General features: G+C 43.0%; 2 protein-coding genes across 5 annotated transcripts; one reads left to right on the forward strand and one right to left on the reverse strand.

Moving 5' to 3' along the window:
- Positions 1 to 7,677: 7,677 nt before the first annotated feature.
- On the forward strand, positions 7,678 to 48,058 carry RDX (radixin). Of its 2 annotated transcripts, none has more exons than XM_072326611.1 (15): positions 7,678 to 7,815; positions 14,412 to 14,476; positions 21,670 to 21,753; positions 27,164 to 27,259; positions 28,087 to 28,361; positions 30,609 to 30,692; positions 31,170 to 31,316; positions 32,708 to 32,804; positions 33,424 to 33,587; positions 34,244 to 34,374; positions 36,471 to 36,631; positions 37,324 to 37,416; positions 37,990 to 38,232; positions 39,183 to 39,343; positions 47,360 to 48,058. In XM_072326611.1, exons 2-15 carry the CDS (start codon positions 14,465 to 14,467, stop codon positions 47,394 to 47,396), a joined length of 1,785 nt encoding a protein of 594 aa, XP_072182712.1. In that variant the 5' UTR covers positions 7,678 to 7,815; positions 14,412 to 14,464; the 3' UTR covers positions 47,397 to 48,058. The 2 variants fall into 2 exon arrangements, with proteins under 2 accessions (XP_072182712.1, XP_072182713.1); XM_072326612.1 differs by lacking the exon at positions 7,678 to 7,815 and adding an exon at positions 8,553 to 8,916.
- A 7,487-nt stretch (positions 48,059 to 55,545) lies between these two features.
- ZC3H12C (zinc finger CCCH-type containing 12C) lies at positions 55,546 to 91,614 on the reverse strand. Of its 3 annotated transcripts, none has more exons than XM_072343464.1 (6): positions 91,371 to 91,614; positions 72,494 to 73,260; positions 62,703 to 62,842; positions 60,057 to 60,291; positions 59,327 to 59,433; positions 55,546 to 58,143 (listed from the first exon to the last, which is right to left on the reverse strand). In XM_072343464.1, the coding sequence occupies exons 1-6, from the start codon at positions 91,479 to 91,481 to the stop codon at positions 56,747 to 56,749; spliced, it is 2,757 nt and encodes a 918-aa protein (XP_072199565.1). In that variant the 5' UTR covers positions 91,482 to 91,614; the 3' UTR covers positions 55,546 to 56,746. The 3 variants fall into 3 exon arrangements, with proteins under 3 accessions (XP_072199565.1, XP_072199581.1, XP_072199574.1); XM_072343480.1 differs by lacking the exon at positions 91,371 to 91,614 and adding an exon at positions 90,459 to 90,563; XM_072343473.1 differs by lacking the exon at positions 91,371 to 91,614 and adding an exon at positions 78,143 to 78,355.
- Positions 91,615 to 144,179: the final 52,565 nt, after the last annotated feature.

Raw genomic sequence — 144,179 nt, forward strand, 5'->3', positions numbered from 1 at the left:
AACCATGTTCTCTGTTCTACTTTTACATCTGTGAGCCCTATGCTATATCTTGGCCCAGAATTTATAGGGAATATTTACTAAAAAAGGGACCTAAGTAATACTATATATGCTATTTAGAAACAAGAAATCATGTAGTACGTGGTACAACAAGACAGAACCTTGAAAGGAGGAAAGTAGAGGAAGGCCAGTGGGACAGCAACTACTCTTTTCCCAGAGTATTAATTTAGAGCTGTCCTCTGGCTTGTTAGGGCAGGCAACAGATCCTTACCCCTCCTTACTTTCTTTGCTAGTACTTTCTGTCAGGTCCGCTGAATGACCAGCAGCAGTTTAGCCTGCTGTATGCTGAAATGTCACCACTCAATTTTAGTTGCTTCCAGTCACCGGCTGTCCTTTCCTCCTCACTGTCCTACCAGTTATTGCTATTTGTTAATCTCTCATTAGTGATGTGCTTTTCATAGGGAATCACATACAAAGCCACAAGTAATGCTTGTTGCCCAAGGAAGACTTTTTACAGAAAGGGCTGGTTTCATTTCTTTATTTTCTTGTTTGTTCCTCCTTCAAAGCATCAGGTTTCAAGTTTGAATCTCTTCTTACTTATTCCATTTCTTAGGTTAAAAGTTCTAATTCATTAAATTCTTTTTTTTTTTAATTATTATTATTATTTTTTTCTTTGTCCGTGCCCATCATGTCTCCCAGTGTAATCCTGCAGTCCTGTAGGCTCCTGTCCTGTTAAGGGTGGGGACTGAGAGTGGCTTGGTGGGCAGCTGGCAGCTGTCCTCAGTCAGCCCACCTCTGGTGATCAGCTTTGTGCACATTTTGGCTCAGCTTGTGTGATTTCTACGTGTATCAGTCGAACACCTCGCTGATCAGAGCCACACACTTTACTGCCTAAATGAATAGCCATGCTTTTTTTTTTTTCACAGAACAGCTGAAGTTGGGAGGGACCTTGTGAGGCCATCTTGTACTATGCCCCACTCAGGCAGGGTGACCTAGAACCATTTTTCTGGAAGCAGTATTGTTACCACATCACATGCAAGATATAAGTCATCTGTACTTTCTTGACCTTGTGTAAATTTCATTGGCCATTGTGCCACCTCTTCAGAGCTGCTGAAATTCCTGCAGTTGTATGCAGGCTGGCAAGAGAAATGAGGCCTGCATGAGGGCTCAGCTGGAACAATGAGGAACAAAATAGTCAGCTATAGTTCGGTGACAGGATATCATATAAAAAAAAGGACACACGTTTAAATTAGCAAATGTGCAAGTTGGCAAACATCCATCCTTGTGCAAATCTTTAGTGTTACAATGATGACCAATCAGCAGGGCAATCAGGGTAACCCTCCTCCTGGTCTATAGGTGGGAACAAGCAGAAACATGCTTTGTTTAAAAGATTTTTATGATTTTAACTTCAGCAGCACCTGAAGTACCAAATCTCATACAATCATAGAATCATAGAATTGTTTGAGTTGGACTATTAAAGATCACGTAGTCCAATTCCCCTGTAACAAACAGGGACATGTACAGCTCAGTCAGGCTGATGGAGCCCCATTCAGCTTGACCTTGGGTGTTTCCAGGAACAGGGCATCTACCACCTCTCTGGGCAAAATGTTCCAGTCCTTTTTCCTTATAACCAGTCTAAATCTCCCCTCTTTGAGTCTGAACCCCTTGTCCTATCACAGCAGAACCTGCTAAAGAGTCTGTCCCCTTCTTTCTTATTACTCCCCTTTAGATGCTGAAAGTCCACTCTCAGATCTCCCCAGAGCTTTCTCTTATCCAGGCTGAACAGCCCCATCTCTCTTAGCCTGTCCTTGTAGGAGAGGTGTTCCATCCCTTGCATCATTTTTGTGGCCCTCCTCTGGATGCTTTCTGACAGGTGCACATCTGTCTTGTACTGGGGACTCCACATTCTGGACGGAGCACTCCAGATAAGGCCTCAGCAGCACAGAGCAGAGGGGCAGGATCACACCCACACCCTGCTGGCCACGCTGTTTGGGATGCAGCCCAGGATACAGTTGGCTTCTGTATTCTCTCTTTCACTCTGTTCACCCCTGAGCTTCATGAATGACTTATCATAGAAAGTCATTAACAGAATTCAGACCCTTAAGGGATCTACATTAAACTAATTACTCATTTCAATTGTATCATATTTCATTGCATTAGTACTCACAGTATCTCAATTCATTTGGTTCTTCAACTGCCAGCATTCTTTAAGGATATCCAAAGATTACTATCTTTTAATAATTTTTCTAGAAGTAAATACTGCTAAATCATTCAGCCCTTCTTCACACATAGTGAAATGAAAAGGAGCAGCTTTTAAAGATACTGTTGGAGTAGCAGCACACTGAATTTCTTGGAGTCATAGAATTGTCTTGCCTTTCTCCCTTTCCTAAGTAAAGTATTTATTTCACCTTGCTGAACTTTACTCAAGGCTGATTTGATCTGATAACATTAAATTGCAACATAATACCTGTACAAGAACATTTGCCCTCATAAGTCCAAATTACCTTCCAGACTCAAAATTGCATCTTTGTAGGTGTGCTAATGATAAAGCATTGAGATATTCTAGCTTCTGCAAATGAAGTCTTGATACATTCATCACTTGCAGTGATAGGGAGGTGAAGAAAATAATTCCATAGGGGTACTCACTGAAGCAATAGAGCTGTAGCTGCTTGTAATGACACATGATTTTTTCTTGCATCAGCTCAGCCTTTTTGTTCTTCAATTCCTTTAGAAGCCCAGAACATCTGCTGACTCGCTACTTTCTACTCTGTGCTAGCAGATCAATTCTGAAATAAACCAGATTCCAAAAGAGGCATAGCACTTCAAATAAGAAAGGAATTATAGAATCATCACAGAATTGTAGAGGTTGGAAAGGACCTCCAGAGATCATCGAGTCCAACAACCCTGCCAAAGCAGGCTCCCTACACCACGTCACACAGGTCGACGTCCAGGCAGGTCTTGAATATCTCCAGAGGAGACTCCACAACCCCCCTGGGCAGCCTGTTCCAGTGCTCCGTCACCCTCACCGTAAAGAAGATCTTGTGAACATTTATGCAGAACTTCCTATGCTCCAGTTTCTGTCCGTTTCCCCTTGTCCTGTCTCCACACACTGCTGAAAAGAGTCTGGCCTCGCCACTTTGCCCCTCACACCTTATATATTTATAGACCTGGATCAGGTCCCCTCTCAGCCTTCTTTTCTCAAGGCTAAACAGACCCAGCTCACTGAGTCTCTCCTCATAGGGGAGATGGTCCAGGCCCTTCACCATCTTTGTGGCCCTCTGCTGGACTCTTTCCAAGAGATCCCTGTCTTTTTTGTACTGGGGAGCCCAGAACTGGACACAGTATTCCAGACGAGGCCTTACCAGGGCAGAGCAGAGGGGGAGGATCACCTCCCTCGACCTGCTGGCCATGCTCTTTTTAATGCACCCCAGGATGCCATTGGCCTTTTCGGCCATGAGGACACACTGCTGCTTTTTTGTTTTTTTCTTTCAGCAGAACTTCATCATGGAGGGCAATACACAATTCAGCTGAAAATAACATCAGTAAAAACAGCCTTCTATTTTCTTCTAACTAGAACACTTTCCTAGTGAGTTGGGGAGACTTGTGTAGTTTCCCCTTTGAACAGGTGATAGGGTTTTTTGTTTGCATTCACGGGCATTTCTTCTATCTTTTGTGATGCTGGCATACACCTCAGTTTTCCCTTTCCTAAATATATGTAAACATTCATGGAAATGCTCATGTTAGAAAATGAGCCTTGGCCAATCTGTTTGGAAAGGGTTGAGGGGAAAGGTGGACTTCCTTTTCAGAGTTTTGGCACACCCATTTTGGTAGAACAGGTTGATGACAGTCTTGAGGCAGTGCCTGGAACTCTTAACTCTCACAGCCTTCAACACTTCTGTTTCTTAACAAGGAAGCCAAGAAAGTAAAATTGGAAGGGCACTGGTCTTAAAAACACTTCACTCCTATCAAAACTCTCTGTTTTTTAATGTCATATTGTTTATTCAGAAAAATCGCATGGCTGCATCTTAGGAAAGTGTTAACATGTAATTTGGGGAGGCAGTGTGTTGAATTAGAATCAAAAGCATTTGCTTTGGCTTTAACAGTTGCATGTATTTCACAAGCTTTCAAATGCTTGCATCCAATTCCGTGGTAATCATATTCTTTCTTTTTTTGCCCATAGAAGTAGTTCCATCAAAAACATTGCTGTTTGAGCTGCTGCTTTTAACTCTGCCTATTACCTTACCTCCTCCTATTTTATTTCATTACAAATTCTTAACATTATTTAGCTGAAATTAATATCTCCAGGATTACCAACGACTTTCATTTCCAGTACTATGGACCCGACCCAGACTTGGCTGTATTACAGATTGAATAAACACTGTCCCTAAAAAAACAACGCTGTCACTGCGAAACAACTTGCACTTGTCATAGTAATTACAACTATGAATGAGATAAAACCATGAAGTGGCCAGCAGCAAGAACTGCAGCTAAGTGTCAGCTGTTAGATGACAACCTTATGTATCAGTGAAGGCATGTTTGGGTGACATGACACAAGAGGAGTGACACAAACAGATCTGTCCCAGCTGGAGTACAACAAATTAGACAGCTTGCCCCGACCTTAATTGCAAAGCAGTTTAATTTGTTAATGTGCCCTTTGTGCAGTTATCAGCAGTCACAAAACCATACAGTGATAACGGTGGTTAGAATAATGGATGAAATATAATGAATGGGTGATCCAGATTTTGTATGCAAAATTTAAGTTGTTAGCAAATTACTACCTCAGAGATACAAGTACTGATTCACTTAACATGAACTGTTAAGACCATAACCGACACAGTTAAATGAGCACAGTCCTCTACAGTGAATTTATTACTTTCAGTCTTGAGCAGAAATATATATATATATATATATATATATATAATTTGGCCCTGAGATAGGCTGCCATCACTGCAGTATCTTCGCTGTATCAGAGACTAAAAACCTATGAGAAAAACAAAGATGTGTCATTAGGTTATCATATGTGAGGTAGTAGTAAAGCTTTCAGGCTATTGACTCACCCGGGTCCTAAACAGTACAGACTGCTTGCAGAAGCAATAACCATTAAGAGAAGCAGTTCTTTCCTGAAGTCTTTCACTGGCAGGAACTTACTGGACTGCAGGAGAGACCTTTTGCCAACGACACTGCAGATTTTCAACAGTAAAGGTGGCTGCTGGCCAGCAGAGTCTCACTGTGAATGTTAAAGGTTAAGCCTGTTCAGCTAGGCTATTAAAACAAAAGGCAGAACCGCTTGACACCAAACTAGCTGCCAACACAGCAGTTCATTAGCAGATAATCCCGAGTACTGTTTTACAGGCATTCTGACCAGGCTTTGGAGTCCTGGTTTGTCCTTTCTGTTTTCTGTGCTCCTGAAGAGGAGGCAAAATCTCTCTTCCAGCTTCCCCACTTTTTGCAGACTGGGGCTGTCCTCCCTCATCACAACACTTGTGAAGGGGAATATCCAGCTGCAGAGCTCCGGACATGGTTGCCTCCTGGGGCTGAGGCAATCAGCAATAAATGTTTGCAGAGGTGCTGCAAACTGCAGGGCTCCTAGCACTAGGAAAAGGACAAATTCTTCCCATAACCATACCACGGTTGGCCTTTTGAACTTGATCAAAGCTAAGACTACATCAATATACTCAATATTGGTAATTTAGAATATCCAGCGCCGTTACTGGAATCCTTGTATTTTTACTGAAATTCAGTACTTTCTGCAATTGAATACATTAAATGACAGACAAACTTAACATCAGACATAAAAAAAACACCTATTACTTCAGACATTTACTGTAATTTAACCAAGTAGTTTAAATCTCTATGAATTGGATTCATCTAACGACCACAAAATTCCTTCAGTTCCATTTCTTTCCAGCAGAAACTCTAAGGGGCAATAGTTGTTGAAAAAAGAAATGTTATCAATGTACGTTAAGATAAAAACACCCCGTTATATTCAAATATTAACAAAACATTAAACAATTTGGTTTTAGGCCATACAATTAGTAACAGTTGAATTACCCTGCAATATATTTTTATGATGTGAGGTTTGCTTCTGCAAACATATTAATAGATAAGTATGTGTGTACTGAGTCATAGGCACACATGTTCCCAGAAAGAGTGGCTGGGTTCCAGACTTGTAGAGAAATCCATGTATAACTTCTCATGTTGGTGGCGAGATCTGGGCAGAACCACACTACTGTGCAGCTGATGGCACAAATCTTGATTGAATGACATGTAAAAGTGCTCTGCTCCTTTCCAAAATGTGTTGTCCAGTAAACATCCCCTGGACTGCACATTGAGCATTAACAAAAGTGACATCTAACTACTCACAGTTGGGTATTCACTGACCGACGCTTTCTGTCTTTGCAGGTACACTAAAAATAAGATGCATTGACTTGGAAACCTTTCCTGTCAGCATTGATTGTAGCATTGATTCCTCAGATAAGGCACTGAAAGCTCAGAATATGATTTTTAACGAAGAGCTGTATGTTGGCATTACTGCCGGAAGATAAGCTTTTATATCTCGCAGTTACAGCGCTCTTATCAGTAACTTTATAACCCACCGCTTCAAGAACTGTAATTTAAGTTATATGGATATCTGAAAGCTCTCTTTATTGACCGTAGCTCCTTCTGTAGTTTCAATTTCATGACTAAACAGTTCAAACACTAACTGCACTTTTGTTTTTACTGCCCTGCTTTATCAGGCAAACTGCAACTTTACACCTTGTTAAGGAAGCAAAGTGAGAAGAAAACCACACTATACTGTTAACGAGGCAGATAAGACTATTATTTACGTGACTTTTTTTTTGAGGAATATCATTCTTCGTGCAACTGGAGCAGAGATAAGGCATATCCTAAAATGATAATGTGCAAATTGGAAAGAGCTTTTTCACACTCGCTATCAGCATGAAGCCCTGACCTCAGAGCAATAATCCCGTACCTGAGCCAGTTCACAAGGCGCTGCTCTGGAAGAAAAGCCAGCCCCTACCTCAGTTAAACACATTTTATCTGCTCTGTGCTGAATCACAGCTTCTGGTTCAAAGCAAAGCTCCTGCCTTCAGGTCACCGATTGGAATTGGGTCTGGTTTTCCATCGAAAAAACTTATTCATTTCCACCGGCACTTGCAGGCCATCTGAGAGGGCAGTGTGCGCTTGTAACCACGCACCTGTGGAGGACATGAGGTACTTCCTAAGTTCAGCATGCAGCAATACGTTCTGTTTTCAACCTGGCTGTCCGTGAGAACAAGCACAAACAGCAGAGAGAAGGGGTTACCGGTTCATTGGGAACAAAACCGATTGGTTTCCCGGTCTCCTTCCAACCCCCCTCTCAACACGCATCCCTCCCCTCCCCTCCCCGCGCCGAGCCCCGATGCGGCGGGACACCCCGCCCTCGGAGCCGCACAACCACGCGCGGCTCCCTCCGCGCCGCCGAAACTCCGCGCCCCTCCGCCGGGGCTCCGGGCAGAGGCTTCGCGCCGCCCAGCGCGCACGCGCGTTCCTCTCTACGCATGCGCGCCGCGTCCCGAGCCGCAAAATCTGATAGGGGGGAAAATCTGAACGGCGGCGGCCGCCGCCATATTGCGGAGCTGTCAGCGGCCGCCGCGCTCGGCGCCTCGACCCCGGCGGCGCCGCGAGCAGCGCGGGGCGGCCCCGCAGCGCCTCCTGCCCCGCTGCCAGGGGGGAGCTGCGCGGCGGGGCGGGGAAACGCCCGTCCTCGATCCCGTCGGTCGCCTTTCCCGCGCCTCGTCCGCGCTCCGACGCCGCGGGGGGGAGCGGCAGCCCCAGGTGAGCTCGGCGGGGGCGGCGGGCCGGGTCGGGCGCTGGGCCTCGCGACGGGCCGGGCACCGCGAGCCGCGAGGGCTCCGTCCCGCCGCCCCTCGGAGGGAGCCGTGGGCGTCTGCGGGAGCTCCCGCTGCATTATTCATGGGCTCCGCGGCCATGTGGCGGCTGCGAGCGGGAGCGATAAGGGATCGCTTCATAAAGGAGCGCTGCGAGCATCTGTTGCTGTCTATTGTTTCCAACAAATGGACACTTGAAGAGTCCTTGAGTGCCGACCGACGTCACGGGCTCGGCGGCCCTCAATGAGCCTTTGTGCCTCGTTTTTGCCCGGCTTCACGCTCTGCGCGGGCCGCGGGCGCTTCCAGTTCACCTTTCGCTTACAGCCCGCCGCGGGGAGGGCAGCGTGCTGCCTGCAGCGCTGTGCCGCCCGGCCGTTTCGCTTCTCTCAATCCCCTCGTGGAAAATTACTTCTGTGGCTTCCGAAGAAGCGAACCGGCCGTGGGCTGCAGCGGGGCTGTCATTTCCCATCAGCTTTCAGGGCGCAGCCTTCCCGCGAGCGTTTTCTTTCTGAGTTGTGGGAGTTAGGAGTCTGAACTCGGCTTCGTTCTGCGCGTGTGACGCTGAGTCAGGCGCCAGAGGTGTCCCCGCGCCGAGCTCGGCCCCTCGCCATGTGTCACGGCGCGGCGCTGCCCACACGCGGGTGCCGCAGCTCTCGGTGCGTGGGCACCGCTCTGCAGCGCTGCGTCGGGCGGGGGCGTGGAGCTGCGCTCGGGGACGCGGCCCCGCTTCTGCGGTGGGTAACGGAGGAGCGATAGCTGTTGGGTTGTAACTCTCGTCTGTATTGAGCTATCGATTTAGCAGAAGAGGGGTTGCGTGAGAAAAATAAACGGCGGTGTTCCCAGATAAGCGGCCTCCCGGCGGGCGGCAGTCACAAGGCAGTGGCACGTTTCCAGCTTTGTGCCGAAGTGACACAGCTCTTCTCTCAGGTTGGGAGGCAGGAGGGCCGAAGTACCGAACTCGGCGTTAAAAACCACGTGGAAAGGGACGCGATGTGACACGTCAGGAGCTGTCCAGAGAGTTCTCCTTGGGTACTGACTGAAAGAAACGGTATGAAAGTGGCTGGAGGGAGAACAGAAAGAGCTCTGGTCGTTTGCTGCTGCCATCACAGTAGGGAGTGTTGCCGGCCTTGCTGATGTTCAGAACTGCCGGTGTGCAAATGTGGTGAAGCTGTAGAGTGAGAAGCTGGCTCACTGCGTGTGTGGTGAGAATGTGGATTCGTCCACGCAGTGTATGATTGGGGGTGACGGGTAAGGAATGAGAGAGGTGAAGTTTCTGGGGGAGGCAGTTCCTTGTGGATAGAGCAAACGAAGTGATTTCAGCCATTGTCGGGATAGGTATGCGGCTTTATTCTTCTGAGATCTTCAATTGCTGCTCAGCTTTTAAGAAGGAGCACTTGTGTTGGCAGGGGTTAAAAGGGAAGTTGTTCAAGGCATTTGCAGCTTTGTATTGGATGTGTTAAAAACATCAAAGCTGTCCTATCGCTTTGTATTGCCTTAAAAGCGTGTGGGTGTAGAGGAAAGGGAGGATTTTCAAGTTTGTAAATGTAACCAAAACTTTATACTAAGTTGTGAAGAAAGACCTGATTGTCCAAAGATACTGTGCATTAAAGCAGCACCCGGTGTGTCTCACCAGCTTTTCCCAGAGCTGGAGGGACCTCAGGAAGCTTTTTCTGCATTGAAGGGCTGCATCTTTGGGTAACTCTAGCAGCAGGCTTATTCTTGGCTCTGCTTTGAATTAAATAACTTTCTCTTTCGGTTTTAGGCATTTATTAATTACACAGTGAAATGAAACCTTCAAGTCACGTAGTTCAGGGAGAAACAGTTATTGCACTGACTCAAGCAGGGAGCACTTTGATTTAAGAACTCAAGCTAGAGTGTATGGAGGCCGATGTGAGGGCTTTTCTGTGTTTTATGGGACTAGTCCTAAGAGATTTGCACCACGTTATTCGGAGAACGCAACCTCTGGTTTTTGAATGGGACGTACCCAGGGTTTCAGTTATGCCACAGTTCCTTTCTAGTCCTATTTTTAGACAAGTTTCTCCCCTTAAAACAATAGAGTACTTGTGTCAGTCACACTTCATTTCCATTTTTTTACTTCTGTATCAGCTGTACATGGGAAGACTGTGTGGTGTTGTTGTAGAACTCATCGAGATCTTGACTGGGTGCCTTAAGCAAAAAACTGAATTTAAGATGGCAGTTTATAATTATTAAGCTTAATATGCAAGTTGTTTAACACATCTGTCACTAACTGGTAAAACTTCAAGCGTTGCATAAACATCATTTGGCTGTGCTGTGTTCCTTTCTGTTTAACTACTGTGCTGGCTGCTGCCCAGTTCTCATTAGTACTTCTGAAGTTCTTGGGATCTCCAGTTGAGAAGAAAGCAGCTGCATCTTCAAAATGGGTCTGGCTGTAAATATGTTTAAAGCATAACAATTGTCCTGGTTATATAGTAACTATATTCAGAGAATCAGCAAGTCAGGTATGGTGGGAGTGGGGAAACTGGAGGATAATAGTGTTCTTTTGAGGAGGTAAAGGTATAATACTCCAAGTATTGCTATGTAAAACTCTGTAGTATCTGGCACTTCTCATATCTCTTCTTTTTAAAAAATTATTATGATGTTTTATGTACAGAATTTAGCTTTTTTCATTTTATTCCTGTTCCTGGAACATTGCTTGTCCTGGTTCCACTGTGGTCTGCCTGCGTCTCAGACAGTTGTGTAGGTATCTTTTTACTTGACTGACAGGTGCACATAGAGGTACAGCCTGTGGCGAATACACAGCTTTATTGGACCTCACCAAGTGTGTCAGGAGCTGTTGAGCTTAGTGGAAGGGATGGTTGCCCTGCAGGTGTTCAGGGGCTATGCTAGAACAGAGGCTTTGTCAGAAAGCTGAGGCCAAGCGGGTGAGTACAGTGGCCTGTAGGTTTCCTATTGCTGCCTGTAAAGCTGTTGGAGATCACAACCATTGCAGTGCTTCAAGACTGCAAAGAAAAAGTGTAATTATGATAAACAAGTTTCTGTAAATGTGTGAGCTGGTGTTACGTGGCTGTGGCTGAAACTCTGTGGTCCTGCCATCTGTGTGTACGGGCAGGTGTTGAGAGCTTGAAGCCTGGGGAGCACCCTGTGAAGTGACTTCTGGAGGAAGGCCCTGCGCTGTCAGACAGGGCCCTGCTAATGCTGAGGCTCCGTTTTCCATCATCTCGGGCCCCCTGTCCCCTCCTCACCTGCCCCCTGCCCCGCGGCTGTGTGCATGAATGTTTCTTTTGAAAACAGCTGCTGCATAAATTATCTGTCAGAATTTTGGCATCGTGCGCTTTCTGCACCATCGCTTTCTGGATAAAGCTTGCTTTGTCGTCTTTCAACAATTGCTTTATTTGTTGGCTTCTGTGGCATAACTGGGAACATGGATGATAATGACTTCAAAAAAATGGAACTGCTATGTTGTTAAATGAATGGAAATCTCAGTTGTTCATTTGAAGAGAATTTCTGTTTGGGTTGTGATGCGCGGCAGCTGACCTCGTGGTGACTCAGTGCGGAGATGGAGCACAGCAGCACGTGCCGTGAAGGCCTCGAGGCCTGGGGAGCTGCAGCAGGAGCTCCGCACCCACAGCACCACGGGGCTGGTGTGGAATGGGGGTTAAGATAAAAACTGAACATACGTCATCAACTGAGTCAGAGCAAAAAGCTTAATGAGAGCCAAAGTAATTTTGTCCACTAAATGTAAATTGGGTACACGTAAATGGCAGAAGTGAGCTCTTACTGCCGTGATGATAGTGGAGATGACAGTGTTTTGCCTGGCGGTGATATTTGGTTTTTTCAATCAAATATTTTCATTATATTTGTTTTTATACTAATCAATGCCGATAATTGGGGAAGATGGGGTGGTTTTTCTATCTGCTGCTTGATTTCGATTTTATTTATTTATTTATTTTGTTCCATTTTGAGATCTGGGAAGAACTTGATTTTTCTGTAATGATAATAATTAGCTGCAATGCTTTTGCGTAACACTGAGCATGAAAACATGTAGACACAGACTGCACTATGTGCAGATTTATTTCCATGTTACAGATTTCCAGCTAAAATCAGTGTTGGATTCATGGGACTTTTCCTTACAATCCAACACAGTTCGGACCATCTGCAGTAAGAACAGGCTTCAGCACAGTTGAGGAAACTTATATTTTTCTTTTAAATAAATGAAATTATGGATTTAATCTAAGATACAACAGCAGATGCTTCAATGAGAACTGAGATATTGTTTACTCTGTATGCATTTATTCTTTTTGGTTCTCTTTGCTCCACAGTCACCTGTGGGGCTGGCAGTGGCACCATTTGTGTTCAGTTATGGACAAGAAGATTCTTCAACTGGTGGCTTTGTTTTATTGCATGCAAATAGTATGTGTTAACTGTGTAAACTGAGTTAAATTATATGTCTACCAGCTGTGGTTTGATGACTTAAAATTATCCTACAGAACGAAACGTTGTAATGACATTTCTTATTTAAACGGTTGCCCCAAGGTTTTAGAGTCTGTTTCAAATAGTAACGTAGGGCTGGTTCATAGCAGTTGAATAAAACATTGAGGTAAAACCAAAAGCAAAAAGTGACTACCTGGAAGCATTTGCGATGGTATGATGGCATGGCACAATCCTTTTGGGATCTGGTAGGCACATTTCTTCTAGAAAGGCTTCAGAAAGTGATCAGTTGGTAGCACAGCCCAGCCTTGTGTGCTCATTTGTTTTCTGGAGCCTGAACTTGAATAATAGCCGTAGTCCTACCACACCTCTTCTTTTCAATGCAAATACAGGCACATGAAAGCAGTCGTGCCACTTAACATTTGTTTCAGTGCTGTTGAGTTGGTGCGCTTCTAAAATGGTGGATGAGATCCTAAGTTAGCTTTGGAACGGTCAGTTTTCTGAGCTTAACTCTAGGGCTGAGCCTTTGCTGGCAAGAAGGTGAGCGTGGGGGTTGCTGCGGCTTGGAATCCTTCCTGCTGATAGCAGAAGTTATGGCTAAAGCTTTTTCTACTTCTTATTTTCTGGGGGCTGTTTAAGAAAGCAGGGAGGAGAGAGAGAGCAGTCTCTTCTGTGAACTGAGTGTGTGCTATTGCGTTTTATCAAAGGACAGCGCTGTATGGACCCAGGAAACCTCATAGAAACGTCGTTTCTTATCTTACATCATTCCCACGCTCCTCCTCCCCCCAAAGCTCTTTCAGTAAAAAATAAAACCAGGGAAGATGTAATTCTGGAGAAGTTTGCTCAACTTTTTCAAAATTGTATCGAACTGTGCATTCAAATAGTGTAAAATAACGTTAGTGATACAGTCCGGTACTTCAGAATATCCTTTACAAACTATAGAGAAAGAAAACCAGGAAATACCAGAGCCCCTTAACTTGCTCTGCAAAGCTTTATTCTTATTTTCTGTATCTTTATAAGAAGCAAAGGAAACATGACATATCTGAATACATCTAACAATACATTTGCTTTTTTTCTTTCTTTATGATTAAGAAATCCATTATACAGAAGTTTGCTTCTGATTAACAAATCACTTGAAATACTTTGGTTTTGTCTCTAAACTTCTTTAAGCACTTTAGAGAATATTACCTTTGTGGTGTAGTGATAGGAATATGACACTGGAATCTCAGATTATGCTGAACATCATCTTCTTTTGCCTTAGCATGAACGATACTGCAGTTCTGTTGTTTTTGAAGGCAGTGCTACCTTTGGTTCTCATTGCAGAGCAGCAGCAGGGCTGGTTCAAAGAAGTCAATACTTTAAAAATGAGCAGGAAGGTGACTGTTACTTAATCCTTCTAGGTTGGGATGAACAGAATCAAGGCAGAGTGTGACCTCCCAGCCACGTTACAAGCATTGTGGGTTTTTTTTGCAAGACATAAAGACCATTTTGAACTTGTTGAACACAACAGTAAATAATTTCATAGCCATTCAGGCATTACTTACAGCCTCCTTACAAAAATGAAGAAAACCTGCTTTGCTTAATTTTTATTTTTATTTTATACCATAATGGTCTACTTGTGTGTATCTTCATTTGGGAAAAATGAGTGTATCGTGTCTTTCCAGGGAGAAGTGGATGCTTTTACACACAAGAAGCAGTGGTGATGCTTAAAGGACACGTTAGCTTTTCTTTGTTTGCACGCAGTTTCAAATTTGGCTGGCACTGTCAGTTTAAATTGCAGCTTTGGAGTTTCTTGAGCAAATTTTTCTTCTCGTAATGTTGAAGGCTTTCAGTAGTGAAAGATGCCTAATATCACCTCTTCTTTAAAGAACTTGCAGCACTTGGGGAGCTATCTTAATTCTAACTTCAGTGGAGTATTTTATAAACGCTGGAAAGGGAGGTTACTTTCTAGAAACCTGTAGATTCCAGGGGTGGGTAACTCAGCTGTTTGTTATTGTTACCTGCTGAAAAGGGCATTTTGTATGTGTAGAACACCTGTTTATCCCTGTTGGCATTGGTACTGTTTGCTGGGATATATGCAAACTCTGTTATTATTGGTTTTGAAACATCCCTTTTTACATTTGTTTTTGACAGAAAGGAGCAAAGAATTGATAGAAGACTGAAGTGGACGAGAGAAAACAAGCAAAATGCCGAAGCCAGTAAGTTGCTTTTCTCTTACTTACCTAAAATTTAACAGAATTTTCAGTTTTTTGGAGTGGTAATTCTCTGTGGAGAAGGATCTGGGTATCCTGAGGTGGACAGCAGGCTGGCCATGAGACAGCAATGTGTCCTTGTGGCCAAGAAGGCAAGTGGTTGCCTGGGGCACATTAAAAAGAGCATGACCAACAGGTTGAGGGAGGTGATCCGCCTCCTCTGCTCTGCCCTGGTGAGGCCACATCTCAAATACTGTGTTTGGTTTTGGACTCCTCAGTTCATGACAGACAGGGAGCTTCTGGAGAGAGTTCAGTGGAGGGGCACGAATATGATAAAGAAGGGCATCTCCCTTATGAGGAAAGGCCAAGAGACCTTGTTTTGTTCGGTCTGGGAAAGAGAAGGCAGAGGGGATTTTATCAGTGCTTAAAATGTCTGACAGATGGGGGTTGGGTGGTTGGGGCTAGGCTCTTTCCAACAGTGACTGGTGGCAGATCAAGGAGTAATGGGCACAAACTGGAATAGAGGAAGCTCCATATGAACAAGAGGAAGAACTTGTTTGCTTTGAGGATGGTGCTGGAACAGACTGCCCGGAGAGGTTGTGGAGTTTCCTTCTCAGAACCCACTTGGACTCTTTCCTGTGCAACTACTGTAGGTAACCTCCTTTAACAGGGGTATGGCCTGAAGGATCTGCTGAGATCCCTTCTGACATCTGTGATTTAGTGATTTTAGAACAGCTCTTGTTGTTTTGTCCATGTCCATAGTATGTTTCATAAGATCCCATAATATACCAGTGGAGTTCAGCTGGGTAGTTTAATAGCAATGTGTGAGATGGTACCTGGAAGCTTGGTGCTTTGAGAAGTTGTCAGTTTCACACTTGAAGAGGAGAGTAGTGCTCACAGTCTCCAGTTGGCCTGGTTGGCTGGCAGGGGGGGTGGTCTTTTATGTACTGTTAACTGTGAGGTGAGGAGGCATACGCTGAGTGGAGGAGGCATGCTTTGTTCTTGACTCAAGGTCTGTTAGAATAAGTGGAAAGTTTTGCTGTAGAGTTTACAAGGGAAAGACAAAACACATGAAGTGTCAGTAAGGTGGTATTTTTACTGTGGTAGGTGGTGTAATCTAGAAGGTAAATGAAGAAGGGAGAACATCTATTTTCAGTTAAAATATGGCTTCATCCACTTTGTGTCCAGGGAAAAAAAAAAAAACCAAACAGTTTAATTTTTGTCTTGATACTGACTTTAGAATCCTTTAAGGATATACCCAGTATTCAGCAACTTGATTCTTTTGTTGTTGGTGTAATATTGTATGTTTAGTTCTTTGTCTACCATGTGTTAAATGACTTCTGCTTCATTTTGTTCCCTTACATTTAGTGAGCAAAACATTCAGAAAGGGAACTGAATTGTCAGAAGATTTTCTCCTCTTTTTAATTGACTTATGTAATAGTCTTCAGGCTCCCTTTCTTTACTGATGTTTCATTGGCCGAAGGTGAGAGAATACATACATATATTCTTTTATGGAGGACTTTATGTAAGACTTTTCAGATGTTGGCCTTCTCCTGCTGATGTTGTAGGCACATCTGAGATCTCACCATGTGGAAAGATTCATTAAGAAATGAAATTGATAACTTTTCTGGAAAAATGGCATATGGATTTTTTCTTGTAAACGTCATCTTGCAGCAGTCGTACCTTGTGATCAGTTAGTGTAGTAGTAGCACACTTGCCACAGATGAAATAATTTGACCTGTAGAAGTCAAACCTCAGATTTTGCTCTGGTAGTTTCCTAAATGATGGGTTACTGTGAAGCTGTCTCTGTAAGTTGACCTGTTGAGGTTTTGTTCCCTCAGACACTGCAGTATTGATCCCAATGATGGTTGTTGGGAAATCCAATGTGCTTGTAAGTAAGTGAATCTGTGCATATAACTCTAAGCAGATTCTCTCTGTGTTTTGGAATGAATTTTATTTTGATGTTACATGTAATGAATAATGAAGTTGAAGATCAGTGTAAATCACTGAGCACTTGATTACAGGGAGATAATGGAAATAATTGCAGGATTTTTTTCTCGCTTTTATGTGGAAAGTTTATGTAATATTCCAAACAAAATTAAACAAAGACCGGTGAAGTATTTTACCATGGAAAAATTTTGCTTTAAAACTCAGCTGTTTTTCCTGGAAGTTTAGCCTCTGTCTGCAGTGAGGTTTGTGGCACTGGGAATGATCTTCTTATATGTGGTAATAAAGGTCACTGTTCTTATGTGAGTGGGATTTTCTCTCAGAGGCTACTGGGTTAAGTGGCTGGAGTGCAAAGTAGTGTTTTGAAAAGGGTATAAGTGACTTTAATGCATTGTTGTGAGATATTAAGGCAACATGTGCGTGAAAAATAGCCACTGTTAAAACATTTTCTTGTTCAGTTGCTTCTGTAGAAAAGTCTGTTTATGTACTTGGTGTGTATTTGGAACAAAGCAGCTCTGTTTTCAAGGAGCTTGCTCAGCATCTCTACTTTTAAAATAAGTACTTTGGAGACATTAATATTCTCAGTTCTGCCTGTCAGTGCACAATTAAGTTGCATTTAGTTTTAGTGATCCTTCTGGAAAAAAAGAAATTACTGACTTGTGTTTAATTAGGTCTTTGTTACTGTAATCAAAATTGGGGCTGCTCTGCTTGGTAGGGCTGTTTGCAATGTGCTCATTTCTCTGCCCAGGGAAGAACAGAGCATCTGTTGAATCTTACTTGCAATGTTTCATTCCTAAAGGAACAGATACGAAATGTTTCTCAGCTCTCTGCCTCTCTCTCAGCTCTTCACCAAAAATAGGAACGTGGAGTCTAAAATTAGACACCATTAGTTACGTAAGTGTTAATCATTTCATAGGCTAAGAAGATTAGGTTTAATTGACTGAAATTTTAGTTGCATTTATAAGGTGTAAGAGGAGTTAAAATTATCGGCTGTTGGTTTTGTTTTTTTCCTGATAGTTTGCAGCATTTCTGTGAAAGACTGCAAGGCATGAAAGGGAAAGATTATACCAGGCTGTCACAGGGCTACGTGTTGGAAGATTAAAAGCAGTTCTTTGGGGCTGTGGCATTTTATGGTATTGTGTATCTAGGAGCAGCAGCTATCACACTGTGGAGTAATACGGGTATTTAAACCTGGAATCGGTATTTGCAGAATGAAGTTAATTTCTGCGAAGTGGTTGAATTGAATGGTTTATACTGTAACAACGCTCTGATAAAAGGTGGATTTATTTTGCAGGGCAATCTTTGGATATTCAGAGCATTAGTTATGGTTTGGACACGTGATTTATTTTTGCAGCAGAAATAGTCAATCTATGTCATTTTTGAGGACCTTTTTGGTTGGTTTTTTTTTTTTTTTTTTTTTTTGAGTTTTATTAATGTCTGTGATACATGATTCTGTAGCCATTTGTTCACAGTGCCATTTAATCCCTACTATTTTACCTCATCTCATTCTTTAGTTTTTCTCATTCATCTTTTCATCCCTCTGTCTTGAGGCTGATGTAGATAATGCTGTGTGTTTATGTATTGCATAAAGCAGTGGGACTGATGTATTGCTCCTCCATAACAACAATACTGTTTGAAGCAAACAAGATACAGTAACTGACTGAACTCGTTTGAAGAAACAACTTCTGCTATGTGCATTTTGATTATAGATGAGGACTGGGCTATTTCTATGGCTTTTACATAAAACTAACTTGCATTGCGTTCATTAAAACAACAGAACTGTTTTTCACATGATTTTAAACAGTTTTCCTACTGTATATTAGTGCCAGCTCGGCTTCAGGCTTCCTGATGATACCTGAAGCACCACAACTCATTGTAGCAAGCAGTGGCTAAAGGACAGCAACAGCTCTCTTTTTTTCCCTGTCCATTTGTTTCCTTTGCTAACTGTGGGCAAATGAGCCAAGCTAGTGGCTTTAGAAGCTGTGAGATAAGTCTTGGTAGTCTAAACATCAGTTTAATGCTCTTAGGTGGACCTTTGCAATAGAAAAACTCAGTGCACTTTATGGTATGATAATCTTAACTGTTTTGTTTTTTATATGTTCCTGCTGCATCTTTGTTCATAGAAGCAGCCAGCTGAAGAAAACACTGCACCATAAGTATTTCCTCTTAGGAATTTTTAAAAGTACTTCCAAGTTACTCATTAACCTCCCCTTTTATCTTCTCTGTCACTTTAAATACAGACAGTGCTTGTCTAGATGCTTGGTTAATGTAAATTAACCTGTAAGTATGTAGAGGTAGTATATTCAGGGCGATATTCTGCCAGAAAGAGGCAAACTCTAACCATGTTCTTATCTTGCCTGCATGTTGGGGGACGGATTTAGTTGTTTATCTTCAAATGTCACTCTTTACAGCTCAGGAGCACACTTCTTGCCCTAACCTCCCTGGGTGAAGATTAGTGTGCTCATATATCCGAACCGGGAGCAGAAGAGATGTCTTAAACCCTTTGCATTAAAACTCTGCCTAGCTGCATGGATTGAACATTGGCAGCATCAGGGTTCTCTGTACCCTGTGTACTGCAGTCGGTGTTTTCCTGTGTCCACGTGCTGCATGCCAGGTCTCAGTGCTGCCGGTCATTGCCCGGCTGAGTCTCCGTTGTGCCGCGGCCTGGTTTATAAACAGGGAGCAGTCTCTCACCATACAGACTTTGTAAATCCTCCTTGGTCAGGGCTACCCAGTGGTGAAGCCTCCAGTTGCATTTTTAAGTATTTCCTACCTATGACCACATGGACTTTCCTAGGTCAGTAGTAAATGAAATAAACTGTTGAATTGCGACACCAAATATATGTTAAGACAATACAACTTTTTAAACATTAAAAAAAGCTTCCTTGGGCAAACTTCTTTGGACTGCAAAAAGCACCTGGGGAGTTTCTAGGTTAGGTTACAGAGTGGCATCCTTACAAAGCATCTGTTCCCAGTGCCTTGTGGCAGCTTCAGTAGTTCAGAGGGAACGAGCGTAATCCTGGTGAGGGCTGGACTGAGAAGCTGGCATAAACTAATTCTGTGCCTTGGGCAGTGGTAGTGTTAGAACATCTGCAAGAGGCCCATCCTGTCTCCACGCTTGTATGGTGAAGTTGGTTCAGCTGTTATGTTCATAGTGGTGTTTGTCTTCATAAATTGTGGTTCAGGTGATGTCCCTATGCACCCCCAGTGACAGTTTCCCTCAATGGCAGTCCAGTGCCCAAGTCACTGGGCTATCTCTCTCCCCACTGTCTGTCTTAATGCACTTTGTCTGCAAAATAAAGCTAATAGTGCAGCTGAAAGCAAGTGGTATGGCTGGGATTTTGGTCGGAGATCAACCTTCTGGGTTTGGTCTCACCTTTTGTCATCAGTAACTTTGTTTTCCAGAATGAAAATAACATTGTTTCAAAGCTTTAGCTATAAAACTGCAGAAGGTCCGTAGTTGTATGCTGAAATCTAAGTTGGCCCAAAGGAGTGTTAATATGACATCTATTACTTTACTATTTATTTCAGCTTCTGTAAGGGATGCAGACTCTCAGGCTGCAGCTTTTCCATTTCTAGAAGGACTTTTTAAAAATAAGGGTATTTATGTAAGAAGTCCCTGTTGCAACTTCACAAAGTCTGCTGCAGTTAGTTTAACATTCTGAGCTTTCTAAATCTTCTGTGGCGCTTCTTACTTTGGCAGTGCTGTTGTTACATAAGAGTGCTTTGGCATTTAATAAAGTTACATTTTAGCCCTGTAACTTACTGCTAGATGTGCTAAAGCAGCCTTGCTTCCTGAAGCTGAATAAAACCGCTTTTTTTTTTTTTTAAAAGCAGTTTCCTTTTGTAAGGAGGATCAGAACATACAAAAACACCTCTTGTTCTTTGCCCACAAACACCTCCCTCTAATATTTTCCAATAAGAATTTACCATCTTTTCTTCAAAGCCTTCAACTCTTGTTCTTTATCAGTATTTGCGCACAAAAAGTTTGTAACTCCCTGCTATCTTCCTTGTTTGTAGGTCTATAACCTAGAGGTCCTCTGACTCCTGCTGCTCTTGTCTTGTGCTTCTAACTCATGCCCAGAGTTGTTTACCTTGACACTAGGGACAGGGGTGAACAACCTTGAACTGTTATGTAGGGACCGAGTTATTGTCCACTTTCCTGTTTCCCATCATACGTCTGTTTTCTGTGTTCTCTCTGACCAAGACTCTTCCAGACTTGCTTCTTAAAGTATTCCACCTGGTGGCAAAATTAGGGAGACAGGGAATAGAAGTGGTTTACACAGACATAGATCAAGTAGTGTCAGAACCTGTAATACAAGTCCTAATTTATTCCAGTTCCATATTTTATAGAAGACAAAGAAATAAGAACATATCTGTGTACCTTAAGTAAGTCTTAACATTTTTTCCTGCATTTATAGCAATGTAAATTTGACCTTTAATGCTTTATACTCTTCTCTGAGCATAAATAAAATCTAATAGCCTAGCAGTAGGGTGGGGGACTCTTCTAGCAGTGAGAAGACAGCACTGTGTATTTGGTACTTATTTCTGTTTCATGAAAATTCTCACTCCTGTGTGTACCACCTGAAGAGGACTTGGTAAGGTGTGTAGGTTTCTGGATACCACCTGGAACGTTTGACTGCTTGCTTTGGAGCAGACAGAAACAGCACCTGTTGGGAGTCATGAGGAAAAAAACTCGTGGAGTGCCAGTGGGTTTTCTGTCCTGTAGTGAATTAAATGGGATCAGTATACATAGAGCTGACTTGTGCAATTCTTCTTTCCAATGATAAAAAGACTATTGGTTCACTTTGGGCTCTAGCCCTTTACCTGTGTAAAAACACTGAGTCTCTGAGTCTGAGAAATGGCAGGACAGGATGCTGCTTGGCTTTTTGTCCTGTCAAGTATAAATACTGTGAAGTGATGATCGGTGACTTGAACTTTTTCTGTAGCATGTATCTGAGGAGTCTACCAGAAGATAGTGCTTAATGCCCGAGAGTTTAGTACTCATGTCAGCTTTCTCATTAAGGTGGCACATGAACTTTGTTCCATGGTTTGATCTTCAAACCTAGCATGGAGTATTATGCAGGGTATGCGTTCATGTAAAATAAAAGATTTTTGTCTATTGTGTTCTGTACAAGACTATTTAAACTATTGAATTGACTTACTGTAGGCTGTTTCTTGCAAGGTAATCACTGTATATGGAAGTATTGCATCACTACAGTGTGATTTAAAACTTTCATTGTTTCCTGTAGATCAATGTCAGAGTAACCACGATGGATGCGGAGCTGGAATTTGCCATCCAACCCAATACAACAGGCAAGCAGCTCTTTGATCAGGTAACTTATTTGTGTTTCTATGTGCATAAATATGCCTGTATATGTAAACAAGCATGTGACATTGTGGACATTAAAGCAGAGTTTGATACAGTGGTGCTGTTCTCTTGTATAAAGTTGTGTGTTTTAATGTAACTGACCTAAGCTATGCTGTTGATTAGATTAAACTTCAGCATTAATAGGAAATTATAAGAAAAGGTTGAGGGAACTTGGCTTGTTTAGCTTAGAGAAGAAAAGGTTCTGGGGAGACCTCATTGTGGTCTTCCAGTACTTGAAGGGAGCATTTAAATAGGAGGGGGAATGCCTGTTTACAAGGATGGATAGTGAGAGGACAAGGGGGAATGGTTTTAAAGTGAGATGGGGGGGGTTAGGTTAGATATTAGGAGGAAATTTTTCACACAGAAGGTGGTGGCACACTGGAACAGGTTGCCCATGGAGGTTGTGAATGCCCCATCCCTGGAGACATTCAAAACCAGGCTGGATGTGGCTCTGGGCAGCCTGGTCTGATGGTTGGTGGCCCTGCCTATGGCGGGGGGGTTGAAACTACATGATCGTTTTGGTCCTTTTCAACCCAGGCCGTTCTATGATTAATCCAAATGGAATTCAAAAACAATTCTGCATAAATAGGTGAACAATGAGGAGTCAGTTGAATATTATGTATAGAACTGCTTCACAGAGTTGTAGAATGAATCACAGAATAGCCTGGGTTGGAAGGGACCTCAAGGATCATGAAACTCCATCTCCTCTGCTGCAGGCAGGGCCGCCAGCCTCCCCCTTTAATACCTGACAAGGCTGCCCAGGGCCCCATCCAACCTGGCCTTGAACACCTCCAGGGTGGCATCCACATCCTTTCTGGACAGCCTGCTCCAACACCACACTGCTCTCACAGTAAAGAACTTCCCCAATCCAACCTAAATCTTCCCTCCTTACAGAATCACAGAAAGTGGTTATTCAGAAGTGCTTCAAAGTAACGTTATTATGTGGTGATTAGACAAAAATACCAATTGCTGTAGGATAGTTAGAATTCTAATATGTGAGGAATTCTAATATTGTGAGGAATAATTCTAATAATGTGAGGAATTCTAACAGCCTTCACTGTTGTTTAAAAACTTAGGAGAGAGAGCATTTTTTTCTTCAAGAATCTGTAGATGCTTTATTGACTATTGAATGTTTGAAAGTAGTGCTGTCCTATAATCCAGCTGTGGTTTTGTTGTTTTTTTGGGGGGAGGGGTGTTTGTTTTTGTTTTTAACTTGAATTTCAGAGTGAAAAATTACAAATTGCAGCTTTTAATGTGCTTCTGGTTTGCAGGCCCATCAGAACTACACCTTTTCACTTGTCTGTATCTTGGAACCAGTTAAATGAGCTACATTAATGGTTTCCTTAAGAACGTTGTTCTTACATTCATTCTTTGTGATACTAGTCATCAGAACCTTGAAATACGTATTTTTTTTCTACAGCTGTGGAGTGTTCTAGAAAATCTTAAAAGGTTGTCAGTGTCATTTCTTTCTTTCCTTGAGGAAATAGAAAGTACAGTATATAATCCAGGCTCAAGGTACATGCATTCAGTTAAAGAAAATGAAGAAGCATTCCAAAGTATTCTTCAAAAACAGTTCAACTGTATTAAAATATTGTTTTAGTAGGACTGTTGCTTCTGTCCACTTCACTGTAGATACTTTGATCATGTAGAGCTGAGCATTTTTAGTCTGGAGAAGAGGAGGCTCAGGGGAGATCTCATTGCACTCTACAATTGCCTGAAGGGGTTTGGCCTCTTCTTCCGGTCAACAAACAGGACCCAAGGAAATGGTCACAAGTTGTATCAGAGGAGGCTTAGATTAGACATAAGAAAGAGCTTTTTTCTCTCTTGATGAGAGTGGTCAGGCACTGGAATGGCTGCCCAGGGAGGTGGTGAAGTCACTGTCACTGGCAGTGTTCAAGAGGCATCTGGATGAGGAGCTATGAGATATGGTTTAGTGGCTTGTGGTAGCAATGGTGATGGGAGGATGGTTGGGCTGGATGATCTTGTAGGTCCTTTCCAACCTTGTCATTTTATGATTTTAGAGAAAGTGACATTTTTAGAGTTTTTCACTGTGCCAATTAAATGTCTCAGTTCGTAAGTTGAAGGGATGAGAATTTCTTTGTTTTTAACACAGCCTTTTACTATGTAATCAAATAAATTTGCCAGTTCTGTTAGAAGCAGATGTGACAATCTTCAACCCCCCCCCCCCCATTAACTACTTTCAATAGCAGTGCATCTTCAGGCTCAACAGAGGAGTACACTTCTTGTCTCTCTGAAAGCCTTGAAGGGAGGGGAACGGATGCATGGCCAGCTGTTTTGCTTTTTGTCTAGCCAGTACTACCATCAAATAGTAAGTATGATATCCTGTGACACAAAAGGCCAAGGCTATTGCTTTTCTTTTGCCAGCCTTTGCTATATCTTCTGCCATGCAGTATTGGGTGCGGTGACATTCTGCCGTGTAATATCTTATACCCAGGTAATCAGTTTCTTCCAAATTGGGCTTTTGCAAGCAGGAAACAAAGATACAGCTGTGAATTCTTCTTCCTTTCTGACACATTTCATGTTCCCTACAACTTTGTTCCTTACCTCTCTGTGTGACTTATACCTATTATGGTTGACTTGTGCAAATTTAAGTTGAAAAGCTTTAAATCAGACAAAACCAGCTAGAATAGATTTGTGTTGAGAGAAATATTTTCAGTCTGATCTTAAATTTAGAGTGGATTACACAGAGTGGTGTCATGAGCTGCCCCGTGTTGTCAAACCAGCAGTCAGTGGCTCTTTCAAATTTGTAGATACTGTTTCCTGGAGTTGTTGTTTCCCATTCTGTTTTGTTTGTCTTCATCTGCTAGCAGACAAGAATTTAGTGTTCTGATGGCTTTTTCTTTTCTGTTTTGAAACGTACTGAAGTTCTTGTGTATTGCACAAGCCTGTTTTATAGTAACTGCTACTCTTTCAGACTCCTACTATATCCATAGTTCTTTCATTAGTCCTTTAGTCCATGTTGTCAGTGGTCAGTATGAGCAAGAGAAGGTCCATCCTCTTTCTCTCAACCAGTTGTTTATCTGTGACTCCTTCTTAGAAGAGAGGAAGTGCTGAAGTAGATGCGTTTCCACAGTGTGAGGGTTTGGTTTTTGTTCTTTTTCAATAAGGCATTGGCACTAAGCATCAGAACTGCTTTGCTCTAGTTTCAGTTCAGGAAAAGTTGGGGGTATTGTCTCCTTCATCTCAAGTTAAACTCCAGATCTCCTTTTCTGGTATCTCAGAAGCTTCCCTTACAATCTTTCAGAAGTTGGCTAACTGCATTTCCTGCTAGTTTGTCCTCTTGTGCATGTTTTGGTTTGCCAAAGAACAGATCTGTCTCCAGGAGGTTTTTATTACCTGTTAATTGCCAAAACTTAGGCTTTAATGGTGGATAAATCTGTTTCATGGATGTGATGAAAATTTGCCTGAGGCTGTCGGGTACATCTTTTGAGGCAGAACTATCAATCCAATTTTGAAGTTTCCTATTGTGTGCTTATTTTTTATATATCACTCTACTACAGTGTGTAAGTGCCTGCGTTATCCTGATGCAAACTTTCAGAAGTGTTTTTTTGAGCTGAGATGGCAGTGATAGACTGTATTTTTTTTTCCTTATTTTTGTCTGAAATAGAACAAACTAAGATGTAATCTGAGTTCAGTAGTGATTTATGAGCATGTGTAACCATGTGTTGTAGTAGAGAAACTGTATAGATTTGAGTGAGTTGCAGGGCCCTTTTCTACTAAAGGGCAGCATGCAGCAGGTGAGAGTGGCATGTTTTGATGGGAGCGTACGCACTTGGCTCTTTATGCCTTATGGGCAGTGTTGAGCATCTGAGGTTCTTGGTGACTTCTGTTGTAACTCACAGTGCTGGTCAGCTACCAAGGCTTCACTCCTATGGCTACAAAGCAAAGAGCATTTTCAGAGTTGTCTGCTGAAGTCGTTTGATAAGTATTGTACAGGCAATCTGTGCCAAAGGGAGCAGCAGGGCTTTAATTTTCTGTGTTGGGACACCAGATATAACACAAGACAGTAGCATTAATATAAACTTGTTCTCGTCTGATGTTCCAAAGTAGGAAGATAAAGCATAGAAATGACTTCATAGACTTCAGAGGAAACACACGTTTCATTTAAAGAGTCATATTGGATCCATGTTGTCAATTTTGTGCTTTGGTGGAGCCTAAAGTAGAAGGGTTGACAAAGAGAATAAAAAGCTACACTTATATTGATGCAAACAACCATACACATGTGCAAGAAGTGCTGCTTTCTGTTGGCTTTGAACCTCCTATCTAGTGATTTCATCTGATTCCCTTAATTGATGTGTTAGGAAATGGTTAATCAATATTTCTCCTATTCCCCTCCTACTTGCCATGAACATTGTAAGAACCTGTATAATATTTTCCCCTCTCTTATTTCTACATGTCAGTGGCTTATGTTCTGGTCTTGTTTATGCTGTAGTATTCCATATCCCTGATCCTTCATTTGAATGTTTCTGAAGCATTTCCAGCGCTGCTTTTGTAGGGCAATGTGATCAGTTTGTATATAGTATTAGACATCTGTGAATACCATAGATTTGCATGATAATACAAAGCATTGTAGCTTTTTACCTCTACAGCAACTGCTTTAACATAATTAAAATGTCCCCATTTATGCAGGTTATTTTGTTTTTATTAAATTTCATTTTTTATTGAAGTTTATATATTTACTGTCTATTCAGAGATCATCTTGGAAGGTTTTCTACAGATTTTGCCACATCAGTTTCATTCTTTTTATTGCTTTTGGATCACATCCAGTCCGCTGGGACTTTCCTGATGGTTGCACTGCAAGTAATTGCTATCTGTTGTGGGGAATGCTTATCTTTACTTTTTCTTTATCTAGTTCATCTATAAACATGCTTTTCCTTTATTCAAGGACAGTTTTCTTTCTTTAACAGCCGTTGTCTAAATCAGAAGCTGCATAGGCAATCCCTGTTTGGTTTATCAGCCAGATCATTCTTATTCTTTTATCATCATCTTCTGAAAGATCTTGGAAATACTTAATGGAGGTGATTCATACTCTGTACATCATACTTGTCCAGAGGTATTATTCAGTGGTATAGTTTCATTGCTTGTCTTTGGTTGAAGTAGACTTGCTTGGTGGTTGATCTGCAGGTAACGCCATTTCGAAGATCAGGATCCTGTTTGCAGCTTTGTATTTCTCAGGGGCTGAGTTTGATACATGCATTAAGTTGCACACTGGGGCTGTTCCTTTGGCTACAAGGCATTTATTTTGAACGTATTTTGCTTCTGTTGCCCATGTGAAAAAAGTGGCTTATACGAGGGAACAACCATAAAATTCCTGTTGCACTAATCATTGTTAACTGTGGATTGTTTTTCATTAGGTGGTAAAAACTGTTGGTCTTCGTGAAGTTTGGTTTTTTGGGCTGCAGTACGTGGACAGCAAAGGCTACTCAACGTGGCTGAAGCTAAATAAAAAGGTAATAATTTCCCAGCACTTAAGCAAATATAAATATAAATAAACCTTTATAAGACTTGCTGCTTTGATGTTGTGGTGAGATTTATCAAATTTAGGCAAGTAGTAGCTTCTTGTTTGCTTTAAACGACAAAATACAGTGTTTAGAAGACTCTCATCCCTGCTGTCCATGCTGCTTTGGATGATGCTCAGGGTACAGGGTACAGTTGACTTCCATGCTTGTCCCTGTACTCCCTTTCACACTGTTTACCCTGAGCTTCCTGAATGACTTGCAATAGAAAGTCATTAACATCCTTGTGGCCCTCCTCTGGACCAGCTCCACCAACTCCATGTCCTTGTGTTGGAGGCCCAAAACAGTACTCCAGGTGAGGTCTCACAAGAGCAGAGGGGCATAATCATCTCCCTTAACCTGCTGATCACACTTCTCTTGATGAGAAAGCTGAGCTCCAATAAAATGGAAAATTAACAGATCTGTTTGTTTATAGATTATTGACTAGACAGCTGTTTAATACTTATAAGCTGATCACATCTGATCTCTTCAGGGAAATTGTGATAAGGTTTGTCCATAAGCTCCTCTAAAATGTGATGAATGGAACCATGATTTTTTTAGAGGAACAAAGCACATATACTTAGCTCAGTAGTTCAAAGGCTTCTTTTAAAAGAATAATTCAGCTTTACCCCTAAGTTAATATGCTGTAATTCTTGCTACCGAATCTTTATTAAACTTATTTTGTTTCTTCCTACAAGTCATTAGTGTCAAGTTCATGGTATTTATTATGTCATTTAGTGCTTTTCCTACGTTTTCTTTATTTACTTATTTTTCTTCCTTAGGTAACACAGCAAGATGTAAGGAAAGAAAATCCTTTGCAGTTTAAATTCAGGGCCAAGTTCTTTCCAGAGGATGTATCTGAAGAGTTAATTCAGGAAATAACACAAAGACTTTTCTTCCTGCAAGTCAAAGAAGCTATCTTAAATGATGAGATATATTGTCCACCAGAGACGGCTGTTCTTCTTGCTTCTTATGCTGTACAGTCCAAGTATGGAGATTACAATAAGGAGATACATAAACTGGGCTACCTAGCGAATGACAGGCTTCTCCCTCAGCGGTGAGACAGTCCATAAATGTGTTTTTGCATTGTTTGCTCTTTTTGAACTTGATTTCTTGATGACTTATAGTGGCAGTAGTAAGTGAAGAATGTAATGGTAGCTTTTTTTAAAAGGGTGCGTGTTTTGCTAGTAGAATTTACAAGAGCTCATCCCAGTTTAGACTAAATATGAAAGCATCACAACTGTGGGTTTCTGGAGACCTATTTCTTGTCCCATCCTCAACCCGCTGCACAGATTTAGCCAGTGAAATTTTCAGAGTACTGCAGAAGACATACTTACCTATTTATATACTATATACTTATATATATACTATATATATATAGAGAGAGACATACCTATTTATATACTATATACTTATATATATATATACTCTCTCTCTCTCTCTCTCTCTTTCTCTCTATGTATATATATATATATACACACTATGTACTTACCTGGAGGCTTGCCTCTGCTGAGTTAAAATCTTGTTCTTTAAATTATTCAGGTTTTTTCTTCACAGTGTTTTTGTGCAAGAAGTTTTAGTAAATGGTAGTAAATTCATGAAAAATAGCTGGAAAATACATTTTCTGCCATGTGTTTAACTTACAAATGCTGACCTGGACAGAAAATTTGGAAAATGAATTCTTATCTTTATTGTTATGTGAATGTTTTTGTGTCAGTTGTTCATGTAAGTACCTAGGGAAGGTAAGCACCAGCATTATAGTGCCGAGTTGTTTTTCTTTCCTCCTCGCAGCTGAAACTGTTCCTGACATGCATTGGCATAAGGGAAGAGTTACAACAGAAATTTGCGGAGCTAGATAGTTTTGTTAGTGTAAATAAATCCGTGACTGTGTATTGTCAACAAATGTATGCTTACTAAGTATGTAACTTTAGTGCAGCTTCAAAGAGATGAGAACTGTGGAATAATTTCAGTTTTCCTTGAAATTCATAGACTGTCTTTTCTAATTCAAGAATGAGAAGTAGAAATTAGTTTATTAGCTAAGACTGAGAATCTTCTAGCTAGTAAAAAAGAACATTTTAAACTGTGATAAATGTTTAAAAAAATATTTCAGTGTTTCAGGTTTTAAAAAACCTTGGGTAAATGTTGGCTGCTTACTTCCTTCTTATTGCTGTGCATTCCTAAGGAATTACTCTTCTGGAGCAATGTAGAAGGCAAGGAGACTAAGAATCAGTACAACTCATTACTGAATGTAATAGTTTGCAAATCTTTGTCTTTGCTCAGTTGTTGACAGCCTGTGGAACACTGGAGTGCTCATGTACAACACAGATTCAAATACTTCAGATGCTCCTTTTCAGTAGATGTACGGTCAGATGCTTTCCCAGCACATTTTCAATGAGTTGTGTCAGTTTGTGCTGAGTGGGCACATAGCTTTTGTTCTCATTTTAGCAGTTAGTTACTCCTGTTTTGCCTCCTGCCACCAGAGGTTTCCTAGAAAACTATCAAGTACTTAATAAAAATACTTCAAAAGAACTTATGTCAAAAATAGTTGCTGCAGGAAGCAGGTTGGCTTTTCAAAACTCGTGGAAAAAGGTGAGAGGATTTGCAGTTCTCCTTAACTATAGAGCTGCATTCACTGGTCAGAATATTGTGGATTTCTTGGCTCAAAGTTATGACTTGGGCAGCAACAAGATAGTAAATTTGTGTGTACCTGCTGGCTGTTTTATAAGTAGCATGTGAAGGGAGAACTAAATGAGGAGATGGCTGTGTAACTGGATGTGGAGTAGCAAATTGAGCAAGTGTGAGACAGACATCCTCTATAAAGATAAACACTGCGTTAGTATCTTCTGCATCATGCTGTCTATTTCTTATTGTAGTTCCCTAGAAACACAGGGAAAAGTAGTTTTATTGCCCTGATTAAATAGACATGAGGAAAAAGAACTTTTCTGACTACTTTTAGTAAGATTATCTTGCAATCCCTTTTTAGTTAATTGCTCTTTAAAGTAATTTCTCTAGGAATGCTTAGAAAGTTAGGTGCACAGATTAAAAGAATAATATACATCCATAATTGCTCCTTGCTGTAGGTAAAGCTCAAATCGGCTTTCTTTCCAGAACAGCAGAATGAAAGCTTGAATGCATCTGTAAATACTTAAGTGCCAGTTTGTGGTGTGTTTGGGTGAAAAGATGAGCAGTATATAGGAAGTAATGTTTAAATTTCTTCAGGCATGTGTTGTGCCACAAGGTTTAAAATTAAGTTTAAGAGATGATGTGATAACCAGTGTAATTTAATAACAATTTCTATCCACAGTGTGTTAGAACAGCACAAACTGACAAAAGAACAATGGGAAGAGAGAATACAGAACTGGCATGAAGAGCACAGGGGAATGTTAAGGTAATTACATAGAAAATGTTCCGAGACCTATAATGGGTATTTCTTCTTATTATCAAGATGTGTTTTGGGTGGTGGCATTTTTGCTTGGAAACTTTTCTTCTGCTCTGGCCGGCATAAGCAGTTATCAAAAACTTCCATGGAAGTTTGGATGGGAGTTGAATTTCACGTTGGATTGTTGGCTGCCTCTGTGATTTCTGGTAAGGCTGTCCGACTGCCTTTGGTTGCAGTTGCATACCTCTAAAAATGTCTCTACTCCTCAGGCTGAAAAGACAAAGTGCAGAGATTTAACTGGGTTTGAGTGTTAGGGTGTAAAGTGCTACAAGTATTTAAATCAGTGTACATGTGAATTTCCAAGAGATGTTTGATTCCTAACTAAATTTCCCACTAATAAGTTCTCTGTAGATCCCCTGTCCTTATGTTTTATTTCTGTCTTGTCTGTACTATGAATTTACACTTTTTTTCTGTTCTTTTTATCAGGGAAGATTCTATGATGGAATACCTTAAGATAGCACAAGATTTGGAAATGTATGGAGTCAACTATTTTGAAATAAAGAATAAAAAAGGAACTGAGTTGTGGTTAGGAGTTGATGCGTTGGGTCTGAATATTTATGAACATGACGATAAGTAAGTGGTTAATTTTTACAGTTTTGTCTTAGGAGATCCTACCTGAGATTATACAAAAACGGTTTTTTTAATAATATTTAGCAAAACGGGTTATCAAAGATCTTCTGATCTGTGTAAATGTAAATTGACTTTGCTAAGTATGGATATTTGTAGCAAGAACATTTTTATATAGTTTTTCCTGTACTTTTCCTCCCTCAAGATTCTTTTAAGTCAGGGTGAAAAAGACATGGAGAAGATGAACATCGTGTTTGAGAAGTTTGCAAGAATTGCAATTATATGAATAGAGCTCTTAGAACAGGCAGAGCTTTGGTATCTAAAAATGAAACCTTCTAGACATCAAGGAAAATAGATGGATCTGTTCTGATAGAGATCAGATTCTGCCTTCTTGGATGGGGTAGAGCTGAAGTATGTGGAACTTAATACTGAAGAACAGACTCATTCCTTTGTTTCTTTTCAGACACTTCTGTTAGTGGTATCTGGTCTTAACAGTACTTTCACAGTGATTTGAAACAAAATGTGTCAAACACCAGATAAGAGCTGTCATCCGAACTGAAATTTCATGCTTGGATGTATATGCTCTTTAACAAAATTCTGTGAGCCTTAATTGCCATTAGATGGCAACATAACTCCTGGAAGATGACGAAAATATTCAGGAAATGTTCAAATGAAGTTGAACAATCAACCATTTTTTTTAGTATTTTAACTCAGATAGCAATCAGATACTTAAACCTTTTTAACCTTTGAATTAACGTAATATAAACTCAGAGCTTTCTGTGCTGATGGAGTCAAATATTTATATTTAACAATTTAAGAACTGTGTTTCTTTTCAGGGTTAAAAGTTTGCAGTTGGTGCAGAGCATTGTAACTGCTCCTCAGCTTAATTCTACTTATAATGCAGGTGGATGAAATTCAGTGTGAACTTGGGAGATATAATAAGATGTATCTTACAGCTGAGTTAAACCAAAGTACAGTGTTCCTGAAGGCTGATCTAATTTCAGTTTTTGGAATGTTCGACTTTTCTAAAATTATATCCCCATTGAAATAGTTGTCCATTTCTCTGAAGAGCAGATTATACCACTGGTTGATAAAGAATGATGGTATTTGGCATATATTCAGCATGTATTTAATGGTAGTAGAATTTGTCAATACTGAAATTTCTGAATTCTCCTGTTGCAGTGCTATAGGAATATGAAACTTACTATTACAAACTCATCAAATGAGTATGTGAAATTGTCAACTAAAATATGCTTAAGCTGTTGTCTTGGTAGGTTCTGTAGAAGTAATTTAATTGTGGCAGTGAAAACAGGATGAGAAGAAGGCTTGTATGTCAGTGGACATTAATGAAATGCCTTTCTTTTTCTTCTTTTAATGAGAACTTTTTCTCTTTGAAGGCTGACACCCAAGATTGGTTTTCCTTGGAGTGAAATAAGAAACATCTCTTTCAATGACAAGAAGTTTGTCATAAAGCCAATTGACAAAAAGGCCCCTGTAAGTTGTCTGTAGAATAGTATGCCTTTTTATGTGGAGGGTTTCAAGCCTGAAGGAACCTGCTGTGGTACTATAACATAAGCAAGTACTGTTATGCCTTTTTTGTATTGGTAGAATATTCAGTAATCAAAAAGAAATTCAAGTTTTGTGTGGTACGTTTTTATTTTCACTCTCTTTCTTCTTGTTGGCACGTAAGATTTCTGTGTTTTTGGTTCTTTTTCCCGTAAGCCAGCTAATGTTTTGTGATGAATTGAAAAGCTGCTCTGTAGCTTGCTGAATTCCCTGTGCTCCTACATCCTCTTTCTATTTTTTGCTTGGATTACAGTAGCAACTTCCATCAGACTCTATGGGGCAACACATAAGGTTAACTTGCATTGAAGCATAGAAAATAATGCTACTTTTAGAAGTTTAAATAGTTTTGAGTAAAATAGCAAACCTCTACACAGAGGAGTACAGATGGGGTTTTGAATTTATCTTCCAGGCTCCTTATGGTAACTGGATTTTGGAGGAAGAGTATAAAGACACTTGTAAATTTAAATGTAACAATTGTGCAAATGCAGTAATACTTTGACTCATCACAGCTGAGTTTTTTGATTAATGGATGTGCATATTTTTCTAGGATTTTGTTTTTTATGCACCTCGTCTGAGAATTAACAAGCGTATTTTGGCACTGTGTATGGGAAATCATGAATTGTACATGAGGAGGCGGAAACCTGATACAATTGAAGTGCAACAGATGAAGGCCCAAGCTAGAGAGGAGAAACATCAGAAACAATTGGAAAGGTAATTAACAAACTTTCATGAAACAGAAGGAAAATTCTTCTATCCTTTTCGGGATACTAAGTCATAGAATATCAAACATCCTAGCATTCTGGAGAAGGCTTTTGCTTTCCTTTCTGTAATAGGTAAGCTGGTTTGTTCACTGGCATGGTTCACCTGTTTTAATAGGAAGCCGTTTCCCTTTGGAGCTTTCAGCATAGTAATAGTAGCTCTACTGTTGTTTCTCATTAAGTTTTTTGTGAAACATTTAAAGTTTCTGTTGCATGATTCTTAGGGATTTTTATACTACACGTGAACCATGAAAGCAAGTCTGGCAAATAATATAACAATTTACCTTTCGCGTATTCAAAAAGTGCAGTGACTATTTCTATCCTGGAACAGCAGTCGTGTGAAATGCAACTATAATCTTAGCTTTACCTGGTTGGACCTTAACCAAGGTTGCTAATTGGCTCTGTTCATAATTTCTTATCATGTACTGTATTTTGAAATGGAGAAAGTTAGTTATTATGTTTGAGTATGAGTTCAAAACATTGAAAATTAAGTATTTCTTTATTACTCGAGTAAACTGAAAACAAGTGCTACCGGAATCCTCAGAGTAGAATTTAATCTGCTTAATGTTTAAAAGGAAAAAAAAAAAAAAGGCCTTTTATTATTTTCAGGGCACAGCTTGAAAATGAGAAGAAGAAAAGGGAGATTGCAGAAAAGGAAAAGGAAAGAATAGAACGTGAAAAGGAAGAATTAATGGAACGCTTAAGGCAAATTGAGGAACAAACAATGAAAGCTCAGAAAGGTGAGCCTCTCGCTGCTCCTGGATTTGCTCTGTCTGATAACGTTGCTTAGTTCATTTGGGTAGGGCAGTTCCACGGTTTGTGTTTGGTTTTCCTTGTGGTGTTTTATTTGTTTGCTTTTGTTGAATTTTAATAGCAAGACAAGATAGTGGCGTTTATGCTTTAATTTCAGGAGAGCTGTTCTTTTCAAAGTTGAAAGTTGAGGTATGTGGGTAAGGGTTTTCATAATATAAAAACGATTTCTAATATAGCAAGAGTCTTAATTTCCATTTACAGAAAGGAAATAATACAGCATACAGTTTAACTCAGATTTATTGCATGGTTGAAGTGCTGAAAATCTGAGGCTGGAGGAGGTAGGGGTGCTACAATTACTCTGAATAATTCCTCCAGGATTTTGTTGAATTTAGCTTTTCATTTGGAAGTTCCTTATCCTTTTGTTTTCCTATTCCTTTGCTGGTGCTGAGAACTTTAAAAATTTGAGTCTTAATGGATTTTAGTGAGTAAACCATGTGTGGTCAATAAACAGCTTTTATGTTGAACTACCCTGTGCAGTCACTCCACTGCTTCCCCTCTCCTCTCATAGAATCATAGAATGACCTGGGTTGAAAAGGACCACAATGATCATCAAACCCCCCTGCTGTGTGCGGGGTTGCCAACCACCAGGCCAGGCTGCCCAGAGCCACATCCATCCTGGCTCCAGGGATGGGGCATCCACGACCTGTTCCAGTGCATCACCACTCTCTGTGTGGAAAAACTTCCTCCTAATATCTAACCTAAACCTCTCGTCTCAATTTAAAACCACTCCCCCTTGTCCTGTCGCTAACTTTTTTTTTTTTTACTTCAGATTTGCTTTGTATTCATAGAAGTTCCATTCTTCTCTCCTGTTCGTAACCATTGGCTTCAAGCACGATAAAAACGATCACTGTCTGTAGCTATGCAAATCTGCCTATGTTTTCTCTAGCTCTGCCTCCATAGTGCCCAATAAAATAAGACTCTTGCCATGTTAAAGTTGTTGAACATTTTATTTGGAATTACCTTCAGTCATAAGTCACTAGGACAGAAATGGTTCTTTTAATTTAACATCGCACTCTGAAGAAGATTGTTATAAAGAGAAGTATATAAATATAAAACTATCAAAAATAAGTAAAAGGGGAAGGGGGAAATCATTTATCAATTCTGAACAAAGTCTCTTGTATTCTGGTAGCTTTCATAGGGAATATAGTCTGTCTGATGTACATAATACATGTTACTGGCCTTTTTAGCATTCTTTTACATATGGATTCATGTTTACATAAATGGTGCCTCTGTTCTGTAGGTTATGTGGCAGCTTAGTGTTCTTCATCTTCACTGGGAGGTTTTGTCTTTTCAAATCATGTTTTTAAACATTGGTACATTTGATTTAGTTTTGTGAGTGCTGTGGTTGTACAACTTGCCCTACTTGTAATGCAGTGCCCCTGATTTTGGCCTTCAAATTTTGATCATTAAAAACAATTTCCTGTTCAATTCTGCCCTCGAAATTACAATACCGGTAGATTATTGCTTCCTCTTAGCTCCCTTATGTCAGGGTTCTGCCCTTTTGCTTGCAATATTTTCCTAACCAGGCAGCTAGGCGACTGTTATCCCTTCCTTGATTTCAGTTTTTCCTGTTTGCACTTTCTGGAAGTCTCTTTTCTGACCTCTCCAATGGATCTCAGGTCATTTTGCTGGAAGTGCATGTCTAAAATGTCAACTGCATTTAAGATACTCTTGTAAAGCATTTCAATGGAGTAAGAATTCTTTGGCTTTTTTGTGGTAAAAGGATGATTTCACATACGTAAAAACATGTCTGTAGTGACTGGTGTGTGTTTATCTATTTATTTTTATCAGGAAGCTGGTAACTTTCTGCAACTCTTGAGCTGTGAAGTGAAATATATCCGAAGTGTGTATTAAAAAAAATACTAGACATGGAGTGCACCGTCAGGGGATGTGATGGCAGTTCTTGGTTTAAGTCAGGCTCACTTTAGGTAGTCTTGTAAAGCTTTGTGGTAGTTGTTATCTGTGTTACATATGAGTCAGAATTAAATAAAGATATATTGGCTGCAAACTGTCCCTTTGGCAGAGCTGGAGGAACAGACCAGAAGAGCTCTAGAACTGGATCAGGAGAGAAAACGAGCGAAAGAAGAAGCAGAGCGCCTGGAAAAGGAGCGCCGAGCAGCTGAAGAAGCTAAAGCTGCTCTAGCCAAACAGGCAGCCGATCAAATGAAGAACCAGGAGCAGCTAGTAAGAGCTTTTAATCTTGCACTGAAACAAATGGAAAGATATTATTGAAATTTACACTGGAATTTTGGTCACATCTATTTTGTAGAATGAACAAGTATGTGAAATACCCCATGCTTTGTTACAGATTGTTGTGGGGCTTCAAAAAAAAAACAACCCAAAACAAAAAGAGCCCAAACCTCTTAGATTTTTCTCTGTTTAGAGCATTATCTTCTTGCAGTCTGTGCTAGATGACTTCTTTTTGAAGAACTGCACGTGGTAAATGAGAAGGGAATGAAAATTTTATAGGAAAATATTTCTCAACTGTAAAACAGCTCTTGGTACTCTTTAAACAGCAATGCTTGGGGCAAGATTTATCTTAACAGTACTGAGATTATCATCTAAAGTCATCAGCTTTTTGTTGAGACTGTTAGAGCTGTATTAAGCTGAAGCAGTGCCAAGTGGTAATTTGTAACTGCAGGTCTTTATTTCCCAGCAAGTTTGGAAGTGCAGAAGATAGATTATTCCCCATCCCAGACAGTCTCCTATCAGACAAAAATACCGATTCTCTCCATCTGTCATACATGTTTAAAATTTCTATTTTTAATAAGCAGAGCAGTGATGAATGATAAATGACTCTCTTCAAAGGCTCTGCTCTCTTCCACTGCAGAGCTGAAGTGGTGTTGAACTAAAACTTCTGTTTGTTTTTGTTTTAGGCAGCAGAACTTGCTGAATTCACTGCCAAGATTGCACTTCTGGAGGAGGCCAAGAAAAAAAAAGAGGAGGAAGCCTCAGAATGGCAGCACAAAGTAATGAGCTCATGGTTGTGGGAAGTCAGACCTTAAGTGAAACTAAGGGAGATAAGTGCAGAAGTACCTGTGGAATTCCATGGCATTGGGTCTCTTACTCCCTTCAGGCTTCAGAGAGGGTTTTCTCCTTTTTTTTAATATATTTTTTTTTATTTTTATGAAGCCACTTTGCACTTATATTTAACTCATAGACTGGAGAGGGGGAATTCTTGTCACAAATATATGATCAGAGATTTAAAATGGCTTTCTTATGTGGGGTGGTAGACTGAAGCCTTGTGCTTGAAAAGAAACACATTGAAAGGGAGGTGTAAATAAAGTAATAAAAAGTCATGAGTGGCGGTGAAAAGATGGATCAGAATCAGAACAAAGGCACATAAAATGTCACTAGTCTATAATTTATAGCGAAATTCTCAGCTCTTCTGGGGCCACACTTGGGGTACTGTACTTAGTTCTGGGCTGATGAAGGAACTGGGGCATCTCTCCTGGGAGGAAAGATTTTACAATTGGTTCTTGTGAATTTTTAACTAGTTTAAATCAATTTGAATAATGTTAAGTTTTGTCTACTATATTTAGGCTTTTGCAGCCCAGGAGGACTTAGAAAAGACCAAAGAAGAACTGAAATCTGTGATGTCTGCTCCTCCTCCGCCTCCTCCCCCACCAGTTATTCCTCCAACAGAGAACGAACACGATGAACATGATGAAAACAATGCTGAAGCCAGTGCAGAACTGTCTTCTGATGGTGTCATGAATCACAGGAGTGAGGAAGAACGGGTAACAGAAACACAGAAAAATGAACGTGTTAAGAAACAGCTCCAGGTAATGAAGGCATATAGTTGTATTGACGTAATTCAGGCCTTGGGTTTTCATTCTTTATTTTTAAAAGGTCTCACTGAAGTGTTGGTGTGCCAAGGAAGTACCCTTCTTATCAATTACTGGGTTTATTAAACAGCCAGTATCATTCATAGTGTTACAGAGCAGAATAAATGGAAAGACCAGATGCGAGATTATGCTTTGGAGCTTAGAAGTATAACAGTGTTGTCACGTTGGACAGTGAAGATTTCAAGTGATTGTATAATGGCTGGGATGTGGAATGTTGGAACGTAATGCTTTTGTTTTGAGTCCTGAAGTCTATTAATTAGTATGAACAGATGCTTGCTTAATAGTATTTGGGTTTATTTGCTGCTGCTCAGAGGCATCATAAAAGTAGAGGCGGAAATATTCCCCTTGAGGATGAATCTTATTTCCCTGAAAGAGCATTTCCTCTTAGATCTGTCTTATCTCTCGAAGTATAATAACAGTTTGCCATGTTATGAAATATCTGTTTGGGAAGGAAATGGAAAGTTGTTGCTTTTCTGGCAGCAGTATTTTAATAGCGTGATTCCGTAATGCATCTTTTCTACTTGCCCAGTCATTGACAGGGAGATGAGTGTGCTATCTTTGGTCAAGCAGAAATAGAAATCACATAATTTTCCTGTCTTATCTTGCTGGTCCCTCTGTTCTTGAATGTTAGGTTGTAAGGTTGGGGTTTTTTTTGTTTGTTTGATGCTCACTTATCTATAAGGAAGGCATCTTGTGCTGTCATTGTCTTCGTTCTACAGTCTTTTTGATAGACCCTACAGCTTTAGGTACTAAACAGTACAGACAGCATTTCGTTGGTTGACAGGAGTAGGAGTCCCTATCCAAGCTGCAGGTTAGGTATGATCATAAATTCCAGAATCATGAAAAGATTAGTTAAAACACTTAAATCCAAATATTTTATTCAACAGGCTTTAAGTTCTGAGTTGGCCCAAGCCAGAGATGAAACCAAGAAAACACAAAATGATGTCCTTCATGCTGAGAATGTTAAAGCAGGCCGTGATAAGTACAAGACTCTTCGACAAATCCGACAAGGCAATACAAAGCAGCGTATTGATGAGTTTGAAGCAATGTGAGAGCTGTTATTTTGCATATATGTTCCTCATAAAGCTGAACCACCAACAGAGAAAAAAAGCAGGCCTTTGCAGATTTGATGGATTGCACCCCACTTTGCCAAAGCACTTAATACCAGTTTGACTACTGTGGTTCAAGACAAATTTGGGGGAAGCTATTCAATAGTAAAGCAGTCTGTCATCCCTAGCTTTGCAGGGGGAGGGTGTGGAGAATAATAGCAATTTTTTTTTTCCCCATCGTGTCTTCAGTTTTGTTGCTTTGTAGTTTTTTTCTTTGAAAACTGATGTGAAGTGTACGATGATTGACAAGTGTACAGATTGCTGAAACATTAACAAAGAATAAAGGAGCTGAACCGAAACTGGACAGGTACTATTTCAGGATGATGAGGTTTAACGTTCAATTTTTCACCATAGCTGCACCATGAGGAGTTTGATATCACTGACTTTCTTTTGTTTTTTTGCCCTCCCGAAAGAAATTCTTCGGTGTTTCATGTCCTGTCATCATTGATGGTTTTCTTTGCCTACCTGTTCACAAAGGTCTGGATGGCAGGTGGTGGTTCCAGATGTTTTTCTAAATGGAACGCTACCTGTAGGCAGCACACGGCTGCTGATAGGCTGGAATATGTATTGCTTTTCCCTAGGCGATTTTTTTTATTTTTATTTTTTAGATGCACAAAAAGTGTTTAAATGCAACCAATTGCAAAAACAACAACAAAAAGCTTTGTATGCTATTTGCTTGTAATTATTTCATTTGCAGTAGGGAGACCCTGGACCTTTCTGGCAAGGGAGCATATGAAAACATCAGTCCCAGGGAGGGGACAGTATCCTACCTCACTACTACGTACATGATGACTGGTCCTTCAAACACCATGAAAAAGCTCTGTCACTGTGTAGTAATATCATCAGTGCTAGGAGCCCTCGCTCCTAGGGTTTTCTTTGACATGGAAATGGATTTATAGTGCTAAATGCTGTTTAACTGCCTTTTGTTGAGTTTAAATTGTAACAGCATCTTGTGTTTTTTTTAAAGCTGTAACCTGTCACTGGTATATTATCTTCTGGGAGGGGTGTAGGAAGTGCATATGAGTTAATTCGGTGTTGGATTTCCAAATACAAAATGAAAGTTCCCAGAATTGGAGTTAGAAGTATTTATAGCTTCAGTTTTGAGTGAAGCTAGCATCGTAACTGTCGTATCTGATGTCAGATCATGAAGTCCTTTCCTTCTTGAAAAGGAGGTTTGCTCCTTTTTTCCTCTTTTTTTATTTGAGAAATCCTAGGAAATGAACTTGAGAAATATCTTTGCAGTTAATGTGCAGTTGTTCCTTCTGTTAGAGTACCTTAGTAAATACCTACAATGGAAGAACCCTGCTTTCTCTGAGGATGGTTCAGCTCTTTTCTGTTTGATATTATGCACTCATAAATTTACACTTATCTATTAAAATTTGCCATTTTATTAAACATTGTTTTTCATGCACAATAGGTTTAATTTTCTTATGAACAGTCCGGCTAAGTTTGTTTTATTTTGCAGAGTCAAAGGTTGGCTATGTGGGGTGACACCACGAGATTACAATAAAAAACATGCATATATCTTTGGTTTGTGGGGCTAAACCTATCCTGTTAACCTGGAAGTCTGGCGTGCAGGTGGTGCACGCGACCTTCAGAATGCTGCTTGGTGGAGGCTGGCGTTTCTACTCGCAGCGCTTTGTAAGGGTAGTCACTGTTTGACGTGAGCAAATTCCTGAAGTGTTGGGGTGATTTGTCATAGCAGGTGAAATACGGAGCTTCCACTGAGCCCTCGTTTTGCCCTGGGAAGTGTGCACTAACATTGATACGTCGGTTTCAGCATCGGGGGGGGAAAAATAACAGGAAAGTTTGCTGTTCATAAACCTACAGTGTATAGAGTAGGGCTAAATGGATTAGATCCATTTATAAAGCTGTGTGATTTATTTTTTTTTTCCTAAAAACAACCAGGAACAACCATTTGTAATCCGGATTCTCACAGTGAACAAAGTGGTAATAGCTGCTGTCACCAGCAGCTGGGAGCGCTTACTGGGGCAGGAGTACTAAGAGTACATTGAATGACTATTTGGTGAAGTAATTTTCCACATGCTTTTTCCTTTAGCATCCTGTTTTGTGTTGTACAATTAAGCTACAATTACATCTACTATTTTGGATAACATTCGTTGGTTAACAATAAAGAGATACAGTAAATTTCTCTGAGGTCCACTGTTGTTATTTAATGCACTTTTTTCTTCCTCCCAACCAGCTTTGCTAACTGTATTAAGCTTTTTCCAGAGCAGCACAGCAGTGTTGACCATCAGCCTTTTGTCTCACAGGTCGGTCACATTGAAATATAGAATCAGATTGTTGGATTGTATCCCTATCGAATGGTTTCTGCCTGTGAAATGAGCGCATACAGCTGGGAGGGAGCGCTGCTGGTTGTTGAGTCAAAACAAGATCTGAATTATTGGAGCGAATGGGTTCTGTTGAAGAGTAATTTGGCCATATAAGAGCTATATGAGTAATGTAAGAACTTTCAATCACTGCCTACGCGTTGCTTAGCCCCAAGGTAAATTAAGTGTAATTATAAGTCAGTGTCTTGTCTTAAACACAAAGGAACTTCTTTTTATATGACTTTACGCATTATAGTAAGTAGTGCTGTCAAATATACATGGGGCCTGCATTCTCTGCAATGGCAGGTTTGTGTTTTCTCATCCCTTTGGTGGTACACTAACAGAAGGGCAGAAACAGTTCAGTATAAAGAGTGTGGATAACTCTAAGCAGATCTCACCTGAATTAGACCTCCTTTCAGGTGACATTTTATTCCATCTTGTATTTGCCCTTGTGCTCAAATGCAAGCACATAACCCTTTTTATCACTCTACGTAGTAGAACTGTTATGATAAATTAAAGCTCTTGATACATTTAATTGTGCTTGGTATTTTTATGCTTCCTTCTTGGAGCCCCTTGTGCAGAATCCTTAGGTTTGAGTTTATCATCTGTTAGCTTCTGCATGGGGATGTAACTTAAGGATAATGTGCTTGGAAGGGGAGGTGTGTGCTCTGAGAGCGTTACTTCAAGTGTGCTCTTGAGGGGGAGAGAAAACAATGTAGAGCAGCGCTACTATTTACGGGCCACGTTAATAACATCTTTTCCTTTTGAAAGCGAGCTTCTATACAAAGCGTGATTTTCTGCCTTTATGTGTGGAATATATGACAATACCCTCAGTTCTCCTTAGCCACTGAGTTTGTTTCAAGAACTGGAGGCCTTAACAGAGATGAGAGCTGTGGGATGAGGTGGTTGATGGCTAGCATTTGTAAGTGCTTTCTATGCAGAAATACCAACACAAAATAGAATGTCTTCCTTTCAAAAGAGTCTGACACAAAGTTCACTTTAACTGTAGAAATCGCCCAGTAGCATAATGTATTTGGATAAGATTTTTCAGGAAGACGTGGTCAATAGTAATGGAATAATGGACATACCTTTGTGACTCCGCTATCTGTGTTAGAGGTGCAGAGGATCTGCCTCGCAGCTGCTCTGTGTGCTGGTCGTTCAGCTGGGAGGAGGGTGAGGAGGTGGTTCTGGCTGCCTGCCCTGCTGGCTGCCAGCTGCCCAGTTTCTGTGCTCTGCCCCAAGGGGGGCCCGCAGCAGCTCTCCTGCCCACTGCTTGGTTGGGTCTGGGGAGCCGGTCAGTAGCAAGGAGCAGGTCAGGGCTGAAGGAAGCAGTGCCGTAGTTAGCAAAGGAATGGAACGTCTGGAAATGCTGGGATTCCATTAGGGGCTTCTCTTTGCGTTTGTACGTAACCTGTCAGTTTCTGTTCACAGCAGTAGCTTCTGCCTAAGCAGCAGAAGAAACAAGGGGAGGTGGAAGTGCACATCAAAGGAGGTGGCCTGATTGATGCAAAGGTTTCTAAGCACGTGTGCATAACAGTTAAAGTTCCATGTGCTCTGTGGATAAGTGGATCGGGTGAAAAGGCATCAGGTTCAGAGGTGGAACAGCTACACGGCTCTTGTTTGTTTGTTTAAAACTATCCTGTTTACACCAGAGGGCTTGCTGTTCTCTGAATAATTTCTGAAGGCCCATAGGAAGCCTGCCCAGCACTGGGAGATCTGAGTTCTTTAAAACCTTGCGTACCCAGCCAGGCCACTGTATAGCTGGTTAAACTTCAGCAGAAGACACGCTCTGCAGTCTGCTGATTTTTGCCTTCAAGCACTTTTATTTCACAGCACGTGCTGTGTGCACACACTGTTCTCACTGCCCCGCTGCTCATCCCAGCAATGTGAATCCCACACGTCACCGTGCAGAACAGTGATCTCACGGCAGGCTCTGAGACCACATATGAGATCCCACAGAGTTCTGCTTCTCAGCTCTGCAGCTCCCTGTGGCCTCAGCTTTCATGCTTCCTAATCACCCCCATTTCTTCACCAAATTTGGTACAAGATTTATCATCTTACTACATAACATCAGTAGTTTCCTGCTAAACTGAGCTTCCACTAGAAGGCTGATTTCTGTCGAAGTTTCCTTAAAGCACGTTATCTTGATGAGTAGAAATAGTTTAGGTTTACTTTATCTAAGCAACACTTCTAATTAATTAATCTCTATGAATATGGTAATTGCAGTCCCATTGCCAGAACAAGGCTCATCTGCATCAGGGCTGAAGCTGAAAACTTTTCTGCTGAGTGCACTTGGCTCTTTGGTGCAGGAAGTGCTATGGTTGGGTCGTGGTTGGACCTGATGATCTTTAAGGTCTTTTCCAACCTGAGCAATTCTATGATTCTAATTCTAGGATTCTGAGTCTAGAATGTGTAGGTAAAATACATCCAGAGAGCACAAACTGGTCTGTCCTGCCTTCCTCTTTGTTACTGGGAATGAATTAATTTGTATTTGATTGGATTCGGTGTTCTGTGGATTAGGGATGGGAAAGCAGGGTTGTTCACACATCAGAGAAGCTCTGAAACAGAAACATTTATGTTGTTAATCTGCACCTCTGCTTTGCTTCCTGTAATTGGTAGTTCTTCAGTTTAATTCACATTTTAAGTTCCCGGATCTCTTGTGAGCAGTGCTTCCAAGTGCCAGTTACACTTCTCTGCATCATTATAAACACAGCTCTTGCTTCTTTTGCCTTTAGGATCTTACATGGTTGGTTTTTGCAGAGCACGGTAGCTCGGAGTTCTTAAATTCAGAACTACTTCTGCTTTTTGGAATAATCTCTGGGCTAATTTTGGCTACATGTTCTTCTACCAGACATGCATGGTGGATTGGTATGTGCCACCTTATATTAGAAATAAACATGTTGACTAATTAATAATTCCTAGTGGCATTCTGGAGATGTCAAAAAAACAGGCATATTAACGCTTTCAGAAAATCAGGGAAGATACGAGTCACTATTTCTACCCATGAGGCTCAACTGTGAGCCTAAACAGGTTGCCCAAGCAGGTTGTGGATGCCCTATCCATGGAGGCATTAAAGGCCAGGCTGGATGTGACTCTGGGCAGCCTGGTCTGATGGTTGGTGACCCTGCACACATAACTGAGGGGTTGAATCCAGGTGAGCGTTGTGGTCCTTTTCAACTCAGGCCATTCTATGATCTGTGCTCAGCTCTGGTGAGGCCGCACCTTAAGTACTGTGTTCAGTTTTGGTCTCCTCACTTCAAGAAAGACATTGAGGCCCTGGAATGTGTTCAGAGAAGGGCAATGAGACTGGTGAGGGGTCTGAAGCACAAGTCTTATGAGGAGTAGCTCAGGGAGCTGGGATTGTTTAGCCTGGAGAAGAGGAGGCTCAGGGGAGACCTCATTGCACTCTACAACTGTCTGAAGGGAGACTGTGATGAGGAGGAGCTTGGCCTCTTCTGCCAGGCAACAAACAGGACCCGAGGAAATGGCCACAAGTTGTACCAGAGGAGGTTTAGATTGGACATAAGGAAAAACTTTTTCTCTCAGAGAGTGGCCAGGCACTGGAATGGCTGCCCAGGGAGGTGGTGGAATCACCATCCCTGGTAGCGTTCAAGAGGTGTCTAAATGAGCAGCTATGAGATATGGCTTAGTGGTTTGCTGTAGCTACAGTAATGGGAGGATGGTTGGACTGGGTGATCTTGTAGGTCCTTTCCAACCTTGTGATTCTATGATTCTATAATTTTAACCAGCACCTGGGAGAGGAAATCTAGTTCTGTTGCATAGCTCATCTGTGTGGCTGGGCTATGCAAGGGCTGTAATAGAATCATGGAATATCCTGAGTTGGAAGGGACCCTTCGGAATCATTAAGTCTAACCCCTCGCTCCTTACAGCACCACTCAAAAATCAAACTATGTCTGAAAGTGCTGTCCAAACATTCCCCGAGCTCCAGCAGCTCAGCGCCGTGCCCTGGTGGGCTGCCTGTCCTATGTCCTAATGATTCCTATGCCCACCGCCCTCTGGGGCAGACCCTTTCCCTGATATCCAGCCTGGGTAGGATGGGTGTGAGTGCTCACACAGCAGGGCAGCCAGGCACAGTTGCATGTTGCTGTAGTTTTGCTCTTCAACACAGCAGCTGAACTCGCAAATATTTTCCTGCTGATTCTCATGTGAGAGTCACAGCCATGTTTTTGCCTGCCTTCAGAACCTCTGCTGCGAGTCACCCTGATGGAAACTGGCGCGTAAGCATTGATACCTTTGAGGAGTCACCCAATGGCTCTTCAGCCCTTGCTTTCAGAATGTAATGGCAGATGTGCAGGGGTTTAAAAATCTCTTACCTGACCATCTGCTTTAATAGTGGACTATGAGAAGGAAAACCTTTCTAAGGGTGATTTGTATACGATGCAGGTGACTTTGTATACATTTCTTCCAGTTTCTGAACTGATTCCTGCTTCCTACCTTGTCTTACTCTCAGAGAAGAGAACACCACGTGTTTCTTCCTACAGTCGTGTCTGCTGTCAGTAGTTCTGCTGCCTCTCATTGCATCGGCTGAAGGGTGAAATCACCGCATCCCTCCCCAGCGGTGGCACAAAGCTGTGCTGTGCCTGAGATGCTGCCCCTCGCTTTGCTATCAACTAATGGAAGGAACTATTTGTGGAAGGAGTAGTGCTGTAGGGAATAGTACTTGCACCTAACTGAGCTTGGTAATTTGTGTACTTGTGTGTGTTTATATGTACATATATAATGATGAAACTGAAGGTTTCTAATAGGGTACGTGGCATCGGGCCTTCTCATGGCTGTATTATAGTGAAGTATGCAAGTTCCTTAGTTTTTGTTTGAATTTTGATCTTGAGCAGGTGTAAAAAATGAAGCTTTTCAAAGCTAACAGCACTTAAAAACACAGCTTGAAGTATTACAGTGTGCAGAGGGAGTATGGCTCAGTTTTGCCCTTGGTATAAAAGTGAGGTTTATCTCCCTGTTTGTTCTCATCCTCCTGCAAAGCCATTTGCCGCAGAGCTCACACAGCAAGCAGCACCTGCGCGGCACTGCAGAGGGCTGCCCGGAGTAGTTGTGGCTGTGACTGAACCTTCTGCAGACGTGTGCTTTGCGTTGGGTGTTTACGCACAGCACGCCCCATTTCAGCCGCCCGTGGAAGCAGTCCTAGCTATCTATCCTATAGTTGTCACAGCTGTGATGAGCTGTCTGTGTTAGCGAACTAATGTTGTGGAGCTGCCTGGGTGGGTGTTAGGGTGTGTAACGGTAATGGGAATGTTTGCTATTGAGACTCTACTGGTGCTTACAAAGAAATGACTCTGACAGGTGATTGCTGAATAAAGTTGGACTTGCTTTTCATGCTGAAATTCATTATAGTCAGGTTCTCCATATTCCTGCCGAGGACTTGGCTACAGGAACAACATCTTTCCTCAGCCTTTCTTTGCCGACACTCCCTCGTTCTGCTCACATCTCTGAAACAAAATCCGTTCAGCCGCGAAATGTGGGGACGTGCTAACTCAGGGCAGCTACAGGGAGTGAAGTGTGGCTCTGTTGATATTGCTGCGTAATTCTGTTTCTTGCTTTTGCTTCTCTCTTTGCTAAATCTGCTTGATTTCTCTGTGTCTTTCTGTGCAGGTTACAAAAGTACGATCTCTTGCAGCCCTTAGGATAGGAACGAGGTAGAGATCAGCAGAAGACCTGGGGTCTGCCAAGGCCTGCTGTTGCGCCTCTAACTCTGGACAGTTTTCAGCACTTTACCTTAGGTGCTGCCTGGTCCACAAAGGCTTTTCGGGATGGACCAGGAAGCGCTATTCCAACATCTCGTTCATGTTTGGTTCTCTCACGCTCTCTCAAAATCTTTCCTTTGTTGTCTTTTTCCTGGGAGAAAATGAGCTCTTAGAAGTACTGAAGTTGTTTTCCCCCATAAAACAGGAGCTTATTCTGATGTATTATTAATCTTTAACATGTGATGGAACGTGTTAGAGTGAGCAGTGATGTGACCCTGCCAAGTGTTGGGGAACTTGAAGGCTTTGACCACTGTGTGGGAAGCCTGACTATATCCAGCCTGGGTAGAGCGGAACGAAGGTAGATACTTTCCAAGTTTTATTGGTTTTCTACACCATTTCTAATAGCCTTGATGATGCAGGAATACTGTCAGGTATTTTTTAATGTAAAACTACCGATTTGCTATGTCTGTACATACGTTTCCAGTGTAAGAACCTGTTGCTATCTGCCTTTTGTACGCTATTAGAACGTGCATACTGTGTATACGTAACTGCAATGAATTGTGCACCCTGCACAAAAGCCTGAATAAATGGGTTTTAACGTTAATCTGAAGAATCACTATTCATTTGATGGTCGGTCTTGCTAACGGTCAGATGGTAAAGATTTCATTTCTTGGAGGACTTTCGTTGGTGCTGCCCACCTGTGACTGAGTTACTGTCCATGAACACTGCGATCAGATAAGCCACGGAGCTGAGGTTTGAAAAGAATAAATCCTTCCTGAAGGAGAAGATGGGAACTGGTAAATAAGGGACTTGATAACTGAGTGGGTGGACTGCCGAATTATTGGGAAAACTTCTGTGTTGGTCACACTGTTGTCACACATGCTGGCTGCCCAGGCTGAGATTTGTGTGGGTAGATATCAGAGCACTTACATGTGAGCCCATAGATGCCATACGCATGTATCTGAAATCCTCGGCCAAAACTGCTGGAAGAGGGAGATGCCACAGTGGTCCCTGACGCTGCTGTTGCTAAGCCTGGGTGCTGCCTTGTTGCCTGGGCTGTGCCTGCTGTAGCACTGCAGGGAGCTCTGCTGTCCGTGCACTTTGCCACTCACCAGACTTGGGAGTGCCTCTGCAGGAACTGCACCTGGAAGCAGCCTGCTCGGAGAGCTTGTTTACTTCATTTCTAACCGTGATAGGTAAGGAGGCACTTCAATGCAAATATACCTGCAAAATGCTCTTGAGGGTTTTATTTACTGTTGCGTTGCCTTTGCTGATCCCTGCTGCCCACAGTGCTTTATTGGTTCTGTTGTCTGTGTTCATGTTCACTAGTGGATGAGCTACTGTGCTACAGAGAAGGAATTGCACAAGGCAGTGTGTTTTAGCAGCTTGAATTTGGAGGGTGCGGGGTGGAAGCGATTTTTCGTAATATATCTTCGTGCTGCATGCTTACAAGATTAAAACAGTGCCTCTGGTGACGACCATGGGAGGTTGACCATAGGGGTGAGTGAGAAGGATTTCACCTTGGAGAGGGCTTTGTTATTGCTGGGATGGCAGGCGGGAGGTTACCAGCGATACGGGTCTGCTGACGTGTGGTGCTGTGTGCTGCCTGCTGGGGGTCGTACAATGAGGGAGGGGAGGCAGGAGGTGCAGACTGCAGGCCTGCAGGCAGCCATCATGGAGGAGCTCGGCCTGCTCCCCAGGGCGGGAAGCAGCGTGGCCTTCAGCTCAGAGCTGCGCTTCTCTTCCTTGTGTTCTCTCAGCAGAGCCCAGGTTTCTGAGCTTGCTCAGCTCCTCACTGCTTGGATCGGGCAGGGTAATAACATAACTTTACGTACACACACGCATTGCTTGGCTTCTCCATGTGTATGACTACCTGTCTGGTGCTGCTTTGCTTTCCCTCATTCACGTACACTGGCAGGCACTGGGTACTGTTACCCACTGACTGGTTCTCAGTGGCAGAAGGCTGGGATGGACATGTTACCTTCCAATAAAATCCCATTGGAGGCTCATGGTAGGGTAATGACCCCGCTGCCCTGCATGCTGTGCTATGCTTATGCTTTCCATTTTAATCATGCTGATGTTTTCCTTTCCCTGAAGCAGTTCCCAAAATGCTCCACGCACAGCGCTGGCACTGAGTCCTGTGTCCCAGCTTTGGGTGCTGACTGACTTCAGGTTGGGTGTGAGGGGAAAGTTCTTCTCACAAAGAGCGGTGGTGCAGTGGTACAGGCTGCACAGGGAGGTGGTGCAGTCACTGTCCACGGAGGGGTTCAGGAAATGTGTGGATGTGGCACTGAGGGACGTGGTCGGTGGGCACGGTGGGGGTGGGTTGGGGTTGGACTGGATGTTCTTAGTGGTCTTTTCCAACCTGAATGATCCTGACGTTCTGTTCTAACAAACTGAGCCACCTCACAGTGGGGAGGGCTGAGGGGGTGGGCCTGCTCTGCACACCCAGGCCTGCTGAGCAGAGGCCTGGCCGCAGTGGGCAGTAGTCACTCTGCAGACTGGGACAATCCCAGGGCAATGGGGAATAATGATTGCATCTGAAATTAGCAGAAAGTAGAACTTAATTCAAGGTTTGTATTAAAGAAATATGAATTGAATCCCATGGCCTTTGTGTGGCACAGGAAGGCTGGGTGGCCCCGCACAGCCCTGGCCCCAACCCAGGGCAGCTCTCCCTCCTGGGCATATCAGGTCACCAGAAGGCAGCAGCAGCCCTGGGTCAGCCCCGCAATCGGGGGATCTCTGTAACATGAGCCTGGTCGACGTAAAAACCTGCTGCTAACGCTGATCACCATCTCCTTGTCTCCTGCTCCTGTTGCCCGCGCTTCACTGGTTCATGTAAATTAATAGCGGCGTTTAATTTCCTTTGTACCCACCTGCTGCTCTTGGCACGCTCGTCTGTGAGGGGAGGGAAGAAGGGCCAATGGCGGCATCACCTGGCTCTGGCAGCCCTCAGCCCCTGGGACAACGGCTCCCACCTGGGGGTGGCTGTGGGCCCGGGGCTGCCATAGGGATGGGGGGTGATCCATCAGTGGGTGCAGATGCAGACATTGCTGCCCTGTGCTTGGGCACAGCCTTACAGGAGCATCTGTGTGGTACTAGAAGAGCTACTGGGATGCAGGCTGTCTGCTTTTGGCTTTTCAGCTCCAGCATGGCAGCCCTTCAACTCCAGCTTAACATCTCTGTGGCCATTGAGAGCTGCTGGGATCCCTGACAGGCTCTTTTTTAAAGACATCATGAGATATGTTTTTAGCCTGATAATGTGTTCCCTATGGTAGGCTTCCCAAGCTTGCTTTGCAGGATGCAAACAGGCAAATCCCTGTGGGAGTGAGCACCTGCCAGCCTGCCTGACCCATCTGCTGGGCCTCGATATTCCAGCTTCACTCCATCTCCCATTGCCCTGAAAGGAGGCAAACCCACACAGTGTGCTCAGCCAGGGTGCAGCCAATGCGTGTGGCTGTGCAGAGTGCTTGCATCAAGTGAATCATCAGTGGGCACAGCTGCTTAAGGGCAGTGCTGTGTTGGTTTTCAGGCTAACTGCTCGCCCCATTTCACCCCTCTCAGCCTCACTCCTGGCTGCAGGGCTGACAGGGCACCCAAACACAGCAGGCCAACCCCAGCCCAGCAGTGCAATTCTGCACAACTGCCCACAGCTCCACGTGTGCTCAGCAGTCTGCTCCCTCAGCAGAGAGGCTTCTGTTGTACCTTCGCATTGTGAAATTCTGATGTATATCACTGGAGTGATGCACTTCAAGATAAATAGATGTGTAGCAATACTTGAAGGCAGAGCAGCTCTGCTGGTGCACAGTCTTCATCCAGATTCTGCTACCACGGACTGCCATGGCTGTGTGCCCGAAGCCCCAGCCCTCTCACCAAGGACAAGGACTGGAAGGAGCCCGCTAAATATGACTTACTGCCTTATCAATGAACTGACGCTGTAACCACTGCACATGTTTCAACCTCTCAGCTGTGGCACTGTTGGGTAAGTTGACTCAATGGGAGCCGCTGTGCTGTGCAGGTCAGGACACAGAGCTGCTGTATGCTCTGCTGCCATCGATGCTGCTCTCAGAATTCTTATGTACGAGACAAACAGCCCAGCAGTGAGGAAAACAAATCTTTATTTCTTTTCTCTAAAAGCAGAATCCAGGTACATGTTTTTGGAATGGTTTCGATGGTGGCTTTAAGATGCGAGCGGTCACATCACAGAAATGACACAGAACAACCAGTGAAGGAACGAAGGAGCATTTGACAATTGCTTTATCAATTAGTCCCGACACGGCTCTTAACTACTGGCTTTGCCAGAAGTGCCTTGAGGACAGTAGAAAACCCCACCTATTCAATACAAGCACAGAGATAATGAGGGAAAAGGAACTACTGAATGCAATTATTGCTTCTGTAGCTGCATTTCTGTTTCCTTGCACAATGTTCCATAATGCGCTGGCACAACATTTCGTAACACCAGCATGATTAAGAGTGTCGTTCATATAAATAGAAAGCAACCAACCAGCCAACCTAACCTTTTAAATCAGACTTCACTGGAGAGCAACAAAGTTTGTCCTGCATAAACAGAGGTTTGCCTTTAGAAGGCATAGATAGTTACACCTGTGAAACAGTGAGGATGAATGTGCTGAGATGCCAATGAACAGATCTGGTTTCTGTGTGCTTCCAGCCCCTCATGTAGCTATTAGATCTGAGGGGGGAAGAGAACTATTGCTGTCATTTCCCCTTTAGAGGTGCAAGGACAGACAGAACAACAATCAGTTCAAGCGTAATTTAGGCCAAACCTTTAAGACTTGGAAATGGAAGGTGGAAAATGATTTACAGCATGCTCCTAACTATCAACAACTCAATGTATTCAACAGTGCCTTTATAGACAGCTCCCATGGATCTCACTGCCTTGTAACGATGCAAATCCCAACACACACACACAGCAGTACGATCCATGTGCACAGCGACACCGCACATGGCATCGGGCAATGAGATGACCAGCTCCTGATGAAGCCTTAAGATACCCATGACTATGGGCAATGTACTATGGAACATCCACATGTGGAATCTGAATGCACCTCCTGTTCCTCACCACAAGGTTAGCTGGAACCACCACCTCACACAGATGGTGTTAGCACTGGTTACACGGTTAGTCTAAACAGTGTGTGCATACATACATACTAAAATTCAAAGGAAACTCTTAAATTGTACCTCCTGATAAGTTACAGAGTGTATAAAATGCACAACTTGATGCTTATAAAACCTCAGCCCTTTTATAAAAGCAAACAAACAAACAAACAAAAACCCCAACAAAACAAGGCCGTTTTAAGCTTTAACCCGTTGTTCTCTTCATTTCAGCAGCTTAAGCTCCTCCACTCAATACAAGATACCCTCCTCCGTGGCCTTATAATGCAAGGAATAAATTAGCAAGAGTCACGCTGTAAATCAAAATAAATAATTTCGACATCACTTTTTATTAAAAAACCGTCTCTTTAATTGCACAGTATTGTAAATTTTCAGTAGCAATGCAAAGTCAGTTGGGTGTTTTCTAAATGCTCCAGACAGCAGGAAAGCATTGTACCACGCTGCACCCAGCAGCACCAGCCTAGCCCCGTCCCACACCCATCGCCCTGCTGTGCTGTGCGGGCCACGTGAGGTACTCAGTGTACACAGACAGGTTTGGGGCTTTGGGAGAAGCGCTCCTCATTCGCCACCACTTTCCCAGCAGAAGATGGGACAATTCAACAAGAGTCCAAAGGCTGTCACCAGGCTGGCTCTCCTTCCCGGGGTGTCGCACGCACACTGCACGCTTCTGTCTCTCCTCACAGCAGTTTTGCAGCAGAGGACCGAGTTACAGTTCAGACAAAGCAGAGAAAATGGGGCTCCCATGGCGATGTGGTCTTACCTCAGCGCGTTAGCAGTAGTTGGCACGCGGGGGTAAGGTATTGAAAACAAAGACATTCAAAGGTGTTTGTAAAAAGACATCGTAGCAATTAATACTGTCACATCCCAGGCACCCCAAGCTCTTAGTCAGGTGCCCACGGGATGCATTTAAGTACTCTAAATACTGTCAACACCCCTTGTACAGAGAACAGCAGTGATAGATGCCTGACATCGATGTGCACCCAACATGGAGCAAGGGAGCTCTCATGCTCAGGTCCTGCTTGCTCACACAGAGCTTCTGCAAAGCACCCCAGTGGCTCTCAATGCAAAGAGAAGGAAAGCAGTGGGATGGGGCTAACCTGAAGGTGCTTTGTTCTCCTCTGTAACCGCAGCACTTGCAGTGTAGACAACATTGACAAGATACCCCTTACCATTTAAGTTCAGCTACTTGCGTCAGTGCAATTCCACTGACAGAAGCACCGCCTGCCTGGTACCACCCCTCCTCACATACAGCTGCTGCTGCTCCCTGTACAGATTGGTCTCCACCTCCTCTTCCTCCAACACTCACAACTACAGCAAAGGAAGAACCAAGCCCTATGGTTTGTCCAGCACTCATTTTGTTTACCCAACACAACGGCGTCTAAAGGGAACTAGCACATCATTGCACAACATCAACTATCACCACATAACTCCTGTTCGTACACTTTCAAAGTGTTTTTAGTGCTTCGGCACCAAGCACGGAACGTACAATGGGAATTTTCTACCAACCAACACACTCGCAGGGGTTCAGTGCTGCATTAACATCAGTGGAGGCATCGACACTGGTCACCCCGTGTCTCCTGTTGGCTTCAGCAGTATGATGTGAAGCCTGGAGACCAGAGGGACCCGGGCACACGGCACAGGGTGTTCTGATGCTCATGGGATAGGGGAGATGAAATGCCTCTACTACAAACACACGTTCCTGTTCGTGTTCAAGGAATTCAGCTTTTGGCAGAAGCCAATTCCTATGTAAAAAATAAATGCAGAAACTCATTAAAAACACAGGTATAATAGCTGCATTATTAAAACAGCTGCATCTACACTATGGTGTAGTACTGAAGCGTAATTCCATTCAAAAAAAAATCTTAGGTGTACAACCCAGATGAGACCCACTGACCACTCCAAACCTCAGCACCTGCACTACCTCAGCCCCTACGCTGCAGCAACGCCCTGCAGGCAGCCACCAACCAAGGCGAGGGGAAGGCTACAGCCGGACGGGCAGCTCCTGCGCCGTCCCTCGGACAGGCGAATGCAGATCCCACACCAAATCAGCAGTAAAAGCCGTCTGGAGCACTACTTCCTGAAATAGTTTGCTGAACACGGTTCAGATTATTGGATATGTCTATAAGCACAATGCTCTTTAGAAGCATTTACGGTTATACCCAAATCCTACTCGCTGCAACACACGGTGTCGCACAAGTAGTGAAAATGTCTTCGTATTCAAAGGTGCTTGGACATCATTTTCAGGCAGCATTTTACCTTTATTTTAGTGAGTTCACACTACGAAGATTTTAGGAGGAAGAAGATGCCAATAGTTTCTTTAGTTTATTTTTTTTGTTTGTTTTAAATATGTGGAATTGAGACAGACACCTGAACAAATGACTATTTTTACTCACCTAAATCTATGCTACGTCTGAAATCTCTAATTTCTCAATAAGAGATAAAATGTTGCCCAAAAGCCTATAGTCAGTCATACGTTTGTGTTTCTACTAAATCTACAAATCAAAATAGTTCTCAGTTAAAAAGATACAATTTGTATCAACAGTAAAAGGTACTTTCTGGTTCTTCAGGGCCTTTACATTCCGGCAAGTGTACCAAAATGATCAGCAGTAATGGTGCAAACCAGTGGTTTGTTAACACTGAAAAAATGTTACAATGGATGGAAACCTAGAGCTGTAGGCAACTGACTATGTCATGTAAGAACCACCGACATCAACTGCAAAATCTATGTCTATTTTATATATATATGCACATATATATATATAAAAGCTCATAGGTGCTAGTAAAACCCGTGAGTTCAAACCAGAAATATCCCTTACTAGTACTAGAGCAGACTCGCTTGGTCTGTTGCTAAGACTACGCTACCTGTGGCAAGAATCGGCCCTGCGACGCAGCGGGCCAGGAACACACACAGCCCCTGCTGCCCCCCACCCCCCCTCCCCATCCACAACACAAAGACAAAAAGTTTAAGTTATTCTTTTGAGCTACAATATCGTCACCATAGTGCAGTTAATCAATGTTGCATATCCTCAACACACAAACCCTTTCCAGGCCAGCCTTGATAAATAACAAGTAAAATCAAACAGTGTATTAAATACAAAACTTGCATTGAGATAATTAAATTCATTTAAAAACAGGTAAATATTTTATGAAAAGAGTATTTTATCCAGTACACTTATGCAGCAGTACAAAGAAAAACACGTGAAACATCTGAACAGAACCCTAGAAAGTCAGGCCCCTCTCTACTGACCAGGAACAGCACGTGGGGATGGAAGCAAGGCGGCCTGTTTCTTGGAGGTACCAAGTGTTGGCAGCTTCTGCTGGGCTCAAAGGGGGCTGCGGATTCTCAGCGCCTTTGAAAACCAAGCGATAAGGCTTTCACCTTAGCCATAAATTAGTAGAAAAAAAAGAAAAATAAGGAGTATTTTTCCTCTGATTGCATTTGATCTTACCAATCAACTGCATCGCCAGAACGTGTAACTATTTAAACAAAACAAAGGAAGCAATGAAAAGTGCCATGCTATAAATTACTGGTATACGGTTACCCATCTCACCGTTCCTGGTAACTCAATTACCTGTTTAAAAAATAAAGTCAGTGCTGTAGTAAATCTTTGTTTCCTATAAATAGATCATAGCACACACACACAAAAAAAGCCCACAAACAAACAAACAAACAAACGCAGTGTTGTAAAAAGTTCAAAAACTTGGCTTGAAAATCGTCTGCTGGAAGTGGCAAAATCCTCCCTCTGCAGGTTGTTTTAACACCGTGCAGGACCAACAGCCAGCAAGTTAAAAAACAAATCCCAAAATCGCAACAACACGTAACAAGGATAGAAAGTGCTGCATATAAACCCCTGATGCACCAAAGATTATAACCAGAGACCACAGATCTTTGTATATATATACCTCTATATATTAATTTAAACTGGAGCTTTCTCCAGCCATGAAAATAGCCTTTAAAAAATTTTCAAACTAGAACACAAAACGTATCAGGTACTCCGATGCATGGGGCTATACATACAGACTCCGTATTACAGTATTTCACATAAATGGATTACTATATAACCTCCTTGCTGAGAAGGAGATCCCAAATGCTATTGTAGCAAACCTCCCTCAGCGTTAGAGCTGAGCTGAAAACTACTGGACACCACAAAGATGCATCATCTCAATAACCTAGCTGAGATTTCTCCACTAAGATGGCTGCGGCCAGCTGCTGAGCGTCTGTCACGTGAGGGTTCTTTTTCATGACAATCCTCACAAGATCTGGGGGGAAGATGTTGCACAGGTTGATGTACACCTTCTCCCTGGTGTCTTGGTGCCTCGCGGGGTCTTGAGGGATTCCACAGTACGGTACGCGCCACGTCTGGTCCTGCTGCTCCGGTAAGCTTTGGAAGGCAAACTGCTCGTAACACGGCTGTGTGGGGTTACTGGGCAGAGAGTAGGTCTGACGGTAGCCGTAGGCATCCATCCCATAGCCCTGCCTGTCCCAGCTTCCAAGTCCATCTTGGCCAGCAAAAGGCTTTCTGTGTCTCAACGGAGAATTATCGTACAGACGCGAGTCTGAAATGCTCTCTATCCTCGTGGACACAAGGGCTCTCCCCATGTGCATAGTCTTTGAGTGTGACGAGCTCTGAGGCGCAGAGTAGTCGTTTGGACAACTAGAACGAGCACCGATGGTTGGATGCTGGAGATGCACAGCCATATACGGAATTGGAGGTTTGTGGTGATGCTTTGGTTCTTCGTGACTATAACTTTGCACTCGTGTTAGAGGCTCGTGGTAGCTCTGTAGGAATGGCTGAGAGTTAAGGCGGCCATGCGGGTGCATATGTTGGCACTTCAAGTTCTCCTCCAGCTGTGGGTCAGGAGAGCTCATGTAAGAGCGATCGCTGTAACCCACATAGGAATCACTGCTGCCACAACTAACACTCCCTTCACTGCTGCAGTCAGAAGCTACTGAGCTAATCCTGTAATCTGTGTCCAAGGAGAAGCGCCTTTCAGGGCTGCGTGGGCCAGATATAGTCAGACTTGAATACGCATTCAGCATGGAGTAATACCCTACATCCACCGGAGACTCGCATTTTGGATACTGGTCATAAGGCATTGGTGTTCCGTGATTTTTGGTTGCCATCATCACTGTAGGATACTGTCCCTGTGGTCTTTGATCCTGAGGTGGAAAATGCACTCCAGACGGAAGGCCGTTGGTTAAAGGTGCAGTACTTTGGGGTTTTGCAGCAGAGGAACTTGGTATACTAACTAACGAAGGTACAGACCTGGTTTCTAATTTGTTTTTGGTGGGAAGCTTTTCCTCCAAGTCTTGATAGACTTGAGTCCTTATACTAGGATCCGATTGCCTCTTCGGAGTGGCACGCTTAAGCTCAGAAGTGCCATCATTCTTAGTGCTACAGGGAACACTATTGCTTTTTACCAGCCCTCCTTCACTTGTAGTTTTGGCAGCTGTACTTCTAGACATGGCACGAAGTTCATCAGCTACAGATCGCTGAGGCTGATTTCCCCTTTCTGGATGATAGTATTTGCATTTGTGTCCGTAGGTACATTTCTTCCCTGTCAGAACAAATACAATGAGATTTATACAAAAACATCAACAAGAAAAAAAAACAAAAAACAAGAAACAAAAGGTCTTAATGATTAAACAATGGAAATGCTTCTCATTTAAAGTTTTACTCATAACTTGAAAGACTGATCAGAGTGCACCTCTCCTATGAAGAAGACGTGTTGAGAGTTGGAGCTGTTCAGCCTGGAGAAGACTCCAGGGAACCTTATAGCAGCCATCTAGTACCTAAAGGGGCCTACAAGAAGTCTGGGGAGGGACTTTTTACAAAGACGTGCAGTGACAGGACAAGGGATAACAGCTTTAAATTGAAAGAGGGTAGATTTTGGTTAGATGTTAGGAATACACTCTTCACTGTGCGAGCAGTGAGGCGCTGGAGCAGGGTGCCCAGCGAAGCTATGTATGCTCTATCCCCGGTGTTCAAGGCCGGACAGGGCTTTGGGTAATGCATAGTGGGAGGTGTCCCCGCCTATAGCAGGAGGTTGGAACCAGATGATCTTCATGGTCCCTTCCAACCCAAACCATTCCCTGGTTCTATGATACTGTAAAGATCTTGTGAATCTGTGTGATGCAGGGTGAGATTTAAGATCTCCTTTCTTGTATTGTGGCTAAAAGAGGCAGTGGTAGTACTCTGCAGCAACTGCTCTAGTACACAGACCAACGCTACCAGACACAGTTTGAGTTGAACATGTCACCAGTGTGTATGCAGACACTTGCTATACTGTGCTAAGAAGATATACAAGCAGGAAACTTAATGTGAAAGTTATGGAGCCATAAGAGCAGTAGACATTCAGCTCAGTTAAGATGGTCGAGTGCTGGCAGAGGATGGCCAGCAGCTAAACTTGAGGAAGCTCAATCCATTTTCTGGACAAAAGTCCATTACAAAACAGCTTTCTAGAGCCCAGAGAATCCAGGTGTTGTTTTAGATCTCTCAACCAAAGACTGATGAAGTCACTCCTTTAGTTCCACTGGTAGATAGAACTGTTCCTTAGCCAGCACATTAAACATATCCCTTCAGTCTGCAGTAACCCCAGCGCTCAGCATTTTAAACATTCTGAGGTAATAATGTAAAAACCTCCATCTAAAAGTTTTAATTTTGGCAGCATTGAAACAAAGCAGGCGCTGAGTCACCAGTTCCAGCAGTACAGAAAGCTGATGAGTAGAAAATCAAATTACCATATGGACACGGCTGCTTCTTATGTTCTGGCACAATAGGCTTCTTCCTAAGAAAATTATCCAGGCTTGGGCCGTGGCGGCCAAGAGGGTCATCAGGAGGCATAAATCTATAAAGCAACAAAAAAGTATTACAGAAGCAAACGCCTTTTCACACTCCTCCTGCAATAAGCAAGAACCTCCTGTCGCTATAACCTGCCATGCTAACATCTTCACATTTGGATACTCTGAGAGCTGTTTTCGTGACAACAGCTGCAGCTTTTGATGTCACTGTACTGCAGCTGCACAAGACCGACTTCCTGCTGCAGCACTACCTATCCCACAACAAAAAGCCAACGGTAGTAACTGCAAGTGGATCCATCACAACCCGGGCTGTTCTGCGACTTCAGGATTTAGGAGCCACAGGCTCTCAAAACTGCTTGCTCAGCACATCAAGAGAATTTAAGTACAACACTGCAGCGCACATAAAACATAGCATACACGTTGGTATACAACTAGAAGAGGCATACATTTTTACAATGAAAAGATATAAACACATTGCTATGCAACAGCTCTGGCAAAGAAGCAGAGTTCAAGTACTTTTAATCACAATACCAAATACATGACCAACTGTTCCTTCTATTTTCTTACATGTACGTAATGATTTGGGTGTAAGATAACAAATTCATACAAATCTTCAAACTACCCTTTCCTTGGTTACTTTAGTGGCACACGTAAGGATAAAATGACTTACTTGTCATTAACAAACGAATACATTAGCAAGCGTTCATCTATGAACTTCTTCCACTCAGGCTTTTCGTTTGCCAGATCCCTGTAGTTATCGTTAGAAACAATGATGCCATCTGACTCAAAGGCCAACTTCACTATGAATCGGTCATCGTAGCACACCACCCTTCTCCCCTGCACTCGGCGGGACGGTGTGAAAACAAGAATCTTCTCTTTCTCTAATTTACGCAAGATTTCTTGATCTACAAAGAAAAGGAATCAAAAGTTAAAGAAGAAATAAAATGACGAAGTATTTGTTTGATCCCCAAAGACATTAGGTTTTAGGAAGAAACCCCAAGCATTTAGGACTAACCGTCTTTAAAGGTTATATTCCAGCAGAAGGTGTCTGATGTGTGATACTCGAAGTTGGAGTCAGCAGCCAACTGACAGTACTGAGAGGAATACAAACACAACGCAACCCACAACAAATGGAAACATGGAGTGACTACTAACAGCACCCACAAGCATTAGACAGCCTACATTCTTTACAAACACTCAGGCTCTACCCAAACTTAAAACACCTCCTAATAAGGCTTAAGATGGCATTTTGTTACCAAATTACATCCTGAGGAGCTCTGAAAGATGAGCTCAGACTGACAAAGAGGGTAACCAGGACTAAGACTCCGGCTGTAGCACCACAATGCTAATCACTGGGCCATCCCCACCTTGGGTCACTCCTACTGCCTTCCACTCTCCTCACAGCAGACAAGCTATGGAAGAAAAATGCTATGAAAGAAAAATAAACAGAAAGCTATGCAACTCCTAAAGCTGCAGTAGACGCTTGTACGCTGGATGTGAGTCAGAGCCCTTAACAATGATTTAGATCTCCAATAACTATTGTGCAGTGCAAGAAACCTGACAGGGAAAATGTTCCACAGGAAAAAGAAAAAAGAAAAAAGACTCCAATAGGAAGAAATACAGCATTAATATGACAAATAAGCGATATATTTCATGCCAACATTATCTGCTTACTAGAAAAGCCACAAGACTAAAAATGATGCCCAGCCTTTTTGCAGTCATTTTTCCCCTATGCAGCAAATAATACGTGAGAGTCTGAAGGATGGTGATTTTTTCCCCGTTAAGAAAGAAGAAATAATCTGTCATGTCCAGATAAATGGCAGGTAGTAATAAGAAAGATGCAGCTGCAGTTTATTCCAAGAAGTTCCTCACGAATACGGACAGTGTGGAGCCATCCCCACGTCAGTCACTTCAGACTTTCACACAATTCAGGTGGTCACATGTTTCAGATGTATGTCTGGAAATGGACAGTCAGCACAATGTGCTTCCGCAGGCTGGCAGCAAGCAGGCACCCTGCATCCTGCTCGGGAGCTGAAGAACTCCTGCTTCACAGCAGACACAAAGAACAATCCATGATTCTACGGTTCTTCTTTGATTTGCCTCCCATTTACCAGCTCCCTGACGACACACAACAAATTCATTTTCCATTGGTAGGAAAATAGTTGACCCTAAGAATTTCTCAAAACTCCTTTTTGGGATTCTAGTCCTGGCCACAGCTTCAGTAAATGTTACACTGCAGCTCTAAGTAGTCAAATCCTCATTACTTAGCCAACACTCTTCTCATACCTCAAACGCTTATATATTGTAATGACTTGACCAAGACCAGCCCAAGCCTCGAGACAGGTTAATCCATCTTCTTTCTCAGGTTATGGTTTTCTTTATTGCCTTTGCAATAGGCTATATCAAATGTTTACCTACATTTATGTTCTCTTTGAAGGGGAAGGCCCCACGCTGCCTGTGATGAGGGCTAACAATAATAGCTTCCCAAACCCTCTTTCTGCCTTAGCATGGTATGTTCTGGTAGCAACCAAGCAAACGAAATGAAGCGCTGTAAAGGTCTTCCTAGACCTTCAGAAATACATGTGGAAATCAAAACATGCTTCCATATTCCTTTAGTAGCCATCGCTACTATTCTCATAAGCTTCCCTTCCTTTCAAGGCAGACATTTTTAAAAGGTTAAAAAATAATAACAATAACAATAAAGGCTGTGATTCTCCTCTGTTTCAACTTCACAGCAGCAGGAAGCCAACCCTCCAGCCTTCATAGGGGAATCAAGGAGCTGGATAAAGAAACAACTGCCTCTACATCCAATTGTTTGGAGGGTGAACACATGCAAAATAAAAGAGATAAATAAGTCAGCAGCCTTCTGACTCGTTAACAGTAATGTTCCAAAGGGGAACCGTTCCGCTCTGCCGGGATCATTCCCTTTGCTCCCAGCGCAGGGCAGTGACTCACTGCAGGTGACTGCAGACAGGGCAGGCTGGCAGACTCTGCTCACCACAAGAAAGATCATTCCGTGAATCACAGCCTTCAAACCTCTTTGCTGCCAAGGCTACACGGGCGTAACAGATTTAAAAATGGCAATTACGTTCCTGAAGACATCAGGAGCAGCATTAAAGGAAAATGCAGAAGGCGAGCAGAGAAAGAAGATTTGGAGAGGACATTACTTTGTCATTTTCTTTCCTGAAGACTGCAATGAAGTCGCTGCACCAAAGATACCTTCTATTACGGTCTTTTAACAATTCACCCGCTTGCCCAGTAGCACCCACACTGAGCAAAGCATCCCACAAGCCAGTGAAGGCAGAGCACAGCTTACCTGTGATAAGGGCATCAGGTCTCGACTGTTCTTTCCTCCACGCTGGCACGAACACGGTAACATCTTTGTGGCCTCTTTCCAAAAACCAATCTACTGCCAATTTGATTCCTCGACAGGAAAAGACTTCTTTGTTCCCGTGGCTGAAACACACATCAGATTTCCTTATTATATGACTTTGCTTTTCTCTGAGTGCACATGGAGCACGGTGAGTTGCACATCTCCCACCCAATGTCACGTTATTCACGTGCTCACAGGTTTCTAAAAGCAAGCAGGGGTCAGTCTGAGCCTTGACCAAACACTGCCATCAATTGCACGGCATGAGAGAGGGATAGTGAATCTGTGGAGTACTGTTAGCATCTCTTTACAGACTCAGTGAATAAGCAAAAACATAAGCAGAGTGTTAAAAATCCTCACAGCCCGACCAAAAATCTGGTATATAACAGCCATAATGGATAGGGGACACAAAAAAGAGTAAACTTCTTAGGAAACGCTGGCAACAAATAGTGAGCCCCGAGGGCGTGATGGCAGAGCCCGGCAGGAGCCCAGAGAGCTCCCCTCAAGCTCTCACAGAGAAGGATTCCAGAACCAGGCACTGTACAGCACAGCTCAGGCAAACTGGAGACACGGTCCAAAAGCAACAAGAGAAAATGAAGAATTTGCTTAGCGCTGCACTTAGGAAGGTGAAATTAATTGTGGATTAAAAAGCCGTGGAGAGGCGCAAGTTCAGCAGAATATGATCAGACACGAGCAAAACAAAAGCAGCGCACCCGTTGTGCAATAACTGTCTGAGGTAAAGTGAGAGACGCAATTATTTCATGTTTTAAAGGTAGGTGACGCCTCGTCTGACTTCCACATCCAATTTCAAGCACCACAGAATATGAAATACACAGGAAAACTGGAAAAAATCCAAAGGAAAGCAAAATGAGACCTATGGGGAAAGACTGAAGAAAGTGCATTTAGTTAATCTAGGAAAAACAAGCCTATGGAGGAACAAAACTGTCTGCAATACACTGCATGTAATTAAAACAGAGGATGGCTATCAACCATTGGGCCCCCGTGGGCCTGGGGAGGCTGCAGAGGTGCCTTAGGGAGGATGGGCTGGGGCCTCCCCATGCTACACACAGCCGGTTCCAGCCTTTTTTGCCTGCAGTTCTACTTGGTAAGCAATTTCCCTGCCCTTATTTTGAGTTTTCTTGTTCTTGTTCCTCCTGCTTTTCCCTGCTCCCCAGGGTGCCCACCAAACAGCCGGGTGGGTGCTTGGCTCCTGGCCCCAGTCAGCTCACAGCAGTCCCACTGAGCACTGATGGCAAAGTCAGCACAAAAACGTTGAATAATACGCTAGAAAAGGCTTTCTAGCGGACTAATGGGACAATATGCCTAGAAATGAATTGCAATCTCTTCAGTGGATGCTTTTAAGTACAAGTCGGATGAGATGGCTCAGGTCCATGTTCTGTCCCCATCCACACGAGGACATCAGCAATTTCCCCGAGGTCCCTCCGGAGCCCACAGCTCTGCACAGCAGAAGGGATACAGAGGATGACAGCAAGCTGCTAATAGCAGAAGGGACACATGGAGTGACAGCAAACCACTAGCTTTTGCCTCACTGGCTTGCCATGTCCTGTATGAACACCTCCTCATCTGGCTTTTGAAAGGTAAGAGAATTCAACCACCAAGGAGTGATTTGTGAAAGGGACAACATGAACAGTGCTAGTCACCTAAAAGATCCTCCAGTAGCAAGTTTATAGGGAAATACAAACCCTAGAAAGTGATGTAAAAACTTCTGTTTCTTTTGGTTTGGCAGAACCTTCCTGAAGTACCCGCTGCTTCCACCTCCCTAAGATGCTGCACTGCCACGTGTTCCTTGACAGTTTGAAGGAGCCTGAGCAATGGCGCAATGGATGAGACAGCACTGTAACAGTGAGGAAAAAACAGAAGCTGTTTAGATTTTAAATGCCTGCAGATGGTGTGCTGTGCACCTTTGGAGGCACACAAGGCCAGGCTGGATGGGGCCCCGGGCAACCAGATCTGGTGGGTGGCAGCCCTGCCCACAGCTGGGGGTTGGAAGTGGATGAGCTTTAAGGACCGTCCAACGCAAGCCATGCTGTGATTCTACCATTCTGATGAGTCTAGGAACTGGAAGACGAGGAGTTGTGGCTAACACATCTCACAGAGCACTGTCCCCAGCAGAGGCTGTGCTGGATGTCTCAGATTCCACACAAAAGACCAAAAGAGACAGAGAGAAACAAAACCAAAAGACCACTACCGCTATTCCCAAGCAATTGCATTATGTCCTTTTCCAGCAGCTCTGGAGACAGGACCTGGAAACGTACACTCTGTACTAAGACACCGCAGTCGCTGCAGACTGTAAGTCTGTGGGTTTCAGCTGGCACAGGGACAGTTACTTCTGCTGAGCAACATGAGGTTTCCTCTGCACGTCTCAGCCTCCCTGGCTGCATGGCCTCCCCTGCAGAGCTGATACAAGAAGTTACCGCTTGCACTATCAGCAGGTCATGTGCAGCCATACACACACTGCAATCCACTTTAGAACAGTTGGGAAGGATTTGTTCCAGCTTCTAAATTCCAGTGAAATCACTGTACTGTTGTTACTCTAAACAATCTCTCCAGTTTCCAGCGGATAAAACCACTCTTCACTCCTTACAGAGAACAAGTGTTTTGTAAGAGTGCATTTCAGTGACAGTATGAACAGTACATTTCTTCCCATAAATGTGAGAAATCATTTCTGGAATGAGATGCTGGCCTGAAAGAGATGAGAATTCTTTCCTGTTGCCTCCCATCGGGCTGGAATTCAAGCCACACTACTGAGGGCACAGCAAGGGAAGGGCAGCTCCGCCTAACACACAACATGACAATCCTATCACTCAAAACATCAATCCGGAATATACATCAACTCTCACGACAGAAGTGGGAAGTATATTCCAGTGCATATAAACTTTTAGGCACTGCTGAGTAAGACTGGAAGTTCACGTAAATCTTCACATTTTTTCTGCCATTTTTCTGATACGTGCCCGTGCTCATATTGGAACTGACACAAAGCCCAGTTTAAATTATTAGTAAGAAACTCTGGAAAAGGTGTGGTTAAAATCTGTTCTTTTATTCTGTGCTGATGCAAATTCGATGCTCTCTTTCTCATGATCTTCCTGCTTTATGATGCGTGATATGATGAAAGGACTGAAATCACGCTTCTTCCTCTGCCTTTCTTCCTTCTGGTTAGTTGTAAAGAAGAGGAGAAATATTTGTACTTCTTGCATTTTTTTGCAGTCTCTTCCCAAATATTACAAGCATATGGACGCTTGGGGCGGTCAGGCTGACAGTGGTTGCGTATCAGTGTGTTCTGCTTTGGATCTGCCTGCTGACTGCATGCAAACCACTGCTTCGTGTTAAAGGAACACACAGATATTTCTTAAGCATCTATTACTATATCATACTATTCACGAATGATGTTTTTGTTATATCTGGTCTCTCGGCAGATGTGGCTTCACTTTAAAAGGATAAAAAGTAGCAGTACAACCCTGAATGCTTCCTGAACAACGCCAGTCGAGCATTTTATAGGCTAGCGGTTAGTAGAACAGTGGTAAGACATCTGATGAAATCATTTTTTTATCTTCCTCATTTCCTTATTTACCCCCACATTCGATTTTCAAGTGGTTAAACTGCTGAAAAGAGTGAGGTAGGCTCCTAGAACACTGACTGCTAACAACAGTTGCATGACTTGTGGTGTGTTCTCGTGCTATATTGAAACCAATATTTGGATCTCAGATTGAAAGCTGCAGGACACGCACACACTGACGACATCAGAGCTGAAGGCAACACTAATGTCTGTTGCAATCCATCCATAGGCTTTTATGTAAGCGAAAGCTGGACACGAGATACTTTGCAGGTAAAAGCATATTGACTAAAACCTGGAACAACAAAATGTAGATCAATCCAGCAAACTTAGAGGACTACCAAACTATTTTCTTCCGTCGTGTAACAGCAGGAAAACAGTCTGTAACAGGGAGATGGGAGATGAGCATTTCCACCCTGGCTCAGTGACTCATTATGCTGGCAGACTGGTTTTGTATCTAATCTCAACCCTTTTCTAAAAAAATACCTCTTTAAAGTCCCACCAATTTCCTGCCCACAATAATTCGTCCCAAAGCGCTTCTGAGCAGCCCGGATCTTCTATCTGTCCTGCACTTGCTCCTTATTTCACAGAACGGCTTGGGTTGGAAGGGACCACAAGGATCATGAAGCTCCCTCCCACTCCCACTGCAGGCAGGGCCACCAACCTCCATATCCAATACTGGAACAGGCTGCCCAGGGCCCCATCCAGCCTGGCTTGGTGCAGGTGTGATTTGGATAGAACAGTTTCCAAATGTGTTTTTTTTTCCATTAGACCATGACAAATGATTCCAATGCTTTGAGGTCTTTGGAGGAGCTCTGGAGGCTGTAACAGCACACAAAATGCCATTTCAGGGGTATGGAAGTGCTGCCGCCAGCCCCACACACGGGTGTCTGACCGAACCAGAGTCACGCATGCTGCAGCCAGACTTCAAACATGCAAAGAGAAGTTGCACTCAGAGCTGCCAGCCCCAAGCTCCCAGCCACATGATCATTACTTGTTGGGAAAATATTTTTATCTATTGCTCGGAGCGGTGTCTCAAAATAATCTCAGAAACAAGACAGACTACGGAGAAAATGCTGCTTTAGGCTACCAGTGAGATGGGTGCCTGGATCCGTCCGTGTTCTTGTGCCTACTGAGCTCAGCAACAGTCTGAGAAGAGGCTAACATAGCTAAACTGTCAGTGCAATTATCTTAATAAGTCTGCAGTTTAATTGCTAGATGGAAACTTCATCTGGCACGGAGGAGACAACTTGACAACTCGAATCATCCTTTGGTCGGCAACGCACCAAAGAGCAGCTGGCTCTGTTTTCCAGCTGTGGAAAAACTAAGTAGGATGGATATCAGCAAAACTTTTACTATGGTCAAATGACCTGCATCATGATTAACACACATAGCCAAGGCTCAATTCCTAAATGGAGGTGCCTAATGCTTGATACCCACTTATGGGCATCTCACACATCCTTTTGAACAACACTAGCGCTGTCACAGCTGCCAGACACCAATGTGTGCTTCTGCCCCTGCTGGGCTCCCAAACCATCCAGTTGGATGGATGTGAAAGCTGTAAGAAAACTGTAAAATGCCTTTGATACAATCATAGAACCATCTGATTCACAAGGGACCCTTAAATGTCACCTAACCCCCCTGCAATGAACAGGGACACCTACAGCTCCATCAGGTGCTCAGAGCCCCATCCAGCCTGACCTGGAGTGTCACCAGGGATGGGGCATCCAGCACCTCACTGGAAAACCTGTTCCTTTCTTAGGTGAAAGTCCCTTAAGTCAGAATCTTCCTCTCCCAAAGAAAAGTGCAACAGATTTCTCAGGTTGCACTGTCCCTTAGCAAGGACATACCTTCAATACAGGTCAAAGTATTCCAAAAGGGTAAGCAGAAGTTCAGTGCCTACATCAGCTTTAAATTCTAAGGGTGAATTTTTAAGACAAATCTGATTATTCAGAACAAGATTCTGCATTTCCACTAGCGAACCCAGACAGCATTTGATCAACATTTCAGTTATTTTTCCAATGTAATTCTGCAATTCTTTGAAAAAATATTCTAGCGCAATAAGTACAACCTCCAATTAAGTGCCATTCAACACTGTCTTCATGCTGCTGTCACTGTGAGCACAGCGAGGTTCAGACTTTCTTGTCTATGTTTTCATCACAAAGTTTTATGTAGATTTACTTAAAGCGTTGAATTTATTCTTCCCGTTATCAAAGAAAGTGAAGCACAACAGCCAGGTGAAGCTAACAGATAAGGAATAGAAGCACATGAACACCGTAGAGAAAAATATCCAGTTGTTTTTGGTAGCTAACAACGTTGTTCCCCATTCCTTACTTTTCTTAGCAAAAGCTCAACTTTGATTCCAGCAAAGGAAAGTATCACAGCAGCTAATTTCTGGCAATATTCAGAGTCCCAACCTTAACCTTGAGAAAGACAAGCAAGGAAAAAGGACTGTGCTGCAACGTATTTCTCTCTTCAGAAGGAACTTTCTGAATCCCAGCAGTTAAGAAGTAAAGATGGGGCAAAACAGAACCTCCAAGCTTGTCTCTGTTGTCTCATGGATCAACAGGACCCTGTCCCCTTCATTCTTGACTACTGAGTCACAGAAGAGGCAGTCTGGGATGCACAAAGAACAGGTCTGGGAACACACTGAAGAACAGAGAACAGACATGGGGGTGAAGAGCTGGTGACTGGTGTTTGCCAGATAGGCAAAGATCACCTTTTGCCTTCTTCACTTATATAAATGGAAAGTTTAGGTTTGCTTAAAGTTGAAATGGGGATATAGAACTACTATGGATGGAAATGTATTACCTATCTAGTATCTTACAGTAAATAAGGCACCAAGTGCATTTTTACGTCAATGGACAAATACTTTTCTCACCCTTCAGGATTAATGCTTTAAATCACCATTTTTCATTACAGTATCATCAACTACATGCAAGAAGAACACTTCTGTAGTAGGATTAGACATATCCAGTGTTCTACAATGACAGTGAATGTCACTGCTAAGGTACAATATAAAAGAATCCCAGCTCCCTACCACTCAGTCCAATCTCACCCAGTTGTGCTAAGTGCATATCAAGAGCTCTACAGCTGCTCTAGGGGATTATCTCATCTACTGTTCAGTTCCAATTTTAGATTTAGATACATGTGCACACAAATCAGTATCATCCCTTTAAAAGAAAACATGCAATTCTTTTTAAAAATAATAATTACAGTAAATGGTATCAATTATCGTGGTAAGGCAGCATCAAGGAGTTGTCTTATGACAACATGAGGTAAGAGAACAGCTCAGTATACCCAGTCCAGTGAAAGCAAATGGGAAAGCTCCCAGAAAACTCTCTTCAAAGACTAGCTATGGTCTTGCTTTTCCTGTTAGCAGCTCCAAAGTGGGTTAGTTGGCAACACTTTGGGAAGGAAAACAGGAAAAAAAAGACCGTGCCAAGTCATAGAAGTAAGGTTCTTGTAACAGTATCCTAGACATTCAGGTATCAACATTTGAATAAGACTGTCTGAACTCTGAGTGAATTCCTGTGTCTTCCTCAGTGCTTTAAACATCGCTCTTTTGCATATGGAAGCTCAAATTCTTTTAATATTGCCCGTTTTCTTGAAAGGAAGAGGCTACCATGCAGGTAAACAACTGGTTGCACATCAGCAACAGGGATGCACCTTTTATGATGTCTATGATGAGATGTTCGTCTCAGTGGATGAGGAGAGCTGTGAATGCTGTTTATCTTGGGGTTTAACAAATAAAGCTTTTAACACTGCCTCTGGTAACATCCTCACTGATAAACTAATGAAATATGAATGGCATAAGTAGCTGTGTAAGTACCTGGCTGAACTGCTGCACCCAAAGGGTTATGATTATTGACATAAAGTTCACTTGGAGGCCAGCCACTAGTGGTGCTTCATGTCTTCACTACTGACCTGGATGATGGGACAGAATGCACTCTGAAACAAGTTCACAGAATACACAACACTGGATGTGGCTGATATGCCACATAGATACGTTGCCATTCAAAAGGGCATTGGCAGGGTAGACAAATGGGCCAGTGGGAGCTTCAGCAAGTTCAGCATTTGAAACCCAACAGAACCTGGCCTTGAATTGACACTGCTCTGTACAGGGTGCCTGGACTAGAAGATTCCATCCAAACTGTGGCATTATACCATTTTCAGCTGCTGACAGAGAAATAAAGACCTGACAACTGGATTCTTGGATATAGATTAAATCAGTTAGTTATCACTTCATATACATTAAGGCCCTGCACCGTGCATTTCGTAAATTCACACTTGGCCTGTTTTATGTATCTGGTCAAGGAAGTAACTAAGAACAGAAGTCATAACCTAATTACTTACATCAATAACTGAATAAACATTATGGAAAAGCAGCTAAGCAGAAGCTACTTGGCCTCTCCTCAAATGCTGCATGCAATTCTGGACACCACAATATAAGGGCATAAAAGTATTAAAGCACACCCAAAGGGGGCTACAGAGATGGTGAAAGGTCTAGAAAGCAAGACGTGAGGAACAGCTGAGGTGCCTTGGTTAGTTCGGCCTAAAGAAGAGTGAGGGAAGGCCTTGTGGCAGCCTACAGCTTTCTCAGGAGGAAAGCAGAGAGGCAGTGTTGATCACTGCTCTCTGGTGATGGTGACAAGATCCAAGGGGGGAGGGTTAAGCTGCGTGTTAGAAAAGGGCTCTTCCAACAGAAAGTGGCTGGGCCCCAGAACAGGTTCCTCAGGGTACCGGTCATGGCCCTGAGCTGATGGACTTCAATGAGCATTTGGACAATGCTCTCAGAAATGTGGTTTCAATTCTATGATTCTGTGATTCTAGGAATTTTGGGTGGTCCTGTGAGGATTCACTAGTTGGACTTGGTCATCCTTGTCAGTCCCTTCCAACTTGGGATATTCTACCATTCTGTGATTCTACTTCTGGAAGCTGTTTGATGCAGTTAGTGGGAAATGTTGCACCAAAGTTCAGCCATCATGTCTAAGCTGTGCTAACTAGTTAAGTTTGCACAGGAGTTCTGTATTTCTGTAAAATGCATTTCAAATCTATTTTAGCATCAAAATAGTGTTTGTTATCTGCATGTAAGTCCCTTACAAATCAAGTTGGATGATACATCAGCTAAAAGAAATTGGAACATCCCGTTTAGAAAGAAACAATACCTGTAGTTTATGGGCTAATCGATTTTATTTAAATATATAAATACTACTGCGCTGCTCTGAAGAGCTGTATTGAAATTTCATTTGAAAGAAGCCTCATTTAAAGGTAACCCAATTGAATAGAAAATAATAACAAAAAAAAGTCTTCACCCCAGAAGTGTCTTGCACGAACTTTTATTACTCTGCTAATAGTTCATTAGGAGACTAAAAACGTCCTTCTATCCTGTGGTGCTAGTAGTGCTAGGAAGTGGACAATCCTCACAAGTTACCCAACTACATACTCATCAGTTAGTCAACTGATCTTTTATACAGACAAAAAACCCCACCTCTGAGCACTTCTGTGTTATCTCCTCTTTCATCACCAAGGAGCATGAACCTACTGCCTCTCCGCAGACAAGTTGATTGCTATGCACTTATATTGCTGGGGTCAGAATGGCTGAATGATGTAGATAGCTGTGTCATCTTTACTTATGTAAGCGAAAAGTCCAAAGACATAATCACAGCTATTAACAGCAGCAAAATCTAGCTCCAAATCTGATAACCAACAGTCAAATTTTACAGATAAACCACTTACAGAACAACCTGTCAAGGAAAAGTATCCCTTAAGCCACTTTCTTCTAAGTCACTGTGTAATCTTACATTTGCTTTGCCCTCCTGCATGCAACTGGATACAATTTCTCATAGCAATGGTGCCTAATAAAGGTTTGCTAAGTATACCAAAAGTTAATTAAGTATTAGACTGGCAGTGGAAAGGAGCGATTTGACAGCTGGTTACACAGGGAGACTGACACTGAACTCTTACAGACCTCTAACCCGATTACAAGATTGGCATACTGTTTAGATGAGGATGATGCTTGCAAGAGAACCTGCATACAGCTTTAGGCAATTATATAATATATCATACTATATATATACTGGTTCAAGCATACTGTCTGCTTGAACCAGACAGAGTAATTCTGTTTCCATTGAAATACAAAAGCAAAAGCTTCGCGGTCACATACCTCATTGCAACATTGCTGCCATCAATAACTATTGGCCTCAGGTTGTCACCATCCTCCGTCACATCCTCCTGCAGCGGAGATTCTGACCTCTGAGACTCTATGGAAGACACTTCACGCATTACACTAGTGTTAGCATTAGTTACAGACTGATCAGTCTCAGTTTTATTCCCAAGTTTGACAAGTTCTCCCAAAATATCATTTATTAAAGCATCAGTACCAAGCTTATTTAGTACAAGTTGAACCTGCTCTTCAGAGTAACCCAACTTAAGTGCAAACTCCAGTTTGGTTTGATATTCTTTCACCACATCAGGGGGCTTTTCGACTTCCTTCGGTACTGTCTGAGCCTCTTCTATCCGAAAGTCTTGCAAAATTTCATTTCTTTTTAATATATGAGGCTCTAAACAAGGAGATCGGCACAGCTGTCGGTGAGTCTTAGGCAATAAATGTGATTCTGATGCAGAATTATTCAGTCTCTCTGAATCATTATCGGAATTTGTGCTTTCTTCAGAGTCACAGCTGGAGCTTCCTGAAGTCTCCTCAGATGCCTCCTTGTCTACATCCTCTTTCCTAGAATTAACCTTATCCATCGTCGGCTTCTCCGCCATCGACCAAGGTACAATTGCATTTATTTGTGTGCCAGTGCTCGCCACATGAAGATGGCCTAAGTCACGCCCTAGATGATCCTTCAAGCCCATGAAGCTACTGCATGTACTTGACTCCACTTTGCTGTTTTTCTTGTATTCCTGAATATAGAGCGCTCCGTATTCCTAAAGAGAGAACAAAAATGTTGCAACTGGTTACACATCTTATTTCTTTTGTATTTTATTGTTGCCTCCTCAGAACTGCACTTAATCTCTCACAGCAAAGACACACGACTTGGTGGGTTTTTTGAGCATGGAATTTTTCTTTTTCTGGAAAAAACTTTTCAAAAGGAGCACACATAGCTAAGCTGAGTAACAGCTCATCACTTCTTAATGTATGAAATGCTTCTACTTAGCCATCTCCAGAAATGGGTTCATTAAGGGACAGAAGTGGGTTTATTGTTTGTTGTAACTCAGGACTCTTACCAAGACCTAAAGGTAACGCAGTATTTCTTCTAACTTTAGACAATATTGCAACAATAAAAGAAAAATGCAGCCATAAAATACATCTACCAGAAAAACCTATCAAACTAAGCAGCTTAGACTCTCCGTTCAATAGAAATTAGCATAATACAAGATTAGCTGGCTTATTAGGCAAATAAAGGATGCTAAAGTAAACAATAGTAACAGAAAACATAATTCTATAAAAACTTACTGGTCCTAAAAGATACTATCAATTAAACTGAATACACTCTAATTATTTCTGAATTTCCTTATAAAGTGATAGTTAAGCAAAGAAAGACTAACTGCTGTCAACAGAGCGCTGCATCACTAATACACACAAGGTGCAGAGGCGTGGACTGATCTCATGGCCAGTAAAGCCAAGGAAAGTCTTTGCGTCCACTGCAACAGGCTATCTGTCAAGCCAGTAAGTCAACAAAATTAAATGTTAATTTCAACTCTTGGACTTGACTTGTGCAAGCCATTTTCTAGATCCCACTAAACATACAGGGAGAAGATATGTAAAAAGAATGGAAGAAGAAAAATTGCAGTTTTTCTTGGGGACTTTTGGATCATGGCAGCTATATGTAAATTAGGCACCCATTTCATCAAATCATTACTTCTATAACGTACATTTCCAAAGGACATTTTTCTACCTTTCTCCCTTGTTTTGTTCTTTTAGGTGGGATTTTTTTGCTAAATGCTTCAATCAAAAAAGTAAAAGATTGTCCCTCACAGATGGACCGTACAGACCAATCACACTGCAGGGGTACCATAAAAGAGCAAACTTTCCATGAAAGGAAGAATATAAACCAAAGAGATATTCCACGCTTTCACCTTGCGAAGTAGAATATAAAAGTAACACACAGATGCAAAGGTTTTCACTTGAACTTGTCAGATGTAGTTCAGGCACAGTTAGTTTACTCATGTAGTTTTTGCTCAAAAAAATCTGTCACGAGCATCTTTTGTCTAACCCCATAATCCAGTTGAGACTGACTTCTAGGCAAGATAATATTCTACTTTAAAGTCTTCTTTCGACCTGACCTCATAAGAAGGGAGCAAGGCCATAACCCTCTCTCAAACAACGTACCAAGGAATATTACATTCCCTTAACTGAAGAGGCTTCACACAACACCACACACTAAACACAAGAATTTTGGAAACGAACCTTTTCACACAGTGATTTATTAACTAATGTAATGCACTTGGTAGCACGGTGCTAGTAACAAATCACAACAATATCCCAATAAAAGGATACAGTTAAAAAAACCAACACTACAGCCTTCACAGGACTGACAGCCGAAAAAAACCCCAACCCTCTAACAAGAAAAAGCTCTTGGAAGCAAGGCTGCTTAGCAACAAGCCTTAGTTGCTAGGATGCACTCCTTTAACATACCATCATGAATACTAGCACGGCAAAAGAATAATTTGGTATGAACAAAAGCCCATGAAAAAGAGCGGGACTTAAGTGCGTCTGGTTTCCCCTCCGAGAACAATGCAGCTGCCAAAGCAATCTGGAAGGCCCGACATCATTGTTCCCAAGCCCGCAATCTGCTGGGACTTGAGGAAGTCCCGTTAATGGGCAACACTCCTAAGCTGGCCTGAAAAGTTGAGCTGGCTCATGTACTGCTGGCACCGAGCGCGCCCAGATAATGGGGCGCTGCTTAAATCCGTGTACTGTGAAATGGCATTTCAGCACTGAGCTAAAAGCACAGAGTGGGATTTCTTTTTTGGATGTGGGGAGGATGAGGTTGGATATTAACATCATGGAATAAACACATCTTGAAGCGACCAAGTCACAAGGACATTTGTTTGTCAAGCATCAGTTAAAATAATACTTAAGTCATCTTCCAGTTGCTTCTTTGCTGAAGTTTAAGTTCCTCGAAGCAACTGCAATCATAAAACCCTTCAGCGTGATTAAAAACCTCATTGGCATATGAATGTATTCAAAGATCAGCCTTTATATGAAACATACTTTAGTTGATTTGCACATCATCTGCATACAAAAGCGGCCACGAGTTGAGCTCTGTGCCTTGTTGGAACGCATCCACCATGGTTGTTGCGTGTACCTCTTCTAAGTCGCTTCTTATTCTCTCAAGGGCAATTAAACGATTCACCTACAGTAAGCCCCAAATTGAAGACATTCTGCATAAGCAGTGCAATAATCCTGGCGTTTGGCCTATGTTCTGCATGCACACTTTTCAGCGAAACGTTTAGAGCATCTGAACTTTCACACCATATTTGTGGTCAGCAGCATCTCCTGCAATGCCATACTTGGGAGCTCCCAAGGCAATGCCCCATATGAGACTCGTGGATTAGAATCAGGAAAATCAGGAGCTCTGTTAGACACTGGAGTTGATAATTTTGCCTTGATGTGGTTAGCAAAGAGGCAGTCTATTTGAGCAAACTTATACTCCAACTAAATGCCAGCGTATCTTCACATAGGACAACCAAGCTCACAAAAACAAAAAAAAACAACAAAAAAGGTCAAGTTTATTCAAGGAGGAACATCAGATAAGAAAAACTCCTTTCATTCTTTATTGACAAGAAACTCTCATTACTCACGCAGGTTTTAAAGCAGGCTTACTGATACAGTGCAGGACAGATGAGAAAAATACCTGCTATGATTTCTGATTCAGCTGAGAGCCAAACAAGCAAACAAAGCCAGCCAAAAAACTCTTGTCAAGGAAAGCCTGTAACTTTTGGTTGTGCTCACAGTGGAGTAACAGAATTTGTTTAATTAAAGGTAAATAAATAAATGAGCAACTTCCAGTGTGGAGAAACTTACAGCAACACAACTTCTAAGAACAAACCAGAGCCTGATTGAAACTACAGCATCTGGCAGTGGGTTCACTGCTGAAGGCCTGAAATGCTGTATTACTGAGTCAAAGACATTGATCAGCACTGGGGATGAGCACTGTGCTACCACATGGCAGAGCCGTATTCTTTTTCCACTTCTGAAGTGATTGCTATTTTCCATGACCATCAACAACAATCCACTCATTAATTCAGTTCACACAAAACATTTCTGCTTCTCACAGGAATGCGGGAAAATAACTCATCTTAATCTTTTAATGCCTATTCGGAATATTTTCCACTTATGACTGAACATAAGAAAAGCATTTTAATGCAAATTTTGATCACGGAGGAAAATAAAAAGGAGGAAAATAAGTGTGTCTTGTGGCAAAGTAATAGAAATTGTGTATTCCCAAAAGACCTTCCAAAAAGTTCCCGAAGATACATTCTACAGTGAAACAGCTCGTCTTGTTTTCACACAGGAAGTCTTTTTTCTAAGTCTTCTAAAATGAAAATGGGAAATATTGCAATGGCAGTTTGTTGAAACGCTGTAATTACTTGTCACAAAAAGAAGAGCGGCGGTGATCAGAAAGGGGAAAAAAATGAATGTATCTGTTACCCAAACCGTAACGCTACGGCAACAATGCAAATAAAATAATGAATATGTAATAAATACCTACTGCTGTAGTTTCTATGTATTTAATTACCATTGTATTTCAGCGAGTGCTGTTGTCTGCATCATTCTGTCCAACAAAGGAAGGATGTCCCATTGAACAGATTGGTTAATGCTCTGGGGCAACAGATGTCTACTGGAACTGCAGGAGACCAGCAACTGGTGGCCTGCCCATCTTCTGAAAACTTTCAATAGACTCATGCATATGTTCACACAATAGGGCATGTGGTAGAAATGCAAACCTCTTTTTAACCCTTTTATATACGCTCTTTCCCTCTCAACAGATATATGAAGGTCTTTGTTTTTAGGGCTTTTTTTTTTTTTTTTTTTCCTTTTCCAGGATCCTTGGGACACAGCTCATGGCGTTACAGAGTTCTTCAGCCTAACATCTGAACTCAAAACATAAAACAAAACTGATTAGAAGCCTTACGAAATAACTGGGCTAGATCCGACACACTTAGGAATCGCTTCCCAAGTACAAAAGCTTTCAGTGGAACATGTTCCCACCTGAGAATATCATAATGGTCTGTATAACACCACAGCAGCTTCACATGTCTCTTGACAGAGCTCCACCTATTTTCACAAACATAAATATGTATCCATTGTATGGTATAGCAAGGAAAGTTGGTCTGCTTTTTAAAAAAGGCTTTTCTACCACTCAAAATTACATGGTCTGCTTTTTAAAAAGGCTTTTCTACCACTCAAAATTACAATAAACAACAGCTTACTTGCAGAAAAAAAAGAAAACAAAAGACAAAAAGACTCATCACTCAAAGTCAAAACCTTCCTTTACCTCCATGGGGCTAGAATAAAATTGGCTCCACTGATGGATACTGCCTGCCATTTCCAAACTCACGGAAACTTACAATTTCTAAAGCTTTTAGAAGTTCCTGGACAGAATGCACTGAGCTAGAAGACTGCTCCTGAATACACTTTAAGGTAAGTCTTCAGGTGTTTTCTCCTCCTTTTTTCCAGATGCCCAAAGCGTGCCAATCTCTGCTGATGCACACACACACGTTGTCAGAAGGCACACTGACCTGCTGGAACATCCGAAAGGCGAAATGTCCCATTTCTGCAGAGAGAAGCCCCTATACTTACGTTCGCTGGAAAGCACACAGGCATTGGTTTCTTGTAGCTGTTCCAGAAGCAACTCCTTAACACGATTTCAGCTGCAGACTTGAGGCGAGCTAGCAGAACAATGAATGGACGAACAGATGGACCCGCAATGTCTTTGCTTAACCTATTACCGAGAGGAAGGGGAGCCAATCACAACCCGCGGCGCTCACAATTAGTTGGCCGGGCAGATGCAAGGCAACCTCCCCGCCCTGCATCAGGTTTGGGGTTTCTAAGATAAGCAAGTTGATGTCATTCACAGGGGCTGCCCCGGGCAGCATGTGTATTAACGAGGGGTGTGCAGCAACAATGGGCCATACAAAGGAGGCTAGCAGGCAGCTGCTGTATGAGAGCCAGAGTCATTAGGGAGCAGGCTGCCAACAAGAAACACCTGGCTTGGGCAGACTTCGGCTTCTCCTCATTGTTTCTAATTCGTGAAACAAAGAAAGGAATTATTTTTGAGTAGTAAAAGTTGTGAGTTCTATCATAATAATGATAATATAAAAAAGCAGTCCTGAGAAATATAAAGGCTATTCAGGAAACTTCCTTTGTATGAAAGTATTGAAGAGAAACAAATCCATCACTAGCTATTTGCGTTCCCCTTTTCTTGTTAGCAAAATTAATCATATTGGTACAATGTGTGAAGAGCTATGAAAGGAGCCCACACCAAGCAATGAAAAGTATTCAGAAACTGCCTTCTGAATTTCCTGACACTTTTGTACATCAGCCAGTAAGTGTAATAGATGTGCACTTATGCAGAGCTATAGCAGGACTTGTGGGTATATTTCAGTTTTGCTGGAAGGCAAAACTGATTAAAGCAACCCCAAATAATATTAATACATGGAACAAAGAGTATTTTGGTGCAGTGGCATTGAAGCATTAGGACACTCGACAGAAAGGCACTGAGAACCACCCTTTGTCTGGGAGCCACTCATATTTGTTTGCAACAGAGCTTCTTTCCCTGTTATTTCATAGCTCTGCTCAGGATGTCAAGACCTTCCTGCTGCTTTGCAGGGAAATCAGGAGCTTGGCCTCAGCCAATGCTTTGTATGTTCTGCCTTATTTTCATGGAGGTAAGCCCCACTGAAACCCAAGCCCAGCCTTGCCCACCGGTCCCAATGCAACAGGCCCCACAAGACACACACTGTGCCATGGAACAGCAGCAAGCCCTGAAGCTCAATTAAAAAGACTGAAATCCCATACCATCGTGCCACTGCACTGATGGCCACATCACACACTCAGCAAGCACGCTGCCCAGAAGGAGCCCACGCTCTGTTCTCTCTGGGTTGCACTGCCCATGGCCAGCAGCAGAGCTGCTGCCTCACAGCCCTTCAGCTGGTGGCAGGAGGAGCTCCTCACTGATTTCTGCCACTGCAGCACAAAGGCTGAGGGAAAGCTACCCACCAGCCCAGTGGGAAGCCTGATCTCCAGCACTGGATTAAGCCTCTTTGCGAACAGCAAATAAAAGCAGTGATCTGAAAAAGCTAATCAGACCCTGCTGCGGTATTTAGACTACCTCAGTTGCTGGTATTGGATAACGTTAAGCATATTAAAACTCCTGTAGGCAAAATAAGAAGCCAGCCCGGTTCACCTATGCCCAAGAGCTGCACGCAGCATCACTTGGCATCAGGCATTAGTTCAGGATCTCCCTAACCAGAGCCAGGCACTTTTTGTGCTACCCTCAGCCAAAAAAAGCATTTCTGGTATGTAAGGTACCAGTTATGTCCAAATGTAACACGCTGAGAGCTTCACAGCACAGAATCGGTGTACGCAGGGATTCACATACACAGTTCAGGCAAATTAATGATCCGGTGTGGGAATCTGCCTTAAAAATAAGGGTATGAGCTTTGCTAGTTTACTTGCAAAGAAGCCTTAATGTGTTCTACAGTAACAAGTATAATAACAAACAACAATGCACAAAACCAACCCCCCCCTACACACACCACCAAACAACTTCCCACGCTTCAACATCATGTCTTCATGGAATCAGCTCTGACTGTCAGTTGTTGATCTTCACTCTAAATCTTCACTCTCATGCTGACTGAACTTAAGTACTTGTGTTACACTCTCTTATGTTAAATATTCCAGCAGGCTGCAGTTGCATGAATTAAGAACACGTTTTCTAATTCCACCTCTTGTATGATGTCAGCTACTTAAGGCAGCCGCCTGTACCTGAACAATTTTCTCAGCTCATCCCTACATGTTGTGCTGCCCAAGGCTTACAAGACATCACATCATCCTATTAAATCATGTCTGCAATGACAGAAAAGCCTTCCAACTGGGAATGAGGTGGTCAACAAAGAAACCTTAGTCAGAAACAATGTGGATCTCCCATCACATCTGTGATAGGCTACAACAGCATCATTAGGAAGTACGTGGTGCAAATGAATGAAGAAAGCTCTGCCTGGCTAAAACCTGCAAAGCCAATAACTCGACTAGTTGTGCAACCTCGTGTTGCCACCTTTCAAACACAAACAGTCAGTAAATTAAATCCAGTCACCAGAATAAATCATTTGGCAGCTCTTCCAATTTCTGGTCTTTCAAGATCAGGAAGCTCCAAACACCTATTTTTTGAGGTTCCCAAAGATCAGATGTCACAAACAGTGATCACTGGGTCCCTTATGCCATCTGATTGAAGAGTAAGGAAACACAAAGCCATGAACTGGCTGGACATGGCAGGACAGTCAGGGACTGGGCTGAACCGCATGGCTGAGGGGTCCCACGGGCCAGAGGAGAGAGCTGCAGCACCTGGGAAATTGAGATGGTGTGGGCTGAAGTCATAGGGGAAGTGCTACCATAAACGAAAATCAGAACAAAAATAGCTGCTACTTGCAGCCAACTCTTCTCATTTCAAACATGAAAACAAAGCCGTTTTTTAAGAAGAAATGTTTTTATGCGAGCATACAAAATGGTCATTCTGTAGTTCAAGTGGTATCATTGCAGCAACCAGAAAGACGACTTGTCCTATTACAGCGTTTCATTATCTTTTATTGTAGAACTTTATGCTGTGTCCAGTAATAAATGATGCATTTGCAAGAATAGACTGCACAAGTTTAAATCAATCACATACCATCGCATGTATGAAATAGAGACAAAGGTCATAGACCGAGACAAAGCCCACTGCTGTGTCATGGCAAAATATCCTACATTTACTATTGTCCTGGGGAGCTGCAAGGGAAAGGCTTGTATTTCAGATCATGAAGTGGAAATAAAACAAAAATTCCTCTTTATCAGTTAGCAACTGGAGCGGAACTAACTATCTCAAGTATAACACTTGGAAAGAAGGCTGCTTAGCTTTGAGGAATGGCAAATGGAGCTCACGGCAGCAGCTATATGGTCACTAAACCAAACAAAAACCCACCACCACTCCAGGCAGGGGAGTGGATCCAATGACCAGCATAAAACTCCCTGGAATTCAGAAAAACAACTGGTGTCATGATAAAGATGAGTAATGCTTTGCCTAGGGAAAAGGACTAGCCTTAAAAAAAAAAAAAATAATTGCAAGTATCGAGCATATTTTAAAACGTAGAGCTATTTCTCTATAGAATAACATATAAAACAACTTCCAAATACACTGAAGCAAGTAGCAAGGAGTTATTGCAATTCCAGAAGACTCAGCTGCCTGTATTTATACTTAACATTTAACAAAGCAGAGAGGCATTCCCCACCAGGCCATCACTTTCAAAGGGTCCCAGGCGGCCTGCAGGTTCAGATATAAGCCTTCCAGACGATCAGTATGGACTGAGCACAAAACCAGAGCAATGCCTCTCCATGGAACCACAGCACCACAAAACTGCTGAAGTTTGAAGGGCTCTGTTCTCATTGCACGCTGCCTTCAGGGATTTATAGACATTGACTGGATCCTCCTGAGCCTCCCCTCTGCCAGGCTGAGCAGTCCCAGCTCTCAGCCTTACAGGAGATGCTCCAATCCCCAAATCATCTTGGTGGCCCTTTGTTGGATTCTCTCCAGTATGTCCGTGTCTTGCTGAAACAAAAGACCGTAAGGCCTACACAGTGCTGTGAATTGTTCCCTGACACAGATCCTGACAGAAAGAAAATATAATGTCTCTTTTTCCTTTTAAAAATGCAAATACGGAAAAACGCAACAGCCACCGCCAGTGCTGAGTGCAAATCCAATTGTTTCATTTGTTTTCTTTAGAACTGCCCCGTAACTCAATATCTTATATTTCGGTCTGCCTTTTCTGGTGGTGCAAGAGCCTAAACTATCTCAAGCTATTAAGAAAACAACCCAGATTAAAAATCTCTAAAAAAGAAAGAGGAAAAATCACCCGCCAATAGTTACCCCATCCCAGACTGCAGGTCCTCTCCCGTTTTTACCCGGCCCGCTAAAGAAAACCAAGAAAAGCCACTTTCAATCTGGGCCTTCCGGCTCTATTGGGAAACTCTCCAGGTGGCTGCAGGCCAGAAAACACCCAAAGCCCCCGCATGCCCCAAGATGGCAGCTGAGCACCTTCCACCACTGTCAGCATGGCAACACCGCACATCTCCACCACAAACCATTGGACAATTAGTTTAGGATCAGGATCACCGCCAAAGACCACACCGTTAAAGTTCTTAACTTCTTAAAAATTATTATTGCTTATGAATTGAAGCAGAGACACTGAGATACAAATCACTCTAGAGACCAAAAAACAGTTTCCGGTGATATATGTTGGATTTGATCTCTTCCCACTTGCAGAATGAGTCACGCTGTCTGGGTGTTTTCTGAACATGAAAATCTGAACTGCCTAATTAACTTTCCTTGTGACAATATTGGGCGTCCAGACAATGCCTACAACTGTACAAAGCGTACGCCGTCATGCCTAGCAAAGTACTTCTATTCAAATTTGTTCTGTCAGAAGAAAATCCTCTAACAAAACTAACGTGGTTAAGTGAAAAAAAAAAAGAAAAACGAAGCATTCTCTTCATTTAAATACAAATTTAAGAGACTTCACTAGTCAACCTCACATCTTTTATCTGTGCCATGCTATTATTAAGAGTCTGAAAGGAGTGTCAGAGGAAAATAGGCTTCTCAAACCATCTAGCGACATGGACAGGTTGTGTTCCAGGTCAGGCTGCTGGCAACAGAGCTCCTTAATCTCCAGGGTTCCTGGACGGAGTTCAAGGTGTTGGCTGGATTCTGTGTAGCCCTAAATGGCTTCACAGGGCTATGCCTGTTTGAGAGACAATTCCTGCGCCTGTAGCACACTGCTGCAGTTGTCATTTTGGACTGGAGCCTTCTCCGAGGGAGCTGCCAGCAGCAGATTTTCTGCATGACTTTCAACCTTATAATTTATTGGGATAAAAAAGACAGAAAAGCATGTTAAGGTCCAAATCTTCACCCAGATTTTACAGTTAAGAAGCAAGAAAGACAGAGCTGGCAAATATGGTTTGCTGAGACGCGCTTAGTAGATAATTCTTTCTTACTTTCTGGGGAAGCTTTTAATAGAACTGACAAGCAGCAACAATAGGCAGCCCGTATAGTAAGTAGGTTACTGTAGTTGCAAATCCAAGTTCAAAAATAAATTAAGAGAAAATAGCTACACAGCAGCCTATCAGACTACCTGTCACTTGGGCATGGGATTTTCTTGAGGTTTGCTGTATTCCTGAAATCAGGAGAGCCCACCAGGAAGTTTGTAACTAAGCTACACACACCGTGCCTTTGAAATCCTAGTATTTTATATATTAACAAAACAGCTTGCCCCCTTTCATTTAATTATCTAATATATCAAAAAGAGACAAACCATCTGTTAGCGATTTTACATAATCTTTGTAGGTCTTTGGAGTCCCAGATGCACTTCATTCTAAGCTCAGAACGTTGCAACTTTTAAATTAGAAATGAATACTGAGGACAAAATTTCCTCTACGTTTAATACCCAGGTTGTGGTTTTATTGCTAAAGTTGGAAGGCAGACCAGATTTTTGTCCCGTGAGTGAATACCTGGTACAGATTCTTCTATTAAGGATAATATACTGCAAGCCTTTTTGGCCCTCAGAGCTCTCATTCTGTGAGTTGCAACTACTGGCTGTTATTCCTTTGGTGCATGCCTTTGAAGAGAATATTTCTGTCTTCTTCACACCCTCTCACTATGCGGCTGAGGAGAGCAATAAGAACTCCCGCAACTTCCCCTTACCGTGGCTGAACACATTTAGGTGTCCCAGCCTCTCTGCAGGCAAGTACCTCAGCCCCCACCCACCCTGGCAGCCGCTCTCAGCACTCCCTCCAGTAAGGCCACGTCTTCCGCCGTCCTTCAGAGACCAGAACTGGACATAGCAAGGCAAGCTCCAAAGTGCTAAAAAGAGGCAAACAATCGCTATATGATCTACAGACTTCATGCTTGCTAATGCAATACATTTGGCCTCATTACCTCTTTTTGCAACATCATCTTGCACTTACCAGGCAACGAGGCTTTCCTTTCCACAAAAGCATTCTGCATCAGCAGATGAACTAACCTGTACTTGCAATGCCCACTGGAGGCATCTGCTTTCAGCCCCCTGCTACATCTTCTTCCCAGTTCTCCCACAGGCACACTTAGATCCAAGACGCAGATGAACAATTCAAATAGCTTTCTGTACACAGAGAACAGAAAGATCAGCATCGGGATGACGACGTTTGTTCTCACAGTGAAGGGTTTCCTTCTCTGAGGTTCCATACATCGTTCGTAAAAATCTGCTGTCTGAAACTCAGCAAAGTGCTCTCATCGGCAGAGAAAGAGCCAAAGTCACTTCTATGTATCTGTCCCGTCTTGGTGGAATTCAAAGAATAATGGATTTTGGTGCAGCTCCACGTGAGCTACACTGCTAGCTGGTCTCATGAAAGCTGCCAGTTTTACGGAACAAATCAGATGCAGAACCACCACCAAACACCCAACAAAACCTCATGGGGAAACCACGCGTGGAACTAAGAGTTAAACTTTAGTAAAGTTCAAACACAGTTATTCTGAGTCTTGGAAAAATGCTGGCTGTGTCAGCCCACAACACAAGGACATGTGAAACTTCTGGGAGGAACTGCAGTTTCTCTCGTAACTCATTGGGCAAAGGGACGTTACCAAGCGCTGCTCATCGCACAAGGAATGGTCCATTCAGGGAAGGAGGCAGAGAGTTCAGAGAAAACCTCTCAACTTTGAATGACTTTGGTGATGAGGTCAAACTCCAGCCAGCGGGCACCACTGAATGCATTCATGAGCCACACAACCTTTTGGCTGGAACCAGCTGAAGGCTTTGCCAATACATGTGCGATATCAGATGTTATTATCCTCTATGTAACAGCTACCACAGAAAGCTACCAACAGACAGATGAGCAAGTGTCTGGAGGAAACTGGAGCTAAAGCAGAAAGCTCTGATTTCCATCCTCCTGCTCTAAGTATGGGCTGTAGCTCAGCAATACCTTCAGGAAGCCCAGACTGTAATCCAACTGCGACAGCACTGAAACAGCAACGAGTCCAACTGACAGCTCAGCTGGCAGCCAGCAAGGACAGCAGCAACAACCTGAGAGCAGCTGCTGGAGCCTTGTGAGCTCAGGTGCACTGCCCTGGGCATCTGCAGTCACAGCCCTTCCCTGGCCAGGAGAAACCACTTCCAGAAGTGCATTCAGCAAGATGAACAGTAGGTGCTGGGACTGCTGCTGACTGCAGAGATTATCTGAGGTTTTTGAACGAGTTGAATGCTTTAAGCTTGGAAGGCCTTAGGGGATGCTGCTGCTACAATCTGTGAGGCTCTCAGAGCCTCCACTTTTGATAGAGTGGAGAGCTCCATGAAAGAAAGCACTGACAGCACTTCACAGGGGAAGCGTCTCATCATCGAGGATGAGGATTTACTACTTTGTGCAGGAAAGATGAGGTAACTGAGCGCTTCAAACAACAGCTTTACAGATGATGGATTTGAGAGAGCTACCAAATCTGGGCACCAATTATAATGCAACTGGAAAGCCCAGTGACAAGGGGTTGCAGATAGCAGCCACTGACACTAGCGCCAGTTTGCAGAGCAAAAGTAAACGAGGACAGTAGTTTCTAGTAACAGAATTGGAGCCTCCCCCTCCAACCAGTCTCAGGCCAAGTGCCACATTTCACGAGCTCTGGGATAAAAGCTTGAAGTCACAGCAGAACAGAAATTTTCATCGCAACGTTTCGAAGTTTTATGGCAATTTTCTTCAAGAACTGACTCACTGATTTCTCAACTCATCACTTTTTATAGCTCAGCTGGGAGGATGGCTCACACACACGGTCTTTTAGGAACTGTCACGACAGTTTTTGTCAATTACTGAAGCACTCAAGGATTTCAGACTCTTACCAGCCTCGGAGCCCTCGCTGCCCACAGCAAGCGGATTGCTTGCCAAGTACTTGCAGTAGCAACAGAGACATGCTTCCTGCTCAGCACCTCCAGCTTAACCTATTTCCCCAGTCCTGGGCACTACTCTGTAACTTCCAACCTCCTCCTAAGACATTCCTTTCATACCAACAGAAATTACTGTATTTCTTCCACTGGGAGGATTACTAATGACCTTTAAACTCTCCTTCACTCCCAACCACTTAGCGCTGCGCTGTCTCTTCCTCACTTCTCTCAAAATACCAACTTCCATTTAAACAAAACCTCTCCTTCTGAACACAGCTTTAGTTTTCTCTTTGCCCACCCTCAAGGAAACCACATTTTATAAGAACACGAGTTAAACAGTTTGTACAATCCTGCAGAAGTTTTATCCTAAAAGAATTCAGACTCCAATTTCTGTTTTAGCCTCAAAATACTCTGGGCTCAAACAAAGATTTTTCCTGAGTTTCATCATACGACCTTTCTACATTTAAAGGTCAGGAGACCCTGGGAACGGTGTAGCGTTCTTTTCTGCATCTATATGCACATACACAGGTACACTTGAACAGGCATCTCCCTTCTCAGTGAGGAGGCTGATGAATGTGAAACCCAGAACACTACACTGGTGTCATAAATCAAGAGAAAACAGCCTTACAACAGCCAGGCAGAGCGCAAGGGGAGCCTGGCAGAACACAGCCAGCAGCTGCAGAGGGAGAGATGCTGTTCTCCTCCCTCAAGCTTCAGAAAGGTCATCTACACCTTTCCAGATGGGACTACACCAGTAAAGGGCTGAAAACCCAACTGCTCTTTCAGAACACTTGAATTCGGCAGCATTCAAGAACAAAAGGAGCTGGAGTTTATCAAAATGCTGGAGTAATTCCTGAACTTGGGGGCACAGCATCCTTGCAGGGTAGGAAAGTGTCAAGTGCCGAGTCCAGCACTTCCGTAAGCAAAATGCAGTCTGAATTTCTGGTAGCGTGAGCTCAGCCTCATACAAGAAATGTGATCTGGCGTGAAGTAATCAATATGGAAACAGGTAAAGAGAGCAATGCCTAATTCATCTGGAGCACAAAGCCCCAAGGTTAGGAAAACCTTCACCAACTTCTGCTCATCAATAAACACCATGGCATGGAACATGCTTTTTGACAGAGCCTCAAGCTGCTTCGCAGCAATATGTGAAGACGCAGAGCTTTACACTGGAAAACATCCACCCATACCTCCCCCCTCAAACTCCTATTCCACATGACATATAGAGGAAAAACAGGGAGGGGAAAGAAATTAAAGCAGAAGGAAGGGGGGAAAAAGAAGTAAAATTTAAGAGAGAAATGCCTCATAATTCTACCAGGAAGGCAATTATGAGCAGATTACAATTGATTTTCTATCTGTGTGCTAACTGGAAATGACCAGGAGGTATGAAAAATGACTCCACTTCTTGTTGCACCATCCTATCTCTGCTGTTGTCATAGACTGCTTTTAACGTGCAATTTAGTAACTAAAATGAAATAAGTGACAATTCCGAGCATAAAAATCGGGCTGGTTCAATTAATGGGTTACTCGCTCCAAACATATGGCAGTGGTGGTACGCCCAACTGTAAATATTTAGTGTGCTGGAAGACAGGAGGCATTTTAAACATAGCTATGCAGCACATAATAAGCGATATAATGCATAGCTGCACAATAATTCAGTCCAAGGACAGAGACATTTCATTCTTTTTTGCTGAAACCACTCACTAAGGTCAGCGTGCAACATCTGCTTCTTCTGGTACCTCCAGTGTAGTTTCCAGTACCACGCAAACAAGAAGTGTAACCACCTCACGGCTAATAAGGACACTGGCCAGCTGCCATGGCAACAAACACGACGGAAATGAGTGAATGAGGAAATATCTTGAATAACTTTAAGAAAAAAAAACCCCAATCACAAAAGCCCCTTTGCACTACTTCCGAGCTGCACGTGGGACACTGCTTCACAGAGCAGCAAAAGCAGCTGAATAATATTTACAGAACAGGAAAAAGGTTCAGTTTTACATCATAACCTCACTTGTTTTCCAGCCATCGCTTTAATTACTGTAACCCCCCCCCACCCTCCTTCTGACTATTGTTGTTCTTTCTCAATTATTTCAGCTTTTAAGAATAAATTAAAGGACAGACTAAGAGCAGATCCAAGGGCTGGGAGCCGAGGCTGGAAAAAAATAGTAATCAGATTAGGATCTGTTGTAATTAAAAAAGAAAGTGGAACCAGTGAAAAAAAATCTCCACAGATGGGAAGTACGGAAGGGTAGATTTGCTTTTAATTATTATTCTTTTTTCATACTTGCTCAAGCCAGAAGCTTGGGATCCGATGCAGAAAGCACTGAACAAGACTCAATGATGACAGTACCGTAAGAAGTTGCCCTAAGCGGCACATAACCCTGCCCCTAAGCACGGAGCTGCTTGTCCGCAGCCATTTCTGAGCACAACAAAAAACACCTGGGTCAAACGAGTTCCTCATTTCAGCTCAGGGTGACTTTTACTTGTCTTGTTCCAGTTCACTTCAAGAATATTTTCAGCTGCACGTAGGATATGTGAGATGTCAGTAAAGAAAACTTGGTAATGCTTTTGACCTACCTATTTAAAATTGAACAGCAGACGGTTTCATCAACTATTGAACTAAGTCTTCTATCTTTTCAAGTCTCATCCACTGCTAGCCTACTTTCCTTCCAAGAAAAACAGCTCTGGAATACCAATAACAAGTTTAAAAGCTGGTACGACCCAGCAAAGCGAGCAGTGAAATCACTCCAGCGGATTGCTGCTCAGCTCAACATTCAGCCTAAAGTGCACAATCTACACAGATGAGTCAGGTCTGGGTAATCCTTCATGCTCCATCTGGTTGAGTGTAGAGGGTTTGTTTTGAAACTGCATACCTTAAATAAACTCCACTTCTCTTTGCATTTACATCCTAAGACCACATTTCTTCAAAGCTTATTGAGTTGGACAATGCCTAAAAATAGGTTCTGTGGATCTTTATCTATCAGGACCTCATAAATACTAACTAAAGGATCAAGAATGGGAATGTTTATTGTAAGACCACTGAGTGACCACTGCCCTATAGATGTTTTGTGAGGTGAGAGCAGAGCAGCCACACTGAATAAAAAAACAAGGACACAGCGAAGTCTATGGAGGGTTGGGATATCTGGGTTTGGTTCAGCCACCTCCATTAGAAAAGAGTAAGTTTTGGGTTTCTCATCACTGTTCTAATAAACAAAAAAGACGGAGAGGTGAGAAAGAGAAAATACAAAGCCAGCTACCTATGGAAGTAAGGTAAGCGTACTGAAACAGCAGCAAACTTTGGGCTGAGAGAACAAACTGTCTTTAACACGACAGCATGCAAGAACTTCAGTCTGTTTGCTGCAGTACACTTGGCTGGGGTGGAAGCTCACCTCAGAGTGTTACCAGACAAACCAAGAGTGTTCATCAAGACTGAAGGCCATCCTGGATGGTGTGAACTCACTGGACTGCTCCATGCTGGGTGGCACAGAGACAGTGGCAGAGGGAGCACCCTCCCACTTCATGAACCCACACATACGTGGATGGTTTATTCTCCAGTTAACCGTGTAACTCCAGGATCCCCCAGTTATGAATGACACCTCCGCTCCTCAGAGTGCGAGGACAGGGCACGGCGCACAACACACGGCAACACACCTCCCGTCAAAGCAACACGCTGCTTAACGGGCTGGATTCTCCTGCTGCCTTTTGGCAGCGCCAGGGTTCCCAGCACCTCTTCGCTCCCCAGAGAGCAGCGCCGGGCAGCGTCCGTGCCCGGGCCGCCGCCATCCGTGCCCGCGCTCACTCCCACCTGTCCGCAGAACCGGACTCGGGCGGAGCTCGAAGGGCTCCCCGTCCGCTCCGGGCTGCGCAGCGCCCCGCACAGCGCTCACACCCGCGGAGCTGAACCCCGCCGTCCCACCAAACGATTATAACGCTTATATAAGCAGCAGCTCCCGGCAGGACGGGCGCGGTACCTGAGACAACTTTCCGATTCCCTCCCAAGTTCCTGGTACTCGGCGGCGCGGCTGCCTCGTGCCACGGCGATGGGTAGAGCGGCGTCGGGCGCTCCGCAGGGCTGCCGGGCCGCCTCCCGGCACCGACGAGGAGGAGAGGAGGAAAGTTTCCGCAGTGCGCGGTCCCGGAGGGCGGCCGGCGGAGCGGCGGGCAGGGCCGGCTCCTACCTCCGCGCGAAGCACCGAGCGGCGGCGGCGCCTCGTACCGCCCGCCGCGCCGCGGCCTCCGCCGCCGGGTCGCACTCCGCCAGGCGACCTCGGGGAGGCGGGGGGCGGGCAGGGCCGGCACAGCCCCGCCGCGGGCCGTGTTTACCCGCGCGGCGGCCCGGCCCCGGCAATGGGCGTCACCGAGGCGGGCCGCCGCCGCCGTCGCCCCCCCCTCCAACCCCAACCCTACCCCGCCACCCACCTGCGGGCCGCTCCGGCGCTGCGGGCGGGAGGAACGGCGGCAAGGTCGCCGTCACCTCTCCCGCCGCCCAAGAGCGCGGCCACCGCCCGCTTCATGCCCGCGGAGCTCGGCTCGCCCGGATCCTCCTCGTTCCCTCCTCCTCCGCCAGGGAGGCCGGGCCGGGCCGGGCCGCACCTGCCGCCGGGGCGCCCCGAGGCGGCGACGGGCTCCGCGCTGCGCCCGTTCGGCCCGCACTGCTCGCCGCGCTGCGGCCTTCCCCGCTGCCCGCCCTCCGCCGCCGCGCGGGGCTGCGGTGAGGCCGGTGGAGTGCCGCGGCGTTCCCCGGCTCCGCTTTGTGCTGGAGGGGCTGCGCCGCGTCCAAACGGGCCGGCTTCGGCCTGGGTGTCGGTCCTCCGGGCCCGCCCTGCCGCCTTCAGAGGAAACCTCTGTGCTTACAAACGTTTGCCGTTGAAGTCTCCTCGTACCTTACTGTCCTTGTCTTTACAGGTGAAGAAACGGAGACCGGAGAGCTCCTTGCCACGGATCGCAACCCGACTCAGCCACAGACTTAGCAGAAACCTTAATTTCCGTCCCATGCTCTAATTATGGGAGGTTTCCTCCCACCTCGCTGTTACTTTTGTGGAGATGAAGTAATCTCCCTCGCGCCATCCTACGGAGCCGCCCGTGTGCGTGCGGCCGTGGCTGAGCGCCAGGAGCTGGTTGGAGACATGAATGAAATCCGGGGCTGTGCTTGAGGTTTGCCGGCTGAGCGTAGCCGGGGTGTGACACAAAGCTGCTCAGGAGCTCCGCGTGTGTGCGGCTCTGCTGGCCTCCCATGCGCTGCTACCGCAGTTCCTAAAGATCTTTTTTCAGGTTCCCAGCAGAATAATGGGCTACATTTCTGAATTTTACATGTGGTAAATCCTGTACGGAAATACAAGCCTGAAAGACCATTCTGCAGGTGTATTTTTCTGATATAATATGATAAATTCACTTGCACAGAGGATTCTAGAGGAACAGACCGTGTCTCTTTCCTGTATATGTTTCGGTAAGCCCTCATGACATGAACTGTAAGAGCGATGACGTGGTTTTGTCTGATCATCTCTCTCAATTTGCCTGACCCATCTGGTGGCCTTCTGTGATGGACTGATGGCTCTGGTGGACAAAAGAGGGGCAAATGATGGCTTCTATTTGGGCTTGTGCAAGGCCATTGACATGGTCCTGCACCACAGTCCTTATCTCTAAACTGTAGAAATAGGGATTTGAAGGCTGAAGTATTCAGTGGATAAAGAGTTGACTGGATGGATGCAGGCAGAGGGTTGCGGTAAAGGGCTCTGTGCCAAGGTGGAGACTGGTCATGAGTGGTGTTCCCAGGGGTCTATTTTGAGACTGGTGCACTTCAGTGTTTTTATCAGCAGCATTAATGGTGAGATTGAGTGTACCCTCAACAAGTTCCATGACATTGGGTGCTGCAGTTGACAGAATAGGAGGAAGTGATGCTGTCCAGAGGAACCTGGACTTGCTTGAACAGTGGGCCTATGAAAACTGGATGTCAAACAAGGCCAAATACAAGGTATTGCATATGGGCCAGGGCTATCCCAAATACAAGTACAGACTGGGCGAACTCATTGAGAGCAGCTCTGCAGAGAAGGACTTAGGGGTCTTGATGGGCAGAAAGCTGGGCATGAGCCAGCAGTGTGCACTTGTAGCTCAGAACAGCAACAGCATCCTGGGCTGCATCAGCAGGGAGGTGGCCAGCAGGAAGGAGGGGATTGTCCCTGCTCTACTCTGCCCTCATGAGACCCCACCTGGAGTACTGTGCTCAGGCCTGGGCCCCACAATGCAGGAGGAACATGGAGCTGTTTGAGTGGGTCCAGGGGAGGGCCATAAAGATAGTCACAGGCTGGAGCACCTCTTCTATGAAGAAAGTTTGAGGGAGTTGAGCTTGTTTTGCTTGAAGAAGGTTCTAGGGAGACCTCATTGTGGCCTTCCAGTACTTGAAGGGAGCCTATAAGCAGTGGGGAGACCAACTTTACACAGTCTAATAGTGGTAGGACAAAGGGGAATGCCTTTAAGCTAAAAGAGGGGAAATGATATTAAGAAGAAATTCTTCACTCGGAGGATTGTGAGGTGCTGGGACAGACTGACCAGAGAAGCTGTGGATGCTCCATCCCTGGAGGTGTTCACGGCCAGGTTGGATGGGGCCCTGGGCAGCCTGATCTGGTGAGTGGCATCCAGCCCATGGCAGAGAGGTTGGAACCAAATGTTCTTTAATGTCGCTTCCAACCCAAGCCATTCTATAATTCTGTGCTTTAATACTGTTCAGTTTCTGAGTGTATCTCATCCTGAGTTTGCATAAGCATGATTTCACAGGGTTCAGTGCGTGGTGGTAGCTTTCCCTGCTTCATTACTGTGCAGAGAGATTTTGAGGTCACTGCTAACAAAAATGAAAGTGTTTGTACCCTTAGTCCCAGACATGGGGATGCCACTTCAGAAATACTGGAGTGTTGTCCAAATGTAACAAAGAGTATTAATTTGGAAGAGGAAACCAGTGAAAGGAGTAAAGAATTAAGACACTTGCAGTGCTACTTTTCTGCTTATTATGGGAGTCCTTGCCAGTGACTGAGGAGTGTATGAGTCAGTTAAAAGCACCACAATGCTGCAGAAAATGGTTTGCAATTATAAGAATAAGAGAGAGAGCGGAATTGATTTCCACAGTACTTACAGTCACAGGAGAGTTTCACTTTAGTTTTTTTTTCCTTTGTAAACTGTAGTTCACAGTGAGTTTGTCTAAGGGATCTTTTGGACCCCATCTCCTGGTTTGAGTTATGTGACCCACAGTACCTTTGTAATTGATTAAAACTGATTATAAGCATGGGTTAAGTTTGCTCAAATGTGAGATGAAATGAAATGAGCTGCTTGATGTCACTGCATTGCTCATTGGCAAAACCCTATTTCCTCTCAATTGACTTTAGTAGCAAATTGCTTCCAAATTAAAATAGAAGCGTGGGAGTCAGAATCAAAGATGTTTTAGTCTTGTGATCACAAACCCGTAGTGCAGCAGCAGTACCTGCAAGGGAGAGCCACAGGAGCTGCTGGTCTTCTCTCATAGTACAGTCAGGCCTGAATATCTTCTGTGTCGAGAACTCCACACACCTCTTTGCCCTCCCATTATTGTTCATCGTTGTGTGTTTTCCCCCATCTCCGTTCTTCAGATTTTGCAGAAATTCAGGATTTCAGTGGCTTGTCTGGGACTTTCAGATGTTGCACAACCCTTTCCTGGTAAGGAAATGGAGGAAAAAAATGTAATTCATAACTGACAGTGCACTCAGGAGTGCAGTAAGTGTTTATGTCAGTACGATGCAATAATACTGAATCAGGTAAGTTTGTAAACAGTGCTTTTTCTCTTACAACCATCCATCCTCCTGTACATATGAACTCTGATTTCCCTTCAGTCTTCTTTACAAAGCTGGTAAAACAGGCTTGCTCTTGCAACTTTGCGTCACGACTGCCTCTTCTGGTGTTTTATTCTGCTTCAAATTAAAGAAATGCACATTTCAAAGTTTCTTTACCTTCTCAGTTATGCTGGATGTTTTGGCTGCTCTTTCTGCCCTCCTCTTACTAGCTACAGATGTTTTCCACTTGTGTTATCTTCTGTTTGTTTCTGCATGGAGAATGCCTCTTCTTTTCCTGTAGTTTTTCAACAAGCTGCCCTGCTTGGCAGCCCAGGGCACTGAAGCACCTTGGCCTGAGAAAGCTGTGTGCCATGCATTCCTCCACAGAACCCACTTCTCTCAGGTAGCCCCTGCTCAGTGCTCCTTTGATCTGACTTGTTTGCATCAGGCGTGCTGCAGAAGATAATGGATTTCAGCAGAATGACTGGCTGCTTGTTGCCTTTACCTTCTAACTGCTGGTTTTCTCTAAGTCCCTATTATTAAGTTTGTTACCTATGGGCAACCTATTTCAATCTTCTGAGTACCTTTAGCAAGTAGACCCTCACCCAGTTACAGTCCTTGTTTCCATACTGACGTCTTTAACACGTGGAGATGTTTCATCAGCTCCCGCTTTAATCTCCCACTGACATTTTCTCTTTTCAGCCATCACATTTTGTCCAGTTACTTTTCCATCTCAGCACCTTGTGCCGCTTCTGCTGTGATTTGCGTAGAAAAGCCTACATACTTTGTGACAAAGCTGCTACGACAATGTACATTTTGTTAATTTATGTTACCACAGCAACTGAGTCATGCGAAAATGTAATGTCACGTTGTTTGATGCCGTATCTCAGTGTGCTCAGGGAAACAGGCTCTGTGTAGAGCTGCTGTGAAACCGGGGCTGAACTGGTTGGGTATCATTTCTGTAGTGTGGGTGTCAGGGGTTGTGGCGGAATGGATGCAACCTGTAGGATCCTCCAGCAATCCAAACCTGGTTCTGCTCTGTACTGGGAGGAAATGCAGACATGCTGGAGGAGGGGGCTTAGGTCTTGACAAACACAAATCTGATCCAGGAAACAAGGTACAGCCTGGGGGGGACAAAAGCAGGCTGTCAAACTTAGGCAGTTGTTAAAAATCAGACAGACTCATGGATAGGAGCAACTGATGAAAAAGTGACTGTCAGAAAGAAGCGTGAAGTTGACTGTTAAGCCACAAGCTGAACGTGAATCAGCAGCATGTGTTTGTGCGGAAAATAGTAAAGATCCCAGGCAGATAGATATGCATGCAGGAAGAGATCCACGTTCAGTGTAGTGTTGTAGGAGATCAGTATCAGAGCTGGGTTTGTGCACCAAAGCCCAGAGGGTTGTGAACCAACAGGAGACAGTGCAGGTAGCAGTAACAGTGAGCAGGGGGGCTGAGGAGACCAAAGGGCTGGAGCTGCTGGGTAAAGAGGGCAGAGGAACATGCTAAGGGTCTTCATGTGCTTAAAAAGCTATTGAGAGAAGAAGGGAACAATCTATTCTTGGTAGATAAAGTAAGCTGTAATGGACTTAAATTTCATCATGGAAGAAAAGCTTTTTTAATGGTAACATTAGTGAGGCACAGCGTTATGTTGCTGAGAGTATAATCTTGTCTCCATTACTGGATGTCTTTAAGTATGTAGTGGACAAGTAATAAGTACTATTGATCTGATGTTGGAATTGGAGGATGGATGAGATGACCAATCAAGATCCATCCCAGACCTATCTTTCTGTGATTACACATACTCTGAGGATCCTCATCAATTACCATTCCTTTACTCGGTCCTGTTTTACATTCTTTTTTTCTAAGTAGTACCCCCTCAAGTCATTCCTATGTCCTGTGCAAAAAATATTTGTCCCATTTTCCTCAGGTATAGTCAAAGATTTGAGCATTTCTTTCCCTGGCAGCCTGTAACAGACCCGGGTTAGTGACTTCTACTGCAGCGAGTTGCTGAGGTAACGATGATAATTGACTATGAGTCAAACATACACAAAATCATTTAGATGGCTGTTTCGGTCTATTCAAACCATACATGACATTAACATAAATTTAGGCTCTTGAGACAAATACTAGGTAAAATTACTCCATTTGTAAAATGTATTTGTAACCCAAAACCCATCTCATGCAAACTATCTTAATTTCCTCTGTTTTCACTACCAGGAACCCATAGAGGCTTCAGTGTACAGTGCTATGTTCTTTATTTCTTAGGCAAGACCTTTTTTTTTTTTTTTTTTTTTTTTTTTTTTTTTGCAGTGATGTATGTTTAAAAAATGTAGTTTAAAACCTACATACACATTTCAATTTAACTTAAACACCTTATACAGAGAACAGTGGGCATTTGTATACTTGTTAGATCCGATCAACAGACAGCACGCCCGACAGGTTTTCTGTTTCTTTCTTCATATTATCTAGTCTAATTAGACATTGCTTCTTTCTACAAATGGTTGCTGTTACAGGCTCAAATCAGCACATCACTGGGAGTGAACTCACGTACATTTTGGGCGCCCTGAAATAAAAAGGCTATTGCAGCAATCGCTGGTGCTTAAGACATTGCTTGTAGAGCTTTTAAAGACAGTGTACATCAGGAGTTTAAACTTGCCTTTTTCCCTCATAAAGATAATTTTGCAAATTGGATAGACATTTTATCCTTAAAGAATGAGGATTTTCTTCCTTTACTCAATGCCCATTAAGGATTAGAAGCGTGTTTTTGCACACATGGCATGTATTGCCATTTACCTGCACAAGCCTGTACACTTGTGCTTGTGCTGATCATTGTATTCATACTTCTGTGGAAAAAGAAGCAGAGAATAAAGTGGCAAAATATCATAAAATATCATAATAATATTGTTGGCTTTTTCCTTTATTTTATTTTATTTTATTTTTTTCCTTTCTCTTTTGTAACTATTTGGTGTCTTTGACATAGGATTTAAAGAGCAGCAGATGAAGTTGTCAGATGTCAGGTTTTGGATCAACAAAAGGAGTGACTCCCTGAATCTACCAATGCTTTCAAAAGGCAAACATGTATTCATGGAATAAGAATCCCTCTAGCAAGTTCCTAAGGCAGCCATGAGCTGTCAGCTCCCTGCTGGCATCTATGGGCTTGTTTGGTTTCAGTGCTTGGCAGAGGACTCCTTCAGCTGGCTCCTGCCAGAGGAAAGTGCAGGGCATGGCCGAGACCTCCATCCCTGTGGCTGTTTGTACTATGTTGTTTGTTTGCAGAGAGAGCTCTGAATGCCTTTAACTTCTCCTGGACTGTGTTCCTGCAGCCTCACAGCACTGTGGGAGACAGCAAGGCTGGGAAGTAATCAAAGGGATAAACAGGAGGCAGTAAGTTGTCTTTGAAGAGTCAGCATTTTCTGGGGTTAAAAAAAAAAAAGATTGCCACATACATCTGTGAACACAGACCAGCGCAGGCTCCATTTTCACCTTCCTCTCAGTCATGAAAGCCAAAGTCCTCAGGCACTCTGAGGCCACAAAATGGTATTGCTGGGATGAGATAGCCAGGGGAGAGCTCTTTGGCTGTGTCTGTGCAAAGCAGTCTCCATTTTGCAGCCCAGAGCCATTACCAGGGGCCTCTGAGGTGGGCTGGGGTGCACCATGAGCTTCTCAAAGGCATTCCAGAGCTCCACAGGAAGCAGGATTACTCACTGTCAGCAAATCCAGCGGCATAACTGGAAACTAGCCTGGGAATCTTCTTCCCAGCAGAGAATGGGAAAGAAGAAACCTGATGTTTTCAAAAGGCTGGCTGATGGGAATATTAAAGAGGCTTTTGCTCAGTTGGATGTGTGTGTGTTGGCTTCTGAGGCCCAGAAGAACAGGAGGGTTGCAGGGGCTAATGGGGACTTGTAGGAAAGCTGAGACACTGCAAACCAGAGGAAAGGATTGTTGGAAGTTCTTGTGTGAGAGGTTCCCTTTAGGCTGCAGAATATGGTGACAAAACTCAGAATTATCCTAAGAGCTTTATCCCTCCTTTAGGAAGGTCTTTATTACACCAGAAATTCACAGAATCATGGAATCATGCAGTCCAACTCCCTAGCCATGAACAAGGACACCTACAGCTCGATCTCGTTGGTCAGAGTTCCATCCATCCTGACCTTCAGTGCCTCCACATACAGGGCATCTACTATCTCTCTGGGCATCCTGTTTGGGTGCTGCACACCCTTACTGTAAAAAGCTTTTGCCATACATCCAGTCTAAATCATCCAGTCTAAATCTGCCTTTTGTTTTTGTTTTTTTTTTTTTTTAGTTTGAAACCATTTCTCCTTGTCCTATTGCAACAGACCCTGCTACAGTGTCTGTCCCCATCCTTACAACCTACCTTTAAATACTTGAAAGCTGCTTTCAGGTCTCCCTGGAACCTTCTCCATCTTTCTCAGCCTGTCCTCATAGGGGACATTCCATCCCTTGGATCATTTTTGTGGCCCTCCTCTGGACGTGCTCCAACAGCTCCTTGCCTCTCATGTACTGAGGACTCCACATCTGGACACAGTACGGCAGGTGACGCCTGACCAGAGCAGAGCAGAGGAGCAGGAAATGGGAGAGCAAAATGCCTTCATCCCATTTATTTAATTTTGGATGTTTAAATGTGAAGCTATAAAAATTAAAATTAAAATATTAAAAAAATAGTTGCAGTAGTATTTCAAGTTAAGTTAAAATCCATTCAGTACCAAAAATTAAAAGGAAAAAGTGCTTGGGTGATAACTTTCAGATACTGAGAAGATGACCTCAAGTTCCAGTGAACACAAACCTGCTGATACCCCAACACTGAGACACAATGGGTTTTATGGGCTTTACACCTGGGTTTTATGGGCAGGAACCCTAAGTATGCACAGACCAAATGCTGCTGTCTTGCTCCAGCAGCTGGTTCTCTGGTTCATATAATTATGGTATTAGTTTTTTGGGGCATATTGCAACCGTGGCTTTGCTTTGGGGGTAAGCATTACCTCAGAGAGGAAGGGAAAAGAGTCACAAGACTAGGAATGTTTTCAGAAATGTGTGTAATAAATGTGAAAGCTGATATAATATAAAAACTCTTTCAGTCCTTCTGCAGCCAATATGCTTCCTCTTAGCCATGTTCTGAGGTTTCACCTGGCAGTGTTCTTACTGCAAACTTTATAGCTCATTGCTGGGGCTGGTTGGTGCTTTTGCAAGGTGAAGTGATACCGTTCTGTTTTCTTCACTGCGGTAAATTCTGATTGTGTGATGCAAATCAAGAGTCAGTGTTGCACTTTCTTTCCTAAGTGATTATTTCATGTGTATTTCTGCATCACAATGGCTCAGCACTGAATACAACTGAGCAGCTACCACAAATGAACTAAATGGCTTTCAGTTGCAGTGAGAATTCATTTTTTCAGGAACTGTTCAGTGCAACCAAAACCAGTAAAGTGTATGACATTACCATTTTCTTAGTGGTTTTGCCTACTGTTAATGCCTGTTGTTATAGCATCTCTTCTAATAGTTGCTGTTTTTATACCTCAACTCCTGTGCAGTAAGAATTCCTCCCTTCCTCCCTTCCTGTCATCCTGCCTGTCTTCCTTCCTGTCTGCCTTTCTTCCTGCCTTCCTCCTTCCTGCCTTCCTTCCTGCCTTCCTGTCTTCTCCCCTGCTTGCTTGCCCGCCTGCCTGCCTGCCTGCCTGCCTCCCTCCCTCCCTCCCTCCCTCCCTCCCTTCCTCTCTCCCTCCTTCCCTCCCTCTCTCCCTCTCTCCCTGGTTGTACTGAGGTGGGGTCAGACTCTTCTCCCATGTAACACAATAGGATTAGAGAGAATGGCTTCAAGTTGCACCGGAGATGGTTCAGGTTTGAAAGGCAGGAAAACATTTCTTTTCAGAAAGAGCAATGAGGCCATGGCACAGGTTGCCCATGGAAGTGGTAGAACATCATCTTCCCTGGAGGCGTTCAAGAAACATGGAGATGTGGCACTGAGGGACGTGGTTAGTGAGCATGGTGGGGATGGGTTGATGGTTGGACTTAGATCATGGATGTCTAACCTTTTGGCTTACCTGGACCACACTGGTTGAGAAGGAATTGTCTGGAACCACATATAAAATATATAGTATTGTTAATGTATATAAGTAACAAAACATTTTATTATTATTATTATTTTTTAATTAATTAAAACATTAAAAAAAAGGGGAGCAAAAAGACAATAAAACTAGTGGGATATTAGACCTTTTTGTGGAACTAATGTATCGATGTCTGGTTTGATGGACGTGGTTGCAATTCTCAGTAGTTCTCCAGGTGTTCATCAGAGGTTTTTGATGAAGTTTTCCTCATCCTGTGCTTCATTCTTGAAAACTGTCATTCATGGTTTTGTGTACTGAAAAAAGGCTGTGACATGAACAGGGTGTGATTGTGAAGTGAGGGATATTTTGCTCTGGTAAGAGAGAGCTTATGAAAGTCTGGTAAAGAGACATGATCAGATTTTTGAGCTGAGTATCTGATTGCAACTCTATACATTCTATTTGAGAATTTGCAGGTAATGCATTTATAGTGACTGAAAATGGATTTGCAAACATAAACTGATTATTCTTTTGGCTATCTTGATACCTGTTTCCAATTTCCTTTATCAAAACAAAGCGTGGCAGCATATTTTTCTCTGTTCACATATCTGTGTTTAGCCAGTGTATCACAATGCGTACCATTATTTGCCATAACTTGAATTAGCACTGCACTGCACCCTCCCCAGCCCCTGGTTTCAGCGCAGGCAGTGCCAATCACACATCCATATTCAGTTGCTGTATGTACTTAGAGCCAGGCTGGGCTGCTCTGTGGTTGAAGAGCTGCAGTCATTATGTATGGAGCTGGAGGTGGGCTGCACTGCTGGCTGTCCTGGGCCTCTTGCAACCCTTGGGTCACAGGTTGGGCATTCCTGGACTAAATAATCTTTGTGATCTTTTCTAGCCTTAATGATTCTGTGATTCTATGATCATTTTACTGCACAGCAAGATCACTTCCATCTAAATTAGTACTAAAAGTGTTTGCCCTACCTCTTCTGGAGGACACCTCATGAGAGAGATGCCATACGCTCTACAGGCAGAATTCTCCTTACTCTTCTCCTTACTCACTGGTCTATACTGTTAGAATCACTTTGCTTGGAATCACTATTGTCAGATATTCAGCATGGGATTAATTCTTGAAGTGTAGAGGACTTAATGGTATGTATCTACAAATGCTGTTGGAAGAACTGGAGGTCTGGAGCTAGCGTCAGTTGTCTACAGATGGGTGATTAGAGCTGCCAGAGGTGAACAGACTGTCCCTAATGTGTAACCTTTGTCTAAAGCTGTTTGTGTCACCAACAGGACAATTTATTCCTTTTCTGTTTGTCAGACTCTTTACCATTGTTTAATATTTGCTATCATTCTGCCTCTCATCTTCTACAGGCGGAACAAATTATTTCCTTAAACATTCTGTATTCTCACATCACCCTTTTTGTTCCTCTTTGGACTCCTTCCATTAGTTCACGTAGTTCTCATAACAAGGAACTTGAAACTAAGCACGTGGTGGAAGAGAGACTGTATGGCATTAAATGTACACTACGGGAACCCCAACTTAACTTTCAGGATACAAAGTGAGGAACTTAATCAGAGGAAAAGCCCTCTTCCATTACATCACAACAGGAACAAACCTTTATGTCACACTCCATGCAGCTGTGTGGTTTTGGTTTCAGCCTACACCTGCTGCAAGTCTGATGCTGGGTGTCACTGAGCCACAGTGCCTGCAGGGAGAGCATTAACATCGGCAAGCACCACATCAGCAGGAGTGTGCTGGTTGTTTCTTGGTGATAGACACAATGCTTTAAAAAAGAAGCTCAGAAAAGCAAGATGCCAAAAGAGCTCTTAAGAAAATTATCTTGATTGCTAGTTTAAGGAGGTCTGCCTTCGTTCTTGATATTGCAGAGTAAATTTTCAAGTTCATGAGTGTAGGAGGAACACTGAAGGGATTTTTTACATGTATCTTAAAAGCAAGTTGATCTAAAAATATACTCCATTGTAGCTCAGTGATCAGAAATACTACCCTTTTCAGTTCTATTTTTATCAACAGCTTAAATGGTTTATTATAGTTTCTTAAAAAAATTCCTCGTTACTATTGTACATCTTAAGGCAGGGGATAATTGTTTTTGAGTCTTCCAATTGTTCGTGTGTCAATCTGTGAGAAACTCAGAACAGTTCTGTGAGAAAAGAAATGAGCAAACTTCAAATGGAGAGAGCCGTCCGAGGCCCACGGTAACACGATGAAATGCAAATGACCAAACTGATATTAGGACTGGGAGAGAATGCTTGAGTGTCTGCAAACCGGGTCTGTGGTAAATCTATACCACTTTGATCTTTGATTTTATGACCAGTATGATGCTATATTAACCATATATTGTACTATAATATACTTATATATATGTATAATCTATCATGATTATGTTTGTAAAGAGGATGAGTACAGAGCTACTGTCCTGAGAGAGGTGAGAGAGGCAGTGAGCTCTGTGTCATAGATGGAGTGCTGCAGGCTTCTTGTTCTTGGGGATGGAAGGAGCACAGCACCTTCACGCAGCTTTATTTCAGCTCATGTCCATGGGCACAGTATGTCTCTACTAAGTGTCCCATTTTCAGAGTTCTAGTGTTGAGAGATTCTGCATGAGATTGGTGTTCATGTTCTGGTGCTTTCTATCTGTGGGTAGTCTCACTCCACTGGCATTTTGGTTGGCAAATGACTGACCTGTGCCAGCTTATTGAGCAAAAGAATAGTTCTCTGCTGGGGAAAAGCCCATTCTTTAGACTTCTCAATGCTATGACCTGTTAGAGACAGAGCAGTGCGTTCCTGGGGAAATCTCATATCCTGTTAGAGGGAACTGAGGGAGTTCTGGGATGAAACCGCAGGGCTTCCATCATTCTCTTCTCTAGATCTTACTCAAAAAAGAATTATTTTCACATCTACTGTTTTTCAACAGGTAGTTGTGAGACTTTCACTTAAGAAACCACTTGCTATATTGTCATGACCATGATGGTCATGAATTTAAACCCAAAAAATGAGAACCTTGCAGTTTGGGCTTGGATTATTGGTCTTATTAACAGTTCATAAGCATCTTGCCAAAATATTAGCATAATGCGTACCAGGACCAGCTCTATGCATATTGCTGCATGGACCACACCTCTTTGTGTGCTTTCCTGAAAGCGATGCTGAAGGATGTGCTTGCAGGAGGACAATGCTCAAGAGGTGGTTTGCAGAAGGTTGTCTTGTCCTGTTATCTAAACACAGCAAGCTTAAATGAAACTTGCTGTTCTTGCCTCACAGAATTGCTCAGGTTGGGAAAGACCTTCAAAATCATCAATTCCAACCTCAACCTACTGCCATACTACCCTAACTCTAACAACCCACCACTAAATCATGCCCCTGAGCACCATGATCATGTCCCTGAACACCACGTTTTCTGTCAATACATTTTCAAGATCATCCACTAGCATTACTGCATGTATATTTGCATCACGCTTAATCAGTGTGATTAATCTGCTATTTTTACACAGGCAGCAAGCTTCTATATTAGGAAAACACCAGGTCTTTGCCATAGCTGCTGTGACACTTCTCCCTAAATCAGTTCTTGTTTTATGGATTAGATCCAATTTGTTAGAGATGATGTCATACCCTGGGGTTGACCGTCTTTTCATCTGAGAGTAGTTTAATGTTTCTTTTTTTAAAGTGTCTTACTATTTAAATGGTTTAAAACTAGATCTGTTAATTACCAATAGCAGTTTCCATGCACACGGTGCCCTCTATGACGGGTGAAACTTGATGTATCTGGACAAGCTGATTCAGACTTTCCTTGCTGTTCTGCTCTGTGCTCCTGACATATGTGTGTTGCTCAGCACACTTGTGGAACCTGCACTATTTACTAGAGCTCCAAGGAGTTTGAGAGGAAACGGTCTACTTCAGAATCAATACTAATCCTCATACACTTTTGCCTCTACTTTTCCAGCTACCCTAAAATCACTTATAGTATTGTGAGCATTGTTGCTACGTTTTTCTTTATTTCAAATAAAAATAAATTAAAAAGAACATATTACATGAAAGCGGATGTGAGGAAGTCGTCATTCTGCATATGGTTAAATATGTAAGGTTCTGTCTTGTTCATTAGGATACCCTGGAATTTGCCTTTCTTGAAGCAGATGCTGGTTTAGGATCAAACTTAGTTTGATGTCCCCATTTCTCTCCTTCAAAGAAGGTTTGAAAGACGCCCTCGAGGGAACCCCCACACAGTGCTGTGTGGTCTCTTGGACTACACTTCAAAGTTTGGCACATATTCCTATATTTCATAGCCTATGAAAATGGCATTTTGTATAAACATTTCAGTATCACTTCAGAGACAGGATGAGTACCTTTATAAAGAGTGAAAAATGTAATTACTTGTGTTTCTCTGACAATAGTTACGAAGGTAACAAATGAATCTGGGAGCTGCAGTGTATTGGTGGTCAAGGTCTCCTCTATTTTGCTGTGATCCTCGGGTCTGTCCTTCTGTCACATGGGATGACATGCCAGAAGGCTGATAAGAACTGCTTCTGTGCTGCTGGCAACCCATTGTATGTGAAATTATGTTTTACACGTGAGTATTTGCAACTTGACTTTGGAGGTGCCTGGTTTGACTGCAAAAAAACAACTTTGGTGTACAGTTTTTTTTCCCTTTCAGCAAATCTGGGCTGGGGGTTTCATGCCATGTTTGCCTCTCACTGCTCAGCCCTGGCCCAGTGTCCCTCTTGCTTCATTGCTGTATTGTGGGGGATGCATAAGAGCCTTTGGGGAGGTTTTATTTTAATTCTGTTATAGCAAGCTACAGTGACCCCAGCTGGTGCTGGAGTAAGGATATCTTACATGTGTTCATGTATTATTAAGAGCTCCAGCTAATGCTGGGGAAATTTATTACATATATATATGTAAATTTATTACAAACATATATATAACATACATATATGTGTATGTATAATCATATAAATAACCTGTGTATCATGTAAAAATAACTACTTTCTGCATATTAATCCGTATGATGCTTATTTTATTTAGTGAATGGCAATGAAGTCAAATGAGCGATGTTTTTAAATGTTGGTTTTTTTTTACTTTTTACTGGACTCCCAGCATTTATCAGAGAGGGTGGCATTAATTACCCAAACTGTGCAATGTTCTGCACCTGTTGCTTGTGCTATTTTTTGCTTTTATTTCTCAGGAACTCAGTACAGTACTTAACAACAGATTCATTTGTCCTGCCAGATTTTTCCCCCTTTGATGAACATAGCTTCATCAGGGATTACTTCAATGGAAGGTTATTTGTTTTTCCCCTCTGCTGGGTGGTTCTATACCGGGCTTTATGAAAATTTTATCTGTTTCTATGTCCAGATAAAGCTTTTGATGATAGCATCAACACAGCACCTAGCAGTGCTGTTTTCTTTTAAACACTGATTTCATTTTATCTTCTGTCCCCTTTTCCGCTCTCTATGCCATAGGATCATGTAGAACCATGGAATGGTTTGGGTTGGAGAGGACCTTAAAGCTCACCCAGTTTCAACTCCCTGCCATGGGCAGGGCAGTCCCCACCACCTGAGGCTGCCCAGGACCCCATCCAGTGGCCTTGAACACCTCAGGGATGGGGTACCCACAGCTCTCTGGGCAGCTGTGCCAGAGCCTCACCGTGCTCCGAGTAAAAAATTTTGTCCTAATGTCTGTTTTGAATCTCCCCTCTTTCAGTTTAAAGTCATCCCCCCCTAGCATTTCACTACGCTCCTTGATAAAAAGTCATTCCCCAGCTTTCCTGTAGGCCCCTTTAGGTACTGGAAGGCTGCTATAGCTGTCTCCATGCTTTGTTCCAGAACAGCACAGATTAGAAATACAGCGGACTGGAAGTTTTTAGTGGTCTTTTCCAATTTGCATGATTCTACGATTGTATTGACATCTATTGTGTAATCTGAATGCAGCCCCACAAAGGCCTTCCCCCACATACCCTGCTGTAGGAAACAGTGCAGCTGAACACACTGTGCTCGATGTCCTGCTCAGTCACCTGAAATACCAGCAGCTTCTCCTCAGTAGTGATGCTGTGGGGCATGACTCCTCATCTCTGTGCACTGACTCAGTGTCCTGCCAGCCCAACCTTCCCCTTTCTTGCTTCAAAGCCCTCAAGGGCAAAGAACAATTTACTCGTACTGGCTCTTCTTTCTTTTAAGAATGTAACAAATATTCTATTTCTTTACAGAGATGTTGTTTTTCATCTCACGTTCTATTCCTTTTTTATTATTTATTATTTATGTTTTTAGTGTTGTTGTTAGCTGAAAAGCCCTTAGTGGATTTTTTTACACAATTAGCAAGAAATGTCCGTTGTGGTGTTCACTGTGTACTTGTGCTGTGGATAAGTCACATTTGAGCACAGTGAAAAATGTAGTGTCATTTCCCACCAAACTTAATGAACAGAATCATATCATATCAAGGGCCAATCTGTAAAGCAGTGGCTTCTTTAGAGCTGATGAGAAATGATAATGTATTGCTTGATGTCTGCTGTTCACTTACAAAGTCAAGACAATATAAATCGAGGATAAGAAGTCCTCATCCCATTCACTTAGCCATCCAGTGAACCCACTTAGGTTTACGGTGAGGTGCAGCAGAGAAACATCCACTGCCCTATTTGCTGCCACCACCAGCCACAGGTAAAGCCAAGGACTGAAAGTAAAGGAAGGTCTTTAATCACTATACAAAATCCTGTCCCCCCCCCCCCCCCCCCAAGTAGTGTCCCTTGAACAAAGTCATAGTTCATTGCTGTTACACCATGCAGTGTTTCCTCATTCTGTTGCAGGGCTTGTGTTGCTGCAAGGGCATGTGTTTTGTGGCAGAAATGAAACAGGATAGGATGGTAAAGAAAAAGATAAAAATCCTAGTCATTTACTGCTATCTGACAGTTCTAATAACAGTAATTTAATAAATGTTTCAGCACTTTTCCAGCTGGCAGTAAAAGGTCAGTTCTCTGCTGAGAAGAGACTTGTATCCCAGATGTCCAGCAGGCAGTACCTGTGCTATGTGCAACATCCTCAGTTTAAAACCTGAGCTCTCTGAGTCAGATTCTGGCTCTGGAGCCATACAAATCCCTGATCCCATCCCTTCAAAAACAAGGAAATGACTCTAATGGACCTGCCTGTAATATGAGTAAGGCTGACATACTGATTAGTTAAACCAACTTCAACCTCTGTTGAAGTCAGTGACATTGCTGAATATTTACGTGTGTATGGAACAGGAAATCCAGCAGGTTTTATCAGCAGCTTCCCTTTGTTTTGAAGCCTGCACACTTTTTGCCTGGTCACTGGAGATGCTCCTTGCTGTATATATTTAGAAATCAGTACAACAGAGCTTGCTTTCTGCTCATGGCTTTCACTGTAAATTGGCTGTAATGTTTTATAACTCCCAACCAAAGAAATCTTTCAGGCTTTTGTTGAGTAAACTGCTTAAACATTACACCAAAGAGCGTAGGAAACCAACTGCAATCTGTCTTAAGTGGAAAGTCCACATTCAAACAGATGTTTTTCCTAGCAGTGTCAAAGAGGACATGCTGTACTCTTGACTACTAGGTGGGAACTAAAGGTGACATTGGGCACACTGCCCTCTTTTCTTGTGCCAGCTTCCTATGCAGCTGTAAAGAATAACAGGGCACTGTCTATTTGCAGTAGATGTAAAAAAAGATGCCATAAACAAGCCCATAGAAAACTGTATTACTTAGAGGAGAGGAGACACCAGTAGCACATCTATGTTTCAAATGGTAGTTTCCTCCTGATTTTTCCCAGCTTAATTTTAGTAGGGCTAAACTCCTGTTTTCAGACTGATTTGCACAGATGAGTTATCTGGCAGAAAGTAACACACGCTCCTGAAGGAGTCAGATTTTTGTAGCTGGTTCATAATTCACAGCATATTTAAAGCATTAAAAATTTACAGCAGAGAGAAAATATAGAAGGGAAGATGGGAAACAGAAGATGCCAAGGTAATCTCAAGATCATTGAAGTCACAGGAAAGAGATGTGTTGGTTTTCATAGCCCCTGGGCAGGTGCATATAGCACAGGATCTGTATGAGCCTAATACCCTTTATAGTAGCTTGGGAGCAGACATGTCAGATGGAGTTCCATCACCTCTTTGAACTGAGCCCTGTATCTTTATTAACCACAGCAGTTCCTGGATGCCTATATCACTGGTAGACACATTTTATTACATTCCTAAACTCATGTTTGTACCACACAATTGCCTGCTACTCTGGGTCAGATACTCTTAGCTAATCATATCTCTTTACATTGATATAGGGACATCAGCTAGGAAACCCAAAGGCTTTTACTAAATGAACCCTGTCATGACATCAGAGTACATTCTTACATTTGGACTAAAGAAGTAAGATAATAGATTTATAGGACAGGACTTTTAGTCTTAGGCAAAACTGTGCTCAGGGTGACTGGCAGTACTGGTGAAGAGCATCACTTTACATTGAATAATTATTTAATATGGCGTAATCATGTTAAGATATTGCAGTCATTTCCCAGAAAATAATGTATCACCATAGAGGATGATAAACTGACAGATATCCATTAATTTGTTTGTGACAGTATTCAAAAGGTAGAAGTTATTAAAGCACTGTTTTGATCAACATGACTTCACTGATTATATATCTCATCTATCTAACTGGGTTGATTTCCCACTATATTATTAACTCTGAAACTTGGCTTCTTTCAAAGAGTTATTTCTAAACTCAGCATTTCCATTACGCAGTTAATTCCATCTGTTTTTTGCACATGTACCAGCTACAGCCAAAAAGTCATGTTTGCAACATGGTACATATTACTCGAAGCATTTTCTTCCTGTATTGAATATAGAAGAATAAGGTACTTAAGCGTGTCAACTGATTAGTGGCAGACCCCCTTGCCTATTGCAGGCATGCTGGAGAAATACATGCCACAAGGGCATGAAGTCACCTTGGACATTTTCTCCTCTACCGCCACCAATCCCCCACCCCCAAATCCTATAAATCCATGTCTGTGGGACAAAGAAATCAGGGTGGGTAGATTCCATTTCACCCAATGTCAGTCCTCAAAAAGTGGAGGTTAAGCTTAGCAAATAGTGTCCATCCGTGGCCAGAGAGAGGTGGAGAAAGACATTTCAAAGGGCGATCCACTTCCCCTATTGACTGGAGTGAGAATGTAATTATTAACTCAGCTGGATGTCTAACTTTCAGACAGCTGTTGGCTGACATGAAAACTGTAGAAGTCCTAATCTGTAAGAACATTTGCAACAGCTCTGGGAATTACCTTTTGCTCTTTCCTTAGAAAATTGCTGCAAGTGCTGTGATATTAGGTGAAGGTCTATTGTAAGTAAAATTGAGAGCTTAGCACTAAGCCTGACATTTAAAATTCTTAATGAATAGAGAGACCTGGAAAGGCCATTTAAAATTATGGCACTTTCTGTCTGTACACTGAGTAGCTGCTGCTGGCCTGGTTACTAATTTCTGCGTAGGTTAGCAAGGTTCTCACATCTATTATCTTGCCCATTTCTTCTGGAGCAGAACCCAAGAATGACAAGTACCACTTCACATATCATTATCAGTCACTGCCTCTCTGTATGAAGTTACTGTAACTGTGGTTAGTTTTAATTGTAATTGGTTTTAAAGCCATTACAGGACAGGCTAGTTTGGACTTTGAAAGTTCTGGAGAGAGCTTAATGGTGAAAATATATTGCCAAATGCAGAAAGCTTATCATTTTTTTCCCCCATATGATATTACCTTTTCTCTATGTGAGATTTTAACATCTATTTTTCAGTCGAATGAATCACAGAATAGATTATACTTTCACTCATAGCCTCTGATTTTAGAGATTTTAGAGTTAGGTTTGAATCTTGAAAGGAGCTTGTTTTGCAGGCATACAAGCCTACAGCTTCTTTTTGATGGTGCTAAGAACCTCCATTTTCCGCTTAGGTTTCCCTTTACAAGTCCACGGTCATCTGTTGAATTATGAAAACATAGCAAAAATAAGGAATGAGCAGTTGATACCATTCAAGCCCTGTGTTTCATTATGGATACAAAGCTTTTTAGAAGTCTTTTAAATAATGAAATACGAAAACAGATTTGGACCACTGCCTTTCAAAGCTGACAAATCACTGGGAAATTGTTTGTCATGTTGGATGTTAGGAAAAACTGCTCTGAAGGATCGGACAGGGGTTAGCACAGGCTGCCCAGGGAGGTGGTTAAGTCACTGTCCCTGGAGGGGTTCAAGAAACGTTTAGATGTTGTCCTGAGGGATGTGGTTTAATGGGGGATATCGGTGGTGGGTGGATGGTTGGATTGGATGATCTTGGAGGTCTTTTACAATCTTGGTGATTCTATGATTCTACGATTCTATGAAGCTGAAATTATTGGAACTGACAAATGTGCTGCCTCAGAAGCTCTGAAAATCAATTTGTTTCATTCAGTTGAATTAAAACTCTAAAAACACTGACCACTAAATGCACTGATCTTCTGTTTAGGGTAAAAAATACATGCCTCTTGCTTCCCATGCTACTTTTTCCCCTAATTTTCCAATTAATGAGCGATCTTGGCTTAGACAGAGATTTGCTGTATAAATTTTATTGTGACCTTGAATATTAAATTTGTTTCCAGCAAGCAACACCAGTAAGAATTTGTGTATACATACCTGGGATTTCAAGGTTTGTTTTTGTGTTTTGTTCTCTTTACCTGATGCCAAGAAGACTTTTACTGCAGAATTATATCTCCAAGTCTTTCTAATGAGTAAGTAGAGTTTTACCTATGATAGGTGAGAATCATCCTTTTGGTAGGTGGTATTTGATGTTTCCAGCACTGTTGGGAAATTGTTGGGTAAAAGGAGTGGGAAACATCAGGGCATTTTGGGGTTTCTGGCTGGTAGAAGAAATGAAATGTTAGTAAATTTCTGAAGACTATAAGAGACTTCATGTGCTGGTAGGTAAAAGCAGGTTACTGCCCTCTTTAATCACTGCATCATAGAATGACTGAGGCTGGAAGGGATCTCTGAAGGCCATCGGGTCCAACCCCTGCTCAAGTAGGAATATAGCAGGCATGTCCAGGCAGCTTTTGAAGATCTTTCCCAAAGCCCTCTATCTGGCCAGAAAAAGCAGCTATTGAATTAGTTTCCCGTCAAGAAAATGAAGAATAATTTATTTGGTATTTAAAGTAGGAGTCTGCGCAGTCTGCAGATCAGGTTCTGCATCCACTTTCAGATCCGGTTTCTCAAGTTGGCTCTTGGATACTAGAATCAGTGTCCGTTTTCTAAAATATGAACATTTATCCCAAGGTCTTCACATTCAGATCCAACAATGCAAAAGTGAGACTCAATCAAAGACATACAAAAATTAAGAGATTAAGAGAGGATTTTGTGGCTTTTGTCTGTGTTATTCAGAGTGTGTCATTTAGATGGACCCAAAGTTTCAAGTCAGTTGTAAAATTTGCATTGCAATGTGAAGGAAGAGGTTGCAGAAATGGTTTGCTAGACAAAGCGATGAGTAAATCCTCTGGAAGAACGGGCAGAAATCAATGCACTGACTCACTGAATTAAATGCCATTCTAAGCATTAAACTGACAGCTGCTACACAATTAAGAGAGATGCCTATTCTTGGTGCAGATACAGTCAACATCTTTAAAAAAGGTACCATTACAGTATGCTTTGACATATGTTTCATCCTGTAAGCTTTATGAACCTCTAGCAAATTGGACAGCATAGAAAGGATTTGACCTAGCTGTCCATAGGCACACTGTCTGCTCTGGACTGAGGTTCCAAAGGCAGCCAGCAGCTTCCATTAAACCTGCTGCCCACCAGAGACACTGCTGCAGCTTTGTGCTATTGAAGGCTTCAAGCATGAAGAAGAACTTGCTCAGCTAAAAGCATTCTCCTGGCAAGGCAATGGATCTGGTGTGCAGACTAGATCCATGATTACTTTTTCTTACTCATTTACACAATGCCTGACAAAAAATACGCCTCTCCTCTTCTCTCCCCTGTCATTTCTTCTACAGGGTCTGTAGTCTGAAGAAAACTCTTCCCTTCTAAAGTGAAGTGCATTTAGCATAACCTTCCAGTGTTAAACCCCAGTCTGAAGAAGCCGCTGATTCACAGGGCTTAGAAGAATGCTGCCCATTGCTCATTATCATGCACTGCTATACAGCCTCTCAGATCTAATGAATGCTTTGTCATCCACTCTTTGTTACAGGACATGAGCAGACTTCCGTAGGATCACATGTAAGTGATGCAGTTTGACTTTCATTGTACTGCAATTTAAATCCCTGTGGAGGTTCCTGGTTTATCAGAGGTGAGCAGACTTGTATTTGGGGAAAAAGGGACACAGTTCAGTAAAAACTCCTCTCTCTAGTGAGATCAAAAGAAGAAAAAGAAAGCCATTTCAGTGAAGGACTAGGAATAAAGAAATATGTTCATCATCAAGACTTTGAGGTAAATAACAGAAAAATCTCAATTCTAGGCCAGTAGACTCAGAGTATTCAAGGAGAAGCCAGTTAAATTACAGACAGGCATCAGCTGTCAGATGGGGAAATCATTCTGTATCTGGACCTCTCCCACTCCATGAGGATCCTGAACCTATTCTCCTTGAAGGTACTCCCTTTAGGGGTATTTCTTCCTATGGATCAGAAGAGGCAAGTTAAAATGGAAGATACTTTGGTTGTTAAGCATGTGGGTAGCTGGGTTTGTGATGCTTGTGAGTGCAGCAGTGAAAGATCTCATGGGCCTCTGTGGAGCACCTGGGAGGAGGGTCTGCTTTGTCCCAGAATGCTCTGAGAGCCTTCCAGGAGGCCCATGAGATCTGCCACCGCTGCACCCCCAAGCATCACAAAGCCAGGTATGGGGGAGGGGTAGAAGTGCTGGAGATGAGATGGAAGTGGGAGGGCAAGCATCGTAACCCCATGTGTATCTTTGCTGAAATGCTTCTGTCAGCATGTGGTGGAACAGAAAGACTGAAAATGAGTCTCAGGTTGTGAGTTGGAAAAAGAGGAGAAGAAGTGATGCAGAGTTTGCACTCATTGGAATGCCAGGAAAATTCCTGAAGAGACGATGTGGGTTCTACATTTAGAAACAGAAGGTGGCATTCAAAACTGAAAAGGTTGGATGGGAGATTAACTATGAGACATCAAAAAGGTGTAGTGTCTGGAAAGGCATGAAAAGCTGAATCTTCAGATGATTGATGTTGTAGTGAGAACTCAGGAGACAAACAGGGAGGATCAGTCTGAAGAAAAAAAGCCCTATTTAAAAACCAAGTGTGTTCATGTGTGTAGACAAAAAGTGAAAGTGTCAGAGGGTATGTGCTTCTATTCCAAAGCTAGAAGCCTAAAAGCTGGGATCAGGGAACAGGTATGTTTGCTTTTAAATGTGGAAGTTGATTAGTAGACACGTCAGAAATGGAAAAGGTCATCATTAAGATCGTCTTTCTGTAACATCTAGGAAAAAATATCACAGAAAAAAAGGTGGGCTGCCTGGCTCTGATAGTGGTGCTGTGTGCTAAAGAAATTGTGAAGTCAAATCAGATGCATAAATTGTGTGTGTGACCCAAAACCACGAAGTCACTGCGAATTAAAACTCCAAACCTGGATAGAAAAATGTGGTATTAAGACTGTACTTGAACTTGAGGAAAATTAGAGAGAATGACCTTACCAAGCTAAGAGATTTTAAGGAGATGGCAAACACAGTAAGAATGAGATACATGTGTTGTTTTATATAAATGAAGTGCATGCCGTGTGACTGCAACACAGTGCTGGGAATGTATTTCTAGACTGCATCAGAGAGGAAGAGCAGCACCTTGTCATGGTTTTGTGCTGTCAATATTCTACATCATGACATCATGTGCGGTATGGATCCTTGGCTGAGGGTACAAATAGTGGTAAACTGTTTTGGTGGTATAAGAAAGTGTAACAGAGGGTATGTGGAAGTGTAACAGAGGGTATGTGGAAGTGTAACAGAGGGTATGTGGAAGTGTGGAAGGTTCATGCTCCAGATCTGTGGAATGGCAGCATCCCGAGTACTCAACTCTTGGAGGAAACTACATATCCCAGGGGACAACGCGGCCAGAGACGAATCACCAGAGGAGGAGGACACACATATAATCTCGCTCCCAGGCTGGAACGTCCCTCTTTTCACTCTGTCTATCGCTTTGGAGCACTCCATCCCTGCCGTCTCGCTCTATCAGCAACGTTCCAGCCTGTCGCCTAGAGATCGCAGTAGGCCCCCGGTTCTTGGGGACTCTTTTTCTCTCTTTCTTTTTCTCTGTCTTGTTTGATATAGTAGTTGTAGTTATATTGTATCATATTGTGTCTCGTATTTAGTAAAATAAGTTCTTTCCTTAGATTGCTGCTGTTGTTTTTGTTCATTTCCCCCTTCTAGGGGCAGCAGCCTCTATCACGGGTAAATCTAGATAACCCGATTACACACCTCAAGGAAATGACAGGTGGAGCAGTGGCTCTGCATCCAGAGCTGAATACACACCTGCTTTTAGAATATGACTGTAAGGCCACTGTGGTGGCATTCAATTTAAAAACCAACCAAACAAAACCCACAAAAAACAAGTGAGCAACAACAAACAAGACCCTAATCAGCAATATAAAGATGATATTTGTAAAGAAACAGGAATAAAAGAGTAAAGTGTTCGCGTATGATTTCTTTGAAGATATTAGTGAAGTGAGCAAATGCATCATAGAATCATAGAATCATTGAATTCCAACTCAGGTTGGAAAAGACCTCAAAGATCATCAAGTCCAACCGCAGCCTAACCATTGTACCCTAAATCAAACAACCCTCTGCTAAATCATATCTCTGAGCACCACATCCAAACAGCTCTTAAACACATTGGTTTTCTCAATAGCATTTTGTAGAAAAGCCAAAAGTTGGACTGCTCTCAAGTCAGTGCACCACAGGATCGCAGGAGAGCTTGGATTGGGAAGAAGCTATGCAGGTCTCTGAACCAGCTCCTGCTCCCTGCAGGCAGCCCAGGCTTCATCCACCATTCCATTCATTTAGTACAAAGGTTTTGCAACATGTTGCTTCAATCAGTGAAAGCAGCTTAGCTCTAGCGAATGAATTTAACAGCATTTGGAGCTGCTAAATAATACACTGCTAGGAATGTCCTGCTGAATAATACTGCCCTCATAACAGAGGAACAGAAAGTGACAAACATGGATCTAATTTTTACCAGGTGGAGTCAGAATTCTTTGGGCCACTCTCAACCAGCTGGAGGGACCTATAATTAGGAGGAGAGTGAGTACATAGATAAATGAACTGTGAAGACCAATATGTCTTAGGGACAGACTCTTTAGCAGGATCTGTTGTGATAGGACAAGGGGAAACGGTTTCAAATGGAAAGAGGGGAGATTTAGATGGGATGTAAGGAAGAAGTTCTTTACAATAAGGGCTGTGAGGCACTGACACTGGTTGCCCAGAGAGGAGGTGGATGATCTGTCCCTGGAGATGTCCCTAATGGTCAGGATGGACAGGGCTTTGTGCAACCTGATGGAGCTGTTGGTGTCCCTCTTCACTGCAGGAGAACTGGACTAGATGATCTTTAAGGATCCCTTCCAACTGAAATGATTCTATGATCTTCTGTACAGTTAATAATTAAGGGTCAGTGAGCGTGGGAGTGAAGGCAGTATGGTTCACGTACTTCGGTTCCCAGAAGACTTTCTGGAAGATCCATCATCAAACTCTCTCAAAGATAATGATTTGCCAGGGATCAAGTAACACATTATCTCATAGATTAATAGCTCATTGAAAGATGGGGGGCAAATCTGTCAGAAAAATGAAGGCATAGATTTAAAGGTATTGCAAAGACTTCTGAATCCCTGTGGGATTTGCTAAATCTCTTGCTGGAGGTGGGGATGTACTTTGGAGAAGATCAAAACTGTACTTTCATTTAATAGCATTTCCTTTGAGTGATATGTGACAAATGAAGCTAATGTTCTCCTGGTTTCTTAGTAGAAAAAGAGCAGCACAAGCAGGACCTCCCAAGTTCCTCTTTTTAGTTTTGATCCAGTCAGATCAGATGTCCTTTTGGTGAAAGTGATTCTGCGCTGTGAATGTTGGGATTTCTTTTCTGACATCTAAAAACTCCACATTGCTTTAATTATTATTATTATTTTGAATGTTCTTGTCTAGCTAACTGATTAAAAACACTTCTGGTTTGAAAAAAAAAAAGGAAACTGTTTTACTTCTATTAGGCTTCTGAAGTTAGATGTGATAAAAGTGATCCCCTTGGTGTTGGGAGGGTGCAGTGGGCAGCAGAAGATGCTCAGGCTCCACTGACTGCCTCACTGTGACCTACAATGAGTGCAAACCAATGATCACTCAAACCAATGATCACTCAATGAAAATTTTAAGGACAATTGGGGGGGGGGAGGGAAAGGTACATTTTGTTACTAAAATAAACCCATGAAAATTTAAATTAGAATGTGAAGGAAACTTAGAAATATTATTCTCTTATTTTGTGATGTGCAGCCTACATCATGAAGCTAAAAATGATACTTAAATTTCAGTGTTGCTATGGTTACTGATACTATCCTGAGTCTTTGGAGAAAAGGGAATGGCTGTGTAATGGTGCAGCTGTGTGCAGGAGATAACGTCTGACCTTTGTGATGGCCCTGTTTGTATTGGCCTAACACCAACTTGTGCGGCCTAAGCTGCTCTTAACTGAAGGAGCTGTAGTTTCATTTTTTGTCTTTGCACAGAGAAGTTTAAACTTTTTACAGAGAAGGTCGAGAGCTTTGGCCCCAGAGAAGACAGGATATGTTGTTTGTTCACCCTCAGTAAGTTTTCAGATGACACCGAGTTAGGAGGATGTATGCATCAGAAGGCTACCTACAGAGGGGTCTGGACAGGCTAGATTACTGGGCTGAGGCAGTGGGATGGAGTTCAACAAGACCAAGAGCTGGGTCCTGCACTTTGGGCACAACAACCAAGGGCAGCACCCCAGGGCTTGGGGCAGAGTGGCTGGAAAGCTGCCCTGAGGAAAAGGATCTGAGTATGTTGAATGTGAGCCAGCAGTGTGCCCCAGTGACAAAGAAGGTCAATGGCATCCTGTCGTGTATCAGCAATAGTGCAGCCAGCAGAAGCAGGAAGGAGGTTGTCCCTCCATACTCAGCACTGGTAAGGCCACGCCTCGAGTATTGTGTCCAGTTTTGGGCCTCTCACTTCAAGAAAGACATTGAGGCCCTGGAACGTGTCCAGAGAAAGGCAATGAAACTGTGAGGGATCTGGAGCACAGGTCCTGTGAGGGGTGGCTGAGGGAACTGGGATTGTCCAGTCTGAGGAGGCTCAGGGGAGACCTTACTGCTCTCTACAGCTGCCTGAAAGGAGGGTGTGTTGAGGTGGGGGACAGCCTCTTCTCCTAAATTTTATTTAGGAATAAATAAATAGAATAGAATGAAAAGTAAAGGCCTTAAGTTGCACCAGGGGTGGTTTGGGTTGGGTATCAGGAAAAATTTCTTCTAAGAATGAGTGGAGAGGAATTGGAGCAGGTAGTAGAGTCATCATCCCTGGGGGTGTTAAAGATACAAGAAGTAGCAATCAGGGTCAGTGGGTATGATGAGGTTGGGTTGATGGTTGAACAAATAATCTTAGAGGTCTTTTCTGTCCTTAATGATTCTATGACTCTGTGATCGTATGATTCTATGATTTACCATTGATACACAAATCACTTTGTTATATAAATACCATGATGTATGTCCTGATAGGCTTTCTTGTTAAGTTCAGTAAGATCCATACATTTCAGAATGCAGAACTTGTGTGTGTGCTCAGCAAGGATGATCTTGTAACCAGAAATATTTCTTTGAAGCCTTTCTGTATCCCCTTACACTCCAACCTCCACCAACCCCTTATGCTCCATGCTGTGAATTACAGGATCACAGGAAAGCTCATGCCGGGAAGGAATCCAGAAGTCTCTGGCCCATCCTGCTCACAGCAGGGCAGCTCTGAGGCCAGACCTGGCTGCTTAGAGCATCATCCCCTCAGGGCTCCAGAACTTCTAGTGTTAGTGTTTTCCCCTGCTCTGTGCACTGGAGAGACTAAAAGCAGAAGCAGCCAAGTCACAGAAGGCTAAATGGAAGGTGGGGACATACAGAGAGCTGCTGGCAGAGCCAGCAGCAAGGACCTGTCTCTGGTACTCAAACCACATCAATGCAATTCAACAAGCTGCTCTACTGGCACTGACTTTATGTGGTTTCTAAATTCTCCAGAAGCAATACAGCTGTACAACCCTTCACTGTAGGCAGGCCTTTTTTTGGGGTGTGTGCTGTTAGAGCAATGCCCAGGGAAAGAAAGGGAGATGCAGTACCGAGCTCCATCATAGCTGGCCCCTTAGTGTGGCTGACTGTCTTTAGGTCCCCAGACATCACTTTGTCGTGCCTGTGAGGCCTGAGCTGCCCTGAGGCCAGCAGAGGGCAGACAAGGCTTTTCACCAGTCGTAAAATCAGGTTAATCAGGTTGCAAGAATCGCAGAATCACAGAATGGCCTGGGTTGGAAGGGACCTCAAGGATCATAAGGCCCCAGCCCCCCCCCCCCCCCCCGCCCCCCCCCCCAACACAGACCAACCTCCCCACTTAATACCAGACCAGTTTGCCCAGGGCCCCATCCAACCTGGCCTTGAATACCTCCAGGAATGGGGCATCCACAGCCTCTCTGGGCAGCCTGTTCCAATACCTTACCACTATCATAGTAAAAAACTTCTTAATGCAAGAGAGCATTAAGATCACTTGGATCAACCATCATGAGCTTGAGGTGAGGATGGAGAGGATTTACAATGAAGAACTGCATAGAATCACCCTTGTTCCAAGCACACTGGAGAAGGTTGAAGAATATGTAGTGATTTAAGATGGATACAATATTTTGAGGGCAGCTTAACTTTGTCTAAACCCAGCCTAGCTGAAATCGAGTGGGTAGATGTTTAAATTCACACATAAAGTGCCCGTGTAGTTCTCATTTGCTCTCCTTAGAAATTGCCCCAGCTGAACCAGTACAACCCCTGGTGTGATATAATGAGGTCTCTCTCCCCAGATATGCAATGCTGATATAAAGAAGCTATACAGAAGTGGTCAATGCAGCATAAAACTGTCTGCAAACAAGATCTGTGGCTCAGCAGATTAAGATGGCCTGCTTGGGGATTTGCACAAGTTTAATTAATTTGGTTTGTTAAATGAATTTCACTTCATTACAGAAAGCTCTGATTTTATATAAAGCCTTGAGCCTGTTCTGCTCATGCCTTTCCATAGCATTGAGTTAACAGCTTAGGGTGAATGCTTTATTTGCAGCAGCAAATCACAGGTTATCACCAGGCTGTATGTAAATAAGGCCCTATTTGCCAAATGGATTCCCCAGAACACACTTTCAGGGGGTAGAGATGAAGTGGTGTCTGAGCTCAGTGCCTACAGCATCACGCGGGTGTGTAAGACCCAAGTTCACTTTAAAATCTTGTCTAAGGGGATGTGGTCAGGTACCTCCTTGGCAGAGCAGAGTGTTCTTCCCCTGAGTGGGAGAGAGTGAAAAATCCAAGGAAACTCACTGCTGAAATCAGGAGGCACAGTGCAGTCAGTGACCATTTTGGAGGCTGTGTTAGTTACTTGGCCATGCCTTGTGTGGGCAAAAGCTATGGCTATGCCAGCTTCTCCTTAGAAAATGGGACGATGCAGTAATATGAACCAAAAAGGCCATAAAAGGAGACTTTCTCTTCACTGTCCCTTTTGTCCCCAGTTCCCAAATGTGGCCCCTGACATGTTGTATTCACAAGAGCAGCATGTCAGTGTCTAGTCCTTCCATTTGCTTTGTCAGACTGTGCTGTCTGGCCAGCTGATGCTTTCTCCAGGACAGCACATCCCCTGGGCTGCCCATTGCTTTAGAACATCCCCAAAGAAGAGATCCCCCATCCTCTGGGCAACCTGTACCATCACCTGCACAGCACATCAGTATTCCTGGTGTGAGAACCTCCTGTGTGCTGCTTTGTGCCCACTGCCTCCTGTTCTGGCGCTGGACAAGTGTTGGGCGCTGCCTGTCTTTGCACAGCCGGCACTGAGAGACATCGGCATTGCCTTGGGAATTCAGCGCGTTTCTAAAGCATGCCAGCCTCGAGCAGGAAGAGCAGTGAGGTTTCTCAGCTTGTAGGATGGCTCCGTCTCGTGGGCTCTGGCGGTATTGGGGCTGAGCATCCCTCAGCAGTCTTCCTCTTTTTACTCCCCTCTCCTCCCCTCCCCTTCCCTACCGGTCACTTGTTCAAAGCACTGACATATGTTAGCAGCGCTGGCACACCGCACATATTTCTGGTCGTCTCTTTTTCCCGGAATTACAGAAGACCTTCTGATAGCTCCGGGAAAGAGAGAAAAGACAACAGTGCAGTGTCCAGCTGTCAAATCACACCGTTGCACATAAGCTGCATTCTTCAAACTGCATGCTAAGGTGCTGAAAGACGTGTTTGCTGATCACAAAACTGAACCCACAGAGGGTGGAACCTTTTGAGATTGGAGGGAGGACACAGTGGATGTTTTCCCACATCTGCAGTTGGTAGCAGCACCGCTATTCTGTGCAGGCGGGGGGAAGTTCAGAGGTCTTCCAGGCAGTGAGAAAGACAGCAAGTGCATGTTCCAGGAATACCTAGAGTGAGTAATAGTTGTAGTTCCTAAGAAAAACTGCAAGGTCAGTTGGTTCCACCTATTAGCATGCAAGGGAAAAGCTTGGTTAACTTTTGTTATCAGCGAGCCTGGAGAGCACAAAGTGAGGTGACAATGCCTGAGCCCCTTCTTGCCAGCAGTTCTGTCCCCTGGGAGGAGCTCAGGGTTTCATGGGGGTTTTGAGGGTGCAGTGACTGAGCCATATTGCACAGCTCACCATGCCTGGCCCAGTCCTGCTGTTCTCCTCTATCCCCCCTGCAAGGTGTGGGCTGTGATCTTTCCCCTGTTCTGCATGGTTTGGAATAGCTGCATGTGCTTTGGTTTACAAAGACATTATAAGAAGACACTATTGTGCCTTTTTCAGTCTAACCTAGATAGAGCTGCCTGCAGCGTCACATTGTGGCAGCACTCCCTGCTCCGGGAAACCATGTTTACCCTTCACTGGTTTTCACATCATAAATGCTTAGGATACAAGAAGGATGAATTTTGCAGAGGTTCAGGTGATTTAGGCCTCAGCAGACACCTGGATATGAAACCACATTAAGTACTAAGGCAGGACACCCCAGTTCCTCTGCCCGGCTGGTTCTGCCTAGTGCCTGGTGTTTTGGGAACAGGTTCAGGGGGAGGAATGGGCAGGAGGTGGCAGCTGGTGCCCAATCCCAGCACTGCCTGAGGTCCCAGATCCTCTGTGTGCTGCTGAGCTGAGAGATTGAGAAGCACATGATACTGGAATAAAATAATAAGAATCTCCCCAGAGTCAGTAAAAGAAAAGGATTTCACTCCCCCATGCTTTCTAATATAACCATGAAGAGGAGCGATTTTGCATAGTTGTACTCTTATTCTCCAGTCACCTGCTGAATATTTATTGCTCCGGCATCTCCTGTTCATAAATAGCTCAATTTGGGTGATTCGAGCATTCATTGCTTTAAATTGAAGCCAATAGTTACTGAAAGAAGGTTCTTATTGCACATAAGTTCCTCATATCTTCCACAGAAAAGATGATTACGGTACAGCTTTAACTCAGGGACCACAGCTGATGGTAACCATTCCCTGCCATGGGGAATGAGCCATAATTAATTAGCCACCTGGGAGTGATCCAGTTGCTACTGACAGGTTTCAGCCAAACCACTCTCAGGTGCAGGGTTCCTTTTCCTTGTGAGATGGGAAGCATTTCCTAACTGGGTGTCCTGGGGCTCCACTGGTCTGCAGGATAGCAGAAGGTGCAGTGCAGCAGGACCACAAGCTGAGAACAAGGACTGCATGCTTGTCTGTAGACGCAGAAAGAAACTGTATGAGTGGAAACAAAGAATAGTAAGCATTCAAAGCTAAAACTTTTCATTATTATTATTATTTTCCATTGGAAGTGAGAACTGCAAGAAAAGGTCAGTGTTAATGCCTGCAATAGGAATAATAACTGAATTCTGGAGCTGATCTGAGCACGAGCAGCATTTGCTCTGGTGGGATGCCTGTCCCAGGTCAGTCCTTCTGAGCTGGGACCTGCTTTACGGCAGGGTCTGTTATTGGAAAAATTCTTCTCCCTCTACCTGGTCAGAAATGTTGTGTTCTCAGGATGCATTTTGATTTTCTTTGGAGGCTGTTTTAGTATGTTTTTTTTTTGTTTAGTTTTGCCCAGACTGGTGGGAGGAGGATTAATGTAGGAAACAAAGCCCTAAGTCCATGCTGAGATTATGAATCACTGTTTCTTGCCTTAATTTGTTTAGGAAATGAGGTTTTTTGGACTATGTCTTTGCTCTCTCCCTCTGTTCTCTCTTTAGAAACTTTTGGATTAAATTTCTACGAAGCTGGGCAGGAGGGCAATTCTTGTATCAATATTACATGACAATGTGTTAAGTGAAGATAGCTGGAGATGCTTGGATTCTTATTGGATTCTTATTGACGGAAAAATACAACACTGAGGAGATCTGTTTATCCAATGACAGTGGGTATAAACTGAGACACAAGAGGCTCCCTCTGGACATGAAAAAATTCTTTCCATTGTGAAGGTGATTGAGCACTGGCACAGGTGGCCCGGAATGATAGCAGAAAAAAGGATCTAGAGATCCTCCTTGGGGATCTTCAAACCCTGTCTGAACACAGTCCTGGGCACCGTACTCTGGGTTTGGGTGTCACTGCTGCAGCAGGGGTTGGACCAGATGGACCCAGAGATCCCTGCCAACCTCAATTCTTCTGTGAAGTGACACCAGAGAATCTGGTCCATGTATCTGGGATTGAGAGAGAGCTGAGCTGCTGTATCCTTGGGTACGCTGGTCCAGCAGACCACCCTGGTCAGTGCCTGGACCTAATGATGACTTTAGCACCTTCTAGAAGAAAACACTAGACTCTTCCAAGGAGGATGGATGATGCCATCTGGGTCATGGGATGGCATGGCGCATAGGTTGACTGTATACATTCGTCTTTGGAAGGGGTTGAAGGCAACTGGTGGCAGAGTATTTCTGTGCTCCAGATCAACCAGCAGGATGCGGTGTGTGCTACCACAATAACAGAAATAGTGCGCCAAGCTGCTAATGTTACCCACATCTTCAGAAAAATGGGGTGGACTCTAAATATTTCCTCTACTTTTTCACCAAGATGGGTGCAGTGCTGAACCAGATGGGCGCAGTGTGCATTGACAAGAGCATTCTCTTTCTTAGAAGGGCTTTTGTTCATCTATCCATCTGCTTAGTATCCACGCAACAGTGAAATGGAGCAGCTTTTGCATATTTATACCCTTGTTCAGCCCGCAGCACTGTGAGAACCAAATGACATGATCAGAGAGAAGTTTACCCACTTAGAAACACTCCAGCAACCCTAAGCAGAATAAATGTGAAATGAATGTTATCATTTAATTATTTTTAATTGTTAGTAGAGCTTGGCAAATTCTGCAAAGAAACATTCATCAGTGTTAGCTCAAACAGAAACTGTACTTTTGCTTTGGTATTCGTGGCCCTTTTAATGGCATTCTGAGTACATGCATACAAATGATCTGTGCTCAGCTGAGTGTGAATTTGGGGTGGAGGGACCTTCCTTCAGAAGGAAGGATGGTTGTGTAAGATCCTGGTGGTGCTGAAAATGTGGTGATCCCAAGGAAGTGGTTTCAGGAGAGTGTTTTTGAACACATTCTGATCGGACACTTGGCCACGTTTAGGGATTGGATGCTGGATCCTACCTTGTGCCTGTGAAAATCTGGCCCTGTATGTATCCAAACAGCTTCCGTTCCCCTTGTGCAAAATTGAGGCAATCATATTTCTTTTGCCATCTGTAATTTCTCTTCTGCTGTGGGTAGGGACTGTATCTGCCTGAGTGCTGCTGTGGCTCTTAGGGAACATTGAGTTGCAGAAAAAGACTTGCATGGACTGAAAATCCTAAACAAGTTCTTGAAATATCCATTTTAAACTGCTTTGATTTCCTTTGGACAGCGTGCCATTCCTGGCAGGGCTTGTGTACAGGAAGGAAGAGCTGCCCATGAGCACATCCTGCAAGGTCATAGAATCATAGAATTACTCAGGTTGGAAAAGACCTTGAAGATCATCAAGTCCAACCGCAGCCTAACCAGTAGCCTATCTCTTAAAAAACAACCACGAAACAATACCACAACAACAAACCTCTGCTAAATCATATCCCTGAGTACCACATCCAAACGGCTCTTAAACACATCCAGGGATGGCGATTCAACCACCTCCTTGGGGAGCCCATTCCAGTACCTAACCACCCTTTCTGTAAAGAAGTTCTTTCTAATATCCAACCTAAACTTGCCCTGGTGCAACTTGAGGCCATTTCCCCTCGTCCTGTCACAAGTCAGTAGTGAGAAGAGACCTGCCCCACTCTCGCTGTAAGAACCTTTTAGGTACTGGAAGACGGCAATAAGGTCTCCCCTCAGCCTCCTCTTCTTCAGACTAAAAGGTCCGTGTGATGAGTGGTCTCCCCTTGGGCTGTGGTGCCTTGGGCACTACCTCCAGGCTGGAAGGCCTGAGAAATGGCAGATCTGTGGAAACTTCTGTATTCACAAAACAGAATCCAGGATTATTACCCAATTCAGACAAAATCTTTAACACCAGAGTATCTCAGCTTGTACAAAGGCCAGTGCAAATGAAGCCTGAATTGAGCTCTAAGGGTTTCCCTCAGCAGTACTGTCTGAGGACTGGATCTACTGTGCCTGAGGGATGGGGGCCTGGACTCCTCCTCAGTGCCAATTCTGCTGGCTGCTGTGACACTTCCCCTCCTGCTGTTTAAGCAGTGGTGACACGTGAAGAAAGGCTGTGAACAGGACATATAGAAACACATCTTCCCACACTGGGCTTTTCCCCAGCCTTTGAGCTGACAGCAACACTGCCTCAACCACCCAACCTCTGCCTAGGGTGTCTGTTTTGTGCCCTTGCTGCAGCCAGAGGCACCAATCACTGCTAGAATATTTAAGTCACATTAGCTGTGGGGGAGCACTTCAAAACTTGACAGTGCCCCTTCTCCTGACCAAGCATAACTTAGTGCTGGTGAAGAATTTGGCTGCGAACCTCTATCTCCAGCTGGAGCACAGACAACTCCAAATCCGCACATTGCAAAGCACTGTACCACAGAACAACTTCAAATGTACAGCAGGATTCACCAACACTTGCTCTTCAGTGACAGAAACATTCACGTTTTTTGTATTTTCTAATAGATTTGTGTAATATATTTGATTCATTTTGTTGTAATCTATGCAAATTTCAGTAATCATATAAACTTGTATAGTTTGTGAGAGGACAGTATTGAGAGGAGTTGTTGCAAGAACCTGTCATTCCCAGAGCATGCTATTTTACTGTATGTTAACTCAGGCAGCAAAGCAAATACCTTACTCTCTGTAATTTATTAGTTAATATTCCAGCCAGCAAGGCGCTATTTCTCTATGACCTTTTGTTTGCTCTCTTAATTCTGTAGCTTGATATTCATTTGTTCCATCTTTTACCACTAGTGAACAATTAATCTTTGTATTTGGAATTAGTATGCAGTCAGTAACTTCAGAGTGCCATCCTAGTGCAGAAGAATGACAGCTACCAAAATCCTCACACTTTCTAGGTATAGTCAGGCTTATTATGGATGTAGACTAACATTTCCCCTAACGCTTTGTTGTATCTCGGGTGGAAAAAGAATTGCCGGTGGCTAGTTTGTTCAGTATTACTCACCTCTTTTAGTTTCTTTTCATAGTTCCATGCTAGCTTGAAGAGACTTTCTGGAGTCAGTAAGGTGAGCTGCTTCCCTCCAAGTTATTCCTTGCCTTTAGTGGACCACCTGGAACACGAGAGAAACAAATCAATCAAGATCGTTGGGTTTCTTCTGATGATTTCTGCAGGTATAGCTGGATCGTGCCCTTTCCTTGTAAGCCTTTCTGGGGTTTTGTTGAAGTGTTGGCACACAGCCTGCCCTCTGACATCGCTACCTTTGTAGTTCTGGGTTTTCTGGTGAACTCTACCTGTTGTTTATCAGATATCTGCCCACTCAACCTAAAATTATGCCTAGCTCTTAGTTTCTACTTAACCCTTTTGGTACCTAGACTGACATTACTTCATTCATTCTCATTTCTGAATTAAAGGGCACATGAATCAAAACATCCCCAGAAGGTGCTACTGAAACTTGTCTGTTTTGAGACAGATTTTCTCAAATTTCTGTAACACACAGAAGAGCAAAGTTCTCTTTGCTCCATTTGATTGTGATGCAGTCCTAAAGTCTGCATTTCTCCTTAATGCACGGTATAGGGCACAGCTGTTCTTGGTGGCTCACCAGCGTCCTTGAGGGGCTCTTGCATTTGGATGAGATTCCTGTATCTGTTAGCATTTTGGAGTTGTATTCAATTCTTTGTGATCAGAGCTCCATTTGCTTGCTGTTTCTGTGAAGTGTTTGTGTGTCTGGGTAGCAGCTGGAGGTCTGGAGTTCTGCATGCCATCTATGCAGAATCACATCTGTCTGGATCAGGCTTTGCTACTTGTTCCTTTTCCACCTCTTGTGATTTAGTTAATTTGTGTTGTTGTTCCAAAAAGGCACAAAAGGGTGCTCTCTTCCAGCATTCATGTTTTTTAATTCAGTCCTCAGCAATGTGACATACTGAAATTTTCTTTTCCACCTCCGTCTCCAGTAATCCAGCAAAAACCTGTTTTTGATCCTGTGACTTCTTCCGGGTAGTCTCTGTGGCTCTGCAGAGAGCACACAAAGCTCTCACTAGATGGACTGAGGACCTTAGCACATCCAAGGCTGGTACATCTTCCTTTTTGCACTTCTTCATATCAGTATGAGAGAACTGGAGACCCATGAACAACAGAGGCTGTCCCACAAGGCACACTGATATGTGTGCTCAGGTAGGCCTGGAATTTTGTCTCAGAATAGCTTGAAATAACCACTTTGTAGGTGTCAAAGGCTGTGATAACGTTAAGAATTGTGACTTTTGGCATTGCAAAAGGTAATGAAGTAGTCAGGTACTCTAGAGGACTGAGTAAGTGTAATTAGCGGGTCTCCAGTAATTTGGCAGCATTGCACACTTCTCCCTTAACAGTGTTGAGTGTGCACGTCAGGACCTTCTCATATGTTGGAGGGTGTGCTGTTTAGGCATATTTGTAAACAGTGTGTAGAGTAACATTTCCTCTCCCTAACACATGACAAGAGAAGGTTTCCTGCTGTCAAGGTCTGGTTAAATTGTCTAGATACATGTGGTTTTAGAAGCTGCTAATTGCTTCTGTGTTTCACTGAAGATATCCAAGCTGATGCATTTGCCAGTGAATTCCCTACAGTAAGTGCCCCAGAGTAGATTCACCTTGTCATAGACAGATGGCAAACTCTCAAAGGAGGTGGCCAGTTTGTCATCTGCAGAGTTGCTAAAAGTTGCCTTATCAACATTTCTGTTCTTGTTTTTAAACTTCCTTGAGTTCTTCAGAAAGGTTTGTCACTGTTCATCATGTAATATGCTCATATTTTCAACTTATTCCTTGTCATCACCTTGTTCAAAAGCAAAACTCACGAGCTTTTGCACTGTAATGTCAGAGTTTGGAAGGTAGCTCTGCAGGGTTGCCTTTGCCACTGACACATCATAGTCAGTTTCAGCCGGGCTTTTGATGAGCTGGAGAAAACAAATTACATAGTTATGATAGGTTTCAGACTCTTTATCTCCTGCTGTTAACAGAATGGAGATGTGAGAGCCTGATCTAAAGTATTTTTAATATCTTCCTCTTTAATGTCATGCTTTATTACAGAAAGCATTTTAAAATTCAGTGGTTCTATTACACTGCTGTAGACTTAGGCCAGTCAGCTACATAACTAGAAAAGCAGAAGAGTAGATGAGCAGTGAATGGGTTGAGTTGATAGTATATATTGCTTTGAGTCTCCAGGTGTTTCTTCTACTCTGACAGGCAGTGCTATGTTGCTTGGCAAAGGCTGTCCATCTCCTCTGGAACTGATCTCGTGCTCCAAGTAAGGATGCCAGCAATTCCAAATTTCATATAAGCTTTTACTCTGGATTGAGGATTGCAGAGAAGCTGCAAGAATAACTTTACAATCAGTTGAACTTTTTCCAGTGTCTTTAATGAGCCAAAGATAAAATTGGGAAATTGATTATAATGTGTTTCCAACAGATACTTCTCACATCTCATTCTCTTCTACAGATCTATTAAAATCTGTTAAAGAAAAAATGGATTTGGCTCAATTTTTCATTAGGTTCTTAGATTCTTCTTCGGATAATTTCCTTGGCCAAGAACTCCTGGCCCTAGGAAAGCTTGTGTTCCTGGAAGACTTCAACTCCCCTTCAAAGGTACAAACTCCATGTTAACTAACATACATACTGTGTGAGGGAGGCTTACAGAGGAAGCTCTGTTTTCTCAGTTCTCCATTCTTCACTTCAGGCTGGGCTCCCCAGCTGGCCAGGCCATTATAACCACATAACCTGGATTAAAAATCAAACAAATAGCACAAAACATAAGAAAGAAAGTAACAAAAAAAACCAAACCAAACAAACAACCCCACAGCAATAACAACAACAAAACCAAAACCCTATAGCAAACAGCATGGTCAGTACGAGAGGCATCATGTATGTAGACAAAAACTGGAGCAACCTGCAAACAATATTAACTGAGAACAGGAGAGATGCCACAAGATGCCAAAGAACATATGAGATCATCTTGCTTGTCTTTAGGAGAACAACTCAGAGATCTCCACACAAGTGCCTAAAGCTACTTGAAATACCTAGAAATATCTGGGACATTTGTGCAGGGATAAGATAGACAGGGCTTTACTATTACTACATAAATGTGAGGATCTGAATCTCAAACCAGTTCTTATGAAAAACAGGATTTGTGTCTGTTCTTCTATGTGATACCTGGCAGAGGGTACAAGTCTGCACTGGTTATGGTAGCCAGTGGCAGAAATACAAGTAGGAAGCATTCTAGTGAAGGGGAGAGTCTTGAATGGACCTTAATTCACCTCTGTTTTCACATAATTCCTCTATTAAGAGAATGACCCAATGAGGTAGGGCCCCTGCAAGACATGAGGGCCCACTCTGGGTGCAATGACATCCTGAGCTTCCCTGGTATGGGTGATACATCGAGATCAGATCTCTCACCTTGCAGCTCACCTTGTTATCCCAGTGATCCCACTGTAGTTTCAGACTCCTGTGCTTTTCCTGTGCCCCCAGAGGCTGTTCTCCCACAGATATTCCCCTGGTCTGCATGTAACCTTGGGATCCTTGTGACGTCTCAGCCCTACAGGTGCTGCAGCTGTGTCTCCACTTGTGCAGGGGCATTCTCCTCTACAGCAGCCCTCCAGATCTGGTTGTCCTCCATATCCCTAGAGGCCCTGGTACAGGCTGCACAGAGAAGCTGTGGGTGCCACACCCCTGGAGGTTCAGGGATGTTCAAGGCCAGGTTGGATGGGGGCCCTGAGCAGCCTCAGTTGGTGGGTGGCAGCCAGCCCATGGCATGGGGTTGGAAATCGATGATCTTGGATGAGTAAAAATAAGAAGCAATTTCCCCCCCACCTCCCAAAAAAAAGCAATAACAAAGGGAAAAGAGATGAAACTAAATCTGCATCTTTTAGTCCTATTTTCCTTTGTTCCACCATGTCTGTCTCTGTAGAAATCAGTCTAGTCTCACATTGTATTTGGTTGTATGAAGTTACAACTCCACAAATTCAGAGAATTCAACTTTGCCTCCCACTAAAAAGATAGAAGACACAAAGATTGCTTTGGACCTTGCCTCCTCATCCTTAGCCCCTGCCTAGTCCTGGAAGAACAAGGTATCTTCCCTTTCCTCACTGACTCAGAACACAATGAAGTAAACAACGTCCATACCTGAGAAATAGCAAGCAAATAAATATGAGGCATTCTTAAATGCAGTAGAGCACAATGGTTGGACTCTGCCTGTCAAGGAGCATCCTGTTTGTAGGAAGCATGTTTGGTGCAAGAGGAAGGAATGAAGGATCAACTGTAAGAATGTCATCTGAGATGACGTGGGAGAGGCTGACATTTCAGTGAGCCAAGGAGGGATTGGCAAGTATGGCCAAGAGGTCTGCAGTTCATGAATTAGCACTGAAACATGCAATGTTTCATCCCTAATGAATTTCATTTCCCCTTGTAGGGGGGCCAGTGCCCAACCCCGTGTCCACAGATGGTAAAAGCCCTGAGTAGGACAGGATCCTCAGTCTTGCATTTGGTGCCAAGATTCATGAATGCCCTCTGGCAGAAAAGACAGTTTCTGACACCTTCTGTGAAATCAGATCTGCTGTTATGTGCCAACCAAACTGAGAGATAAGGCATCTCTAGGCTCTTTAGGAAAAACACAGAGGAGCTGCCAGTCTGCCACTGAAAACAGCTTACAAGAAGCACATTTGAGAAGCTGTCAGTATTGAGTTTTTTCTACTCTGTACAGCTGTAAAGGTGAGAAAGGAAAAGCTCTGAGCTTGAAGCAGAAATGCACTGCAATGTTCTCTTTCAGCATGTCTGTGTTACTGTATGGAAGCTCTTGCTTGATTTACACTCTAGAGTTTCTGTTGTACAAAGCTTGTATTTTAAGTCTATTTATTTGTTTATTTACTTATTTTTTAAGAATGCAAGCAACCACCTCATCAAAAGCAGACACTGGAAAAGTAAGATTCCCCTGCAGAGTTATCAGTGTTTGAAGCCTAAAATCCTGCTGAGAACCCCAGAAGTAATCATTACAATACATCATTTTAAACAAGCTCCTTGCATCAGGGGATTCTGCAAACAGAGCAGCAAATATTACAGAGCAGAATGTGTTTCTTTATCACAAAACAAAGATAAAGCCTGGTTTTGTAGTGTGAAGCACACTCTGTAGGAGATAATTGTCTCTATTCACTTTGAATTGTTATTTGCCATATCACATTAATGCTATTTCATCACTGTACCAAAATTTAAGAACAGGAAAGATCCAAGTTATCAAGTTAAAACCAGTATCGCTATTCCTAATAGCAATATAACGTGATCACAGAAGCTGTCATTTTTATTTGCTCAAGTCATTCTTGTCTGAGAAATTCTTTCGTGTGTATGTGGCAAAAGTCAGCTAAGAAGAGTCCTTCTGGTGGGTTTTCAAGTAGCAAAGTTATTAGTTGGGGTGAAATAAGTACTTAAGAAAACTGGAGCCCTTTAAACTAAAAGAAATTAAGTAGTTTGATATCTTCTGATCCTGTTGGAAACTGCCTCTGCTTCTTACCATCAGAAAGCAATGCCCTCAGGAATTATTTGTGTAGCAACAGATACAGTTTAGCTGACTGAAATAGAACAGCTTCCTGAAATGGGGTCTTGGTAGGTGTCAGACCTTAGAAGGATTTTAGCTCTGTAGAAATGCAAGTTGAAGAAAACAGATGCTTGAGAAACTAGCATCATTTGATATAGATGAATGAGTTGTGGATAGGATGACATATGTAGCAGGCAGCCCTTTACCAAGAGGATATTAAGGGATTTCGCTTGTTAGCCTATCCTGAAGACACGGCATTTCTGTAAAGCTACAATGCTTGGGCTTATTCTGAGGATCAGTTTTGGATAGGAACCAAGGGCAAGCTTCAATTTGTGAAGTCATAGTACCGTAAAAACAAGGTGCTGAAGCTAGTTTGATGTACCTGAGAGACATAGCTAACCCACACCATTTAGAAACTGTAGTACAGAGAGCAAAACTGTTGCTGGAAAGGCTTGAAAAATAAACGTGTAAAAGGGAAACTGTGTGTATATATGTAGGAATATATGTATTGACATGTTTCTGAATTTTCTCCATAGCTTGCCATTGCACTTAGCATCTTATTTGCCATGACACGTTACAAAGTTGAGCAGTACTGGAGTGTCAGGACTGACCGTGAGCGGAGGTTGGTCTTCAGGATACGTTTTATCATTCACTGGAAGTCTACTGCTTCTATTTAGTGAGGAAGAGTCATGAACTCATGTCTGTGTTGCACAGACATTGCACCTTCCTATGGACAGTTCTAGAAAGATTGATAGGACAGAAATAATGAAAAACCTTGTTTTAACTTCTGTGAAGTTTGCCTTCTCTTCTCCTGGACAGTCCAGCTTATGCCTTATGTACCATAAACATCTTCAGTTCTATCTGGAGCCTTCTCCGAGCTAAACAAGCCCAAATCCCTCAACCTTTCTTCACAGGAGAGATATTCCAGCTCTCTAATAGTGTTCATGGCCTTACTCTGAGCTAGATATACTATTGAGGGAGGATCTTGTTCCAAATCCCCAGATATCTTGATGTTCCTTTGCTTGATCTCTTACTTCAGAGAATCCTTATCCTATTGCATCTGCTGAGGAGTGGATGCTCCAGTGCAGTAATATTGCCCAACGCTGATATCAAAGCTTCAGCAAACCCAACAATTTGCAGGAGACATATGAAGCCCCCAACTTGGAGACTATTCTAATCATGGTGCTGTTTTCAAAATCGTTTTGCTAAACTATTAGGAGAAAGTGAATCATTATCAATGAATAATCACTCTTTTAGGAATCTGAAATAAAAACACCACAACAACCCCACAATTCTAAAATGTTTTGTAAGGCACAACAATATGTTCTCTGTAAAAGGAAACCCTGCAACGGCAATGCTGTGATTAAAATACCATGAGAAAGCCTTGATAAGCATCAGAGATACTGTAGGTGCCTCTTGTTTTAATGACTGATGGTTAATTATCATATGGAGCTCATGGATAATTCTATTTTGACAAATAGGCAGTTCTGCCCCAGGCCATCAGACACCGTACTCCTGGTGCTGCACAAATGGATGTGCGCTAAACGATGACAGGATCTGACTCAAAACGCCAACAGCAAACCAGAGCAATTGTGGCTGCTTGCTTTGCTAATTACCCCAGAGGCTTCAGCTGCAGGAGGAATCCACAGTTTGCAATTGCCCCACGGCACAACTGCACCAACAGCTGTGTGAGAGCTATGGGGTATGCACAGAGGAAGTGTTTTAATTCTGGAGTTTCCTGCTACTTCTGCACAAGATCAGAGGATGGACATAAACCTGCCTGCACCTGATCCCTGGCATCTCCCCTTGAAAGATGTACATAGCACATGCACACCCTGCAGCTGTGCACGCATCTGTGCACACTGAGGCACCACTCAAGTAGCTCAACCAGAAAGATGTAGGGCAGTGGTTCTGAAACACCTCATTTGGGCTGTGCTATGCAATTGTCACAGCTTTCTCTAAAGTTTTATTTCACTGTTAGTATTTTCTATCCTAATCCTTCATGTCTGCCTTGCTTTACGACACTACCTAAAGCTCTGAGAATTATTCAGACTAAAATCAACAAAATCCATATGCCACTTTTGAAGATTAATCTGATAAATTGTGGGTGCTTCTGCTATATGGAGGCCCATGGGCAACGCTTGGAGCACAGCCTTGCAGATGTTTACTGCAGTTCATTCTTGAAATATTTAGCCCCGTGAATATCAACAGAAGATTTTCTGTTTTCCTGCCATACGGTTATAATAAGCAATAACCTTTAATGTTATTTTCAGTAGGCAAAGTTCAAACCACCATTCTGCTCTCCCAAGCATTTCAGCAAAGGTTATTGTCTTGCTGTGGCGCACTCCCTGGCTGCATCTCAACCCTAATCTTTCACTCTTAAGGACAAGGAATAAGCTTTTAACTCCTTCATGTAACTGAAGTCTCTGTTTAATTGTTAAAAATATCAGGAGAACAATGAAAGTCCTTCTCCTCTTTAATCTGAACTGAATTATTTTATCATTGCACTTACCACAGACCAATGTGCCTCTTTCTTTCCTTAGGGCAGAGAAGTGTTGTCTCTTTCTGAGGGCAAAAAACAATGTCTTTTCAAAGAGCAGGTCACTTTGAGGGTACATGGGCTGTATTCATGTTAGAATACGTGTGTATATCTTTTCATTTTGTCTTTGGGATTTACAGCACAGTTAATATTTCTCCATTATTCCTGTTAAGGACTTGCTCACCTTGTTTGTCATTATGCTCACACTAAAATAACAGACCTGACTGTTGCACTATTTTGTACTTTCTGTATGACACACATATATGTAACTTCAACAGAGATTCCACCAGCCATTAAGTCTCTCACTGGATAGTAGCCCTTTTGCCATGACAAGGTGGCTGACACCACTGGCTGCCTCCCATGATGACCTTCCTCTGAGTCCCATGAGATGCTCCTGATGGTAGGCTTTGCATTCAAGTTCCACTATACCTCTCCAAAAAACTGCTGTGTGTTAAATAATGGTGTATCCCTATTAGCAGTGTTCAGTTAATGGTTTCAGAATGGAGTTCTTCTGTAGGGATGCATTAGGCTGCAAAGTGCCAGGAAGCACTGCTTCTCTTGTTCATGTTACCAAGAAAAAGCATGTTGGCTGATAAACGACTGCAAACTACTTATCGGTTAGCAAGAAATAAGGCTTTCTAAAGATTAAGGCTTTCTTCACATGAAGGCTTCAGAAGTTTAATGCAGACACCCTCTTCAACCAACATCAGCACTTCAGTGAGCATAACTGAGAACAACGCTTCAGTCTGTGTACTCTCAGAGCAAGGCAAGATAAGAACCTCTTTGTTGCACGCAACCACTGCAAACCACCTCGCACTTGTTTTGTGCCTGTGAGAGCCAATTACCTCAGTTCTTTTCATCTGTCTCTGTGAAGGTTATTTGCTGTTCACTGCAAGTTATCTTCAAGTGTACTGCAGGCTTACTCATGTAATTTTCTGTTAATTACTTATTTACTTATGAAACGTTGCTTATAAAGAGAATAGGAGAACAATCCACCTTGTTTAAAAGCCAGATGTCTGGTCATATTTACTTTCACTATCTCCTGTTTTCACAGTTATTGACTAATTAAAGGCCTTAGCTGTTGCTGCCATAGGCTTTTAACTAAAAATTGGATACTTGAATAACTAGAATCATAAAATCATTAAGATTGGAAGAGACTTCTAGGATCATCTGGTCCAACCATCCACCAATACTGCCCACTGAACAACATCTCTCAGTGCCACATCTCCATGCCTCTTGAACACCTCCAGGGATAGCAGCTCTTCTGCATCCCTGGGCATCCTATTCCAGTGCCTGACCACTCTTTCAGAGAGTAAATTTTTCCTAATATACCACCTGAACCTCCCCTGGCACAACTTGAGGCCATTCCCTCTCATCCTATCACTGTTACGTGGGAGAAGAGGCTGACTCCCACCTTGCCAGAACCTTCTTTCAGAAAGATGTAGAGAGTGATAGAGTGTAGATATAGTGTACAGAGGCTCCCTTGAGCCTTTTCTTCTCTAGACTAAACTAACTAGAAAAGTCCTGAGCATACTCAGAAACCCAACTCAGATAGCATGGTTCCATTCTTCTCTTAGAAGTTTATCAGGTCTTCTCCTCATCACTGGAATTGTTTGTTGCTGATAGAGAGAGATGAAGTAACCACAGTGGTTGTTTTACTCCAAGTACTCAGAGACACCAACCTGCTGTTGGCTCAGTATTATGCTGAACAGGCAGCCCTGATGGCTCCTCTGGCATTTGCAGAACTGTGAGTGAAAAGAAACTGCAATGCTTGCCTATAACTATCAACAAACCTCTGAGCCCATTGTACAAACACTTTAGCCTTTAGCAGCACAGATAGATGTGGAGCTGGTGGCTATTGCCAAACATGCAAACGGAATCATGGATTCTGCTGCAGGATGTTTGGAAGATGTAAGTGATCATAGAGTAACACCTACTGCCAGGTTGCTGGGCCCATGCAAAGTCATGGTGACATAGAGATTTCCACAGAGCTTTAGAATTGTTGGACTGTAATTGTACTGTAACACACAGCAAGGAAGTAAGCATTCAGTGCTTTGCATTGGCACGGAGCAGAACATGCTAGATAGTAGGGTCACATCAGCAAGTGGTGGCACCCTTAATTTTATTAGTGTTAGCCTTCCAAAGTGCATTCACCAAGATGTGTTGCTTTGTGGCCAGAGTCACCAGCTCGGGGGCAGAGGATAAGTGTTCAGCCAAACCTTTTTTGAGCACTGGGCAAGAGACTGAATTCAGCAATATCTGATGCCTGCAATATTGGCTTCTGTGAAGATGACTTCATTGATTTTGAATATCTCTCCTGCAAGACTCCAAAACCACCACTTGACCTGGCTAGGTATCAGGGAAAGGTTCTTCATCAGAGGGCAGTGGCCATAGCGCCAAACTGCTGGAGTTCAGGGAGCATTTGGACAATGCTCTCAAACATAGGGTTTGAATGCTGGGTGGTCCTGTGTGAAGCCGGGAGTTGGACTCAATGATCCTTGTGGGTCCATTCCAAGTCTGGATGTTCTATGATTCTTTAACGCACCTAAAAATGCAATAATCTGTGAGGTGTCTTCAGGGCTCTAAATGTAATCAGAATTATTTCTTATTAGACTGAAAACTCTCCAGAGTATCAAAATAAACATAGAATACCACAATTCCATCTATTAAGTTAGCTCGTAAAACATTTTTCTTCAAAACTTCTCCTTCATGCGTCAAAAGTGAATAGAGATGTCCACAGCTGTAAGAAACCAACATTTCTAACAAAGATGTCCACAACTGCCAACATTTCTAACAATGTCTCTATAGTCTGTACAGTTTATGCTTTATTATTTGTTCACTGTCACTTTGTGATCTTTGGTTTATTCCATTAAAAGCTGTGCCCTTCTCAGAAGGAGCTACTGCTGTTTAGCCTTTGTTTTTTGATGAGATTTATTCAGGTAGTCAGTGACCTTTCCTATACGCCCTATTGATTGTCTAGAATGGCACAGCTTGACAAGGTGAAAATAGCTACAGTGTTTTATTGTTTCTAGTACTTGTTTATTTACCCGGTTATGCAATGCACTTATAGACTGGCTGGCTGATTGATTTATTACTGCTTTGTGCAGCTGCGAGCATCCTTCTGGGTGACCAGTCTGGAGAAGGACTTTCAGCAGCTGAGGGCTTGTGCCAATGTCCATGAATTAATAAATTACATGGAAGGCATTTTAGTCAGAATCACCCTTGTAACCCATGGCTGTCCATTTGCCATTGCATGTAAATGCTCATGCATGTTGAAAGCCTGCCAGCTGGCTATGCAGTGAAGTACTGCTGAAGCAGTGTAAAGGAAATAGGGAAAATATATTAGAAAAATATTGCAAAGGAGCCACTGTAGCTTCCAGCACCACTATGTAACAACCTTGCAAAGAACAAAGTGAGTGAGGGACAAAGCAATGTTTTCCTCCAGCATCAATTGTTCCCCTGAGACCTCAGTTGGCAGAGACTTCAGGCAAGTGGGCAGAGCAGCAATCTATGGCTAAAGTGTGAGAGCACAGGGTAGCTGAATGGGGAGGTTTTTGTAGCCCTGGCAACGCAAGAATGAGCCATTTCCAATGATCCAGAAACCTCAACATGGTTTTTATCTCTCCAGCAACCTCTGGCCAGATGTACCATGCAAGCAACACAAATCATAGAATCATAGAATCATAGAATTACTCAGGTTGGAAAAGACCTTGAAGATCATCAAGTCCAACCGCAGCCTAACCAGTAGCCTATCTCTTAAAAAACAACCACAAAATCCTTTGACAAGAGGTGAGGTCTGGGCTGTCACATGGCAAGAATCAAATGTAATTGCAAAGAATGGTCTTGAACAACCCCTGGTATTCAGGAGCAGGTAACAGCCACTGGAAGAGCAGAGGCTCCCGAGGAACAACAGAAAAAGAAGGTAAGGAATAGTTAGATTTGGAAGGTGGAGAGTATTAAGCTTAGAGATGTGTATGCTGTTCTGTAAGCAGTATGTATTTTCCTATACTTTTAGGGGAGAAGTTGTTAACTGATTATCCAAGAAAGAGAAAACTTCCTTCTGCCTATCACTATTCAGCCAGCATTGTATTTACTTGCAACAACCCATTACTCTTATCTTGCTCCAATCAATAAATGCTAATGATGCAAAGCTGTGGATGGTATTCCTGTTGGTATCTCGTTACTCCTCTTGGCTGAAGCTATATATGAAGGTAATTAGTGTGGAGGGGTAAACATTGTCTGAGAAATGACTGATCCCTGAACTCATGCTTAAAGGGATTGATGATGCTATCCCCTTAGTGGCTGAGACCAGGAGCCTTGAAACACCCAAGAGATAACTTTCCTCTGCTTCTCAATTCATCAGGGTAAACTCTGGAAAAAGAAAATGTAACAAGGAAGAGGAAGAGTTGTTTCCTACAGGAGGTGCTCAGTTCTGTCACTGAAAGGCCAAATTATGGAGTCTATAGAAGACGCTGGTTTAGGATCACAAAGGAAACAAGGAAATCCTAGAAAGTACAATCTCAGTATAAGACTTCTGACACTGGAGGAGAAAAAACCCATTGGAATGACTGTATGTGTTCCTAGGAAAGTTATGATTTCTTGAACAGAAGGTCTGTATTTGGGAAGAAGTTTAAGATGGAGCTGAGGGTGGGATGCTCTTATGCAAAGATAGAGACAAATAGACAATCTACATTCAAGAAACCTATAAGTAGACCTGAAGTTTAAATGGAGAAGAGGGATCTTTTGTCGGAAGAGGTGAACACAATGAATGGCTCAGTCTCTGAGAACTAGGAAAGCATTTGTGGTGCAGAAGTTCTGGGACCATCTGGTAGATTTATGTCAACTTGCAGAGCTGGGCTGGCTGGCAATGGGCACAGAGAAAATGGTGTGTGAGAAAATGGAGCTTTGTGCTACAGGGAGAGAAATTTCCTGTCTCCCCTGCACTAGGAATTTCATTAAAGAGAGTCTACTTTGTTCTTGGTTCATGAAGACAACTACTGCAAACTACCACAGCTATGTGTTGTAATACACTGATGTTGGCAAAACAGCTGGTGGGTAGCTGATGATGGAGATTTGTGGGGCAGTGTTTTAAGCAGTTTGTGTTCATGGGTTTTGTGAATATGCCTGAATTTGATGATACCTGGTGAGGTATAAAAACAGGCTGCCCAAGGAGGTGTTGGAGTTACCATCCATGGAGATTATTAAGAAAAGGGCAGATGTGGCACTGAGGGACATGGTTAGTAGGCATGGTGGGGCTGGGTTGATGGTTGGACTAGATGATCTTAGTGATCTTTTCCAACCTTAATGATTCTGTGATTCTATGATTTTATGAAAGAACTAACCAAAAAGGGAGGGGGAGGTACTTGATGGAGATTGCATCCTTTAATACTGGAACCACCTGGAAAAAGAGTTTCATTTCTCACTGAGTTTCAGAATAATATCCACCTTCTCTACTGCTCAGGTATTTTCTCATTCTCTTGTGTATGCTCTTTTATAACTCCTTCATACGGGAGTGTAACTCATTTACTCCATGACCCTATTCCAACGGTGCTAGTGACAGTATGCTTGGCTCTTTTCTCTGATGCTCAAAATGCAGAGCAGTTGCCAAAGTGAGACAAAATACCACCGAGACACAGCTTTCAGTGTCCCTTGTGACACTTGTTCCCAAAAATACCTATGTACTCATCCCTGTAAGAGTGGCTTTACATCTGTCTTTCAAAGTCAGAACAACACAGAGGCAGGAAATGCCTCACTTTATATCTGAATATAAATCTGAAGCCCAACACACTCCCCAAGCTTGACACAGTCTGAGGGACACATCAGCTCCATTCAGAGAGAACTGACTTGACCTGGCAACCTGTACAATGCTGCCAGTGCTAAAAGGAGACAGATCCCTGAGGTATCTTCCAGAGAGAGGTATGATGTAATATAGGATTATGTGTTATGCTGTGACAAGTTCATATTTAAGGGAGAATGGTCCATTTTGCTCCATTGCTGATATGATTTTTTCCTTTTTTTTGTGGAGCTTTTTTTCACATAGGCTGACTTGGGCATTATTTGTACAAATCATATACACTTCTTACACCATTTTTTTAATGCAAAGAGCATTTGTGCTATTATGCTTTATTACACACGCTATATTTACAACCTCACATTCCCCATTCTCAGTGAACAGAATGCCTCTCAAAATAGTGAAATATACTGCATGTACTCCTAAAATAGATAATCTAGGACTCTTGCTCTACATCACCAAGAAGATGTGCTCAATTCTACTTCAACCTGAATCTATAACAGTAACTGCATTGCACGTAATATAAGTGTTCTTGGAGTTAGGCTAGGCTGGATTTAAGGATAAGTTATCAAAATAGACACAGTTTTCATACCAGAAATCCTAAACATTCTATCAAACTTCTGAACCTCTGGCCTTTTCTGTCAAGATGAGTCTTAAAGCCCATTCAACTTGCATGGGAACATCTACTGATGCCCTTCAAAGTCACTCTCCTTACACCTTGTAAAGCATCAGAGATAGGATGAACATTAAGAGAAGTAGGTTGTAGTAGACTGGAAAAGACTCCTGCTTAAAGCTTTCCTCTGGTTGATACAAGGAAAGGGGAAATGTGTAGAAAGACACAGTGTTCCATTAGATTACTTTAGCCTATCTGAAATGTACATCATTAACTGGAAATGGGACATACCCATAAATTTTTCAGCCAGGTTTACCTTCATAACTCAGCATGAAGACCTTCACTGAAGACATGGGACAAAGTACATTTACGAATTCAACCCACGTCACCAAGTTTCTGCATGTAATGGATGCGCTCCAACCAGGTACCCAGTGCATGAGGTTTCAGGAGAGGTGAGTTACTGTCAATAACAAATACCGAGACACTGCACACTCATCATGATTAATCTGAAAGCTCAGACGAAACCTCATCTCCTGTTCTCTGCTCCTTTGTGTTCAGGCAGTGGATGGTCACAATACCCCTGGCAAAGTGGTCATTGCTGCAGAGTATGCACCCAAGGCATCTGTCGGCTGCGACTTCTACAGTGTGTGCCTTTGCAGGGCCACTTCTTGTCTTTCAACACTTGGTGGCACCAATAATATAAGGAATCGGGGCCCACTCTCCAGCCTTTCCTTGTTCAAAGTGAGTTGTGATCCTGGGAGAGGTGAGGTGGTATCACTTTGCTTGTTTACAGTCTTGACACAGTGAGTGTAAGAAAAACATTATCCTAGCAAGAGACCTCAAGTAACGGTAGGATTAGGAGCAGGTGAGGATATAAGATAGGAAGACTTGTCTGTAAAGTTTGATTACTTCTGCTCTAGAACAATTTTAGACTCAAAAGCCTAATCTGTGATTTAAGTCTTTTTTTATCCTGTTTTCCTGAATAAACCCTCTCCTCAGGCAAAGAAAAAAAAAAGAGGCAAAGCAACAGAGAGGCATGGCTGGTTGCAGGCTTTATGTTTCAGACTCCTGGAGCCAGCAGTGCCCCTCACAGCTATGCTTGTTCCATCCTTGGATGCACTGTCAAGTGCAGCACCAGCAAAGCAGCGAGTCCTCTGTTTCGTAGCTCATCCATCATGGGATGCTAAAGGCATCTCTTCAGCAGATGAGACCAAGTTATTTGGGAAAAATGCTCTGCATGCATTTTCTTCTTTTTTTCTTGTGGGGTCTGAGAAGTTTCTATATGTGAAACTGGAGGAAAGCCATGTGCTCATTATTGATTTCTCATTGCTGGCTATGATAAAAGTGCAGCAACATGAAGCGGAAAGTCAAAGAGGAGCTTCTGTCTTCCAGAGTACTTTGTATGCCTTCCTTAATGTCTGTCATTTGTGACCAGTGCCACTGAATGTACTTATCCAATAAGATGCCAAAATGTCAGCATTTCATTAAAATATGCTGCGCGGAATAGTTCAGTAAACTACTTAGCATGCCAAATGCATCGTAAGTGCCAACATATTTATTGTATAATGTTCTTAAGAGCTGCAAGCCTCTGTTCATTGAGAGTAATCAATTCTATTTCCATATGCAGTGGACCTTGAACCCTGCTCTGTGCACACACTGCAACAATTTAATTTCTTCAAGGGACTATCAAAGAAAGTAGATGCAATACCTCTACCAGGAGCATTGGCAGGAAGCATTATTGATATTCTGGGCTAAAAAAGCCCCACAGATCTCTGCACACTGTGGGAAGGATCTAAAAATACATAATAAAAGCGTGATTAGCACAATGTGTAACAAGGTGAGGAGTACATGCTGCTGAACAGAAATAAAGTCTCGACAATGTGAAAGCATCAAAGCCAAATAAAGTTATTCAGCTATGTAAGAGTATTAAGCTCAGCCAATGTGAAATAAAGGACAGTGACATTTCTTGGTGGAGCTGAAAAATCTGGCCCCAGCATCTGGTAATTAATGCTTCAAGGAGAATTTCAGTTCCCTGTTCAACCTTTGGCTCGCCTCATTAGATGTTGTCAGTCTCTTGGACATAGAAATCCCCACGTCAAATAGCATTGCTTCTCATTCTTGTGTTTAAACACTCAGTAATGACCTTCCTTGTATCTGGTGCCCCTTCTTTCCTTCTGTCTGACCACACTGAAGGAGCTTTGCTCCTGAGCCTCTTGGAGTGTTGATCCTTACTGGAGATAAGGTGCTGCCCCAAGGCTTCCACTGGGCCCCAAAGCCAGCAGAGGGTAATGAGCACATTCACCATCCTTGTGCCCCTGTCCTTTCCCTCCCTGGCAATGGGCTTTGATGCCCATCACCACATCTGTCAGGGCAGACAGAAAGTATACGTGATATTGTGTATCCCTTTAAATCCTAAAATGCCACTCTGGCTCTATAGCAACACTACCAGGCATCATCTGTTTTTTTTTTTAGAGCCAGGAGGCTCACTGAGGCCCTGCTGCAGTGTTTTCTAGCCACAGTTAAACAATTAAAATGTAGAATTGAGTCTGAGATGAAAAACAGTATGCATCTTATCTGTGACACCTCTTCCCAGCCTGTGCTCCCGTGAGATCTGCAAAGAGCTTTACAGCCTCAGAATTCTAACTGTGTGCTTGGATCCCAAAGAATGTGGGGAAACCCAGCTTGAAGCTTCAGAAATTTAATAAAATGGGACGTTCGGGGCTCACTGACACAGAGATGTGTGGTTGGCAGAGACGTGTACAGGTATGAACGTCCTGAAAATGACAGGCAGGACTCCTTCCCAAATGGAGCCTCCTGAGGTGCAGCTTCTTGACTGGGAGGTGGGGATGAGGAAAGAGAGGTGGAAGCACAGGAATAAATTCAGTGTCAACATGCACAGAAAGAGCAAGGAAGTCCACACACATCTCCAGACATATAAAAGGGAACCAAAGTAAAGAACTTTTACAGGTGTGAGGCCCACTTTCTGTCAGACAAATAGAGGCCTGGGTGAAGCAGTTTTGCTCCATGTGCTCACATTATTCACCTCTGTCCACCTGTCCAACATCTGGGCACACGATGCGTTATATGCTATGTGTACAAGCTATGGGTACATGTTGCAGCCCCTCTCCTGAAGCAAACTGCACAGCCCCTTCCTGGGTTGCAGGCCCACACCTCAGTGTTTTGGGTAGGGCACCTGAATGGTCAGCTTGTCGTGTGGTGTGAATGGCAGCAGAAATGTGATGAATGCATTCCTCTACTTCTGCATTATAGAAATAACTTTTTCAGCCCTCAGCTCTTCTGCGAGTGAAAGCCTGTTTTAACCACTTGAGAGAGGGTCTGACTGGCACAAGGAGCAGATCTGCTACATGTGGGAACGTGTGGTCCTCCATGGCTACTGCTCAGAGCAAAGTTTTCAGGCTGATTTTGTTTATTATTACTATCATTAATTTCTTCCTACTGCTCTGTTTCTTCCTATTAATACTTTTGGCCAGATAAGGAAGACATTTTAAGGGCTGTGCTTACTTCATCCATATTGCAGGAC

This window comes from Excalfactoria chinensis, chromosome 1 (assembly GCF_039878825.1).
Source record: "Excalfactoria chinensis isolate bCotChi1 chromosome 1, bCotChi1.hap2, whole genome shotgun sequence".
Taxonomy (NCBI): Eukaryota; Metazoa; Chordata; class Aves; order Galliformes; family Phasianidae; genus Excalfactoria; species Excalfactoria chinensis.

Coding starts and splice junctions, on each gene's coding strand:
- RDX (XM_072326611.1), top strand. Junction 21,754..27,163: donor GCAAGCAGCTCTTTGATCAG/GTAACTTATTTG, acceptor GTTTTTCATTAG/GTGGTAAAAACTGTTGGTCT. Junction 32,805..33,423: donor CAATTGACAAAAAGGCCCCT/GTAAGTTGTCTG, acceptor ATATTTTTCTAG/GATTTTGTTTTTTATGCACC.
- ZC3H12C (XM_072343464.1), bottom strand. CDS start 91,481: ATGGGACGGAAATTAAGGTTTCTGCTAAGTCTGTGGCTGAGTCGGGTT. Junction 62,843..72,493: donor GGCAGCAATGTTGCAATGAG/GTATGTGACCGC, acceptor TGTGTGTTTCAG/CCACGGGAACAAAGAAGTCT. Junction 60,292..62,702: donor ACCTGATGCCCTTATCACAG/GTAAGCTGTGCT, acceptor TTTTCTTTGTAG/ATCAAGAAATCTTGCGTAAA.